General features: G+C 35.0%; 5 protein-coding genes and 1 long non-coding RNA gene across 54 annotated transcripts in view; 2 read left to right on the top strand and 4 right to left on the bottom strand.

Moving 5' to 3' along the window:
* The first annotated feature begins 13,923 nt into the window (after nucleotides 1-13,923).
* LOC18429233 (Chaperone DnaJ-domain superfamily protein) lies at nucleotides 13,924-21,309 on the top strand. Of its 8 annotated transcripts, none has more exons than XR_002280092.2 (9): nucleotides 13,924-14,399; nucleotides 18,217-18,294; nucleotides 18,416-18,491; nucleotides 18,753-18,826; nucleotides 19,172-19,242; nucleotides 19,394-19,441; nucleotides 20,718-20,765; nucleotides 20,886-20,935; nucleotides 21,037-21,309. XR_002280092.2 is itself a non-coding variant. In XM_011623224.3 (7 exons), exons 1-6 carry the CDS (start codon nucleotides 14,373-14,375, stop codon nucleotides 19,434-19,436), a joined length of 369 nt encoding a protein of 122 aa, XP_011621526.1. In that variant the 5' UTR covers nucleotides 13,924-14,372; the 3' UTR covers nucleotides 19,437-19,441; nucleotides 20,886-21,309. The 8 variants fall into 8 exon arrangements, 2 of the variants coding, with proteins under 2 accessions (XP_011621526.1, XP_088717378.1); XR_002280094.2 differs by lacking the exon at nucleotides 20,718-20,765 and adding an exon at nucleotides 20,660-20,717; XR_002280093.2 differs by lacking the exon at nucleotides 20,718-20,765.
* Nucleotides 21,310-22,247: 938 nt separating this feature from the next.
* LOC18429232 (AIG2-like (avirulence induced gene) family protein) lies at nucleotides 22,248-23,377 on the bottom strand. The gene is made up of 2 exons (XM_088861251.1): nucleotides 23,181-23,377; nucleotides 22,248-23,146 (listed from the first exon to the last, which is right to left on the bottom strand). The coding sequence occupies exon 2, from the start codon at nucleotides 23,066-23,068 to the stop codon at nucleotides 22,550-22,552; it is 519 nt and encodes a 172-aa protein (XP_088717377.1). The 5' UTR covers nucleotides 23,069-23,146; nucleotides 23,181-23,377; the 3' UTR covers nucleotides 22,248-22,549.
* Nucleotides 23,378-31,976: 8,599 nt separating this feature from the next.
* On the bottom strand, nucleotides 31,977-32,622 carry LOC148782951 (uncharacterized). 2 transcript variants are annotated; one of them, XR_016051607.1, is made up of 2 exons: nucleotides 32,491-32,622; nucleotides 31,977-32,317 (listed from the first exon to the last, which is right to left on the bottom strand). It is a non-coding gene; the product is annotated as an uncharacterized LOC148782951 (long non-coding RNA). The 2 variants fall into 2 exon arrangements; XR_016051608.1 differs by having other exon boundaries at nucleotides 32,440-32,621.
* A 7,827-nt stretch (nucleotides 32,623-40,449) lies between these two features.
* LOC18429231 (uncharacterized) lies at nucleotides 40,450-45,727 on the bottom strand. The gene is made up of 4 exons (XM_088860416.1): nucleotides 44,948-45,727; nucleotides 44,727-44,795; nucleotides 44,494-44,595; nucleotides 40,450-40,542 (listed from the first exon to the last, which is right to left on the bottom strand). The coding sequence occupies exons 1-4, from the start codon at nucleotides 45,617-45,619 to the stop codon at nucleotides 40,450-40,452; spliced, it is 936 nt and encodes a 311-aa protein (XP_088716542.1). The 5' UTR covers nucleotides 45,620-45,727.
* Nucleotides 45,728-61,924: 16,197 nt separating this feature from the next.
* LOC18429230 (uncharacterized) lies at nucleotides 61,925-121,331 on the top strand. 41 transcript variants are annotated; one of them, XR_016051591.1, is made up of 22 exons: nucleotides 61,925-62,357; nucleotides 82,556-82,791; nucleotides 82,871-82,964; nucleotides 83,121-83,192; nucleotides 83,299-83,358; nucleotides 83,458-83,562; nucleotides 84,598-84,708; nucleotides 89,282-89,323; nucleotides 91,480-91,578; nucleotides 91,663-91,847; nucleotides 94,959-95,047; nucleotides 95,162-95,277; nucleotides 95,487-95,529; nucleotides 95,647-95,738; nucleotides 109,233-109,281; nucleotides 113,253-113,323; nucleotides 113,593-113,709; nucleotides 113,889-113,974; nucleotides 116,435-116,480; nucleotides 117,268-117,426; nucleotides 120,510-120,558; nucleotides 120,745-121,331. XR_016051591.1 is itself a non-coding variant. In XM_020664450.2 (22 exons), exons 3-21 carry the CDS (start codon nucleotides 82,577-82,579, stop codon nucleotides 120,537-120,539), a joined length of 1,740 nt encoding a protein of 579 aa, XP_020520109.1. In that variant the 5' UTR covers nucleotides 62,110-62,357; nucleotides 63,067-63,176; nucleotides 82,556-82,576; the 3' UTR covers nucleotides 120,540-120,558; nucleotides 120,745-121,331. The 41 variants fall into 41 exon arrangements, 25 of the variants coding, with proteins under 25 accessions (XP_088717368.1, XP_088717355.1, XP_011621523.1 ...); XR_016051599.1 differs by having other exon boundaries at nucleotides 94,959-95,065; nucleotides 95,162-95,266; XR_002280151.2 differs by having other exon boundaries at nucleotides 94,959-95,065.
* A 13,253-nt stretch (nucleotides 121,332-134,584) lies between these two features.
* The window catches only part of LOC18429229 (uncharacterized), a 2,118-nt gene continuing 1,124 nt past the window's right edge, over nucleotides 134,585-135,578 (bottom strand). The window contains exon 3 of the mRNA XM_006838520.4: nucleotides 134,585-135,042. Within this exon, the coding sequence (XP_006838583.1) occupies nucleotides 134,689-135,042 (354 nt within the window). The 3' untranslated portion in view covers nucleotides 134,585-134,688. The remainder of the gene's footprint in view (nucleotides 135,043-135,578) is intronic.

The following is a 135,578-nucleotide window of genomic DNA, read 5'->3' as shown; positions in this document are numbered from 1 at the left end:
ATCCCTTTAATTATTGGGGAAAGCTTTTATAGAGCGAAAGATCTAAACAATCAAAATAGAGCCTACCTCAAAAATTTTAATAGAAGATGTTGTTTTGATTCCCAAATATCCTCAAATGGATCATCTCGACATCAAAATGCATGGACATGAGAAAAAAATAGATTTCAAGTTTTGAAAATAGTGCATCTTGTAAAGTATTTTTGGACCGTCAATTTTCAAGATTTTCAAGTGTTCATAGATCTACTCGATCTACATTATTTCCAAGCTTTAAATTTTAGAATTAAGGATGAAAATATATTTTTAGGCTATCACAAAGATTTTCAATATTGAAACCATATTTCTCAATACTATTTAAAGGTGGGATCTAATTTGATTGTTTAGAACCTCGGCTCTATACCAACCACACCTTTAATTATTTTACTAAAATAATCTCTCTCCTGGTTTGTGGGAACAGGGGAAATTTGATATGATGTCTCTCTCTCGGGATAGACATCTGATTCGGTAAAAATGCAAAAAACAATATAAATTTGAAATGAACAAAATTGTTGATACTTCAATTTGTTTTATGGTGTTAGTGGGGTGATGTCAGTGGCAATGAAAACTAGTGATTAAGGTGAGGAGGTGCTACCACTGCGACCCCAACCCTTCCCCCTTCCCCCCTCCCCCCCTGCCCCCGTAAATATCTTGAACTTACTTAACATGAAAGTCAGTGGCTCCCCCCCCCTCCCCCCCCGTAAATAGTGATTAAGGTGAGGAGGTGCTACCCCCCCCGTAAATATCTTGAACTTACTTAACATGAAAGTCTGTGGCTCTTCCCCCCGTAAATATCTTGAACTTACTTAACATGAAAGTCTGTAGCTCTTGTAACATGAAAGTCTGTAGCTCTTGTGATTATTTTTACTAAAATAATCTCTGACTCAGTGGATATGCCATATTTTCATGGATGCATATCATCCAAACCTAAATCAGCGTGTCTTATTGATATTTATTTTTAAAAAATTTGAAAAATATGCGTTCTTGATGAACGTGAACTAGAACTAGGATGATAATTGAAATTAGTTATCTCTAAATAGAGCTGTCAATAGGCTTGGGCCTAGTCATTAAAAACCTGGCTTGAGAAATGGAGTTTGGCCGATGTGGGCTAGTCCGGTTTTCTTGTCTTTACCTTCTTTTTTCAAAAGAATTTCCATTAGGCCCAGCCCAAGCTGCTCGAACCTGACCATGCCATGTCTGGCCACATAGCCAATGCCCATAGGCCAGAGAAGCCCAGGTCCAATGCAAGCTCTAGTGCTAAAGAAATAAAATGTAAACAGAATGAATTGGATGTGATCCAAATTCCGATTCTCCAAATGCCGATGCCGGGTTCTCTTATACTCTTCCATGAATTTAACACTGCGGTCCTTTCCTTCTTCCCTTTTTTCTTTTTAGTTTTTTTAGAGATGCACCTTCTTCCCTTCTTCTTCTAGATTTTTTTTTTGTCAGAAGCCCCTACCAACGTGAAGGGTGCAACACAAACACAAAGACTTCCCAGAAGGTCACGCATAAGGACTTCCCCGAAGGTTACCCATCCTGTTAGGGCTCTTTGCCATAAGGCCACCCATCCTATTAGTATTCTTACCCAAAGTACTCTTTCCTAGACGGTCACCCATCCTAGTACTCTTTCCCATAAGACCCATCCATAAGGTCACCTATCCTAGTAGGATTCTTACCCAAAGTATTATGGGACTCTTTCCCATAAGATCCATCCATAAGGTTACCCATCCTAGTAGAATTCTTATCCAAAGTACTCTTTCCCCATAAGGTCACCCATCCTAGTAGTAATCTTACTCATAAGGTCACCCATCCTAGTAGTACTCTTGGAGTTCTTATGGGATCTAGTGCATTAGTATTGGTACCGTTACACCCAATATAAAAGTTGACATTACAAATAGCTTATTTAAGATTAGTACATTAAAACTAGGATTAAGCTACTATTACAATAGCATTTCTAAATCCTCATTGTACGAAACAATAATTATCGACGAGGGATTGAAGGGAAAAGTTTATACAGAGCCGAGGCTCTAAACAATCAAATTAGAGCCTATTTCAAAAATTTCACTAAAAGATGTCATTTTGATGCCCAAATATCTTCAAATTGATCATCTCAACATCAAGTTGCATGGACATCCGAAAAAACATGGATTTCAAGTTTTGGAAATAGTGTATCTTGTAATGCATTTTGGACCATCAATTTTCAAGATTTCCAAGTTTTTATAGATTTGTCGAATTACACTAAAATTTATAAATAAAAACAAAAATATATTTTAAGGCTATCACAAAGATTTTCAGTATCGAAACCACATTTATCAACACTATTTGAAGGTAGGCCCTAATTTGATTGTTTAGAGCCTGGACTCTATACAAACCGCACCCTTGTTTTATTATCCCTAACCGATAATAATTAGGGAAACTTGTGTAAAGATGTTCCCCTTAAATATCCCTTATATTTTGTGAAATTAAAAAATTATTCTTTATAATTCATATTTTACGCTTGCATCCCTTTTTTATAGCATGTATTATATTTTAACTGTAATATACTTTTTATACATTGGATTAGGCTCAAATTTTGGTACCCATACTTCTCACCATGTACCTTATCCGAAATGAATAATTTTGAATAAATAAATAACTAAAATAACCAAAATACACCTTAAACTTTGTACATAAAATTTGGTTATTTAACTATTTTTTATATTTTTTACAAATGCATAATGATAAAAAATATAGACACATAAAAAACTCAATCTGATGCGTAAATAATAAAGTTAATGAGCAATGATCCAATGCGACGGTTGTATCATAATATAATGCAACGACACTTCTAGAAAACCATGTTTGTGGTATTTGTATGACTCTAAATTTTGCACACACTCTCTTCATCTCAATAATCAATCCCCCAAAAACAGTTCAATTTGAACCCTAGATATGGTCAAAATGAGTCCCCTTCAAAAAACGAATCTAAACCATTCATTTAGTGAATTTCAAGATCTTAGCCTTTATAAACTCAAAATCATTTTTTTCTTTTCTAACATTGTTCATCTAATGATAATAAAGCCATTCAAAAAATTTGAAAATGAAAAAATCTTTCTAAGGCCTAGATCTAAGCATCTCATCAAAATGAACGGCCTATGTTAATTGGGCTAAAAAGTACTTTGTAGGTTGTGTTTTCCATTTTTTCTTTTTTTTGTGACTGTTCATTAGAATGTAAAGAGTGTATATTTCAAAATTTGGATCAAACAAATAGCCATAAGATAGTTTTTTAAGATTATTACATCATATTACATGAAATCATTGCCCAAAGTTAATATAATAAACATATTTTGAGACAGTAAAATACAAAATATTGAAGAAATCTTTTAAATTCCTAAAAAAAAAAAAAATGGCCACCCCTCGCCTTTAAACCTTCAACCGACTTTGTGTAAACTACCCAGCCCTATCTTCTCTCTCAATTTGTCCTTCTGAGCTCCCTTATTCCCTCCAAGCCTCTCTTTTTTCTCTCTCAGCCAGGTGTAGGGTCTCTTACCGCTTGAAATCCTCTTTTAGATTTGAAATTGAATGGTGAAGGTAAAAATAAAATTTTCGAATATTGTGACATATTTTTATCTTATTAGATTTCACATCTAATGGCCCAAAACTGATTGTAACAATTTCCTTGTACCAAAAAATGAGCGGTCTCATGGTATACAATCCCATTTAATAAATGATGAAGTGAAGAACATCAATTTGGGGTTTTTTTAGTGTTAAAATAACCTTTTTGAGCGAGATTTGAGCCGTTGTCCACTTTAACCTTTCCCAATTTCATTTTTCTGTTTTTGTTATTTTCAAATTTCTATCCATTTTTTTTATATTTATATATAGTGGATATTTTTATGTTTGATGTGATATTGTTTCTTTCACTCTTTAGTTGTAAATTGATATTAAAATTTTCTGTTGTAAACTTTTTAGTTTACTATAAATTTATTCACTTACTTTGTCGTCAGTTATCTAATATTCATTTTTTGGACTATTTATAGTTTTACTATTCCTTTTTTTATGTCTCAAATATTTGTTTTTATTGTATTTATGGGTGTTTGATAAAATATTCAAGCATTTTTCTTCACTTTGTTTATAATGTAGATCACTGGACGCTTACATGCTTTATAATTTTGACTAATAATTCTGATTTAGTCACATCATATATTTTTGTTGTAACATATAAAATCCTTTGATTTTATATTTTGTTTATATTTTAAAAATATTTGATTATTATAAAATTTGTAGATAATTGTGATTTGTTTTTGATCAAATGTGTACTTCTTTGTTTGTGATATTTTTGTCTTAATGCATATTGCGATATTTTTTGTATTTCATATTTCATATTTTTTATTTTTTATTTTATTTTCTTTAAAGTTCGGATTTTTGGTGAAGGCTATGTGTTTGATTTCCAACTTATTTTGAATAACGGTAATATTTCTATAGCATACACCTATCCCTGACTAGGTCATTACATACATATGGATGGCTCTTGAGTTCTCGATCCTTTTTAACATGATAGAACTTTTGGAATAATAGGCTTGGAATCCCATACTTTCAACATGATAAGACTTTTGGAATAAAATGCTTCAATACTGGGAAGACTATTTTTCGTTTATCTTTATTTGTGGTATAAAAGTCTTTCAATACATCCTTTTCTAAAAAAAACGTCCCCGATGGTAAATTTGTGAGACGAAATTAAAAAACCAAAAAAGATAATAAATTTGTGAGACCAAATTAAAAAACTAAAAAAAGTTGAGAAAAATTTGATTAATAAACCAGGTGACTACACGTAAATATGTTAGAGCATTGGAGGAGATTGAATAGGTATGTTAATTCAAGTAAATTGTTTTATTAATTTCTAATTAAAATTTTTTCTAAAATTTTACACCACATATTCTTTTATAATAGTTGGATTTATGGTTGTTTTAGTTTTACTAAATAAATAGCTTATTATGAAGCTCTTCTTAAAGAATTAATTTATATCTCATGAATTCATTCTATTGTGATTTTTGTATTTTAAATTTAAAATAATTTTGTAGTTTTGATGCTTGATTCGTGCAACATATATATCACATACGATGCATTCAATTAATGTTTTTAGAGCATTATCTATGTAAATGCATTATTGTTAAAATATATTATAAATAAAAATTAGAAAAGTTTTACGTGTAGGGAAAGTATATAATAAGACCATTTACATTTGATACAAGATGGTTACAATTAATTTTGACCATTGGATGGAAATTGGGTGACTGCATTTATTTCATTAACCAAGGTCAAAATTCAAAAGCAATTTTTTTAAACTTTGTGAAAGCGATTTAATTGGTAACCGCCCAGTTAGATTGGAATTGGCCAGTTCCGATTTCGGACGTTTTTGGTGATCGGCCAGTATTTAAAAAACAAAATTTAAAAAAATATATATAAAATCTCAAAAATAAGGAATTTAGTTAGTAATATATTTATTATTATTCTTTACATTATGGTAAAGAGTAGAAATTTTTTTGGTAATTAATACTCACTTTTATATTTTTCCCATTTTTTTGAGAAAATTTAAAAAATACCCTTAAGCACAAATCGATTCTTTAAAATCTATTTTTTTTATCATTAAACTTCAATTTTATTTGAATGTGTTTCGTTTTAATCATTCTTTATATGCTTTTCATATTTTCGTACATTTTTTTTTTGTATCTCTTTTATTTTTTTCAATAATTTTTTGACTGCCGGGGACTTACCCGGTTAGAACTATTAAATTCGCCGATTTACCAGTTAGGCTGGTTAAACCGCTTTCGGCCCCATGTCAAGTTAACCATTCCGGTTCAATTATTCGATTTTGCGAACACTCGCTACAGTTAGGCCAGTTAAACCGCTTTCGGCCTCTTGTCTGGTTAACCATTCCGGTTCAATTATTCGATTTTAACCATTCCGGTTCAATTATTCGATTTTTCGAACACTCGCTACGGTTAGGTCGGTTAAACCGCTTTCGAGCCCATGTCCGGTTAACCATTCCTGTTCAATTATTCGATTTTGCGAACACTCGCTAACTGGTGTGATAGTCCCTTAACCGTTGCGGTTGTATTGTTCGATTTTGCGAACACTCCTTAACTGGTGTGCTAGTCCCATAGGAATGAAACAATTTGTATAATGGCATAATTTTCATAACTTACATCTAATTTGCATAATTTTACCATCTTCTAAAATTGTAAATTATATAGAATAACAAATGTATAAATTTCAGTTTCAACCGTGGAGGTTAGGGTGGGGACTACAACAGTTTCAACCCGTAAAAGTGGGGACTACAATAGTTTTAACCCGTAAAGGTGGGGACTATAATAGTTTTAACCCGTAAAGGTAAGAATGGTGAACTACAATAGTTGCAAGAAATTCTTCAAATGGATATATAAATCAAGAAAAGGGTGGGTTGATAAATATCTAGCAGAGATTGACATGATAAAGTTTCATCAGTGAATCAGTATATGATAAAGTTTTTATCAGTGAATTAGTATAAGTGATGATTGGTCTATGAAATTGATAAACGATGAAATTGATAAACGAAAATTGGCTGTATGAGTGACAATTAGTTTATAAAATTGATAAACTAACATTGGTTTACTAAACGCCAAAACTAACTGGCCACCTCAATGTTTATATGAAAAATACTGTGGTGTAATTATATAAAATCAAATGAAGATTTATATTTAAAATCTGTATATTCCAAATTCAATAATTTAGTAATAAAAGAAACATATAAAAAAAAAAGCATAACAAAAACAACATATAAAAAAATTTATATTTTATCTCATATGGTATAAAAGAAATGATTCATGTTAAATTTCAGGTAAAGAAAACAAAAAAACAAAAAGAAAGAAAGAAAGGAAGGATGGGATAGAAGGGATTTTAGTGAAAATTAGTATTGCTTGAAAAAAATTAGAAGAAGCTAACGCAAAATAAGCTCGGATATTAGAGGTCTATTTTCCTTATGGCATGAATTTTACTCCATGCCCCTCGAACTTCAAATCACCTAATAGATACTGGACTTTATTGCTACTAGGGGTGGCAGTGGGACCCGAACGGTATATTCAACCTTGGGTTTAGGTATAAGTCTAAATTTTGGACTTGAATACTATTCGGATCTAAGTTTGTGTCCAGCAGGACCCGACCCATACCCATAGTTATAAGGTATACGATAGCAATCATGTGTCTTTAGGCGTGCGCTAGGTGTTCATATTTTTACAATATTGGCAATATTTGCAAGATTATTGGAAACAAAAATTGAAGCTCATAGTTAGAGGATATATGATGGTGAAAAAATAGGGCAAAAAAAAAACAAAAAACATAGCCATAGGGTGGCAATGGATCCAACCAGACCTGAGACCCAGACAGGTCCAGGTATGGGTCCAAATTTTGAGCCCGAATAATATTTGGCTCCAGGTCATGCTGGTCCGGTCCAGCCAGATCCGACCCGTACCCAGTCGTTGCTGCCCCTAATTGCAACTGCGGGCTTTCTGTACTAAGCATGGGAGTCCGGTTTTCGGGTCCCAATTTTTCCTCTAATTTGTAATTGCAATCTAATCTGTCTATTTATATGAACGGTCCTCATTATCTTGTGATGTACGAAAATCGGGTCCATAAATGTTATAAGAAAGCAGTGCTTTGGAATTCGCTTCCGCCAATGTAATTAGAATATAGAGGGAGGTGGAGATTTTCATTGTTCCTTTGCAGTCAGACATTTTTTAGTATGAACTTCTTTCTCCAATGGGTTGTTTTCGGTTAGGGCAGCATGAGATCTTATTGAACAAAAGGGGATTTCGCGACTTATGTTGCTAGCAATATGGTCTTTAAAATACCATCCCAGAGCCAAGTGGATTTCTCGCCTAGTCCTCTATTAACAGCTTCCCACCTCTTTTTTTTTTTTAAACAACGTGTAATTAGAATCGTTTTTTTGGTACATCCATTATAATAATGCTAAGGAGTTGGATTGGTTTCAGTTCAAAGGTGATGGACTTCGCAATGTATGGACATTTCTCTTCTTCACTACAATTTGGTTCATAGTGGAGCAACTCAATCATACACTTTTCTAAACCAAAGGTTACCAAAGCTTCTAGACCAAAGGTTACCAAAGCGTTAAGGAGAGTAAAATTCAAGCGACATTGAGCTTCAAGGAAAGCCATCTATAAAATTCAATGGACATGTACCTGAGCTTCAACCAGAAAAAACTCATCAAAGCATCAAGGAGAGAAAACTGTGAAACTCAATCAACATAAAAACTTCAAAGAGAAAACTTTGAAATTCAATCAACATATAAATGGTTGGTTTAGAGGATAACTGATTATCCTAGTATCAAAATGATTGATTTCATGGCACACACTTCATACAAAAACCCCACCTCAAACTTGGTGTAAATAATAAAATTAAACTTAGTTTTTTTTCTGCTAAAAAACACTTTCAATCTCTTAAACATAAGCAAACATAACACAAGCACTTGCCTTCAAATTTATTTTATCTTTCCAAAGAATTTAAGATAACACCGCTACATGCCTCCAAATTTATTTTATCTTTCCAAAGAATTTAAGATAACATAGATGCCTCCAAATTTATTTTATCTTTCCAAAAAATTTAAGATAGGATGAATAGAAAAATTTATATTCCAAAAAATTAAGATAGGATGAATAGAAATGGAACAGACACTTTGATAGATCAAATAATTGTGCCCGGTAGATCTGCTAAAAAGTGGGAGACCATTGATATGAATTGTGTCCTTTAGATCTGTTAAAAAGTGAAAGTCCATTCATATCGGCCTCTTTTTTTTTACTCCGATAATCTTTATGGACGATATATCGTGGGATATAATACCCAGTATCTGAAGCCATTTAGGAATTCTTTTTTCTTTTTATTAGATAAGTAATATGCAAATTCCAAATTTTCAATTTTATGGAAACTGTTAAATAAATTGCAATTATTCATAGAAGCAAAACAAAAATGGCAATGAGGAGTATATTAATACATGTTGAATGTGTACTGTGTATCATCATATTAATACATTTCGAATGTGTATTGTGTACATGAATGATATGTAGACGATCATTTAGAAGATGGAAGCTTAGGAACTTTTTAAGCTATAGAAACTTGTGGCCTCATTGAGTGTATGGTCCTTGATGGAAGAGAATGGCAGACCAGGATTTATATAATCAGTCTCAAATAGTTAGAAAAAAGCTCACAGGATGATAATAGAACTGTTATAGAAGCCAAAGGTCCACAACGTACAAAACACTAAATCAGGCCATACAAAGAAAATAACTCCAAAAAAATAAAGCTGTCTTTAGTGTTCAGCAACGAATCAAACACCTAATAATGTTTTCTGAGTATCATAAACTCCAAAAAAAATAAAACTGTCTTTAGTGTTCAGACACTAATCAAACACCTAACAAAATTAGGTAAATAATGTTTTCTGAGTATCATTTGCTTTCTCAAAGCTTTTAGCTTACTGATAAATAAAGTATTAGTCACGCTTGGCTAATTAAAGTGGAGACAGAATGAAATTAGATTGACGAGGCCACCAATCAAGCAGGCATTATATGCATTACGTACAAAAAGATCAGCACTTTTCTTTTTGGGATGAATAAAACTTTTTCAAAATAATAAAGTTCTGTAAATTACTTCAGTCACAACAGAGATCAGGTAAACTCCCATATGTTAGTTACTTGGTATCTAAAAAGTTAAGTGAACACGGATAAGCACGCCAAAACTATGAACCACATACCTCAATATGAGAGGTATACATCTCTTAGTTTCTTGGGTGTAGGATTTTTCGTTCCATTGCAAGATAACGCTTTTCAAAAGTTAGTTATGAAGGATGGGATATGTCCACAAAATTTTTAAGCTAACTCCATTATCAAATATACGAAGCACACATGAATCATCTAAACTGGCTAGAATCATCTAAACTGGCTAGAGGGTTGTGGGATTTACTTTGGGGTCTATTTTAAGCTAACTCTAATATCAAATATGCTATCTCAAGAGGCCTTGTTTTGCAGCAAAATTGTGGTGAATATGAAAGAAGCATTAACCGAAAAAGATTGATGTGGCGATGACAGGTAAGATCCTTTGGAGGGTGAGGAAGGACGAAGAATTCACTTCATAAAGCGAGGATATGTTTGTCAATCAACCCGGATATTCAATTCCCCATGGAATGTGAGGGACATTTGAAAGAAAGATCTATGTAATTTTTTTTGGGGAAATTTTTTTTATTTTTTTCACCCCTTTCTTTTGGCAACAGATGGTCTTTATTATAATAAAATAAATTTCAAAATAAAATCAACATAACAATAAAACCAAGATCTTAACAACTTGATGTCATTGAAACAACTATACATCATGCTTGAGAATAAAAGCTAAGAGTGCAATAAACAAAAGGAAGAGTGCCGGAGATTACCTCAACCGGGCTTATTACAGCCCACACCGAACCATCCGATGAGCTGGATCAACGATCTAGCTTCAATCTCGAACCAGGAAAGCAAATTTCGGCCAAGCCACACCAATAGAACATGAGCCCATTTGATCACAAACTCAAATCCTAGGTGAATTCTCTTAGCAACCTAGTTTGAGAGAGATGAATTCTCTTTTTGCTAAACCCTAAACTCCTTAACTATAAATCCATATTTGAAAGATAGGAGAAAATAACTCTATAACCTAAACTTTTAAATTCCTTCATAATGTGGGAGAGAGATCAAACATGAGAAAGATAAACTTTCTTAAGACAATGAACTTTCTTAAGACAATGATAGAAAGATAAGATAAAGATTTTTTGGTAGAGACAATCCATTTCTATAGGACAGAGAATAAGGGTGAGGCGTGTCACCCCAGAGACGCACTCATGGGCCCCACATTCTAAAAAAACATGGCAGGCCCATGTGCACAATGGGCCCTCATGATATTTTTATATATTTAAAATTAATAAAAGGATTTTAGAATATTATTTGAATATTTAAACAATTGTAAAATCCATATCTTTAATTTTCTAAATCCAAAAATTATAAATAAAATATCCAGGGGTTCATAAAAATTCAAATAATAATATTTAAATAATTTACATCATAAAACAAACACAATTAAATTAATTTGATAGGAAAATGATCTATATGATTTAAGAATCAACAATCATAGGGCACTCCATCTTCAACTGTGGATAACAGACCACACTTGCTTTATCAGGCCGACCCAATGTTTCTCATGACCCACAATCCAAGTAGAGGCTCATTAGCGGGTCACCAAAGTCTAGCCGATGAGCCAATGAATCACAATCTCAGTCTGTGAATTTCAGGTCCTCCCCTAGAGACAAATCAATGTCATCAAGACCTTATGCGACCACAGCTCTATGACGCATAGGGCTATCTCTTGCACATGCATACGCTTCCCCCTGAAAGGTGGATTTCTGGCTTTCCCGAACGATCTATCGATATGCATGCCATGTGATGGTATATGGATGAGGTTTTGGCCCCTGTCTCTGTAGGCCACCATCACACACAAGGGTCACACAGTCCCTCGGCTTACTCATCCGGGCATATTCTCCGACTTCATCAAGGGCTAACCCATTATAACCCTTCTCGGTTTGTTCTTTATGCCCAGGTAATATGGGTTTTTTCCAACTGACTGGCCTAGATCGTCAAGCATAATCCGGTATCTGCAAACATCGTTTGCTTAGTATGGTCCACAAGGGACCACACTCCCACTGAGTTCATGTTCCATTATATCATTTCATTTTACAAGCAATCATAAAGCCTTTAAAGGCCACATAAACCCAACAACATTATCATATCTCCCATTTGGGAGCCTGAAATCGAAAACACAACGGTAAATTGGCAATCAAGCTGGGAATCAGCAGAATGTCATCAAGCAACAACCGGGCTATCAGAGCTTCCAAAGGCAACCGTTAGATGTCATCTCGTATGGTGGGCATCAGGTGTGACAAGCTCTTCTCAAGCTCAGGTATTTGGAATGGAGGATTAATCTATCACTGAGTCTTATAGTACAAGGACCTCACAATCAACCCTGCCCATCAGATACCAAATTTAATGGCTCGGGGTATGTCACGAATCTTGAAAAAAATTTCCGAGCCAAGTCAATGGCAGACTCTACCCATTTGACATGTATCAAAAATAAATGGACACTGTTTTGGTGAGTCCGCCAACTCACCTATTACTGTGTGGTCCACTATTTGAATAATTTTGTTATCAAAAATACATATTTATATATTTTATAGGGAGATTGTATAAGAATAGTGTGAGTAAGCCAACTCACCCAACACTTTTCTAAACAAATAGTCTCATTCTATATTTTTCCTCTAGTTGAGATTGTATGTCACGAGACAATTTACTCCAAGTATAAGAAGGACACAATCAACTCTACTAAAAAATATAAAATTTAAAGGATTGGGGCATACAATGAATATCAAAAACATTTCTTAAAATTGAGCCAAGTCAACATTTGACATCCAGATAGTAATTGTGACCTATTTATATCAAAAGCAAATAGTCTTATCCTATATTTTCCCTCTAGTTGGTATTGTATAGTATGAGATGATTTACTTAGAAAGTCATAATCTACCCTACCCATCAATGTCAAATTTAATTGTTTAGGATGTTACGAATTTCGAGAAAATTGCTTCCCAAATTTGAACGAAGTTGATGGCATACACCCAACCACCCAATTTTGTGGACAATGTGTCAACATGTGTGTGTGTTTATCTAGTCAAGCATTGCATAATTTTCCAGTTAATAACAAGTTGTGTAAAAAGCATCACCTTCACTTATCAAATCAGACCTAATCTCGTCCATAAATACCTTTCTCCCTCGCATTGATCGCAACATTTATCACCTTCAATTAATTTACACCTCCAGGATTAACAATTGACGGTAGATGGAGTGACCTATGCCTTTTCATTAACTTTAGACCTAATCTGTAGCATCGAACACATAGACATTTGGGGTCCCTTTGGATAATTACTATGTGAACAAGGTTTTTTTCTTATTGATCTTATTTGAGATTCTATTGTATGCTTCTGCTGGAGCATACTATAAAAATGACCCTCTCGGTTAAAATACCTCTTTAGAGTGTTTAATGGGGCCCGGCTCGGGAGCACCATATATCTTAAAAAAAGGCGATAGTTTATCTAAAGGGTGAGGTTTCTATGAGGTCCACCTTGTACTCTAAAATTTGGCATAAGATATAGTTTTAGTATCAAAATTTTTAGGATGCTTCAAAATTTATTTTCGAACATTATTCTGAAATTTAAAACTTCGATGGAGATCCAATAGATCTATAAATATTTGAAAATCTTAGAAATAGAGAGAGAGAGAAATAATCCTATAGGACTCTTCTCCACTCAAGTTTGTAGGACCCCAAAGGATCACCGTTAAATTTGACATGGATTTATAAAAAAGTCAAGTCTCACACTCATGTGATAACTTTTCTAGAGATCCATCCTAATTTTAATGGTAATCATTTGGGGTCCTACACACATGGGTGGAGGAGGGTCCTATAGGATCATTACTCATATATATATTATCCATACATTTGATGTCGAGATAATAATTCGAAGATGTTCCAACTTCGAAACACTCTTTTTTAGTGGATTTTTAAAGTGCACGATTACTTCCATTACATAAGATTGTAACCTTATAAAAACATTTTTTCTTGACTAAATACCATAAAAGATCAACTATTTAACATTATGTCTACGTTTTTTAGTTTAATTTCAAAATATCCATCAAAAGACACGTGATTATGAGTTTCAACTTTCAAGTGAATAAACTGTTGAATACTTTTGTCTCTCATTGTATTTCTTCTAAAGAAAATTTTAAGCTCTAATTTTACAATATGCTCCCAGATAGGATGTTAACCTTGGGAGTGAATGTCCGCAATGCTCCCGCGGGAGCATACAACTTTGGCGTTCGACTTTCTTGCGCTCGTTAAAAATGTGTGAAATAAGCCTTTTGGATAACAGCACCACGTTGGAATAACTGGGCGATTCAACACCAGAACCTATTGTTCCTGAACTATTATCAAATTTGAAATCCAAATCCATTTTATGCAATGTTTTTGGCTTCCATTGATTGATTGAAAATGGGGTTTTACTTTGATTTAAACGGACCTCGTTTTTTTTGGAAAATTTGAACTGAGCACAAATTTGGGCTCTCCATTTTCTTGTTTTTGATGATTTTGAGGACCTTTATTTTTCTTGGACTTCTTTCGTTTCCTGAGAGTTGGATCAATGAATAATGTACTCTGGGGTTTGAAACCTTTCCCACACTGCATTCCAGTAGATGGAAGACAAAGATGATAACAAAAAGGTCGGCTCCCATTTCTTTGATTCTTTTTGTGTTTATTGTTGCACTTTTTTTAGTTTGCTTCTTTCCTGTTAAAATTATAAAAACCTGCATTTTTATCGGGTTTAATTTTATATTGTCTATGCCCGAATTTGTCTTTTTTTCATGTAGAAGTTGGGTTGCAGTGTTTTATTTAGAACTCCAATCTTCATTCCTTTTTCTTAAGTTCATGTCTCTGATTATGTTCTAAGGTATCGATAGATTTTTTCTGGGAGGAATTGTGTACAATTTTTCTGCATTTTTTTAGCAAGAATTGATTACTTGTGATGGTTTCCCCCAAGTTTAGCGATTTGCAATAATGTGTTTGAATATTTGCTCAATCCATCGTCCTGCAAATGTAGGATATGCATTTGCCTTTATATTCGACTGAATTTGTAGTTTGCCAAATTTCGATGGAAACTCTGGCTGTTTTCTTGTTTTCCTCGTTTTGGTCATTTAAACTTTCATCTAGGGTAGCTTACCTAATTGGTCAGCGGTTTTGGCTTTTAGTGTGTTAAGGATGCACTATTGAAATATTTGCTGTGATTGGTCTGAAGTTCTGAAAGCTGTAATGTTGTTTTGGCTTTTTAATCCTCACACCATAGATATATTTTACAGGTTTTGTTTGTGGTAATCATAGCTAAGAGAAATGAAAGTGATGCTTCTGATACTTGAAACGTAGCAATTGTATTACTGTACTGAAGATATGTTGACAAGAACTTGGTGCTTGCATGTTTGGCTCGTCGAAATGGAGGCAATGCGAACTAAGAAAGGGAAAAAGGAAGTTTTTTAAGAAAAAAATAGGTGGAATGGACTTTATGGAATATGCTTAAAAATCCAAAAAACAAAAAACAGAAAAAATGAAAGTATTAATAGACTTGTAGATGCTCTGGAGGTGACATATAGAGAAATGAAAATTTTGTTCTATGCTTTGGTCTTTTCTAATTTCTAAAGTTGAATGTGAAGGCGAAGTATAAAATAGCCTCTAAAGAGGGCATATAAGTTGCTTTGAAACCATTGGAGTTTGCTAGAAAGCCTAGAAATTCAACTAGAAATTATATATACATGCAAGCTCAGATATATGTATGCGCATTGGCCATAAAAAGTTATCATATATGCGCATAGTGTGTAGGCATATGCTTTGTATGCTGTATTTGGCTTCAGTGTTTCTTTATTTTCTTTTTTTTTAATTTGGTTTTGGTTGATAAGCACAACATTCATAGCTTGGGCATTGTTGATATGTCTTGCTTAGTGTGTCTTTGTGGAATAAATGATTTAAATGGGCAGTGATGAGACAGTGTGGATGATAGCTTATGAGTTAAACAGTAATAATGTACTCATCATCTAACCAAGTTGCTTATAATTTGATTCTTCAGAACCTTATAAAAAATTTATCCCATGATGCCTATTTCAACTCTAATAATTTTAGAAAATGTGTGGTAATGGTCTTGATATTAGGAGCTTGGGACTAACTAGACAGCCATAATAGGAGTTTTATGAATGCTATCTAGAATGAATTTATCCCATGATGCCTATTTCAACTCTAATAATTTTAGAGAATGTGTTGTAATGGTCTTGATATTAGGAGCTTGGGACTAATTAGTCAGCCACAATAGGAGTTTTATGAATGCTATCTAGAATGAACTGATGATGGATGGTGAAGGTGAAACATAGTTATGATTCAAAATATATTGTGAAATATTGGAGTATTGCACAATGATAATCTGTATATTCTTATCTAGCTATTTAGGCATGCCTTTAAATTTGTGGACATTCACCTAGATTCCTGCTTGAAGCTTTGTCACAAGAAGTTGGACTCAACTCAACTTTGGGTTTACACATGGGATTAGTGATGCCAAATTGCCGATTTGTCACAATAAAAGTAGATCATTCCACCGCCCCCTAAATATTTTTGTCTTATGGTACCCCTAGGAAGATTCAGCATGATTAACTGCCTTCATGCTTCCAGACTTAGGGCTAACTACAGTCACCATGATTATTCAAGAGGCTTTTCTTGTAAACTTGGGTTAACTGGAGCCCTACTAGTTCATTAAATTAAATAAAATCAGGGGAAATTTATCAAAATACCCATGAGACTAGTATTCTACACTTTGGACATCATTCCAACTCATTATCATGTGTCTTTTTATGGCTATTTTGAAACCAAATAAAAAAAATATGGGTAGAATATTAAATAGTTAAATCTCACATGAGTATTTTGACAACTTTCCTAAAAATCAATGGAATCATTTGTTTGCATGTTAAAATCCCCAACAATTTGGGACCTTAAGTACTCATGAAGAGGTATCTCAGAGATAGAACAAGGGACGAAGATCTTTGAGTTCACATTTCTGTAATCTAGTGTTTAATCTAGTTTGAAATTTATTGTTACATCTGTCACCTTATTGCATTCCCAAAGGACATGTAAGTTTCTCCTGCTTTTTTTTTGAGGAACAAGTCTTGGATATTGATAGTTACTTTTGAAAAAGCTCTATTAGTGAAATATCATTTGCTACAATTGGCTAAGAGAGAATAGCCACATTGCACCAAAATCCTTGCACCTTATGCTTCTGGAGTTATCTTGATGCTTTGTTGTATAACAAATATTTCATCCATATTATTTGAACCCTTATTGTTACTAGTTTTAAAAATAATTAATGAACCTGAAGATGCCACTTCCAGTTGTATTTTGATCACTTATATACGCCATATCCTTGTTGATTTTGCATCACCCACAAAGTGGCAGCATCCAGTGGACTTCAATCTCTATCACCTCACATAATTTTGGAGTGCTTCCAAATTATGAAGGACATTTTTCACATTAAGTGAATTAGCAATCTGTGCAATGTATTGCCTAAATCTTTTTCAGTTTGGCATAACTATTTGGTGCAAAGGTGAAGGACCCTGTAGGCAATAAGGGGTGTGGGTGTCTGTATCACTTAAGACTTTTTTTTTTTTTTTTGTTGAGTGAGTCGGGGTTGGTTGGGTAGGATACTCCTACCTCTTCCATTTTATTAACTGCTCTTCTTGTGGCTTCTTTTTGGAGTTTTAGGAGGCCTAGGAAGGATAAGGCCTGTTTTTTTTCCTATTCACTATAATGTTATTCAGTTCCTTATAAAAGGAACCATTAATAGGTATTGACTAATGAAGGATTTCATCGCAATGCAAGGGTGACCCCATCTACCCTTTTTATTTTATGCATAACACTCTTCTTTTGTGTTTTCGCATCTCTAATCCTGTTAGAGAAACTTTGATTTCGTGCTTATATCTTGTAAGTTAGTTTTAGCACAGAGGATTTATTTGAGAAGAAGCTATAGTGTGGGGGTCCAAGCACATATTGGGGTGATGAGGATTTTATGTACATGTTTGGTTATACAGTTTGTATATTTCCTGGGACCTGCTCAGGGTTATCACTTTGATAGGAAGCCAGAAAAGCCCCTGTGAGATTCTTCTTTCCATGATTTGAGTGGAAGTTGGATCAATGGAGGGTCGTTGTCTTCTGAATTTTCTTACACCTTCAGCTAATGGAATTTTTCTTTCAGAACTTTCAAGCCAATATTTATACCAATTTAAGATCTGGCCTTGCCATTTTTATCCACTTAGCTTTATTTGGTGCATATTGTTAGTGCAATGAGAGAAAAAACTGATTACTAGTGAACCCATTCTTATTTTTGTATATCAAAAAAATGTGGCTAACTGGTAAGTACATTCATGTTGCCATAATTTTCCTTTTTTGAGTGTGTTAATTTTTTTTGACGTTCTTGTGCCTTAGTTTCAATTGTTTATATTCAATCTGCTTTAGGACTATTACAAAGTGCTCGAAGTTGACTATGATGCAACTGATGAGAAAATCAGACTGAATTATCGAAGACTTGCCCTGGTTTGTGCTTTCTTTTGGCTTCTTCAGTTCTCTCTCACTTGGTCAATACTCTTTACATGTTTTCTTCATGATGTATCTTGAAAGGCCGATTTTTTTGTTTAATTTGCATTTTTCTTCCCAGAAATGGCACCCTGATAAGCATAAGGGGGACAATGCTGTCACTGAAAAGTTCCAAGAGATTAATGAAGCTTATAAAGGTAATTTAACATGTAGACGCACACATGTGTCCATATGTACCTGTGTATGTGTGTTGTGGTACGTATGTATGTTATGTTATGTATGTATACACCATGCTGTATATTTGGTTGCATTGGGTCACCATCCATGGGGGATTAAATATATATGTACAAGCCAATGGATTGATATGATTTTATGTTCCAAAGATTAAATAGATATGTAAATGGAAAAAGATGCTTTTATTTTTGAGAGGTTAAATGCATATCATGGTTACTTTGTAGTGTTGAGCGATCCAGTGAAGCGCCTTGATTATGATCATTCTGGAAATTATGATGTTCACAGATACACTTTACAGGTACTGCTTGGCTGCATTAATTCGCATTTAGTCCACTTTCAATATATGCCATATTCCAATTGATGAAATAATGGCTGTGATAGAGTCATAGGGAAAGTATGCCGATACCCAAATGGGATCATCAACTTCCAATGAAATTATGGATGGTGATGAAGAGAGTGGGATCCACCAAGGGGTTATGTCCTCATCAGGTTGGTCCCATTGGGTGTCTTTCCATCACCATCCATCATTTCTGTGGATGGCGAGGACCTCAATGGATCATGGTTTGGCCATGTCCGTTGAACTATATTATATGCACGATTTTCTGATATGGGCATTACATTTGACCCATTATATCATATTCAGGAATATCTTAGCCGCTTCAAAGGAATGATACTCACTTGCAATGGCCTTGGTATTGGCGATGCTTCTATTTGGTAACTTTCTGTCAGTTATGTCTGACTTTTCCATGAAATTTCTCAAAAATAAAGTCCTTTTAACTTCTTGATTTGGAAAAATGTAGTTGGAGGTGAAAGTGCAGTTGAATTGGCTTGGAATATAAAATGAACAAATAATGCCTTTTTGCAGGGCACATCAATTGATGGACTCTAGCGACTATAGAGATATATGAACCTGGTATGTTATGTCATTGATTTGTTCCTCTGTATTAGTAGAATGAATCATAAGGGAGTGTGATGTTTAACTAACAGTATAAAGAAGTTCCACTTATTATAAGTCAATGCTAGTGGCAGGTGATTATCTATCATTTACAATGTTACTCATGCCCTCCAAGTTTGATTATAGCTCATGCCATATTTTATCAATGCAAAGTGTCCATGGCCCTGTATAAATTTGTTTTCTGATGGATAGAAGTTTCAACTTAAGTGAAAATATATTTATAAGATCACCAATCGATCTTGCTATCTCATACATGTTAAAATCCTTCAGTTCCCAAACTGGATGGTAACAGGATTCTTCCTATGCTATCTGGACTTCAAAGTTCGAACAGTATATGCTGCTGTTGCAGCGTTCAGTAACTTCTATCACTTTTTAATTATTTGAGATTGATGGCCTCTTGGATATGATGGGTTTCCTTCAGTTCTCATTTAGGGTTCGGTGTCTTGCACACATAACAGATATTATTTGTTGGCCAAGCATAGCTGCAATAAGTGTTTGAAAATCTTAGTTACAATTTTAATGGATAATTTATCACGGAAGCAGGTTTTTCCCCTAGCTTACATTGGTCGCTTTAGATAAACTGAATGAATTTAATTGGGTGATCCCTCTAGGAAAACATTAATTGTTTGTAAGCATTACACCTACATTAGACAAATTCTATAGCCCTTCATATTATTGTTCCCAAACTTTGTAATATACATAAACTTATCAAGCTACAACCTCGATTTGTTTATTAATAATTGTGTCTTTGCATTTATAGCCTCATATTGATTAAATGTACAGATTCACAATGGCTGGTAAGCGCTGCCCTATAGTCAGAAAATGTAAAATATTTATGATTGTCAGGAAGAAAAGGTTTTTAGGAAACAAGTCTTTCATATATAGAAGGTTGGATGATTTTTTTATAAGAATAATCAGTGGTTGTCTTCACATTGAACTAAAGAAAGCCTCAAAGTTGTTAGAATCATAGAGGAAACGTATACAATACAACCAATGACTTTTAGTACAGAGGAGTCACATTTATCCTTGGTGTCGGATGTGAAGTCGGGTGGCCTTGGGTGTGCCATCGACTGGCTTCAAATTAATAGAAAGCAAAACTTTGAATTTTGTAACATAGCCTAAGCTGTTGAGCTTCACATTTAATAACTAGTGGCCCTTGTGACTTCCTTGTACTAGATGTTCAGGGTGGTGGGTGGCCAGAACATTGATTTCTTTAGTTCTATTTCTACAACAGGTAGGAAACCAATCCCCCATGAACTATGGTCACAATGATATATCAAAGGTAGTCCCTAAATTATGACTAAATGCAGCATTTATTTCATATTCATTGTAGTTTTCTGATTTTAACCTAACTAGAAATTTGAGCTTTCTTGCTCCTGACTTTCCTAGAATTATTGTGCAGGAACGTAATAGATAATACACTTGGTTCCTGCTTGCTTGCATTCTAAGGGAGTGCGTACCTGCTCATGAATATTCTTGTCATTGCAATATTACCATATGCACAGTATGATAGAAGAATTAGGTTTCCTTTCCTTGATCCTTAATTTTTGCAGACATTGCCGGCAAAATTGTCGGCATATTTGGTGGCAATAAACTCAGAAGAAATTGAGATTTCGGAATAAACTCAAGAAGAAATTGAGATTTGAGAATCTTTTTAAGCATGGAGAACTTCCTATGGCGCTTCTTATCTGAAATTGTACACTATTACCTGGAATTTTTCTTTTGACGGTTAAAAACCTACACTATAAGCATGCAGAATTTCTTATGGCGCTTCTTATATGAAATTGTACACTATTACCTGGAAATTTTCTTTTGACTGCTAAAAATCTACACCATAAGCATGGAGAATTTCCTATGGCGCTTCGTATCTGAAATTGTACACTATTAACTGGAATTTTTCTTTTGACTGTGAAAAACCTACACAAGGGAATTTGGTATTTCATTTGGGGCTACAGCTAGTACTCGCTTTGATATTGCTCTATGATCAATTGGCAAAAATTTGCACATCTTTCTGTTGGTAAAATATGGAGTCCGCATAACACGCAAGGGTATGTAGTACACCATGCGTATATTCCACTCTCTTTTTCAAATGGATGGTTGAGATTAACCGAGGTTCCTGGTGCACATCCAAATATGGAATACTCCCCTTTAAAGAAAGGGAAATTTACACCGATATCCCATAATTTTTAAGGTATTGAAGAAAACTGTATCCAATATGTTACATTTTTTTAATTACCCAAAAACAAAAAAAAAAGGTACATTTTATGCTCATGTCTTTCTTTCTTCATTTTTTTTATTTTTCCTGAAAAAGGCCCCTCCAAAAATATTAGTTTCAATTTTTAAATAGCTTGTTATAAGGAATCAAAACTCTCTAGAACTACTATGAGCTGGTTTGTTTTTTAACTAAAAGCATAAATCAACGTGGTCTTAAACTATTATTTCCAAATTACTCATTTTAATGAATCAATGTAGCTTGGAATTGATTGTTTCGGTCCACCTTTGATTCGTAGCTAAAACAGTATAGATCAAATTGATCAGGAACTATTAACACCGGAGCATTTTTTTTTTAATTTTAAATTGGTCAAGAATCAAAGTGGTTCGGAACTTTCCAAACTGCATTGATTTCTTACAAAAAGAGCATAGATCAAAATGGTCTTGAATTGATAATATTGAACCAGAGTTTGTTTTGGAAAACAAGTAATATTAAAACGTGAGGTATATGTGGTATTGTTCAAACAACTAACTCTAAAGATAAATAGTCTCATTTGTATACTTTCCCCTAAGGTAAATTTCCCCAAAGAAAATAAAAACATATTACCACTCAAACGAGGACCAGTTATATGCAAGTAAAATACAATTTCAACAAAGCGATAGCCACGCCATTCGTTTGTGGGCATCAAAAGAGAGAGAGAGATTTCCAAAGATCAATGCAGAGAGAGAGAGAGAGAGAGAGATCCTATTCAAATGATCAATGAGAGAGATTTTTCCAAACATCAATGAAGAGAACGATTCAAATGATCAATGAGGATCCCCAGCCTCTTCCTAGAGAGAGAGAGATTCAAACAATCAATGAACCCCGGCCTCTTCCTTGATGAAAGCGTGTACGGCCTCAAGGAAAGTGACCCCCTGCGGCCTCGCCCCCCTCCTGACGTATCCCTCAGCCTCGCTCTCGGAGTAGAGAGGGAGGCCCACCCGCCCCCACCTCCTCCACAGCTCGCCACCGTAGCTCTCATCCGCAAAGTAAGCCTCCGCCCGAACCTCCACCTCAGGCTCGGAGCCACTCCGAAGCAAGACCGGCCGCCTCACGTAGTGCCCCCTACCCGTGCCCTCGAGCTCATCCATACGCCCCAGGCCGTACTCCGATACGGCGTAGAGCTCGCCATATATACGGTGGCCGTGACCGGGCTCGTTGATGAGGAATGGGACGTTGTAGGGGCCGCACACGAGAGGGTATTTCTCGGCCGTTTGACACACGCCCCTGTATTCGACGTCTCCACGCTTGGTCAGCTCGTCGACGAGCCAATGGTTGCCGAAGCCGCGCTTTAGGGTGCCGTACGTGAAGATTAGGGTTTTCACTGCACCCATGAGAGAGGAGAGAGAAAAGGGAGTTGTGCTAGAGTCTAGAGGGATGGATTGTTCGGGTAGAGAGAGAGAAGACGCGAGGTCTGAAATTAGAGAGAGAGAGAGAAGACGCGAGGTCTGAAATTAGAGAGAGAGAGAGAGAAGGTGATTTATGGGATTATTCTGAGAGAGAGAGAGAGAGGGAGGTCAGTTAAGGAATCTTAGAGAGAGAAAGCGAGAGAGGTCTGAAATGAATCTTGAAATGGAGGCCAATCTCCTATTGTGAGTTCAGTCTCCTGTTGTGGTATAAAAAACTTGACAATTCAGGAATTGCTGGTGGTATTTGGGTGCGAGTCGAGGGATTTTGGGAGAGTCAAAAGGTGGTTTTGTGGCGTTAGGAGAGCCCCAAAATGAGAGTATTTGATGCGGTTTGGGGCGATTTCAAGGAGAAGGGATTGGTGCCGTGCCCAATTAGTTTTTGTCTTTGGCTTCCCAGGGGAAGGGGTGTGAAGTAGATAAGCGGTTTTGGGCAGCAGGGGAAATTGGTGGTTTTGAAGGGGGAGAGATCGAGCGGTTTTGATTTGGTGGGGCGTCGTTTAGGGGTTTTTTTTTGGACACCTGAGATTCTTTATCGCTTTCGAGATTATAACAAGGAGTCAGAAGCTTAACCCTCTTAACACCTAAAGACGTAAGTTTCTCCTTGGTAACCTTGTTTTGGCAATTTCTATTTCGGCTGAGGTTTCTATTAGACCTACGACTTATGGAAAAAAAACAGAAGAAGCGAAAGTCTCACCTCGTAACCTTATTTAGAAAAGGGTGCAGTTTTTATTGAGCCTAGGCTCTAAATAATCAAATTTGAGCCTCCTACCTTCAAATAGTGTCTAGTTTCAATACCGGAAATTTTTGTGATGGTTTTTAAATATATTTTCTATCTTTATTTATAAATGTTAAAGCTTAAAAAATAGTGTAGATCGAAATATCTATGAAAACTTGAAAATTGACGGTCAAAAAATGCGTTACAAAATACGCTATTTTTAAAACTTGAAATCTATTTTTTTCTCATGTTCATGTATGTTGATGTTGAGATAATCTATTTGAGGATGTTTTAGGCATCAAAACAACACCTTGAAAATTTTGAAGTAGCCTCTAATTTGTTTGTTTAGAGCTTCGGCTCTATATAAACTTTTCCCTTTAGAAAACACTCTACGAAAGCTCTAAAATCTAGTATGAAAATTTTTAGTGATGGCTACAAAATGTTTTTTTATTATTAGTCATAAGATTTGTAGCTCAAAAAAGAATACAAATCTTGTGGATCCATTACTAAGGATGGCAATGGACCTCATACCCTTCGGGTATACCCAACACCGGGTATACCCAACACCAGTCCAGGTATGGGTCAAACATTTGGACCCGTCGAGTTGGGTATGGGTCTAACATTTGGACCCGTCGGGTTAGGTCCGGATCCAAAACCTGGACCTGAACACTATCCAAGTCCTGGTTGGATCGTACCTGTACCCGTACCCATAAACTATTGGAAATAAAATACTTCAAGTTTAATTCTTTTGGGTGCAATAAGGATCGTATACAATGAGAACTTGTAGTCATCTTTAACTATTAAACGATAAAGAAGACTGGCTTGAAATATAATGGCAAGAAAAAAAAAAAAAAGAAAAAAAGAAAGAAGAAGAAGGAGAAGCTCATAGTGAAAGTGGCAATGGACGCGACTAGACTCGAGACCCAACAGGATAGATCCAGGACCCGATGAGTTCGGGTATGAGTCCAACTTTTGGAGCCGGCAGGTTGGGTCTGGGTCCAAAACCTAGACCCGAATACTATTCTGGTCTGGGTCCAGGTCTAGTTAGACCTGACCCGTTGACACCGCTATCCATGACTGCTTGAAAGTCGATAGCTAGATAATGTGTTACAACATATACTATTTAAGCTTTTTTTTTTTTTTTTTTCAAATTCATAATGTTCAAGGTCGAGATGATCAATTGAATGGTTTTCTACCATTGGAACATCAATTTTTTATAAGATTTGAGATGCTCCTTAACTTTTTCATAAAACCTGTGTTTTATTTTAACCATTTCCATTCTATTTATTAGCAATTTATTAAAAAATAACTCATTCTAATGATACATGGTTTAAAATTTTGGAAAATGTTAAAATAATGCCTACATTTTATTTAAAAAGTAAAGCCTAAAAATCCTCAAATTAATGATCTCGATCTTGACTATATGGATGTGAGAAAAAATAAAGATTCCAAGTTTAAAAATAATATATCTTGTAATGCATTATCTAAGCCTTTCTATTTTCTGGTGTATATAGATTGCAAGTTCTCCACTATTTGTGGAGGGTCAAATTTTATTATCAAAGGGAAGTAGATTTCCAAGCCATCGTAGGGTTTCAAATGTCGAAACTGCATTTTTTTATGAGATTTTGAAGTAAGGTTTTACATTTTTTTTTAAGGCCTGTGCGTTATAGAAACTGCATCTTTTAAATTTTGTTTGGGTGCATTTATAAAAGGTATACATCATTACTTGCAGAAATAAGATTATAATATTTTATACTGTTTATTTTAGTTGGACAGTATAATTTAACACAACTTTTAAGCTAAACGGTATAGATTCCAACACATCTTTTAAGTCTGTGCCAAAAAATGATGCGTCTTTTAAGACAGTGTCAACTCCTTGCCACCTTATATAAACTTTTTTTAGATCAGTTAAAGTTGCTCTTCACCCTAAAAAAAGGTTGTTCCAAATGTAAAAACCCTAAAACTATCTTAACAAATATTGTAGACCCCTTATTTTGAATTTGGCTATTTTTTTCATTTTTTATTTTTTAAATCCTCAAAAATGTCTTAGAAATGCCTAGTAGACCCTTAGGGACCATCTTACCTAAATACACCATAATCTACTTTTTCCTATGGTCCATAGTCCCTTGGACCATGGTCTCAACCTTTTAGAATATCCTAGGGAATTTCCAAGATAATCCTAAAATCTTAGAAAACCATTTTAAAATCTAGCAAGTTATCCTAAACATTAGAAAATAGGAAAACCGACTTAGATAGAAGCTTTTGGAATAAGTACGATCAAGATAATACGAAATTTGGATAAAAAAACAAAAAAAGTAGTGAAATCTCAAAAAATTAGGTGACCTTGTCTTAAACCCCACATTTGTGCTTTTCAGACCAAAAGTTTGAAAATGCTACAATTTGTGGCGTCTAGACCTCTTGACCTGATAAGCTCAAATTTTCTTAAGAAATCCATTGGGAATCATTCCCAATCAACTTAAAACCTGTGGTGTCAAGACATCTTGATCCGATAAACTCAAATTTTCTATAGAAATCCATTGGGAATCATTCTCAATAAACTTAGAACTGACTAGAATTGACTTTTGAAGCACGTATAAAATTGCGATTTTTGTCATTCATGAGGTGACAAAACTTGAGATCTAGAGACCTATTTCCTAGAAAAAATCTCAAAGTAGGAAGCCTAACCATCGAGACATCAAAACTTTAGTTTTTTAAACCAAATCCCATATAATAAAACCTTAGCCTACATCCTCTTAACTTTACTCTAGAGTTTTAGTTTTTAAACCTTAGATCCTAGAAGCCGTGACCTTATATCTAAGCTACAAAATCCTAGACTCAATTTTAACATCTCTCAATCAACCATAGCCAAGATTTCCAACTGAGTGAAAAGTCAACCAATTTCAAAGAGAAAAAATGAAGGGCACCACCAACTTCAGGCGTCTTGGGCCAACCGGCTTAGGCAAGTAAACATTCTTTCCTTCTCTTATTTAATTTTAGTTATTTTCATTATTTTAGGTAAATTTAATTTTAAAATAAGTTTTCTTTATTTTGGCGAAAATATCATACTAGCATTGCCAACAATTTAAAGAGAAATTGAGATTTCGAGGTTAATTAGTTTTAAATCATAATTTGGTCATTCCCATACATCTCTATCAAATTTAATTAACTAGTTTTATAGCGATAGATCAAGAAATCTCTGATTTGATATCTTCTTGATTTCTCGCTCTAAACAAATATAGATGGATAAGATTTTGGATTCCAATTTACATCATTTCCCCTGCAGAACCCATTCTAGTCATGGATTTTGGATTCAAATTTTAAGAGCTGAGAATCTCATTTATGGGAATATGACTATGAAATACAAAATAATGAATAAATTTTAAATCACGCTTTTTCTTATTAATTTTAACAAGGTGACAAATTTGGGCATTTTGGTGTCAACTGGCCAATAAGCAAGTGGGTGTTGGTAGGTCATAACCGTAGAAGATACCTTTTTTTCATGGGAAAAGTTTACTTCCCCTGCAGTATAGACAATCTATGCTTCTCTACCATCCAGCCCTTCAATTTTGATCAAGGGAGCCACTCACTATTTCATCTTAAATCTGATGCTTTATAGTATTTTTTTTTCAATTTTTTTATACAAATTGTATGACATTGGGGAGCACCTATAAAAAAAATATTAAAAATAATTTTTCAATAAAATAGAATAACCAAAATACCCTTTGAAGCTTTCAAGGGTATTTTTGTTATTTTATTTTATTGAGAACATTTTTTACAAGTGCTTGTTTAATAGAGGAATGGACGTTCAAAATTTGACATGAAAAGAATTTATATAAAAAATATTAAAAATAAACAAAATATTAAAAATAAAATAATGCAGGATTGGGGCAATCTTAGCCCTCCATTCACATTAGTTGGTTGGATAAGGGGAAGTATATGAGTTTTATGTTGTAGGGGTATCATAAAAATAAAAGGTAGCTGTATTGATTCTCCCATGTGGGGGGTGTATGGATGGCTTATCCAAATTTATAATTTCCTCGATTTTTTTAAAACATCATAAATCAAGTGAGACTGAATCCTGAATCCTTATCAACTCCTTATTTTGCTTTCCTCTTCTATATTGAAGTTCTCCCCTTTGTTTCAATTCAATTCAACGCAAAGGAAAAGCATAAAGCAAAAAAACATAGATAATTACAAAGGCAATGATCTCGAATTACATCATGCACTTCACTCATGCTGAAATTCCACATGCAATCCATCCATTAAATCAAACACCTGTAGCCATAAAGATCTCAAAGCCCATGGAGGTCTCCAAGTCCTTCTACACCAATTTATCACATTTAGTGTGTCACCTTCCGCTACACACCATACACCTAGAAATCTATCTTTCAGAACTTTAAGACCAAACAACAAAGCACTTAATTCATCTATGTTTGCAGTGCAATTACCACATTGTCCCCAATAGCAGTAAAGAACACTCCCTTCTAAATTCTTAAAGACATCCCCATAGCCCGTTGGTTAAGGTTTCCATTGAACTTCCATCAAAATTCATTTTGATACAACCACTACTAAGTTTTATCCATCTTTGAATTTTGATACAACCACTACCAAGTTTTATCCATCTTCCCTCATGTTTATCAAGTCAGTTGAGAAATTGAGAACAACATCCACCTTTCACCATCTCCCTCCTTAGTTACTGAAAACCATGCATGATCTTTTCTTGAATCATTAACAAGCATAATCCTTTCCCTTCAAACGTTCTCCTATTGCACTCTACCCATGCTTCCCATAACAAAGCAACTCTTCAGACATTCCATAAAGTTTTACCTTTCTTTGGCAGAGCTGGACAGCATAGCTGTTCTTCATGGCCTTGTGGAATGGTCAATTGCATACCGCACTTACTAAAAACCCATTGCCAGAGACAATTTGTGAGTTCATAGTGAAGAAACCAATGATCTCCCATCTCCTTATCTTTTTAACATAACAGGCAGATATTAACCAGAATTTTACCTCTCTTTCTCAGATTATCTCCCGTTAGAAAAAATCTAACCTTGTGAGGAATATTTCATTTCCAAATTTTATTCAAACTCCTTTTTTACCACCGGTCACAATCATCTATATGCAGATTTTATAAAGAAATTCCTTTACTCTCTTCGTCCGATACCAATTCAGCATCTTCTTGCCTTGAGACATATCCGATACCAATTCATCATCTTCTTGCCTTCCGATACCAATTCAGCATCTTCTTGCCTTGAGACATATCCAAGACCAATTCATCATCTTCTTGCCTTGAGACATAAACTCTTTCTAGCTCTACAAGTAATTCTGCCAGCTGAGCAATGATCAAATCCGGCACGCTATTATATCTGCACTGAACATTCCGGCTCATTTGTGACTCTTCTTTTACACATCTCATTGACTTTAGCCAAAAGACTGGAAACTAGAAATCTAATTTTCAATGGAACCATTTGTTTGACCAAATGTTACCCTTTCCTATCACCCATCGACTATAATTCACCAATACTTATCACCCATCGACTATAATTCGCCAATACTTCTCTACAACTAAGAATATTCTTCCACATCTACAATTGATTCTGGCCCCCTTTCTTCCACTAATAAATTGAGAGTTCTGATCAATCTCATATTTATTGATGTATATCAACTTTGAATACAACTGCACCTCATATCGATGTATGTCAACTTTGAATACAACCGCTCCTCATATTGATAATATTGATTAAGGTTGGCAATGGACTAGACCTGGATTGGACCAGCCCTGGTCCCCATAGGACTGGCCCAGGCCTGAGCCAATGAGGCATTAGACTGGGCCTAGCCTTGGCCCTGTCAGGGCTGGGGCAAAAAGAATAAAATAAAAACAAAAGAAAAACCTAAAGAAAAAAATGTCAGGACAACCCTGTTGTGGCCCTTGCCCGACCCTCAGACCTCATGGCCCAGGCCGTAGTTTTTTAGGACCAGGCAACTCAGCCCACAGCAAATGCCTTCTCTTGACCTCTGAGACTGAATAAAGCTACCAAAAAGTAAAATATATGAAAGGATAGGTCTAGTGCATCAGCCGGCGACCTACTCAAATGGGTCTCCTTCCAAAGTCCATCTTATTTGTGGACTTTACTGATCAAATTTCGATAACCTTAACCACCATAATCATGAATATGAAAATAAATATGGATTCCTAACTTTAAAATTTTATTATTTTTAATTTTATTTTTAGAAATTTCTTTTTGTTTTTCATAAATCATTATATGCTATTTTTTACCGCAAAATTATGTATGTAAAGCAGCAAAAATACATCACGTCCTATATCCATATATTTGGAAGGGTAACCCCATTTGAATGGGATTTAAACTTTCACTATAAAAAATTTCATTATCTTTGTTTTTGAAAAGGAAAAAGGTGAGAGTAAGACCTAGGGTATACAGTGATAACTAAAGCCCCACCTCAAATTTAAATTTAAATTATAGCTCTAGTACTTGAAAATATTCAAATTAATCACCTCAACCTGAAAAATAGATGGATTTCAAGCCCTAAAATTCTGGACCATCCATTTGTATGACTTCACATTCCAGCTAGATCCATGCCATTTTTGGAGCTTTAAATTTTATAATCAAGGGCAGATCTGCATTTTTTGTTGGGCTTTGAGGTGCGGCCCTTCTTTTTATCATAAACCCGAAGTCATACACTAATGTGCATCTTTAAATAAGGGCTTCAATTTACAATGATGGCCACTAATTGATGATTTGGAAATTAGCAGTTTTATTCATCTTTGTCTATTTTACCGGTGCAAAATATTAGAAGAGGTGTAATGACCATTGCGGTAATAAAATGGCCGTTATATTTTATGGGAGGGCTTTCTATCTACGTGACCCCACCCACATATATAGTTTATGTGGCTCTTAGTCTCAGCCGTCAAATTAGAGTGGATGGTTATAATGGCTTGAGTCATAATGTCACAAGCTGGTTGTTAACCGTTGGATCTTGATCAGACGGCTCATAGTTTTTTTATTTTTATTCTACAAGTAATTTTGAAGCAAAATTTGGGGCATGCATATATCTAATAGGGGCGCATATGATAAAAATAAAAATAAGTATTTATGATAATGTAAAATTGACCGAATACCCTTAAAAATTACAAGAGAATTTTGGTCATTTATTTTTACGTAAATTTTTTTTTCTAGGTTTGCCCTAATTTTATGATGTGACGCCCTAAATTTCATCCGAAAATGTTTAGTAGAAAAAAATGAAAAATAAAACAGCGTTTAGCATGACATTGTGGTGTGAACAATCATAGTCGTTTGATTCAGATCGAATGGCTAGAAAGTGGGGTCACATATAATTTATATGTTGTTGGGGTCACATAGAAATATTTCCCTATATTTGAAAGTGCTTAGTAATTTGAAGTAAACGGTTGTTTATGCAAACCCACCATCATCAATAAATATCATAACTGGTGGCTTCCCTTTAGGGCTAGGAATAAGTTTGGGGAATCGGCTTGACTAGGAGTTTGGGTTCGGGGTTCAAATTCAGGACCCAGCATTTTTAAGTCTAGAAGTTTTGACCCAATAGTTAGGTTGGTTCACATCTATTCTAGACCTAACCAGGTCAGGCTGGGCCTTATATACAAATGGAAAAAAATTATATAAAGAATCAATCGTGCATTGTAGAAGTAAGGTGTACTTTGAAATTCCACCCAAAAAGTTTGATCCAATATACAATTGATCATCTCGACCTTGAGATATATGGCTATTTAAAGTCTAAAAAATAGTGTATTTTGTAGCATGTTATTTAGACTGTTTATGTTTAAAAAAATTAGATGTTTGTAAATATACCCAATTTATATCATTTTTGAAACTTCGAGTTTTATAAGTAAGGGCAAAATTAGATTTTTAGGCCATTGTAAGGGTTTGTCGTATTGAACTCCATCATTTAGCAAGAGATGCGGCTCACTTTTGATTGTTCAATAGTGAAACTTTATACAAATCAGACCCCATATATATATATATATATATATAAAATAAAACCATTTATTTTTTATACAATGAGGTTTCAATCATTTTTTACCGTTAAATGTAAAATCAGGCGGTTGATGACGTGCATTGATTGAGCACATAATCTAAAATAAAATTCCTTGAATGTAGTGATATTGTTAAGCAGTAAAGTAAGATAAAGTAAACTTAGATACGCTGTGATGGGTTGAAAATATAAGGAATCACCGTTCAATGAGATGGACGAATATGGTCCGTTGGGCGTTTCCTCTTGGCATACGCGAGGACCGGTTGTAGTGAAAGCTTTTGGCAACAAGATAGCAGGCTTTTCTTGATGACAACATAGTTTCAGATATGGATCTTCTTACAAAGCGAATATGACCAAATGCCTTAACCATATTATTTTGCGATTTTCTTCATTTCCTTTTCCCTGTCAACGGGCCTATCTGCTTTACGCTGAGAGAGAGAGAGAGAGGATCAGCTGAGAGAGAGGCGAAACAGGAACCTCGTGAGAGAGAGGGGAAAAAGCTGAGAGAGAGAGAGAGGAAACAGGAGGTAGAGAGAGAGGGGAAACAGACCTGCATGAGAGATAGGGGAAAACGCTGAGTGAGAGAGAGAGAGAGGGGAACCTGCCTGCGTGAGAGGAGCGGCCTGCGAATGTCAGGTCCTCTCTCAGGTGTGATGGGTTGAAAATATAAGGCATCACCGTTCATTCATTGAGATGGACGAATATGGTCCTTTGGGCGTTTCCTTTAAGCACAGGCGGATGGGCGATTTCAAGTTTTTATATATATATATATATATATATATATATATATATATATATATATATATATATATATATATATATATATATATATAGAGAATGATCATATATGACCTTTTTGTATTCATGTGTGTAGAACCTCAAAAGATCATCATTAAATTTGATATTGATTTATAGAAAAATCGAGTCCTACATCTATGTGATAACTTTTTTAGATATTCATATCAACTTTAATGGTAATCCTTTAAGGTTCTATACATATGGGTGGAAGACGGTCTTATAAAATTATTATTATATATATATATAATTCCGAAATACAAAAGTGCCTTTACTCCTTTTATAGCCTTTGGAATAAATAAATAAATAACTATAGTAATTTTAAAAGTTCATACCCTCTCTTAAATGTAAGCTAACAATCTCCCAAAATACCATAAGTTAATATTAAAACCACTTGTGAATGACCTTCTAACTTTAATATCATTGCATAATTTACCTAAACTGGCATAGAGGGACATTTTCTCCTTTGATCATTTAGGCCGTTATTTCAAAATAGAATAAAATAATAGGTATGGTTTGTATAAGTTCTCAACCTTAAACAATCAAAACAAGGCACATATTGAAAGATGTATTTCTTATGTTGGAAATACCCATGATTGTTTAAAAATCTATTTTCATTCATAATTATGAAATTTAAAGCTCCTAAAAAATTGTACAAATCAAGGAGATATATAAACATTGAAAATCTAAAAAATGGTTTGTCTAGATAATACTTTTAAATATGCACTAATTTTAATACTTAAATCATTTTTTTTTCACATCCATACATCTCGAGACCGAGATGATCAATTTGAGGGTTTATCAATATTGGACCAACCAATTTTTTTGCCAATGGATTTTTTTAAGTGGGCATTACTTCTATAATAAAAGGTTAGCATCTTATCTATTTTTTTCTTAAATAAAAGAAAATATTTTGATAGGGCTGCAATTCTATCAAAATAAATAAAGCCTCACTTAATAACTCATCAAAAATTGCAATCCTAGTTTTGAAAAACCTCTTAGTCGATCATCTCAACGTAAACATTTTTTAGTTATGCAAAAAAATTAAGATTTCAAATTCTAAAATTAGCGTATATATCAACAAATCATCTAGATCATCCATTTCACCCTAAAAATTACTGTTCATAAATCTACAAGATCTTTACTATGTTCAATTCCAAAATTTATTATCGATGTTAGAATTTTATTTAGAGCCATCATGAAGATTTCTGATGCCGAAAGTGCTTTCCGGATGAAGTTTTGAGGTGAGGCTCTATTTTGCTTTCATAGAGCCTAGGCTTTATAGAAACTTCAACCTTGGATGAAATTTTTATAAATCTTAGGCTTTATGAAAACAAAATAAAGCCTCACCTTAAATTCTCATCCAGAAGGTACTTTCTGCAAAAGAAATATCAATGATGGCTCTAAAATCAATTTCCAACATGGACAACAAAATTTGAACGCAAAAAATAGTACAGATCTTGCAAATCTTTGTACACTTATTTTTAGGGCGAAATGGATGGTCTAGATAATTTGTTATAATATACATTATTTTTAAAGCTTAAAATCTTTTTTTTTTTTTTTACAACCATAGCATTCAAGCTGAGCTGATCAATGTAAAGGTTTTCCAATGCTTGCATTTACATTTGCAATGAGTTATGAGGTGAGGCTTAACTTATTTTGATAGGGTTGCATATTATAGTTAGCAAGTCGGGGAATAATAATCTATCGACAAACCAAAACATCGGTAATGAATCGTTTTTGTTTCAAAAAGTCGATGGAAAAAATTGGGGAAAAAATTCATATCACCAAAAAATACGCCAAATTATAGAATCGTGAATATTTCGAATTTGTCTCAAAAAACGGAGTGAAAAAATCGCACATGTAAAGTTGACATGATATAGGATTATGATTTGTAGTTATTGTATAGATATATTAAAACCATTGAACAATAATTTTATGGTCTTATCTAGTGTCTTTAGAGTAATATTTAACAATTTATTGTCTAAACTTTCAATAGGTCCAACAACAATGCTTACTCTGTTGTCACAACACGAAACATATTACAGATTTATTGGGAGAATGAGATGAAATAAAAATAATGCTTTACACAAGATCTACTTTAGTAGATAACAAGAACTGTAAACCAAAATATAGGATTATTGTTTTAAGAAAAAAAACACAAAAAAGATCCTCAATATAAGATTGCAATTAACTAAAACAAAACACATAGCCAAATACATAAAATAGTAATCCATCCAAAATACTATGTTGTATACACCAATGAAACAAAAAATTAAAAATATATAATTAATCAAACTTCTCTATACATAAAGAAAGACTCTCACTAAATTCCTAGCTACTTAAACCCTTAGTACAATTGAATCTATCTCTTACTCTTTACAAGGATGCATTTGGTTTAAAAGAAAAAAAAAGAAATTTTCACTAGGTTAGTCTACTAACTCCGCCTATTATTTTGAGATAAATGATTGTTCTGATACCTTTTTTTTGGGGGAATATATTGCTTGAATATTTTTTTTGTAAATTTTTTTGAGGGAATTTATTGGTGAATTTTTTTATAGAATTTCACGTTAAATCAATATTCTTATTTACTCCCACTATTAATTTGCTTGTCTTTAAACTAAAATTCAAGAATATAAGATAATGAAGAGATAAAGTTTTTCTGAAATAAAATACGGGTTTATATCGATTTTATTTTAAAAAACAAGTTTTTTTGAAGATCTTTTGAAAACCTCATAGTTCTAAACGGATTTCAAAAATCAAAAAAAAATTTAAAAAATCGTGTTTTAAACGGGGACTTGCTGGCTATGCTGCAAATCCCTCACTCGTGTGGTATACTGGGGGAAGAGAGAGATAGGTATGCAAATAATGTAAAATATCGTACAATAAAATTAAAATAAAAGGAGAAAAAAAGCAAGTCTTGCTAGTAGGCCACCCAGTATATGTGTTGACAATGATATTTTTGTCTTTTTGAAAAGGAAAATATCATGGTAGCATAGTCACATGGAGGTAATCCTGTAAAAGATTTATTAAAACTGTTGCATTTGGGTGTGATGTTTTCAAAAGGCACAAATATTCCTTGAACCTACCAAACCACTACATGTTTCACCAACAACAAGCAGATAACGATAGCCACAACAGCTCATACACCATCGAATAGTTATAATCAAGGTAGACTTTATTTCCCCTCCATTATTTAGTTTGAAAGTTTGAGACCTTTCTTTCTAGTGTGAACCCTTTTGTTATTTTTCTACTGTCTACTTTTTTCTGTTTTTTTTCTAGTGTGAAATCGCTAGGCACCATAGACCGAGAACAGTTGGTTGGAATTTACTGCTAATTTATTTCCCACCCTCTCATTCTCCCTCCCTATCCTTTATTTTTACTTAGTTTTTTTTTTTTTATCATTTTCTCTCTCCCTATTCTTTCAACCCAGATATATATGTTGCCCAATAAGATAATGTATCTTAATAACAATAACAATATTAAAAGAATTTTCATTGCCAGCAAATTTTTATTCAAGGGTGAGGTTGGTAAAGGCATCAACTTTAATCAATCAAAGTACTTAAACTATGTAAGAAGATGTAGTTTAGGTGTCGGAAAGCCTTGTGATGGCATGAAAATCTACTATCACTCGTATATGAAAATTAAAGCTTCAAAAATAGTGTAAATTGAACAAATCTATAAATAATTAAGATTTTTGAAAATGGACAGTCTAGATGATGCATTACGAGATGCACTACTTTCATTTTTTCTATCCATACATCTTTTCATATGGGTTCTTGAGGTGCACCTTACTTTGACAGTAAATGGTTGACACTGTATATAAAATTTTACGCTATTCATAGAATATTTATTATGATATTATGGATTTAGAATTTGAAAACTTGCTAACATTATTTTGTGTAACTAATTTATTATAGTTAATTTTCATTTCTTATATTTTTTCCAGCGTTTATTTATTCTTTTAAACTTAAGTTTTTCAAATCATTTAAGGATACATTTTTTATGAGTCCATGTAGAAATGAGTCACCTCTTAAAAATCTATTTTTGAAATGGATTTTTTGACCTAATTTTTATGGACATGTAATCTCTAACATGGAGATCATGAATATGAAAAAATAAATATTTTTTGAAAATTAAAAATGATAATTCTATTAAAAAAACATTTAGACTGTTAATTTCAATTGTTTTTAGATGGACCACTTATTTGCATCCATCTTTAAAATGGATGTTTTATACCTCGAGGATCTCAAATGTAGAAATGCGGTCCTTGCCGCATGAAACAACTTTCCATCATTCAATATCAGTGATTTATGATTCTTATAATTGAATTTATTATCGTTATATGATATTATTAAATTCTCGTCATTAAATGCTCGGGCCTTAAATCCGGGTCTAACATGATTTGTTTCCTTTGATTAGCAGTGACTCGTAGGGACAATATAGTTCTTAATGAAGGACCATCCACGTCCATATTCCTAAACAGACGGTGGATATGAATGGTCGTTTCACTTGAAATTCACTGTCAACAGTCAACCTAACAACTGTCTATCTTCACCGGATGTTTGGGACGATGACCGGTGGATGAGTCGACGCTCCTTTGTGCATACAATACCTCAAGTATTTTTACAGCAAGGCCATTTCTTTATGGGTGTGGTTTGCATCAGGTTGCAACATTAAACAATTAAATTAAAGCGCACATCTAAATTTTATCATAAGATGTAATTTTGGTGCCAAAAATGATTAGGATGATTTGAAAATATATTTTAAATTTTAATTATAATATTTTAAACTTCAAAAATGGTTTAAATCAAATGGATCTATAAAACACGTGAAAATCTTGAAAATGGATGGTCCTAATAATGTGTTGTAAGATGCACTATTTTTTAGACTCAAAGTCTTTTTCTTTTTTCATATCCATCCATTTTGGTGTCAAGATGATCAATTAGAAGATTTTTAACATTAAAACAATCTTTTTTGATGGATTTTTTAAGTACACCTTAATTATACAATTTAAGATTGCAACCTCATGTAAACTTTTTCCTTTCTTTATATTTCTTTGCTATTGAAGGCATGATTAAAGTCACCTACACCAGAAGGTATTAGATAAAATTCATTATATTAATCCTTAAAATAATAAAATTGTAGTTGGTTTGCATTGATAGTAACATTGTCATTTTATTCAAATCATGGTCTTTGATATGACCTCAAATCAAAATTTTAATATAATTTGAACTCACAACCTTAGACCTATGTCGACTGGAAATCACTAGTCCCCAGCCAGACAATTGACAGGTTCAATTAGTTGAATTATAAACAAATTTTAAAATTCTATATTTTAAGTTGAACAAATAATTTTATAAATAATGAAAATATGTGAGAAATAATTAAAAATTAATATTTATATTTATCCTATTGTATAGATGAACTGAAAGAGTTCGTAAGGGCATATTTTTAGCTCAAATCTCTATATGCCACTATATTGACTAAAATTTCCAAATATCACTAAATCTATTTGCATCAGGACTCTTTACCTAATTTATTTTGATTGTTTAGGGCCTCGGTTCTATACAAACCGCACCCATTCATGAATGGCTGATGGCACTAAAAATAGATCAACATCATGCAATCTTGGCCTCATGCTTCAATTGATTGGTTTCTAATCGTTGCAAATAAATAAAATTGGCTTATGGGAAAAAGCTTTGACGATGATGATGAATGGCCCTAAGAAGAATAAATTAGATAAAAATTCCCAACGCACCTTCAAATAGTGTCAAGAAATGTGATTTCAGTATTGGAAATCTTTGTGATAGCCTTAAAATATATTTTCATCTTTAATTATAAAATTTAAAGCTTCAAAAATAGTGTAGATCGAGCAGATCTATGAAAACTCGAAAGTCTTGAAAATTGACAGTCCAAAAATGCGTTACAAGATGCACTATTTTCAAAACTTGAAATCCATTTTTTTCTTATGTCCATACATCTTGATGTCGAGATGATCAATTTGAGCATCAAAACAACCTCTTCTAGTGAAATTTTGGAGGTGGGCTCCAATTTGATTGTTTAGAGCCTTGGCTCTATATAAACTTTTTTCATCATGAATTCATTGTCTCCACTTTATTAACTCATGGATAGGTAATTTCAACATTACGTATTTCAAAATCTCAACAATGTTGAGTAAGTATACAATGAGACCATTTATCTTTGATACGAGGTGATCGCAATTAATCTTGACCATTGGATGTGAATTTGGATGGCTGCATTTATTCCATTCCCTAAGCTCAACCTTCAATATAAATTTTCTCAAACTTTGTGATACACCTAAGCTATCAAATTTCACATCGAATGGTTATAAGTAATCGTGACCTTCTTATATCAAAAGTAAATGATCTCATTGTATACAATCCGTTAATGTATAAGGTGATTATTATTTTAAGATTAATGCTTATGTTATTGTCGTATTGACAATGTTGATCAACCTACAATAACCAGCTTACTACTCCCTCAGTAAGAGCATCAGCTTCAGGGTTAGCTTCTCGATGTCTACTATTTTCTCTTTTGGTCGTTCCGGTGGACTCAGATTATGGATTGGTGTTTGGATCTCAATGTTGATTTTTGGCATGTCTTTAGAGATGGTAATTCGACTGCAGATTCCTTGGCGAGACGCGGGGTGGAGCTTTCTTTTTTAGTTGTTTCTGAGAGTGCTTTACTTGTTTAATCTATTGTAATGCTTATATTCAGTAATACAAGTTTTTAACCTTGTCAAAGAAAAACAAAACAGAAAATACTTCTATGACGCTACGGAGGAGTCACTTGGCCACAACCCTATCACATTTGCTGGGTACATTCCATGATCACCAGTTGCTGATTATCATGCAACGGTTTCACACCTTGCAGCTAGAGATTGCGTCTGCGTCACTTTAGCCTCATGGCTTCCGCATCATTTGAGCCGCACATCGGTAATGAGTGTTTGAATGATTGACCCGGGTTGAGTTCTCCGCATAGGCCCAATCCGAATACTCGAACCTAGTAACTAAGCTCAAGTTGGGGCCTATGAAAGGAATCTATATATTATATATCCGGTTAATGTAGAAGGTATATATTGTAATAAGTAAATATAAGAAGGGTAGGATAATGTGTTATATATCTTCACATGATATCAGAGCTAGGTTCATCTTAGCTTTGTCCATTCTTCATACCTGAAGCAAGGTTATCCTATCTGTGGCCATTCTTCGTCCCTGAGGCATTGTCGCTAATTTTCAAGACGAATCTGTTGCTCACCTAATCGGTGCAACTTCTGTCGAGTCATGTTTCGACTCTATGCTGAGCAGTGTTTCGATTTTCTTATATGTTCTATACATCGAGTTATGTTTCGACTCCCTGATCTGTCTCTATGTTGAGCCGTGTTTCGACTCTAATCTGTCTCTATGTCTAGTCGTGTTTCGACTCTTTGTTCTGTCTCTATGTCGAGTCGTGTTTCGACTCTCTGATCTGTTTGATCTTTTCCAAAAGTTCTAATTTTTTATATATGTTTTTAAGATCCTCGAGTTGAACACCCAACTCAAAGATATACCGGACTTGCAAGGGGTGAGCCCGAGCAAGCTCGGTCGAGTAATCAAGCACTGACAATACCAACCCAAAGTAAAAGTAGGGTTTGCCCTTCATGACCGAAAAACAAAACTCTGCCTGCCACGGTTCTTTTTTGAACTTATTTCAAAATTCAACCTAATAGCACGTGACATTCCGCATCCTACGTATTCAAGGGTCACATGGATTTAGACCTAATATGAAGGATCGTAAATCTCCCTTTTTCTGGTTGAAGACTTGTATTAATCCTTTCTTTGGTTGAATCTCGTATTCACCAAATGTTTACATATTCTTTGTTTATAACAAGAGATAAAGAGGCAAGTTGGAAGGCCCACCTCCTCATATGACAATAGGTAGGTGATATATAGATTATAGGTTTTACTATAATAATTTGATTTTTCCCTTTCAAATCTTTATAGAATAAGACGCGTTCTTATTAGTACAACTAAATATTTTATTGTTAAATAATTCTTCTCAATCATACTCTATGTCTAAAAATATCACGTTCATTGCGTAAGCTCTAAGCCTCCCTCTAATTCACACAAGACATAATATTTCATATAAAATACCAAAAGAAGGGAAACGTTTGTAAACATAATATTTCATATAAAATACCAAAAGATGGGAAACGTTTGTAAAAAGGTGAGGCCCTAAACAATCAAATTAAAGCGCAGCTCAAAAATTCATTAAAAGAGGTTGTTTTTATGCTAAAAAATCCTCAAATCTATCATCTCAACCTCAAGATGTATGAACATTATTTCAAGTCTTAAAAATAGTGCACCTTGTAATATATTTTTTGGACTGTCAATTTTCAAGATTTTCAAGTGTTCATAGATTAGCTCAATCTACATTAATTTTGAATCTTTAAATTTTATAATTATATAAAAATAAATTTCAAACCATCGTAAAGATAAGGTACACCTCAAAAATCCATCGAAAAAGGCAAATTTGATATTGAAAAACTATTTACTCGATCAACTCCGTCATCGAGATGTATGGATATGATAAAAAATATCCCTTACAACACATTATTTGGACCATCCATTTTCAAGATTCTCATACATTTATAGATCTACTTTAATTTGAACCATTTTTTAAGTTTAAAATTTTATAATAAAGATGAAAATAGGTTGTTAGGCCATCCTAAAAGTGTTTTACACGAAAATTGTATCTCATGACAAGATTTGAAGGTCCGCCCTACTTTGATTGTTTAACATTGCAACCAAGGTTTTAAAATTTGGCCATCCAGATGGGATTTGGAGGTGAACGAATCGGATCTGTTAATATTTGGGATTCCACACGATCCCCCAGAATCGCTATTTTACTATAGAGACTCGGCGGCAATTCGCTGCAATAGAATCGTCAAGTCACACATTGAGACACACTAGGTCACGGGTTGAAGCATTTCTCAAGATGCTTGTTGATTCCTTTTTTTGCCGTATTTTGGCATTTTGGAGTGAATATTTGATCGAAAGTTTTGTATTATGACTATAAACAATATTTTGGGAATCAAACATGCATAAAACAAAAAAATTCAATCGATTGAAATGGCAGTTTTTTCACCGGTTTTGAATTTTTGTCATTCTTTCAATTTAATCTTCAATACCTTTTTTTTGGGTGAAATTTGATCTGTTTGAAAGATAATCGAAGCTTTTACTGGATATGTGTGTTGATTTGTTCGATCTACAAAAGATTGAAGGTCGATTGTTACTCGAAACAATGCTACTAAAAAAACATGAGATCGATCCAAAATTATAAATTTCGATCAATTTATAGCTCGTTATGGATAAAATTGAGTTGTGGTTTTCTATCACCGAGGTTTCATCTTTCATATAAAATCGGTAAATTTATTTATCATTGAGTTTTTTGTTTCTAAAAAGTTTTTCTTGCTAGTAATGGATGAAAAGTTTATGGATTTGAAGTTTCCACTACTCTTTCGGTTAAATCTTCAATACCGAAATTTGTTTTATGAAATTTAGTATGTTTGAAAGATAATTTAAGCTTTTACAATGTATGTGTGTTGATTTTTTCGATTATCATAAAATTGTGAGTCAATTTTTGCTCGAAATGTTGGTCAACTTTAAAGGTTTTTGAACAATCAATTTTTCTAAAGAAAAAAATATTTTGCTTAATAAAATTATGTCTTTTGATAAATATGGGAATAAGTACTTTTTCCTATTTTATAATTATCTTCAATTTTATCTTTTGACTTTGCAAATTTCAAGGGAAAAATGTTGGTTTTTGAAAAAACATTTGTTGATGTTATCTTTTTTTAATATTGTAGTATTTTTTATTCCTTTTTTAAATTGTTTTTTTAGAACATTTAGACTTAAATGCATGTTTAGTTTTGGCTTGTTATTTTCATTTTTTTTTAGATAATTCAATATTTTTGTATGTTTAATTGCAGTTAAGGTTTTTTCCTATTTTTGTAATGGGATATCTCCTTCTATCTCGTTTTTTGTAAGTAAAAGGTAAAGTCAATGAGGATTTGGCCTTACCCTTTTGGTGAGAATAGAGTCAAAAACCTCATTATGAAGCTCGACAGTACTACCACTAAGGCCCAGGCCATTTTTTAAAAACCCTTTAGTGAGAATAGAGTCAAAGATCTCATCATAAGGCTAAGCAATACTACCGAGGCCCTAAGCCATTCTATAAAAGGAGGTAAAGTCGGTTGGGATTTGGGCCCCTACCCTTTTGGTGAGAATAGATTCAAAGACCTCATTGCGGGGTTCGACAATACCACAGCCAAAGCCCCAAGCCAGTCTCATAATAGCATTTCTCCTTGATGCGTCGCTCAAATGGAAACAAAAAATCCTAGAATAATGTAAATAAAATCCTAGAATAATGCAAATAGGACATTTTAAACAATTTTTGTTTTTCTTCTTCTTCTTTTTTAAAGTGGGATAGAGTTCTATAAATTAGCTCTCTATTATGGGGGGATATGGATATAGTCAAAATGGCATCGAAGATTTTAAGATGTAGAGAATATAGTATTTCAGGGTATATGGATATAGTCAGATTGGCACCAAGGATTCTAAGGTGTGCATAAATCGATTCAATGAATTGTCAAGAGAATTCAATGAGATGCAACAATATAATGAAGAGGAGACATTCGTTTTGGTCTAAGATTGTATTTTAATTGTTGTAAGCTCTATTTTGGACTTTGTATTAATATCCTAAATTATTATAAGTTTTTTTTTTCAATGATATGATGAATAATTAACAGAAATCCAAATAGAAAAACAACATTTCAGTATTCACGGATCTTAACAAAATAATTACAGTATATAATGCACCTACCCTAATTCTTTATAAACTAAAAAAATACTCTTTTTAAAGATTTCTAGTAATTTTTAGAATTCTTTTTGGCTGAAACCTTCTCATTCGCCAGATTCTCTAATAATAATCCCCGAAAACCTTCTCATTCGCCAGATTCTCTGATAATAATCACCGATTGGACACTGTTTTTGGGGTAGCTGATCCATGTCGCCGATCTGTTTTTTCAGACCTTATTGCAAACTTATGCAAACCACACCCAAACTTAAATTTAATAATGTAATAACAAAATAAATAAGTATATATTAATGGAGAAATAAAAAACCCAAATTTTACAAAGATTTGGTCTAATGGAAGATCTTAAAACTATCATAAAATAGTTTAAACAACTAATAAAACTTCAAACAGAAATTGAAATTCCAGAAACCCCCAGCCATGAACCATATCATTTAACGAAAAAGACCGAAATGGACGGCTCTGATAACCCAAAACACCTACACATCAATCAAATTTGAACTCCCCAGTAATAGAGTAAGGAAATGGCTAGGCTGGCACCATCCATCATGGAGATGTGCGGTGCGAATAATCTCACAACCATTTATTCTGAATCTCGACTGTCCACCTAAAGGACGGCCCTCCGCCTCACGTGCGGTTCACATGGGCAACACCACCGAGGAGAAATAAACGGTCCAGATTTCCCTAATACACGTGTCGTTCCCTGCCCCAACCAGAGCGCGCCCAACTTTCCATAAGCAAGAGGTAAGCGGACACGTGGATGTGATTAACCGCACGTGCTCAGGCGTGCGGAAAGATGTAATCGGGTTTGGAGAGAGAGAAACGAACCAAAGTAAAAGACTAAAACAAGGCGAGCAGCAGTGCCAGCAGTGCGAAACAATCGGGCCCTTCAATGTCTCTTAGACCCGGTTAAGCCGGTTGAACCGCTAACGGTTGCACGGCTTCGAGCCCTATGTACAAGCGGTTCAACTTCTTCCGCTTTGCGGGCTTCCGGCCCTTTGCGGTTAACCCTTCCAGTTCTATTTTTCCTGGACTGAACCAGAGAGATAAGGGGTACGAGTGAACTCAAACTGAAGAGAGGGGGCAGAATTACCGTAATTCAAGAGAAAAAAAAAGAATTGTCGAAAATCGAGAGAGAGGACTTTGTATTTCATTCACGTATACATTCTGTATCTTATATTGCGCATCCACTGTAACTGTACATACACCACAAGGCCCTTGAAACAAATAAAACTAAAGGCACAGAAATGAAGATGCCAAAATCAAATGAGCAAATACAGCTTTTTCATGTACATTGCAAATGAGATCCTCACCAGAACAAAAGAGAGGAAAAATCACTGAAAATGGAAAATACAAAAGTGAGAATCTCTGTACCTTTGATATCAACCCCTGCTCATAGGGGATCTCCCATTTAAATCCCTCTTCGTGTACCATAAAACCCTAATCGGGCTGGAAAGGGCCCAACTCCACCCCTTAGACTTGCACCCCCCTCCGAAAAACTTTCCAGCCGGAAAACCACCGGAGAAATCAACAGAAACCTCTGAACCTTGGAACCCCGCCGACTTGGATCTAGGAAACCTAAGCTCAACAAATTCATTACTGCATTTTACCTTCTCCTCTTTCTTCTTCTTGCTTGATCTCCAAAACTTCCAAAAAGAACCAGACTTTGTTTCTTCGGCTGATTTTGGACGGGAAATCTTCTCTTCGCCATTTTTTGGCTGGGAAATCGAATCTCCTGCCGTTTTCGACCGAAAAATGGGACTATGCGCCGATCTTGAGGACTTAGAGCGGGAAAACGCGCCTTCTTTATCTATTAGGGTAGAGATCCGACCAACTGCTCCTATTCCAGTGCCAGACTTAGATAAATCGGATGAAGAGAAAGATGAGGAGAAAGAACAGAAGGAAGAAGAAGAAGAAGAAGGAGCTGCTGATGAACAAGGACACGGGCGAGTCGCTCCGCAATCTGGACAAAGGCGACTTAACCGATTCCTCAGGCATATGGGACACACGCCATTTCCTTTCTGGTTTGGATGCTTTCTGCAACTTAATTCTTCCATTCTCTCTCCCCTCTCTGCAACTTTCTCTCTCAACAGCTTGCTCTTCCCGTAGGTTCTCTCCTCTCTTTCTAAATACCTCTTCTTTCTCTCTCTAGCTTTCCGTTCGATAGAGTTCAACTCGAATGTAACAACTGATATTTATACAGAAGCGCGTTTTTCTCTCTTCATCTCCATTACCCGTAAGCGCTCTGTTTCTGTTTTTATGACCAATTTATCCCCTGATATTTAACTTAATGGCCACCAAGTCCCTGTGCCATCTCCACTCCCTCGTTAACCAAGGGTTAACCAACGGTCCGAATTGAATCATTTGTTTGGTGGTCCCCATATTAGATCTCGACCGTCAAAGTGGAGGGGGAAAACAAAACGACTAACCATGGTTAGGTTAAAGTGGCGGCGGCTGTTCGGCTGGAGAGCCCAACCGGCCCACTATGCCGGCTCGGCTTGGGTAGGTGACACCGAAATTTAGCTTCCGAAACGTCGTAGATTTCGGACCAGAAACATTCGCTGAAATCGCGTCCATCCCCGGAGGAACCGGGACGAGACGCGTGAAATGCCCTCCTCGTTGCTTCTCACTCTGCGACATCTGTGCGGTGGATTTATTTAATCTGGATCGTAGATCTGAGGGAAAGGAGATTGGAGCCGTCCATTTGTGGGGTGCGTGTTTTGGTTGGCAGGGTGAAAAGGACTGAAACCATCCTCACCTATGTGACAATTACAGTTGCATGGGTTTTGCATAGTTTGGTTGAGTGCTGAAAGGGACTCTTTCTCTTTGTTGCAAACCCTAGGCTATGCACCATCTACCTACGCCTTTACCACCTCCATTATTTATTGTTCCTGTTTTTACTACAATCATGCGTGTGCAGATTCAGAGAGTTGAGGAGAGAGAGAGTGGTGAATTTAGTTCTTTAGAAAGAGAATGAGAACTACGTTGGTTTGTGGTAAATTTTGCTCTTTTTTTTTTTTAATGAGAAAGAGAGAAAAAATACTTTGGGTATTGGAATTTTTTATGCCTTTAAAATCATGAAAACTAGTATAAATATTGCAGATTTATGAACACTTATGTTTGGGGCGAAATGAATAATTTTAATTATGTATTACAATATCTAGTATTTTTTTTAGTTTAAAATGCTAATTTTTTTTCACAACCGCATAGTCAAGGCTGAGATGATCGATTTGAAGATTTTTTTATGTCAAAAATATAATTTTTTTACGAGTTTTGAAGTGAGGCTCCTTATCAAAACACTTAACACTTCCCTTTCTAAAGAAAAAATATACAAAGAGACCATTTACTTTTAATACAAGGACGTCACTATCACTTTTGTCCATCAGATTTTAAATCGGATGGTTGCAAGTGTATCATTGACTAGACTTTAAGTTAAAAAAAAAAAATTTCAAACTTTGTGATACATCGAAGCCATTCAATTTGACATCTAACGATTAGTATGAATTATGATCTCATTTTACAAAAAAATAAATAGTCTCGTAATATACAATATCTTTTCTAAAATTGATAATTTATTCGTTTTTCTACTAAATTGTAACTTTTTGTTCTATTTATATTTCAAAGCTTTATGGGGGGAGCCATGTATCCTCCTTTTAAGCGGCAATGTCATGCTCTGTGTTTCTCCTTTCTTTGAGTTGCCATGGTTTGGCCCCTGTTTCTCTTCTTTCATCAGCAAGGAAAGACTTTTTTAATGCTCGTCTGGTAGGTAAGCTATTACATGACAAGTTTATAAAAAGAAAACTTTATTCCCCTGCCGCTCTATGCTTACCCACTAGCATAGTGGAAGTTGAAATCTCACTTAGTAGACTATGAAAAATCTCTCTTGTACACACTGTTGAAATCTCACTTAGTAGACTATGAAAAATCTCTCTTGTACACACTAACACCTCTCTCTCTCTCTCTCTCTCTCTCTCTAGTCGACAATGAGAAATAACTTGCATGAAATGTGCTCAAGGGATTGTTCTCCAGTCGACTATGAGAAATAACTTGCATGGAATGTGCTCAAGGGATTCTTTTACTCGAAAGCAATCAAGACATTAGCGCACTCCAGCAAAAAAACGGATGCGTATTAGCACAATGACTTAATAATAAGCACTACTAATAATATAACTAAAAATTGAATCTCATCTTGATGCTGATGACGCCCTTCTCTCTTTCTCACAAATACAACTCAAAATTTATCAAAATAGCACTCGAAAGACGAATTATTTGACATCTTAACAACTTCTTTGAATTTAATTTCACAAAACTCATAAAAAACAAGCTCTAGGTAGTGGTGGTTAGGGTGGTAGGTGGCACAATGTGTGTAGGATGGCGCTTCCCATAATGTGTTTAGGGGTGTAAATGCGAGGCCTCGGCCTATGCAAACCTAGGTCACGGCTGTTAGTATTTTTTATTTAAAAAATGCTTAAAATGTATTTCAAAATGACCACTTTGATTTTATTGTACTTTCTTAAAATACATTTGTAGAGAGAGAAAGAAATGTGTTTGAGTCTCACATTGAAGAGGAGAGAATTTGTTGAGCTATATTTAAGAGCACTATTTCTCATGCAATATACTTTAAGTACAAAGGAGAGAAAATGCACATGTGCGGAGAAGCATGTGACATGCACATGCGCGGGGCGAGGGCATTTGATGGCGTACTTGCATACTCGCATCGGTGCATGAGGCGCCCGAACACGTGTGGGGGTCGGGCTCGTGGCTCGTTATCTTTTTGTAAGCCTGGCTCATAAGGGGATCCAACAGTCATCTAGCCGTTGATTATGGGACGTCCAACGGGCATCTAGCCGTTGATGAGATAGATGCTTGTAACAGCAGCCATCAATTGCATGTAATTCATGTAACTTATAGTTGTTGGGATGCATGTAACTTATAGCTATTTGATGATGCATGTAACTATCGCAACATTAAATGAATAGTTTATTGGTACTCTATAAAAGAGGTCATCCTACCCATACGACTTAAAACACGTAGAACAATTTTTTGACCTCTCTCAATATACTATTCTCTACAATTCCAGCAAGCAAATCAATAGGCTAACTCTCTCTCTCTACTCAATCTTATCTTTTCCAGCAAGCAAATCAATGGGCTAACTCTCTCTCTCCACTCAATTTTATCTTTTTTTGTCTCTAAACTATCAAGACTCTGGTATCTATTGTGTGGGTTCCAAGCTCGGGTGTATAGAGCTTATGAACATTATAAAAGATCACTTTGTTTTCCTGTATCCCGAAGACAAATTGCTCTTCTTATACACATCAAATGATATATTGAAGGGGGGCAAATATCGTCTTGAGATAGCACTCCTGCGTGCCCGAAAACAAGAAGGGTTCTAAATTGATTTTTGCAAATCGTACCATTTTCTGCCGTCATTTCACCCATTTTTTTCTAACAATGTTATCAAACCTTGAATTTAGGCCTGCCCCTGCCCGTCGGGCTCTATCATGGGCTTGGACTTGGCCCATAAATTCGATTGGTTTAAAAAAAAAAAGACACATAATCAACAATTAGAATAGTTGATTTTTTTAGGTGTACTTTTTAAAAGAAATCTATACAATGAGATTTTTTTTTTTTTTTATACAAAAAGGTGACAATTATCATTGACCATTAAATTTGAAATGAGTTGTTGAGGTGTCGCTTTTTGGGCACAAAATCATAATAAATTTTTTTTAATAGTATAATGCATTTTCATTAATGAGATTTTATATTTAACAGCTAAAAGCGATTGTGACATATTTGTAATAAAATAATACTATACAACCTTTAAATAAATAGATAAAATATTTAGGTTTGATATGATAAATTTGAAAACAGCACGCAATCATCCAACGGAAACTGGAAAAAAAAAAACAAAAAACCATCATCTAATAAAGAGTGCAAAAAAGAAGACCAATGGAAGGATGTGTCACTCTAGCTCATAAAGCATGGTTCAAATCCCAGCTATCCTATCCCTACCACTACAAAAGCTGAGAACCATTTATCTTTTTTGGTAAGTTAATAGGGAACACAGGCCCTACTTGGTTTTTTAGATAGATTAGGGAGGTAGTTTTTTTTTTTTCTTTTTGAAGATGTCAACAGCAGCAGAGTCTCACGATTGAAAACCACAACTTGATAACTAGGTACGAGAGTATGAGGGTGCTATCGCCATGACCCCCACTTCTGCAAAAAAAACAACAAAAAAACAAAAAAAAAAAAGCTGAGATTGTTAATTGTCATCCAATAGTTCGTTCTTTTGCTATCGCAAGCATCCTGATGAAATAGTAAAATTGGTACATAAAATTGGAATAGTGCTTCAATCAGCCACTTGGGCCGTGGGCGTCTTATTCACTGATTCAATATGTCATATTTGAAACTTCAACCAACTTCACTTTTATAGGCGTTTTACTTTTTGGGGCCACGGGTCTAGTCCTTTTATTTTCCTAGAGAGAGAAGGTGAGAGTAGTGTTCGATTTCACGAACCGGACCCAGATACCAGCTAAGGGCGGGGTCTGAGTAACTTGGAAACTCGCTGATTCATTCAGATTTAATCGGATAGGTCCCGGGACAAAAAGTGTTAAAAAATAAAAGGAATAAAAAAAATTCTTAAAAAATATGAAAGTATATTTAAGATATAATTAAACCAAACATATCCAAATGAGGTTGATAAGGAGTGAAAAAATAGATTTAAAAAGTTTGATTTTTGCCCAAGGGTATTTTAAAAATAATTCAAATATATATATATATATATATGTGAGTAATGATACTATGAGGTCCTCTCGCACTCATGTGAATAAGACACCAAAAGATCACCATTAAATTTTGACACGGATCTCTAAAAAAGTTATCAATAAACTCATCCACCCAAGTCCTATACCACGTAATAACTTTTATAGAGATTTGTATCAAAATTTAATGGTGATCTTTTGGGGTCCGACTTACATAGGTATGGGAATGTCTCATGGTGTCATTACTTATATATATATATATATATATAGCTAAAACACATTCCAATCTTTGTTAAAATGATAAAAAGACATTTAAAAACACATTACAAACAAATCACTTACTTTTTTAGATGTTATATTTGTTTTTTCTGAATATTTTTTTAAATACCTAGGAAGACCACCTAAACCGACCAAAACCGGCTCAGCGAATGGTCGGCTTCGATTTACTTGGTTGGTTCCAAGTTGGACCTGCCGGTTAGTCCAACAGTGTTAGAGTGCGGACTTGGTAGCCCGTTGGGGGTTGGTGGTATTATGTTGGGCTGGTGTTATTTTCAATCGAGTTATATAGTTGGTATGAAAAAATTGAAAACCTGCCCAAAATATACATGATATCCCCTTTTTTTCATTTCAAGTCAGCGCTACTAAGTTGAATGGTAATTTGAATTCCAACCAAACGAGCTTATGCATAATTTCCTCTTTGAAGAGGGTGGCTGGGTGCCACACAACATGATATATTGAGTTTTCTATAGATTCATTCGGGTAAGAACCGTTTCCTGGTTGAACTATCAAAAATATATATATATATATATAATTTTCCCAATACTGTACAGTTTTTTTGGGTAATTCAGTGGGGAAGACAAGCTCTTGCCGTTTTTTGAGATAGATTAGGGAGTTTGCTTTTTTTTTTTTTTTAAGATGTTAGTGGGTGATGTCAATAGGATTGGAAACTACAATGTAGTAACTAAGTATGGGGTGCTACCATGGGGAAATGTTTCTATACTTCCCCTACATCATAGAAGATATATGCTTCCCTTCCCATCCAGCCATTCAATTTTGATCAAGCGAGACACTCATAGTTTGATCTAGATTCAATGCCTCAGAGTATTTTTTTTTTTTTTTTTTCATATATCGTATGAATATGAAATTTGGTACATGTCATCTCCTCATTTAGGAGCATTTAAAAAATATTAAAAATAATTTTTCGATAAAATATAATGATCAAAATACCTCTCGAAACTTTCAAAGATATTTTAGCCATTTTATTTTATTGGGAATATTGTTTTATATTTTTTATCAGTACGAGTTTAAGAGAGGATTGAACGTGCACAATTTGGTGCCAAAATATTTAGTAGAATAAAATAAAAATAAAATAATGTAAAAAAATAATATTGTGATTGAGGCCATCTTAGCCATCCATTCATAATGGATGGTTAGATAAGGGAAAGCACATAAATTTTATGTTGTAGGGAAAGTATATAAAGCTTGCCCGCTACCATCGCCGTCAAGCCCTTTTGCTAATATTGCACAGTTAGTAGTGTTGGGAAAAGGTTTCTTGCTCTGGCAAGAGTATGCTGCTAGTTTGCTCCCTCGGGTAAAATGCGAGCATTTTCAGTACCCCAAGCCAAGTAGCTTCCAGCTTCAAAAAGAAAACGAAACTAAAATCAACAAAACCTCGTAAGCGCGTGAAAAAGTTAACCTTGTGAGTACCTGCAAAACCTAAATTCAAACTATTTAATAGGGATGGTCCAGTTTTTGAACCGTTAGATATATGTGTCTTAAAGGGTGCGGTGTGTATAAGGTTACAACCTTAAACAATCAAAATAAGACGCACCTCTGAATTATATCATAAATATAACACAAACCTCGAAATCTTTTTTTCTTTCCATACTCATACATCTCAATGTCAAGGTGATGATTTGGAGGGTTTTCCAACATCAAAAGTTTTTATGATGGATTTTAGAGGTGCACCTTAATTCTACATTTTAATGTTGCAACCTTATACAAACCACACCCTTCTTTAAATGATCCAAAACTTTCATATCCAAAAAAAAAATCCTCCTAAGTACCTCTTTGGCTAGGGGAGTGAATGGACAGTACATAGGATACACGCTCATACGAGATTCTCGAGAACGCACGCGTAAACTCTCCTTTGATAATTTCAGGAATGCGTGATGAAACAAAAACTGAGTTATGTTTTCGATAGAAAATCAAAAACTGAGTTCTGTTTTCAATAGAAAATCAAAAACTAAGTTCTGTTTTCGATAGAAAACCCTAAACACTCTTTTGAACTTTCATAAGGGAAACAGGAAAGTAAAACCAAAAGAAATAGCGGCACAAAGCACCATATATTTGTACATTTGAGCAGGGCACCACTTAGTATAAATAATGTAAAAGCAACCATAGCAATTATGGAGAAAAGGCCCTGGTCATTATTTTAGGAGACTAGGAAACAACCATGGTCCCCCCCGCACCCATGCTCTTCTTTATTGATTTTTTCAAACCTAGGTTTGAATGTCCAACTAAACAAAGAAAATGCATAGATTTAGGCCTTGGAATTCAACCTAATTCTTCAAAGTCAATCTTTGTTATTACTTGGACTTTGGTATGCTAAAAGTTCTCTCTCCATTTATATATTATCATACACCTAGGGATTACACTCAATTTCTTGGCAACGAAGTTTGTTTCACTTTCCCTTGTCAAAATTTTTGAAGTATTCTCCATTCCATTCAATAAAAGATGAGAAATAACGATTTGTAAAACGTCTCCCCAGTAGAAGCTAAATCAATAATTTGGCTAAATCTAGGAAAATTAGCTCGTTTTATGTTTACTGGGAAGCATACCATAGCATTCTTCCCAGTGATCATCCGTTGCCGGATAGGTGTTGTAGAATGGAGATTAAACAGGGGAGGGTGCATAGAAGTGTGGTTAGATTGATAAAGGTGAGACTATGGTCTGCCTTTAGCGGTCTACTCTCACCGTCCATCACTGATTGGATGGTGGATGATCAGTTGGGAGCAAAGCTGTAAAATGCTCCATAGGTAGGTAAACCATACACTAAAAAAGCAGGGATTTTGGATCAAAATTGTTGCAATTTAACAATACACTATCGAGATCGGGAATCGTGAGGAACTAGGGCTCATTGTGACTTATATCTTTTATATATTTTAATATAGAAAAAGGCAGCTAAAAAGAAAAAGAAAAAGAAAAGAAAGAGAGTAAAAAAAAAATCAGACAATAGGAATCAAATTTATTCATCAAAGTTTGCACCAAAAGTGGATTTCAGATAATATAAACATGAGATATTTATTTATCATAGTCATGTAAAGGGAAAATTAATTATTATATGCTCGGTACTAAGGAATTTGTAAACGAAAAATAATAATAAGGGGCTTTGAATTATGATCTTATTTCAAAGATTTCATTATTTGACTTGATCACGGTTGCCACCTTATGGCATTTGTTGTAAAAGGGCGCCATTCATTACATCTCAGGAAGTTGGTAAAAAGTTCTCACATCTCTTTTTCCCAACTAACAATGCCGACCGACCCAGTCGGTCAGAGAATGAAATGACCAAAATGCCCTAATTAATGCACTTTAGTACTTTGACAACCCAAAGAACTTTTAACAATACCCAAAACACCCCTACTTTTATATACCCTAGTGAATCGTTGAGTGACGAAGGTGGCAATGGGAAAAATCAAAGTCATTTACTTATTGTACAATGAAGTTACAATTGTTTATAACCATCCGATATGAAATTTGATGACTTCAGTGGGTCATAAAGTTTGAAAATATTTATTTTGTACTTTTTGTTTGGTCAATAGAATAAATACAACCACCTAATTTCACTTCCAGGGAGTGATATAGATTAATTATGACCACCTTGTTCAAAAGATAAATGGTTTTATTATATATTTTTTCTTTCTACAAATAAATGAACCACAAAAAAAAGTAAAAAAGTAAAAAAATAAAAAATGGGGGATGGACTAAGCCGGATTGGACAACACAGGTCCTAACCTAGCCATCGAGCTACAATTGGTACCCTGAGCCCGACCTTTTTAGAGCCGGCCCAACTAGTCAAGGCCCTAGCCCCTTGCCAGCCCTCCTGCTCAGGAAAGGTTATTATAGCAATTACCAAGGGAAAGAGGACTTCCTAGCTCCTACCCTGGTTGGCCGTTCTTTTAGATAAGGGCATGGTGGTCAAAACAGGGAAAGCAAGGGGCAATTTTTGTCATCCTTGAAAATCTAAGGCTTTAAAGAAATTCCTAAAAGTTTGGGGTTCTTTCCGTCATTTATTTTTCTAACCCATGAACCGGAGCCAAGCCAAACCACGTAAGCCGAGCCTGTGTCCAAGGAATTGGTGGGTCCCCCTCGCACTTGCGAGCTACAACAAAGAGGAGTTATCCTATGTGTCGTCCACGTTGTCAATGGGAGCGCACACACTATTGTTGACGTGACACTCGATCGTCAAACTCGTTAATGACACGTGACACGACGTAACTCGGTGATGCGATCGTTGAGTCTCCCATTTAGTGAACTTTAGATGAGGTGGTAAATAACGTCAGCTAGTAATTTCTCGAATTGCCTTTCAAGAGTGGAAGAGTTCGGTGGCAGTTTTGGTAATTTTGTTACGTGGGTTTGCAAAGTGGAACTTCTTCATGATCCCATGAATGCAGGTAGGAATTGTCTAGAAAGAGAAAATTTTTAGTTTTGAAAAAAGACTTTGGTGAAACATTCAAATTAGAGCCCACTTCAAAAATTTCATTAGAAGAGGTTGTTTTGATGCTCAAATATCTTCAAATTGATTATCTTGACATCAAGAGGTATAGGCATGAGAAAAAAATGGATTTTAAGTTTTAAAAATAGTGCATCTTATAACGTATTTTTTTATTGTCAATTTTCAATATTTTCAAACTTTCATTGATATGTTCAATCTACACTAATTTTGAATTTTAAATTTTATAATTAAAGATGAAAAATATTTTAAGGCTATCACAAATATTTTCATTATTGAAACCATATTTCTCGACATTATTTAAATGTGTGCTTTACGTTGATTGTTTAGAACAACTGCTCTATAAAAATCGCACCTTTAAGTTTTTATATGGAGGACACAATCATTCTCACTCATTAAATGTAAATGTATGGATTTGAATGAGTCATGAAGTATGAGAAATTTTGTTTTAGCTGTGTGTCTTCAATGACACTCTTACAACCACCCATTTTTTAAATTCAAGCGAGTTAAAAACCCACTCCTCCTACTTTGGGATCGTAATGTATTTTTACTCCCTCAATCATCTGAATACCTACTTAAAACCATTCTCAACTTGAAATTTTGAGAACGACTTAAGAATCACTAGATGATTATTCTCAAAAGAAAAAATTTGAAATTGTGAGTTTTGTAATACATAGATCTCACCATCTAAAAAGAAAATGGTCTCTATTCAATCTCGAGAAATTATTTTTTTCAACTGCATAGATAGTACAATTAGGATTTCTTTTATTATTAATGTCTATGGGTGGAAGAGGTTACATCCACAAAATTTAGGATAGTAAATTAATTCTTAGTGGGGTAAATGGACATTATGCTTCCATATGAGCATACTGATAATTTACTCCCTTTGTTTTCAAGCATGAGACAATATTTACTCCTGGTATGAATCAGTGTGCATCTAAGTTTTTCAAGTAAATCTATCCTTGGGATACAAGAAAATAGAGGATCGAAAAAATATATCTGGCTACTATAAATACACAAGTATTGTGACATCCAAAGCACAATAATTACATCTTTTCTAGAGAGAAAAAGTTCTCAAACACTATAATAGGAAGTACTTCACAGTCAATAGAGGAAACAAGATCCTAGTAGAGAAAATGCTTTTGCTCTATCGTCTTCGCCCAATATGATTGCTCAATGCACTAGTTAGATGAATAGTTGTAATACTTCGATCCTTAGCCACAACTATGAAAACAGTTCGTTAGTTGCAACAACCGGTTACTAACAATCACACGGTTCAATACATGTCTCTTTGGGTTCATCACACTCCATACAACGCGTCTTCACTGGTGGCGCTCAAGATATCAGAGCACACCAAGTCACTAGAGCCGGTACTAAGTCATTGGAGCCAAATCGCTAGAAACACCGCTTGTTCCACTGATGGCTTTGCCTATAGCTGTAAAAAGATATATTTTGCAATGATACGAGCGTGTGAAGTGTAAAGTGCAAAAGGTGCCATCAAAACACCTTTGTGTTCTGAACCCATAGCTGTAAAAAGATACATTTTGTGATGATATAAGTGTGTGAAGTGTAAAGTGCAAAATACGTGTGCGAAGTGTAAAGTGCAAAATACGTCATCAATGTACCCTTACGCTCTCACATACATATATGCCTATTTTTTCTTTATAATTTGAAATACAAGTGAAGAGAATATCTCTATATTTAGGCATAACTTCCTCGATACTATTCATCAATATATAATAAATAAGCCATTATTTCTCTCTACAAATAAGACAAAATATATTTTTTAAAATATCATAATACAAAAGAGATCATTTTGAAACAGTTACGAGTATTTTTCATAACAAAATACAACAAATTTCAGTACTATAAATTCTTAAAAAAGTGGTGCATATCGAATAAATCTATAAACACTTGAAAATTGACAACCTAGATAATGTATTTCAAGATACACTATCTTTAAGAGTTAAAAATCTTTTTCTACATCCATGCATATTGAGTTCGAGATAAATTGTAAGACTTTTTATATCAGCACAATCGTTTTTATCAAAATTTTGAGGTGAACCTTGCTTCTGCATTACTACTAGCTTGACACTTTATACAAACTTTTATCTTTTTTATTGAGATTTACGTGATACATCCCTAAATTTTGAGCTCATAAATACTCCTAGCTGGGAATTTACCCGAGGAAGGAAACAAACATTAGGCTGATGTGAGAGCAGAAAATCATTTCAAGTAACCTTTTCTCTGCCCACTTTACTAATCAAGGATTTGGGTGTTCCACGGTTTTGATGCAAATTTTGACCTCTCAACATTCCCGATATTCTTAGGAACTCTCTCTCTCCTCTATGCCTTCTCACTCTTAGATGGCAGCTTTGAAGGGAGAGGAAGTCGGTTTTGCAGGAATAAAAATAAATATGGGATTTTCAATAGTTCGCATATGGGATTTTCAATAGTTCACAATTGATCCTACATGGAAATTATTTAAATTGGGTGTGAATTTTGAAAGTAATTTTATTATTTATTTATTTTATTCTTTATCATTACCAAATATATTGTTGATATTTTCACTAAAAAATAATGGTAAATATGAAATAAAATTTTATATTTATTATTATTATTATTATTACAAATGCCTATTTTTTAGTAAATATTTAAAAAATGTCCTGATATGACAAATATATTTTTTATCTTTTAGTGAAAATATCACTAATTTCCTTTTTACTAACAAAAATGCTCTTACTTATTGTATAGTCATGGAATGAAAGAGGGTTACTTTAAGTAATTTCTGCCGTTCACACCCTTTTCTAAATGTAGCCTACAAGGTTTGATAGTGAAAAAGCCTTATATATGTCTATATGTGTGTAATAGCATATTACACTTGCTTGCAAATAATTTGAATTCACTCTACATAGGTATCTCTATAACCATGATTTTTATCTATCTAATGGCATCTTGACCATGTCCTTTATCTTAGTCTTTTATATCTAGTCATACCCTTTTCTATCTCTAGCTCCGCTCTCTATAACTACACTCATTTTTTTTCTAACAGCGATATCAATATGTCTTATTTCTCTCTCTAAACACCTTTTTCTATCTTTATCATGTTCTCTGTTCTTCTTCGAGGTCAATTAATAGAATTTTGTGGACTTGGCACGTAACTAAAAATCAATATATATGCATGAAAATGCATGAAGGTAGTTTCATACTATTTGAAATAACTTGTGACCATCCTCCATCTATGAAGTAGTCACCCAAGAGTATATAGGTAATTTTACTTTCTACAAAATGTGGGTTTTTATATTAAAAGTGCAGTTTGTATAGAGCCTAGGCTCTAAACAATCAAATTAGAGCCTACCTTCAAATAGTATTGAGAAATGTGGTTTCAATATTGGAAATCTTTGTGACAGCCTTAAAATACATTTTCATCTTTATTTATAAAGTTTAAAGCTTTAAAAATAGTATAGATAGACATATCTATGAAAACTTTAAAATATTGAAAATTAACTGTTAAAAAATGCATTACAAAACACACTTTTTTTAAAACTTGAAATCCATTTTTTTTTCTCATGTCCATGCATCTTGGTGTCAAGATGATCAATTTGATGATATTTGGGCATCAAAACATCCTCTTCTAGTGAAATTTTTGAGAGAGGGTCAAATTTCATTGTTTGGAGACTCGGCTTTATATAAACTTTTCCCTTATATTAAGGAATAGTTTTATACAAGTCAGCGGTGCAAGAGGCTGTTGACCCACGAATATCCATCTTCAGATGGACGGCGAGTACAGTGCACCAACCAAAATAATGTATCGATGGTGCAAAAAAATCATTAAAGAAATAAGCCATTTTAAAATTTGGAATTTTTATTTGTATTCGTTCTTTTTTTTTCCTTGTTCATTATCATATTGGCATAGATCATGAATTTCTATAATCCATCTTTAAGATAAACTTTAGAGGGGGGACAAATGTGTACATATGAGTCGGCTGACTCGTAGAGACTCCATTCTTATATTAATCTTATGTAAATTATTGTTCAGAATAGTGTAATGTATCAATTTTTTTATGGCAATGTATTATGCTACCCACTTCTGTCAAATTTATTTTTAAAAAATATCCATCTTAAGTAAACTAGTGCTTACAGCAGTGCAAATATGTTATTTTTGTGGTGACACTATATTTTGCTACACCACTCAACTTGTGTGAAATTTACTTTAAATAAACTAGCATAAATATAGAATTCATTTAAACTGGATATATTGTTCCATTATAGAGTTTAAAGGAAAGGATGGCAATGGGCCAAGTTGCCCGGTTTGCCCGACTTTAAAAACTAGGGAGGGTCCGAGCCACAACCCCCCCATAAATTAAATTAATGGTCAAACCACAACTTCACTTGTTAATTCTTATTGAAGTTTATCATTTTCTTCATTGAAGTTCAGCTTATAAAAAAATCTTGTTTATTATTAAAAAAAATATCAGTAGCTCCATTTGGACACTCATCAAAGATTGGTGGCAACTGCCCTAAGTAGTGTGCTAAAACCTCTCGTCAGAATCTATAATTGCATAACTAGATTGGTAATTGGCTTGGATCGAACCGGTTCTAAAAAAGTATTGGTTATGGCTTTTTGCCCTTTGCCTAAACTCCCTCTCATACTTTTTCGTATTTTTATTGATTGTAAGTAAACTACTATTTAGAGCAGTACAGTGTATGTATTTTTTGTGGTGACGCTATGTTGTGTTATTTAGTTAACTTTTATAAAAAATAGTTTTAAAAAATTGATATAAATGTAGAACTTATTTAAATTGCAGATTGTTTGATTATAGAGTTTTAAGCACTTGTCAGTTTAATTGCTTTAAGGTTGAAAAATAGACGTTCTTTATTGTGGTATTGCTATCTTTAATTAAAACCCATACCTAAATTTTCATCTCTATATTTATCTCAGACCTTCGATTTGTCATTATCATCATTATCATGAGAGATTTTTCCCAACTATTTGGAGTAGGTTCTACACTTTGGTCTATCATTTTGTTCTATTAAGATTTGAATACTACATAAATAAAATTAGGGAAAAATATCCTGAATGATAAGTGTACACAACATGCAATCAGCCGTTCATCCTCAACAATGGACAATGGAGATTAGCCATTGATCCCATTTTAAGACGGTATTACAGCAGTATCTAATCTGCACCGTGCGTTTATGTCAGCAATGGACCCGATACTAGACATGCAACGCGTTCCTATCTCCACCGCCCGTTTAGGAGTACTTTGTCATAAACGGTAAAGTCACGGTGTCCTTGCGTCATTGTTTAAAATTAGTGATATTTGTCCAAATTTGCTATCGTTCTGTAGATTCCTGGAAAATTTTGAGGAAAGAAATAGGAAATTGTAATGGGTGCGGTTTTTATAAGGATGCAATTTGAAACAATCCATTTAAGGCGCATCTTAAAATTTTATTATGTAATTTTGTTATAATTTTTTTAATATTATTTTAAAATATATTTTTATATTTAATTAAAAAATTTTAAATTTAAAAAGTAATTAAAATCAGTTAGATCCAATGGTTTAAAAAACGGATCGGTGACTCGGATCGGGTTTCCAAAAAACCGATCCGGATCGACGAATCGGCGATCCGGATAAAAAATCGGGTGAATCGGTCATAATAAAGCTTAAAAAAAGTTCAAAAAAATTATTAAAATTCATTATAAATATTGTTTTTTAGGAATTCAATAAAAAATAAAGGTACTCCATTAAGAATTTTAATGTTTTTGAATGAATATGCGAATATTGATATGTTCTTTCCCTGCATGAACCGCCATTCAGCATTTAATTTATAGTATTTCGTGCTCATCCCTACACTGTTGCTGTTGGGACTCGATATGTGAATAATATGGCTAGGATAGGGTGGCCTCAGAATCATCATCTCTCTCATTTTCTCTTTGAATAATATGGATTAAAAAAAAAAAATAACAAATTTTCAAAAAAATCGATCATGGATTAAAAAAAAAATCACAAATTTTCAAAAATTCTATCATGGATTACAAAAAAAAAATCACAAATTTTCAAAAAATTCAATCATGGATTACATAAAATTCGATCATGGATTACATAAAATTCGATCATGGATTACAAAAAAAAACAAACAAAAAAAACAAAACATTCAATCGTGGATTACAAAAAAAGAAAATTCGATCATGGATTACAAAAAATTCAATCATGGATTACAAAAAACTCTATCATGGGTTACAAAAAAAGCAAAAAACAAAAAATTCAATCATGGATTACAAAAAAAAAAACGAACATTTCGATCATGGATTACAAAAAAAAAACAAACATTTCGATCATGTATTACAAAACATTCGATCATGGATTACAAAAAATTCTATCATGGGTTATAAAAAAAAAAAAAAAAACAAAAAAATCGATCATGGATTACAAGAAAAGAAAACAAACATTTTGATCATGGATTACAAAAAATTCTATTATGGGTTACAAAAAACCAAAAAATTCGATCATGGATTACAAAAAAACAAAAACAATTCGATCATGGATTACAAAAAAATCGATAAAGTATTACAAAAAAATCTATCATGGATTACAAAAAAAATAAAAAAATAAAAAAAAAATAAAATAAAATTCCGTACGGACTTGCCGATTCACTGTTCGGACTCGCCGATTCCGTACAGTGAATCGGCGATTCACTGTACAGAATCGTCCGGTTCTCTAGAACCAAACGATTTCCGATTTTTTAGGCGATCCGGTCCCCTTTTCACGATTTCCGAGTCGAACCGGGCGAGTCCGGTTCGACTCGGCGTTTTTTAAAACACTGGTTAGATCTATAAATATATATGAAAATATTAAAAATATATTGATAATGTGTTGCAAGATGCACCATTTAGGAGCCTCAAAAACCTTTTTTTTTTTTATATTCATCCATCTCAATGTCGTGACGATTGATTAAAACAATATTTTTGATAAATTTTTGAAGTGCAGCTGTGATTTTACATTTTAAGGTTCCAACCTTATATAAACTTTTCCCAATTCTAATATCCATGATTTACTTTAATTATTATTCAATGTTTCAATTTTCGTTAAGAATAAAAGTAGGAGGAGGAATGCGAAATCTCTGACGCACCTTTCCACCTGAGAAAGTTGGAGAGTTCTTTCTTTCAAGTTTTATGAGAACTCACGGGAAGGGAAAAGCCCTAAAAAGAAAGCATCAAATATCGTCACGGGAAGCAAGAAGACCTAGAATCGGACCAATTTGCTCTACTTTAGTCTTCAGCACGAGCGATTTATGGTAAATCGCTTGCATGTTTTACGCATTTTAGTTCTTGCTTTTCGAGCATATCTTACCTGTAGTTTGGGAACCTTTGTGCTCGTGTTTTGTTTTTATGATTTTTGTGGATTTTGTGTGGTTCAAATGGTTGTTTGGATTGGGACTTGTTCTCCTTCCAATTGGTTTGCAGGGAGAAATAATGCAGTTATTTTCATTTTTTGGATTAGAGTTTGTTTTTTGGTCGAGTTCATTCTTTGTTTTTTGGTTGAGTTTATTCTCAATGACTTATGTTGGATGATGGAATTTTCCTTAGTAATTAATTCGGGTTATTTTCATGTAATTTCTAGCTAATTTCAACGTTAATTTCTATTTCTGATGAACACATGGGTTTCCACTATTTTTCTGTTAATTTCTGAATTTTTATATGTAGCTGTCATGTGATTGTCTGTTGAGCTTCCTGAGATTATCAGTCCCATCTTTGCCTCTCTCTCATCAACATTTTGCTGTCTCTTATGGGTTCATTGACTCTCATTTCATATCAGAAACAGGGAGAACACGACTTAGTGTAGTTGAATGCAAGAATTGTGCTAATAGTTGTGGATATGCTGCCATTCACTGAATTTGCTTAGTGCTAAATGCCTTGATCGTAATTATCAATGTCTCATATAGAATGTTTCAATTTTTTAATTTTCTTTAGAAGTTGAAATTCTTAATCATGTCTCGCATTTAGGTGGCTGACTCTATGGTTTGAGTTGTGCGTAACAAAAGTTGGAGAGTGAAAATAAATTGGGGAATGATTTTCCTTGTTAGAGGGTGGGCCACATCAAACAAGGAAAGTTGGTGAGTTCCTAACAGACTTACCTGTTTGACATAGAATAGGGTAAAGGGGGTGGAAAACCACATCTTCTTTGTCGCCATTTCTTTTTATTGAAGCCCCCCACCATTTGGTCGAAATTGGAGGTTTAAGGTCACTTTTGCATCCTCTAGCAACTGAAAGGGTGATTTGAGAGAGAGAAAAAAAATCTTGGATTTGCGATATTGTGATTTTTAAACTAGCATTTGTGGAAAGTATAAGCAAGTAGATAATTCTTCATTTCTTTGTACGAATTTATCCCTAAGAAAATGATAATTCACCTCAATATTTTTAGTGCATTCATGAAACACTGTCTTGTAATGATCTTGATTGTACTAACATTGTCACAGAAAAGAGGTATGGGATATGATAGTTGCACACCTATGTCTGTTAATTAGAATCAACACTATTTCATTGTATATTGATGATATGAATCGATATTCAGATTTAGCGCTAGACTTAGCAATAATTTCCTATTTCTAACTCTTCCAAGAGATGAGCATGGAACCAAATAAATTTGCAATAATCATTAAGAGACTAGTCAAAACACCTAACCAACCTGAATCTGATAAGGCACTAACTAACCTCATAAGCCATAAGACCACAATTTGGGGAGTGACAAAGGTACCGAGTAATGCGATGAACTGCATGCATGTGTGGCCCATAAACTGACTGACTGTGTTGACATCATGAATGATATCATGTCTTGTTACAGCGTGACTTAAGAGGTGTTCTCCTTAATTGCATTTAGACCGTAGGATCAGGCGACTTATCTTCCATTTGTGAACTGAACTTCACATTCAACTCGAGGAGTTTCCACTTTTTTTGTTGATTGTAAAGCGAACACATGAAATGAGGTCGAGTCACTTGTATTGGGAGAGATATCACAATTGGGAGAGCAAGCTACTTCAACGTGAGGAAGTATCAAAGGTGCTCCATATTCTTAATACGAAATTAAGTCTGAAGCTGTGTCTTGTGGAAGGAGATAACTTCGCTAGATCCCCAGTGATCACAGTGTCATCTGCACATCCTAGTAAGATGGCAATACCTTGTCGTGAGAATCAATAAACATGGAATGATCAGACCCAATCTATTTGAAGCCAGAACAAAAAACTAGTAAATCTGTCAAACCAAGTTTGAGGAACTTTTTTGAGATCATACAGAGCTTTCCGGAGTCTACACACTATGGATTTGCCAGAAATCTTGTAGCTAGGAGGAGTCATATAGACTTCCTAATGAAGGTCACATTGAAAAAGACCATTCTTCGCATCCATCTGATACAAAATTCATGTTTTAACTGCACAAGAGCAGCTCAAAGTTTGAACTGTAGTTATCTTTGCAACAAGCAAAGTTCTCTTCGTAGTCAATGCCATACTCTTGGCATACCCCTTTGCAACTGATCTTGCTTTGTATCTATCTACCTAATTTGTAGTAATCTACTGAAATATCTGCCTTGGTTTTTCTAGTGTACACCTACTTGCAACCTACAGCTTGCTTACCCAAGGGAAGAGGGACAATATTGCTGGTTTTATTTGGGTTGAGAGCATCAATCTCTTTCTATATTGCTTGATGCCAACAAGCTCGGGAAGAGGGCTCAAATAGGAGGAAGGGAATTTTTTTCTTTTTTCTTGGAATGGATTGCTGCAAGAAAAGCACTAAAGATGTGGAATAGCAGGAGTAATTTGCAACGCAAGCGTGTTATTTAATTTTGTTGGCCTGAAGTGGAAGATGTTGTATTGGTGGAGGATAATGTGATGCTTCTATTTAGTGAGATGAATGTACAATCAGAACATGTAGTGTAGGAGAAGAGCACATGAAGAATTATTTTCCTGAGAGCATGCATTTTCATGAGAATTTTGAATGGAAGGTGAAGAAGGAACATCAAGGGGAACAGGGATTCCTCAAGCTTTAAAATGACAAATGACTATATGGAAGCCACACATCTTCTTTTGAGTGAAAAGGAACATTTTCTACAAAAGTAACATATCGAGTTTCTCCCAAGTAATATATCGTGCAATAAGAAGTCTTTGGCTTGATGGATCAGAACAACAGTATTCTTTGAAATGGCACATATTCAAGAAAAATACATTTAGAGAATGTACAATCTAGTTAAGATCGGTCTAAACTTGGGATGAGAGCGAACCACGAGCATCCAAGTACCTAAGTCTAGAATAATAAGGGGATTTTCTTGTTAGTTTTTTAATGGGAGAAGTTGTTTTATTTGATAGAAATGACACTCATCTATTAAGATAAACTGAAGTCAGAAATGGGCCTTTGCCTAAAAATTCTGGGAACATTCATTGAGGATGAAAGAGTTCTAGCAATTTCTGCTAAACCATTTTGTTGAGTAGTGAGTGGACAAGCTCTATGATGAACAATTCAACTGGATTTGAGATAAATTTTGAAATCACTAAATAAATATTTGTGCCCTGAATTTAAATGAAGAGCCTTTATTTTTGCATCAAATTGTGTGGTTAACATCTCAGAAGATTTAAAATTTGAACAAACTTCATTTTTGTCGTATACTAGATAAATCCATGTATACCTAGAATATTCATCAAAAAACGAATATATTAATTATAAACATGAAAGGCACATGAAAAGCATGTGATAATGGAAATTTTTTTTTAAGAGAGAAGGGTCCAACCCAGGAATCGGGCTTGGGCTTGAGTGGTTAGCAGCGCTACATCTTAAGTTCGATTCCTACCATTGAACTATCCGAGAGAGGGAGGGAGAGAGGCTCCAACAGTAGAAATATGTAATTTAGAAGAAAGCAGTTTGGACTATCAGATATTTGGTAAGAGTTTGAGAGAGAGGTTCCAACCTCAGATATAGGTTATTTAGAAGAAAGAAGTTTGGACTTTAGATTATAAGATATTTGGTAGGAGTTTTGAGTGAAGAAAGTAGATGATGCAGCACAGAGTATTGATGGACAAGATTACAGAAATAGGGCTGGAAATTCAATCGGTTCAATAAAAGTGGAGCTCAAGGTGCTGCGATTGAGTAAAGTATCTCTACAACGATAAAATCAGCAAAACTAAATTCTTACTTCTATTTCAAAGTTTAAAATAACCATTCTGCGGAACCTTTTTTTTTGTGTTATAAACCTTAATTATAACAATGTACCAAACTACCCCTATTCGGCAAATAAATTCCAAACAAAGCCTCCAAAGTGCTATGCCACCCCCAAACAACATTAAAAATCCAAAGAAGTCCTTCCTCAGTCTGTCAATAAAATAGAAATTTGAGGATGGGTCAGCATGAGTCCACAAGACTAAATATGACTTACCAGTCATATGATTTGAGGCACGCAAATCAATTATCCAAGCACTCATGGTTTTACCTGATGTTGATGGTACTTAGAAAGATTGGAGAAGCTCTTGGATTGGCTGGAGTTGCTATTGACAGTACGAATTGGGCAAACTAGGCACAGTGGTGGATGTTGGTACCGTAGTAGAAGTAGATGAAGTATCAATAGGAGCAAGCGCAACAGGATTTTTCCATTTGGAATTGACGTATTTTTCATTTATGGTAGTCTGGAATCATGTGTCCTGGCTTTCTGCAATAGTGACATATCACTTTAGCTTGGTTAGCTAGTTCGCAAGCCTGAATTTCTTGGACTTTAGCCATAGAAAAAGTGATTTGCAGCAAGTAGGGTCTCAGTGGATGGTAAAACTGAACCACCTTAATGCGATTGGAGACAACACTCTGGTCTCTCTTGCATGCACGTTGGCCACAACTTTCAGGGACTGGCATCCGATTAATTATAGAGGATCTGACATTCTCAAATTCTGTTCAAAGGGCCATTAAGAATCAGGACTGGTGCAATTCGTTTTTATATTTTTGAAATTCAGAGATGGAAGTACCAGAAAATTTGTGGATTTATCATATTTTGTTGATTCCGTAAAAAGCGAAGTCTCAAATGAAAATCTAAAACAGACATATCTTCTTAAACAAGAATATGAGTATCATGCTGCAACTGATAGAAATGAGTTGAACCATTTTGACAAAAAATATTCTTTGGACGGTTCTAGATTTTAAAGGCGGTAGAAAATGACATAATAGAATATTGAAATGGGGTTCAAGAGGAGAATAAGATGGCAATCATTTTGGCATCCAAAATCTTCCGAATCAGCACATTCTTCGTAACAAATGCCCATGTGGAGTAGTTTTAAGATGTTTATTTAGGGACAGCACTGCAGTAGGTACTAGCAAATCCTATTTTTGTATCCATTAAAATAGACAGATTGAAGAGCTAGAGTAGACTTCAGGAAGAAATGCCCTAGAATCTGATATGGGTTTAAAATCAAGGAGATGAGGCAGATCTATGTTTTGAAATCAAGAAGGAGATGAGACAGATCCAGGATTTGAAAACCTAGAAGAAGATGAGGTGTATCAAGGGTTTTCAAGCAAGGGGCTCTAATATCATGACAAAAGTTAGAGAGCAAATAAATTGGGAAGGATTTTCCTTATTTGAAGGATCCCTCAATGGGCTATATGTACAGGGTGCGGTTTGTATAGAGCCTAGGCTCTAAACAATCAAATTAGAGCCGACCTTCAAATAGTGTTGAGAAATGTGGGTTCAATACTGGAAATCTTTGTGATAGCTTTAAAATATATTTTCATCTTTATTTATAAAGTTTAAAGCTTCAAAAATAGCGTACATCGACAGATCTATGAAAACTTGAAAGTCTTGAAAATTGACGGTCCAAAAATACGGTACAAAATACACTATTTCCAAAACTTGAAATCCATTTTTTTCTCATGTCCATGCATCTTGATATCGTGATGATCAATTTGAGGATATTTGGGCATCAAAACAACCTCTTCTAGTGAAAATTTTGAGGTTTGCTCTTATTTGATTGTTTAGAGCCTCGGCTCTATGTAAACTTTTCCCATATGTGCAAGTCTGTATACAATCCCAGTTGTTAGCAGAATGAGCCATGGATTACAGTCCCTTCTTTATAAATAAATGTATCAGGTGGTAAAGAATGAAAGAATGCAAATAAAAAAAAATACAATGATACCCTTGTGTTTTCTTTATCTTTGTTATCATTGAGCTGAGGTCCGGTTCTTTTACAATATGAAACCGTTATGTTAGGTAAGTTAGTGTCACTTGAAGCATTATTTTGGATGCTTGCTGTTTAGAAATGTATGAGGTTCTCATTATTGATGTATAATAGGTGCTTGCTATTCTTTTGAGCCTAGCTAACCATGGTTGAAGCTTAGCTTAAACATGAGAATGGAGCTCATCAGCAGAATGAGCAAGTGGTCCAAGCCTCACACCCCAAACAGGTCCAACGCCTTTCTGTTTTGAACTCATGTGATGGAGGATAAGAAATTGCCACACCATATCTAAGAGTGGTGATTTCTTTCCATATCCAGGGTTGGGTGGTTTCAGGTTATCTAGGAAGCTACGACTTTTCAAATTACAGCCTAAATTATTGAGTAGGGACTCATTTGGTGCGGTTAACGATAAGATGGATGCTTTAATAGAAGACATTGCAAAATAGATCGTCCAGAGGAAGATTATTGGAAATAGAGATAGCTTGACACTCTAAAGCCAGAACAAAGGTCCAAAATGTGTCAAGCATGAGGACATATGCTGGCATCATTGATCTGTAGTTAAATGGCTTAAGCAAGGAGATCAAAACACCGTCTTTTTCCATCACATAGCGAACTCCAAAAGAAGATGTAATTCAATTATGAGTGTCACACTTAGAGGTATTGATGATGATGTTGGATTTTGGCTGCTCACATAGACTTCTTCAAAGACATTTCCATCACTAGATTAGGTGTCAAAATGAACCTTATCCCTGAAATATTTGATATGATATCTGACTCATCAGCTTCCTGGCTTGAACAACCTTTTAACTTAGAAGAGATCAAGAAAGTAGTCTTTAATTCACCAACGGACACAATGCCCTGCCCAGATGGTTGTCCTATAGCCCTTTCTCAAAGCTTGTGGGACAAGATGCAGGAGATTGTCTTTCAGGTACTTACTGAGTTTCATGACAAAGGTAGCATTCGTAAGGCTGTGAATGCAACTTTCATTGCTTGAATCACAAAGGTGTCATTCAGGGACTGCTTTTAAGTGTGCCATGCTACAGGAATAGAATCATGGTTTCCCACCTGAAACATGGAGACGCCACCTTGATTATCTGCCAACATGCTGTTCAGTGGCTCTTCCTAAACAGTTTTGAAGTCTACTTTGGCTTACATGTCACCTTTCACAAAACTACACCCCTTGGTGTTGGAGTGGCTGATTATGGCCTGAATATGCTAGCGTCCTGTTTCGGCTGCAATGCTGATACTTTAACTTCAAAATACCTTGATCTGTGCCTGCGTTCTGGTTTGCGCGCGAAAGAGTGGTGGAATGGGGTGATTGCAAGGGTTCAGCTTTACCTTGTTATTTGGAAGAGGTGCTATTTATCATTGGGGGCAGGATCACCCTTTCCAAGCCTAGCCTTAACAACCTCCCTTTATATTCCATGTCCTTATGCAAAATCCCATCTAGCCTCATCACATGGATTTAAAGGAGCCAACAAGATTTCATTTCAAAGGAAGTCTAAAAATTTAAGCTTGTCGAGTCAGAAAAGGTGAGGGGTATACAGGCATTGCTGCGCAAATGTTGGTGGATGCTAGGGGAAGCTCAATTGCAGCATCAGCTGCGGAAGCAAGTCCAGAGATTCAAGTATGCTCTAAACTGTGGGCTGGGGGACTGTAACTTTCATGTTGTGCATCATGGGAGCTCTGGTTTTTGGAAAGTATTGGACCACTGAAGACTATCTTTATTTAACCTATTTGGTTCTCAGTGGTTAGTGGGGCCTGTATTAATGTTTGGAAGGATTTATGGATTGGAGATTCAAGACTGGCTGAATCATTCTCCAATACATTCTCTATTTCTGATATTCAGGAGGCTTCTGTAAGCTCTTGCTATGATTGCATATGGGGGTAGTCATCTGGTGCTCTACCTTTTGTCATAATTACGTGATATGAGATGATCACATTCCAAGTACTCTTGGCTGCACTCAATCAGGTTGTTATACCATCTCAATGAGAAGACATTGGAATCTGGCCTCCAAAATTTTCTGGGATATTCACCATTCATCGAGGCCTTGCTAGATTCTTCCATGCCTAAATTGACCACTAGGAAGCCATGCGCTATAACTACACCCCTGAGAACTGGGGCTCATGGTTGGCTAGTGATTCATGACAAGATCTTAATGGTCAACCATCATATTTGCCAAGGAATTATGATACCCAACAGATGTATTATCTCTGTAAGCTTGACGGCAAAACTGTCCATCATCTGTTTGTAGCACCAACGAGTTGGCCAGCATGTTTTTTAGACTTAATATGTTTACTTGATTTACCTTGGGTGTATCCTAGCTCGGTATAAATCCTTTTTAGGTGATGCTTTTGGTTGCCTCTCTTCCACTCCGGTAATCTTTTGTGGTGCTTATCCATTTTGGCAATTATCTGGAGATTATGGTTAGAGTGTAACTAATGAACATTTGAGGGCAAATGTTTGAGTTTGGAGTCTTTGACAGAAAAATAGACGCTAATATTCTCAGCTGGAGTAGAGGTAGGATAGGATTTTGTAGATTTGCAGTGGTTGATTTCTTAATAAATTTGAGAAAATTGCTTGCAAAAAAGTACACGCGTTTTCTTCGGTTCGGAACATGCATTACGAGGCTCGGTTATAGTTAAGTTTTAATGGTAGTTCATTTGAAACTCAGGCCTGTATTTGGAGGGCTGTATTGAAATTTGAAGGGTATGATTGTCCTTTTGTGCCCAGGACCTGCTGGAATCTGTGATGCCACCACTGTAGAGGGCCTTGCACCCTTAAAGAGTTTGAGTCTTTACAATAAAGATTGGGGACCGCTAGTCATTGAAGGAAGTCCTGGAAACACTATTCAGTGACCTGCAAGTTAGTTTTTTGCCCATGGCATCTCGACAACATTTTTGCTTTGCCCATGGCATCTTAACAACATTTTTGCTTAGATGTTTGATTGTATTTCGGAATCTTGATCATGTTCCTTCATCTGCAGCATCTAGTAATTCAATTCAATGCTTATATATTGCAATATGTTCGAACCCCAGTGTATGGTTTTGAGATTCATCACATTTTGTAAAGTTTATACTTTTTAATGGTCTACAGTTGCCCTTCAAGAAAAAGTGAATGAAACACATTAACTTTTGTGTTTGGGGGAGTTTTAGATCGTTCAAAACCTGACTTGATTTTTCATGTCTAGCATAATCGCCTTGTAGACACCCCATTTTTAAAAACGGTAAATTCCATGATTTTTCTAATTTTAGACAACCCTTAGGACCATACTATTCCATAAGATCCTTGAATTATAGAACACCGTAGTCCATGGTCCCTATCTTGTGATCCAATATCCTGGCATATCTTTTAGCTATTAAAGTATATCCATTCCAACCAATTTTGGGCTTTTAAAATGGGTTTTGGTCAACCATTCTAGGGAGGTCATTAGAAGACGGTGTGCTCAGGAATCCAGAGAGAAACTCTGAAAGCAGAAAGCAAACCTTAGATCTAGACAAGCAACCTTGAAGCCCTAGCCCCCTGAAACCAACTTAGATCAGCAAAACTCTAGTTCACCAAGCCAATGCTTGGTAAAGTTTGAAGAGAGAACAACAAAGGATACACAGTGTAAACACAGCCGTGGTTCGGATATGGGCGAGGTCTCGAAGCCTAGGTGCCCGGGCCAACTGGCTCGAGCAGGTAACCTTTTCTTTTCCATTTCCAGCTAATTTATTTATTTTATTAGAGTTATTTTATTTATTTTATTAGATTTAGGATTCTTGTATTGCTTTTTTTTACTGTTTTTCTATTTCGTATTTCATTGCATGGATCATTGCTGGCTCTGCCATTGATATGAGATTAGATATACTCATTTTTTAGTAGATCTAACCTTAGATCAGAATTTGAAGCATCCCTACTCTCGATCAAATCACTTTTAAAAACAAGTTTGTGGTTCGGATCTGAGAGATCTTTCCTTGAAGATCTCTCCAATATGCATCGTAAACAGTTTGGTGCCCACCGTGGGGCATTTCGAGCTAGATCTGTGCATGCAAAAAAAAAAGCCCAAGATCTCCTTTTGAGGGCCATTTTTTTTTTAAAAAAAGGAAAAAGAATCGTTTCATTTAATTGCATCTTGTTCTAGTTTCCCTTTTTTCGATAATTTGGTACTACTTCGCTTTCTTTTCTCGGCTTGGATCCATTCCAAAGAATTTGCTTGTGTTTCAAGTGGTCTTGCGTGTTTTTGTTTATAGCTAAAAATTTTCAGATCCTACGCTTCTTTTGCATCTTCACCTCATTGAATTTTTGAGAGAGAGAGAGAAAGAGCTGCGATATTTTCTTTGGGTGTTAATCTTGACCTCTCCGTCTTTTTGTTGCTGGAAGATCCCATTCAACACAATCAAGAAGAAAAAAAAGAAACTTGCTGTGAAATCCCATGCCACCCCATGCGCTTTACCAGACCCATCTCAACCAACGCAATTTCAATGGATTTCAAATAAATTTGTGCCTAGATCCATAGCCGGACTTCCGGAAACAGGCAGTCCCAAGAGTTGTGCCTAGATCCATAGGCGGTTAAGATTCATTCGTTTTAGATTTGCAGCTGGTTTCCAAAAGAAAAGAATAGAGAGAGAGAGAGAAAGAGAGAGCAAAAAGACATCTTTATCTTCATCATCTTCATTTCCTTTCTCCTTAAAAAAAAAAAAAAAAAAAAAATTTTTGTTTCTTTGCGCTTGCTTTCCCTGCGCTCTCTTTCTCTTCGTTGTCGTTATTTCCTTTTTCCTTAAAAAAAAAAGAGCTCCCACATTGTATAATCCCAAAATTCCATTTTGCCGATTTTTTTTTATTTTTCTAAAAAAAAAATCTCTTTTGCAAAATTTTTTTTTTTGCTTTTTTTTGAAGGCATTTTCTTTTTCCCCATATAAAAGAAAATAGAAAAGATAAAAAAAAGAAGGATAAGTAGATTAGATTTTAAATTCTTTATCTTGTGTTTTATCCGTAGAAATAGATTAGGTTTTTAATTCCTTATTTTGTGCTTTATCCATATCCGGCACATTAGACAAATTTTCTCTTCTCTTATCATACTAGATTGGACTTGATGTTATTTGACTTGATATTATCTGTTTGATCTTATTTTTTGTTTTTAAGTCCTTTTTGCATAATTTAAAACTTTCTTGACTCTATCTTCTTTTAAAAGTATTTTTACCTTTTGAATTAAAAAAAAAAAACTCTTTGTTTCAAAAACAAAAAAAGAATTTTTTTTTTTTTAGAAGTTTTCAAAAAGAAAAAAACAACAAACCCTCTGTGCTTTAAAAAAAGAAGGAAAAAAAGTGGGTGTTTAAGGTCATCTTTCTTATTAAAAAAGAAAAAGAAAAAAAAACAATCTTTAGCCAATTTCATTTTAAAAAAGAAAAATTTACTTTCCTAAGAAAAAAATCAACACTTTTTTAAGCCTCTTTGTTAAAAATAAAACATAAAAAAATAAATTTTTAAGGACATTTTGCTTAAAAAAAAAAAAAAAACTTTTTAAGGCCTTTCTCATTTTTGAAAAAAAAAAGCTTAGCAAGAAAAACATAAATAAATAAAATTACAGCTTATTTTGTTTAAAAAAAAAATCACTTTTGCTGCAAAAGTTGTTTTTTTAATGCCACTTCATTTTCTAAAAAAAAAGAATCTTCACTTTAAAAAAAATCACCTTTAAGGCCTCTCCCTCTTTTCAAAAAAAAGAAAAAGAAAAGAAAAAAAAAAAGGCCTCTTTCATTTCTTTGCTTGTAATTTGGCATTTGCCACTTCTTTGTCTTTGTCATTAAAGAAAAAAGGGGTTAAAAAAAAAAAAAAAAAAAAAAAAAAAGCTCAGGGTCACCTGCGCTCTCTCTCTAATTGTGCCCTGATCGAATCACCCTCGGCTCGGGGCGCGCTCAACTACGCACGGGCTGCCCGATGTTCCACGTTTATTAACTGCATACCTTCTTAGGGGCTGCTTTACCTTGCACCTCAATTGTGCTCTCGGTCGGTTAAAATTCAACACACAGCATACTTCACTTGGCGCGATTTGTGTCAAGTGCTCACATTTCTTTCTTTTGTGTTTGTTTGCTTGCTTGCCATTTTCTTTTCACTTGCATGCTCCTTTACACACTACTACACACAACGGACTGGGGAAGCCCGGGAAACCAACAAATTTTTTTTCAAAAAATCCGACATTAACGTCGTGAGGAGAAACTCGCATTGAGAGCTGAATCGGTTGGGATTTTCTTATCTTTAATTGTGAGCGGCCCCTCCGTAATTCCTTAGCCTCAAAGCAACTCCACATACATTAGGACCTGGTTGATTCCTTTAATAGGTGATCAGGACCTACGTGGGAATCTACTCAGCCTAACTGCATGTCAATAGTTAGAAGTCCACTTAGACCTAGCCTACCCATAAATTTAGGGCTAAGATTTTGAATGCATTGCTTGCTTATATAGGTTGATTAGTCTTAGATCTCAGTCGATGTCTACACCCGGTTTGAACTTGAAATCTTTGGGTCCAAGTCCAGGCTTGTGCCCAGCCTAGGCAGGTCCGAACCTAGGCTCTCTTTTGGTCCGAGCCAAGGCTCGTGCCTAACCCAACCTTGATCCAGTTCGGGTCAACACCCGGTCTGATATCCAATATCCAATCTTTCTAGGTCCATGCCTAGGCTTGTGCCCAACCTAGCTAAAGTCTGAACTAGATTCACACCCAGGTCCGAACCTAGGCCCCCTTTTAGTACGAGCAAAGGCTCACGCCAAATCTAGCCCAAATCTCAATCCAAGTCTACAACTAATTTGAATTCTGAGTTCTTCTGCGTCCGAGTCCTGGCTCATACCTAGCCTAGCTTAGGTTCGAACCAGGTTCACACCCAAGTCCTAACTTAGGCCCCCTTTTGGTCCGAGCCAAGGCTCGTGCTTGACCCAACCTTGATCCAGTCCGGTTCAACACCTAATCTGATATCCAATCCTTCTAGGCCCAAGCCTAGGCTTATGCCCAACTTAGCCCAGGTCCGAACCAGGTTCACACTCGCGTCCGAACCTAAGCCCCCTCTCGGTCGGAGCCAAGACTCTTATCCATCTAGTCTAGGTCTCAGTACAGGTCTTAGCCTACGTCTAGATATAGAGTTGCCTCTAGAACTAGACTAGGTTCACCTTAGTTCAGAGTTCAAACCTAAGCTCATCGACTGTATACTCTTGAGTCAAGACCAAACTTGGTTTCGAACTAAAGTCTATCCATAAGTCCTCACCCCAGGTCTAAACCCCTGTTTATTGTTTAGTTTAGGTCTAGTTAGGTTCGAGTCTTAGTCCAACTAAGTCCAATTAGGTTCAAGTCAAAGCCTAGTCTAGGCCCATGTCTGAGCTAGGTCCAAGCCTTTCTATTTTAGCACAAGTCTAGGAGTCATGGCCCAGGATCAAACCAGAATAAGGTCCAACTCTGCGGCTTTAGCTCAGTCTGGATCTAGGGGACCTAGATAGTCTGAGAGGCACCGTCATAGTGTTCCCTCATAGATTCATAGTACTCGTGTCAGTGAGCCGAGTCTCAACCCATATGGAACCATACCTAGTGGTATGAGCCGCCCAATTGGTGTCCCTCACGTCTGTGATTTAGAAGCCACGAGCCAACAAGTTAGCAGGGTCTGTAACACCTTGAACAGTCAAGGAGTTAGGCCTGGGGCAATCCTCCAGGATATGGGGGTTAGTCTTACATCCAGTCGACATACCAAAGGTAAGGCCCCAGCCCAGATCTTTGAGTTAGCCAATCCTAACTAGGCCCAGGTTAACCCCGACGTTCAGTTAGAAGCCTGACATTCTAGTCTTAGCTATCAGCCACTGAGAGGGCAAGTGGGTTTAGACACACATAGAGCTAGGGAAGGTCTACCCGTACAATCTATCACCAGTAATGGTTAGGGTCTAGACCTAACCCAGTATCAAGATAACCCAAAAGTGCAAGCATTCTTTCGAGACCTGTTGAATTGAGGGTACACCGTCCAACGTAGTCAATCCAGGCGGGTTAAGTCAGGAATTCAAGCTATAGGCCACCTCCAACCTGTTGGTTAAAACCAATATAACCCCAAGGGTGCTAGCCTGCCAATCCAATCAACTAAGGGCCAGGGGTCTAACTCAAGTCATCACTCGAGTCCAGGATTAGCTCGAGGGCAGACACCATCTGACAGTAGTTATGGCCTTCCTTCGCTCTTTCAGTCCAGTGCTGGCGCGAGAGAATATCCTAACCGTAGGGTTAGATCATCCAGTGAAGGTCAGGGATAGGCGGACCTCACTGCTCGAGGTCAGAGGTCTAGTCATCATAGCTGCTCAAGTTGTCCATCTCAGTCAAGTGGTGATCCTATCCTATAGGCCTTCTTGCGCGGCCATGTTGTGCAAACTCCGAGTAATGGGTTAACTCAGGCCCAATTTAATCTAGGTGAGTTTATAGGCCGACAACGGCACACCAAGTTCAACATATTCTGCAGGCTCAATCCTTGGGGAAACCTGCTACATGGGCTCAACAATCAGTCTATACAAGCCATATACTGCAAACTCAGATTCAATAGACCATACAACCAAGCCAGGTGACTGTTATAACAACGACTCAATTCACCTACATGAAACGCCTTCATGACTCTTTAGAGAGAATGGGAATATGGGATTTCTCAGCTCCTAAAACTTATGTACAAGAGACTCTAGGACACCTGGAAGATCTACCAGTAGGGTTTGTGATGCCACAATGCATAAACAAATTTTCTAGGAAAGAGGATCCTGAGGCACACATCAATGCCTACCTGTTAATGGCCCATACACTGCGAGACCTACCCAACCAACTTAAGGTCATGTTCTTGCATAGCTTATCAGAAGAGCCTTTGATGTGGCGCCAGAGATTCATGGAGGATAACCGTAAAGCAACTCTTGACGAAATGTTTAGGCAATTTTCCTCTCGCTATCACGGGGGAAGACCAGGACCCGTCACCCTTGGTGAGTTAACATCCACCCAATAAAAGTCGAGCGAGTCTCCTTCTGAATTTATAACAAGATTCAAAGAGGCCGCTATGCGAGTTGTCGAAACCCCACTCCCTGAATCTGCGAAGGTAGGCATGGCATTAGAGAACATGACTTCAGAATATGTCACTTTCTTTAGCAATGGGGTGATCGCTTACTCGTTTGACGTTATGCTTGAAAGAGTATCGGGATATGAGCAAGCTAAGAATGATGAAGCCGGAGTTTTTCATAACCCCTAATGATAGTCGACGCTCCAAAAGAAGGAGAAGGGAATGAGGACTCGACTGGTGAAGAACCCTCTCAAGAAGGAAAGGTGAACTTGATAGAGAAGAGCGACCCTTTTACAAACCTGCCCCGAGAAGAGACTAAAACTTACTCAACCATATGGAGAATGCAGACTTTCATGCCAAGGGAATTCATTCCCATTGATGATCCTTTTGATCCATCATTTCAAGTGAATGCTATAAAAGATGACCCACATGTGTGGGATGGTAAACTAAACTCACAAGGGATCCGAGATGAGCCCGAGAATAAGTTTGGTCAAGGCTCCAAAACTAGCGATTCCTTGAATCACGGAGACAAGGGTAGCTCGAGGATAGTTATTCAAGATGAAATAAAAGTGCAAATTTTTTAAGAAAACTTATCACCCCGAGAACCAGAACCACAAAGGAAAGATGATCTTCTAAAAATTCTAAGGAAACCTCTCGAACCACCTTTGCAAGAATTTTTGAATGATCCACCAATTTGGGATGAAGAGCTGGATATTGAAACTCCAACCATGTTACCTCCTTAAGAGGCAGGCTCTCTAGAAGTAATTAACGACATGGGCACGATCCCGAATACTGGGGCACCCCAAGATCAAGAGACCTCATTTAATGACGAACAAGTAGTTGTTGATGCACAAGACTCTACAGCGGCAGTCGTATGAAATCACTCAATGGGGGGCACCCACGTTAGATATTGGAAACATAACATGGGTAGTTAATGAGATTGAGCCCCAATTTGTTAACTCCCAACATGCCATAAGGCCATCCAATATTAACTCAGCCACTCTTCTTGTACGAGAGTCTCACCTTGACTCAAACACTGAGAAGGAGCCTACTACGGAATTAACTCCTAAAGAGCACTACAAAATCTTAATTGAAAAAGATCATCGAAAAGGAGTAGGGTGATCACTCGCCCCTTGCAAATAACCCAATGGGGCATTCACGCCTCATATTTCAAGAAGGCATTAATGCTTAATGAGTAACATAAATTATCCCATTAATGGGGAAAACCTAATGAGTTTGTCATCTAAGCAAAGATTGAGGGATTAGAAAACTGAGAGTGCTTCTTAGTCTGAAAATCAAAGTTTAGGTAGAGCAGTTCAAAGAAAAAGTTCAACAGAAATTCAGCAACCATTGTCAAAGAAATGTTTGATGCCAACCTGGGGCAAGGGAAATCAAAAGATAACCGATATTAGAACCTCTTTGCCACTTGGAGAAGGGAAAGATGATTGAATTCCTACATGATCTTAGGGCAAATTGCCACAAAAGAAAAAAAAATGGCACCGTTGACTCATCTTCTTCCTCCTCCTCTTCCTTCGTCATCGTCTTCTTCTTCGAAAATAAAAAAATAAAAGAAAAAATCCGCTGTGCTGAAAATCTGAAAGGAACCTCAAGTGTTGGAAAAAGAAGGCAACCAGACTGAACACCTGAAAGGGATCCTGGGCAATGAAAAATAAATAAAAAAGAAATCCGTTGGGCTGAAAATCCAAAAGGAACCCCAAGCATTGAAAAAAAGGCTACCGGGTTGAACACTCGAAAGGGACCTTAGGGCGACAAAAAACATGGTGTCATTGGGAAAAATCAATGAGCATTAGCCTGATAGAACATGGTTAAGGACCTCAATCATCTGGACTTCGAAAGGTAGGTGGTGGAGGAACAAAATCGGAAATCCAAGGAGATTCTAAGCCCTCAGGGGCAGTATCCTGTATTTTTCAAGACTCTGTTTTGCTCGAAAACTTCAGATAGCTCTCCTTTGAATTGAAGTACAAGAGCTGAGGTTGGAAGATCAAGGAATACTTGATGATTCATCGTCATGAAGATTCAAGCAAGGACCTGGCATGCTCATATAGGGTCCCCCAAAGGGGTCACAAGTGGTTAAACTGTAAGACCCACATTTAAAAAAAAAAAAAAAAAAATCTTGAAAATTTCATTTCAAAACTTTTTCTTTTAAAAAATGCTCATTGGTGGCACAAGCCTAATCTGCCAACCAATTTCAAAAGAAAAATCTTCCATTTCAAAAAAGTTAAAAAAAAAAAATGTTCCTTAGTGGCACTAGTCTAAACTGCCAACTATATTTCAGTTAAAAAATGTCTAGCCCGGTATGACATAAACGTTGGGTGTATCCGTCTAACCGCGTATGATGTTAAAGGTCGGGTGTATTCAGAAAATGTCTAGCCCTGTATAACATAAAAGGTCGGGTGTATTCAGAAAATGTCTAGCCCCGTATAATATAAAAGGTCGGGTGTATTCAGAAAATGTCTAGCCTCGTATAACATAAAAGGTCTGGTGTATCCGTCTAAACCTGCATGACGTTAAAGGTCGGGTGTATTCAAAAAATGTCTAGCCTCGTATGACATAAAAGGGCGGGTGTATCCGTCTAACCCCGTATGACGTAAAAGGTTGGGTGTATCCATCTAGCCTCGTATGACGTGAAGGGTTGGGTGTATCTGTCCATCGCTGCATGCTGTTAAACTGCTTAGCGGGCTCTATGGTTGCAAGAGCTAAAATTGCTAACAAAAAATTTGTTTCCCAAAATATCTCTCTTTTAAATTTTTTTCATTATATGTCTTGTGTTTTCAGAAACTTAAATTTCTTTGTTAAAATCGTAACCTGTCCATGCTCCTGGTTCTATTTCAAACTTCCCCCTATTTTCAAAATTTTTAAAATGTTTTCTAAAACAATGGAGCTGGACACCCGTACATGATGATTACCGCGTCGCCGCCTCATCTCTCTCTTCAGATTTGATCAAGAAACATTTTCCCATTGGGTAAATCCTTTGAAATCTTAGGAAACATTAAAAAAAATCAAGGAAAATGCCCAGTTTAAAGATTTGAAATTGTGAAAACCCCTAAAGTTAAGTGGTATGGTCAGAAAATCCAACTCGAGTTCCAAGCTTGTGTGACTCACCGAAATCTCACGTCGAAAACCCTAGGATGAAAATGCCCTAGGTGGGTGAGCGGGGAGCACAATGTCTTGGAGGAATAGTTGGTGTGCCCTTTGATCGCGGAACGTCAGGATGAAATTTAAAATGTCTACACTGTTTTTGCTACTCACCTGCCCCTTCAAGGACTGGGAGCGCCAAAGAGTGTCTACTTCTTTGCTACTCACCTGTCCCTTGAAGGACAGGGAGTGAGTGCCAAAGAGGGGCAACTGTAGACACCCCATTTTTAAAAACGGGTAAATTCCAATCTCCATAATTTTCTTAACCTTAGACAACCCTTAGGAACCTACTATTCTATAAGATCCTTGAATTATAGAAGACCATAGTGCATGGTCCGTATCTTGTGATCCAGTATCCTGACATATCTTTTGGTTATTAAAATATATCCATTCCAACCAATTTTGGGCATTTAAATAGGCTTTGGTCAACCATTCTAGGGGAGGCCATTAAAAGATGGTGTGCTAGACTTTAGACGGTGTGCCCCGGAATCCAGAGAGAAACTCTAAAAGCAGAGAGCAAACCCTAGATCTAGTGAAGCAACCTTGAAGCCCTAGCCCCCTGAATCCAACTTAAATCAGCAAAACTCTACTTCAACCTAGCTAAAACTTGGTCAAGTTTGAAGAGAGAACAACAGAGGATACACGGTGTAAACACAACTGTGGTTCTGATACGGGCGAGGCCTCGAAGCCTCGGGTGCCCAGGGCCAACTGGCTCGGGCAGGTACCTTTTCTTTTCCATTTCCAGCTATTTTATTTATTTTATTAGAGTTATTTTATTTATTTTTTTAGATTTAGGATTCTTGTATTGCTTCTTTTTTTTTTCTATTTTGTATTTCATTGCACGGATCAATGCTGGCTCTGCCAAGATTTAAGATCAGATGTGCTCATTTTTTAGTAGATCTGACCTTAGATTAGAATTCGAATCGTCCTTACTCTCTATCAAATCACTTTTAAAAACAAGTTTGTGGTTCGGATATGAGGGATCTTCCTCTAAAGATCTCTCCGATCTGCATTATAAACACCCTCGTGTAAGGTTACAGTTACTTAGCGAAAAAAAGGTTACATTCTATGTAGGTGTGACCTATTGCAGGGGTTTGCTACTCTGCACTTCGTTGTTTAGTTCACTGTGTTTTGGGAGTGTGATTGGGCTTTTCCTTTCAGCTGCAGGCCTAGAAGCTCTGTTGTATAGAGATTAAATCTTTCTTTGGATGTTGGTTAATGATTTCTGGTTGGTACCAAGATGGCATCTATTTCATTGTTTACCTCTAAATATGTGCTATGAGACTGTTTGATGTCAGGCTGTGGATGGTTTTGTAGTCGTTGATTCTTTAGTAGTTACCATAAGGTTCCATACCAGCCTACCTTTTCCTTTTGCAAGGGTTCAGATGAAATGTTATCCACTAATTTTGGCGATAGAATCATTGGAGTTTAGGTTTGAGGGAAAATGTTAATGTGTATGATGTTGGGAAAGAGTGATGGGCTTCCACGTGGAAGGATGCTGCCTATCAGAGAGATGAGGTGAAGATGCCGCTGATAGGAAAGAGTGATGAGGACAATTTGAAATTCCAGTTTATGTTTTCTTAGGGGGAGGAGGAAAGGGAAAGATACAATACTAGAAAGAACAATTCACAGCTGGTTTTGGACTCACAGCAATCGATGTTGGTGTCAAGATAGAGTGGTGGCAAAAATATCCCTACTAATTTTGCACAAGATACAAGGGTTGCTACCCTTCTAATCCTAAATGACTGATTTAAACTTGGGTATTGTGTCCCTGACAACAGATTGAAAGTGAATATGAAGTTTCAATGGTCATTATTACCCAAAACTGCAGCCTTGAACAAAATTCACCAGTTACTTGAAAGTTGAGACAAGCAATTCACATATGGATACTGAAAAATAAGAAATCTGCACATTGATACTATGCATCTATCTATGTATTATGTATTGGCATGATAGCATTTTCCATAATCTTATTCCTTGTGGTAGCGTTAGACTTAGCATGTTCTTTGGTTTCTAATTGGTAACCAAATTCTATTGGTTCCCGCAGTTTTGATATGGAAGTAGGGAGGCATCAAGATTGATCTAGTGATTTATGCTGAACTTTGATTGTTTAGGGGGTCTTGTGCATTAGCAACATGATACCGAGGAACATGCAAGATCCTCTTGCTTCTCATGTGAATGATCTGGAGGACGTTCCAAGTTTTGCCTCAAGGCTTTTAAGACCTTCCTCATTTGTTTATAGTTCCCCCATCAACTTGCACGACGCTGAATCAGTTCTAGGTGGTAGGAGCTCAGTTCCTGGAAAGTTTGACCATGGGGTGCTTGCACCATGCTTTGATTATTCAAACAGGTAGATGTCAAGTTGCGCATTCTGGAAACACCATGCCATTCTTTCTCACATGGTTTTCAATTTTCTTATGTGATTGTAGGTTTTCCAATGGGCTACCAAATGGAGACTCTGATCCTAAGACCTCAAAAGTGAACGTGGCTGATACATATTCAGAGAACACGCCAGGAACTCAAGTAATTTTAATTGGGTAGAAATTACTAGCTATGTCTTCATGAGATTTATTTTTCTCATGTTGATGTTTTCTTTGGTGGAGATAGTTCGCTTAACAAATGTTTGAGATGTGCATAACCATGGATAGATTCAGATTAGTGGCTTGTCATGTGAAATAGGAACTTTTACTCAGGGCAAGGAAAGAGGAGCTTTTGTCACTCCGTAAACATCTCGCAGATGCTGCTATTAAGGCATGAAAATTTATCTAAGCGATTTTTGACTGAATTGGCCTACTCCCATACTATAGTTTATATTGCAAATTGAGGCTTTTCTTGTTATATCATCTGCCATTTTCAGGAGACACAGTTGCTCATTGAGAAACATAATTTGGAGAAGAAGTTTGCTAGTTTTCGCATGGTTGGTATACTTTTTTTATCCTTGTTTTCCTATTCTTTATTTTTTATTTTCTTTAATGATCTTTTCATGCCTTTCTAATAAGCATCATTTGGGCAACAGGAGTTTGATCAGCAGCAAAGTGATGTCATAACTCTTGCGTCAAAGGCATTGTCTCATAGAAAAGATGATATTGAAGAAAATATACGGCTAACACATGCTTTGCAGGTGAAATTTTCGGTTTATATGTTGAAGATATTAAGGTGTTCATTCTGTGGAATTGCTTCAACAACCAATCAGACTATCAAGAGATACTTGTGTTTCTTTTCGTCATTCTAGTACTAAGGGGCACTCATAAATTTAATGTTGCATGAATTTTCTGTGTTTGATTAAGCTCGCATATTCTTTTCCATGCAGTTCTTGCATCAATTATTTCATTCTTCCTTGATTACTTCTTTTCACACTTCTGGCTGAGGCCTGCAAAAGTTTCCAGCTCTGTTAAAGCTTAAAATTCTGGGAATTTCCACTTGATATGGCATTCCCTTATTAGAACCTCCTTTTCTTACTTGGGAGTGGAATCTTTTTGGGAATATGTTCCTTTCTGGTAATATAGCTGTGACCTTCCTCTCAAAAACTTGTTCTTTGTGCTTTTTAGAAGAAATCCTTTTTATGAGAATGATATTTTTAATATTAAAGATTACATGCTGCATGACTGAAAAAAAAAGGCACTGTTTGCTTTCTCATCTTAGTAGTGTGTGGCTCAAGTCATATTTTTAAGAAGCTGGTCCTTTGGCTTGTTAGAAGAAACCAAGAGATGGACACTGTCATTAACAATCATAGGAAGTCAGCCTACCTCTTTGCTTCAAATATGATCCAGGATTTTCTTGTAATTTAAATGGAGGATAGCAAGTATAGTTCTACTGTAGTTGTGACCTTGTGATGGTGACTGATTAGTCTTCTGATGGTGACTGATTATTCTTCTGTTGATTAAAATTCTTAAGTGATACCCTTTATAGATTGTAGTCTACTATGCGGAGATACTCTTTACATGGACTTCTTTTATATGGGAAATCTGTAATGGTATGACAGAGGGTTCAGTTATAGAATAGCCATAGTAGTTTATATTCACTAAATAAGTATACGATTAGAGATTGGCTGATTTGTCATTTACGTCAGGCATCAATATGGCTAATTAATTGTTGTATAAATCTTATACTTTTGAATTGGCTATTTATTTCTTAAGATTTGGTTTGAATTCTCTAGGCTGCTGAGCAAGATAGGTATACTTTTCTTTCATCACTTCCTGGTTTGCTAGCTGAGTACGGCTTACAACCTCCGGTGATGAATGCTTCCTCAATCGTTAGCAATACGAAGGTATTTTCTACCTTTACTGTCTGATATTGTTATAGCTTCTTGTGTGCAAGCACCACTATTACAACTGCTGCTTTTTTAGAAGTTTAGAAATTAGAACTGCTATCATTACTGCTACACTTGCATTATTATTTTGCTGTTTTGGTTGTGTTTTGGATGTCTAGGGTTTTCATTTGTAATGCTGCTCTTGCGATTTTCATTGCTCTAGTTGTAAAGTCTTTTCACACTTAAAATGGATCTTGTACCCCAGTTGAAAAGGGATTGTGTTAGGAATTGACATTTGGAACTGCATTGTAGACAACAGGGGATATCTTAGTCTTCAGTATGTGTACTAAGTGACTGTTTCTGTTAATTGTTTGTTTGAGCCTCCGATGCTTATCCTCAGTGTAAATTTTTTACAATGTTTCAGTGCTTGTGCATTTCAAAGGGAAATATCTTTCTTATGCTTAAGTAATTGAAACAAATATTTTTTTGTTTTTGGCTAACTTTCAGGTTTATTGATGTCGACGTTCTTTTTGTCTACTGGAGTCTAGGCGGATAAATACTGAAAAAATGTACTAAAATTTGTATTTATATGTAAAAGTCCTTGATAATTTGATCTTCTTTTCTTCTTGAAAGTGCAATGAACTCTGGGTCTATCTCGTGTTATGGGGTGCATAGAATGTACTTCAGTTGAACTGGAGGATGATCCTTGTGAACAATGTGTCATGTATAGTTCTGTATCTTTAGGTAGCGTAACTCTGTAATTTTATGCAAAGTTGGAGAGTTTGTCATATCCCATATCCTGGGTTAGCTATCTCTCACTCAAACTGCATTTCATGAGAAATACACTCATCCTCAGTGGACTAGTATATGGTACTGGGGCTGAAGGACCATGTACTTTACCGATTCAAATGGTCTAGTCACACTGTCCAGATTTCGAGAGCATGGTTATGTCTAGTCAAGGATGCATTTATGATCCTTATTAAGTTACATAGGCTCAAACTGTTAGCCTATTGCTAGGTCTGGCTTCTTAAAATTAGAACTCAAATAATAGTTCTCTCCTTTTGCTGGATGTTCTTTGTATCTCTGAGGGATGGAGGAGGCTAGGTTAATTGAAACATACTCCTGTTCGAGCCGGAGTGGAGACCGAACTTCTGTGGAGAATAGAAGGGGTGATTCAGGTGAGTTCAATGTAGATCCAAATTTCTATTTACTTGTGGGATCTGGGTGGTTGAGGGGATCACCATGGCTCCTCTCTTCTCAAGGATCCATATGTCCCTTATCAGTGTATGGGCAACTATCTCATGGGCACAGATTAAGGTTCGGGACTTGAGGATATATATCTCTTTATCTACATTAAATGGCAGTTATTTGTATAAAGACTAGCGCACAAGTGTGTGTGTTGGTTTGTGTGGGGTGGTATCAGAGATGACAATGGCGGTGTTAGCGGCTGCGGTGGGCTGGTGGTTGGTCTCATTCTCCACTAATCTCCACTGTTCATTTGAAGGGATGGTTGATGGAGGTGAGACTGTGGTTTTAGGATGAAAAACTTTGGTCATGTTTGTACTTTTTGGAGAGTCCACAAAGTGCCTCTATTTTACCTACTGTAATAAGTGGGAGTTTAGTCTGCTCCTGCTAACTCAGAGTTGGCTGTTTCTCTGCCCCATTTACATGGAAGCAGCCTGTTGTCATTTAACTTTGCAAGTTCGGGAGACTTACTAAATGTTTGTTTACAAAATGTACAAACACACCCTTTTTCTTCTCTCTCTTTTTCTCTCGACATACATACATACATATATATATACATACACACATATATCTGCAAACTCACCTTTCTTCTCTCTCTCATACACGCATAAATATAGATCGATGGATAGAAAGAAGTTTATATAGGTTGTCAACCTTATACTACAAAAGTGACACACACCTCAAAAATCCTTATGAAAAGGTTGTTTTGACGTTAAAAAACCTCCAATTGATGATCTCATCCTCGAGATTTATGGATATGAAAAAAAAAGAATTTCAAGTCTTAAATATAATACATCTTGTAACACATTATTTGGACTGCCCATTTTCAAGATTTTCAAATATCATAAATCGGCTTGATAGCTCCAGTTTTGGAGGTTTAAATTTCATAATTGTGGAAGCAGATTTTTAGGCTATCATAAGAGTTTCTAGTGGTGGAACTGCATCTTCTGGTAGGGTTTGGAGGTGCCCCTTACTTTGATTATTTAAGGTGGACACCATATATAAACCACACCCATATATTACCTAGCCTCCGAAAGATAATTTTGTCATTGTGTTCCTTCTGACACATAGCATCTCCTTGGTTTTCAGGTCGTGCTAGAATACTTTTCTTATTTGCTAGTTTGCGTATTAGTCTATCATTAGTTTCCGTGTACCTTCTATACCCCATTAGATTTACAAGTGATATATCACTAGTTTGAAGGGCAGGTTTGTGTTGGGCAAGGTTTTTAAAGAACGCCGATCCATGGATCAGAATCGGCGGCCAATCCGGATCGAGAATTGTTGGGATGAACCGGTTCCTACGAAATACTAGGACCCGCCCAGTTCCCCTCATGACAATGCTGGTTCCAGTTTTGCCAGAGGACAAGTTAGACCCGGTTCCACTATTTTTTATATTTTTGCATTTTTTTTGAATTTTTTACTTGGGTTGACCACTTGTTTTTGCCCTACTTTCAAGTTTTTTATTTATTCTATTTTTTTATTTAGAAATTTTAATTAATTCGGGATAGGATGGCCCACCACATGATGATTGGGCGCCAAAAGCGAATATGTGCTTGGACACTCCACCATCGCTTTTATCCCTCAACCCCATTGCCCTTTTATAGATGCTCCCCCACGCTCACGGCTTTGGACCCCCCGATGTGGGACAAATTTTTTTTTAATGTACCTTCAACAAAAATCTTTTGGGCATATTTGCGTAAGTGTCAAGAGACTGCTGGTTTTCTAAAGTTTAATGCATGAAAAACTTTGGACAAAATACTTTTGTGCATTTGGATAGAAGCTGCTGGTTTTTTAATTTTTAATGCATGAAAACTTTCGCATTTTGTGTAATTTTAGGAACTAGCATGCAACAGTTTCTCTCTCTATATGCCTACATATTGTAGTTTCTCTCTCTTTGAAGATTCCCAACCCTATCTTCTCTTTTATCTAGGTTTATGCTGCAAAGGTTGGGACCTTCTCTCTCAAAATTTGAAACCCTTTCTTAAAGTGATAATTGTAGCCAAAATTGAGATTGAAAAAGTGAAAATTTTACGTCTTAATCTTCACAGTAGGCCAGTAACGCTCAATATGTTGTCTCGCTCTCTCTCTCTCTCTCATGCCTTGCTTAGCCTGAAACATAAATCTTGCCTTCTTTCTCACCTCATGGAAATACTCGTGTGTATGTCATTTACTCCTTGTAATTGCCTATTGGGTCATATTTAATGAGTTCTTTTTACCTCTCCTAAGATCTTTCTCATCTGCAACATATCATATTTATCCAAACTGTAAGTCCTGGGCAAATTTCTTTTTACTGTATTAAACAACGTATTGCCTTGTATAAGTCCTGGACTCATCTAAAGTAGGGTGCACAATTTTGGATGATCAACAGACATCAAGACATGGAAAAGACATCTTAATATTCATGTATTTTTGTAAAATAATGAAAGTACATAATGCACCACCCCTAAAAGTTTTTGGAAACTCAAAAAACACTATTTTTAGGGATTTTTAGTATTTTTTTGAAATTATTTTGAGGCCGAAACCGGCGAATCCGGCTGATTCTCTGATCCGGATCGCCAATCTGACCCAGTTTTTTGGGGTGGCTGATCCGGGTTACCGATCTGATTTTTTAAACCTCGGTGTTGGGTGAATAGACAGAAGAATGATTTTATTAGGTTTCTCTTGGTTAACTTGTAGACGACTGAAATGATATTTGGTTTGGCCGAAACCTGCGAAAGGTTTATAGAGAGTAATGTTACTATATAATTCTATTTTCCAATAAGAAAGGGGGGAAAAAAGAAAATATAATCATACTGTTCAAGGATGATCATATGAAGAAAAACTTGCTATCGGAGTGGAATTATTCGAACAACACTTATGAGTGTACTTAGTAGTTCTTTATGAATAGTTATTTGGGTAAATAATTCTTTATATTGAATAGTCATAATATAAATACCAATTAACATGTGATTTCATTGTGTGGCCATTAGAAACTGTGGCTCCTTGGTGGGCCACTTATGACCAATATATTTGAGAAAAAGATTGGTGTCATGATGGTATCCATTCTAGAAGAAGCTGAAACTTGCTAGCTAAACTTATGTTTAGGGTGGTCATTTAATGGTTCCTTTTCCTCTCTATATTTAGAAACTTCACTGGAAATGACATATGTGTCATGGTGGAGCTTAATGACAAATTTTTTGCACAATTTGCATTTGTAACTTTTTTTTTTTGCGTTTCCCTTTTTGTACCTTCAATTGTTGCTATATTATCAAACTATGAATGTATGTATATTTATTTAATATGCTTACTATGCCGTTTTTTAATTTCTATTTTATAGTAACAGTTTCATGATTTTCTTAATGTTCAGGATTTATTGCAGCATTTACGCCAGAAACTTAACATCTCTGAGGTCAGTATATTATCTACTATACATTGAATCTGATGTAGCCATAAAATTTGATATATTGGAAATTATTTTTCGCACACATGATGATTCATGTATTGTCTTAGGTTGGGTGTTGTATTTAGTTGTGTTCTCATGTGGTATGGTTGGGGGGAATATGGGTATTTAAGGGCCTGAATGAGATGTTACAAGGTGAACCAAGTCCAGGCTCCTAGTAAGCATTGTTGTGGTGGACAGACATCAAGGGAAAAAACTTCTATAGATTGAGGTGGAGGTGGTATCCAATTTATACCAGGTCATTGATTAATCAAATCAATGGTCCCCAGTAATTATTTTTGTATCTTGAAATTTCATTGCTTCTTTCATGCTTCTTCATTTCTCTGAAACTTTGATAAGTTACTAATATTTAGATGGCCTCCTGGACTGTAGTTTTCCACTTGTGTGGCTGTACGAATCATACTTGGACCAAAATGTTTGTCTTGGAAGGTTAAAAAACGTCATTTCTTTGGTGGTGGTGTTTGCTGTGTATGGAACTTTTATGAACTCATCCTCAGTTGATGCAATGTTCAATGGAAAATAGAAACCACATTGTGAAGATTTTGGGATCTGTAGGTGTCTAAAAAAACCTTGGAGCTTTCTGTGGCTGAGTTAAAACCTTGTGTGAGAAAATCGAGACTACATATATATATATATATATATATATATATGTGTGTGTGTGTGTGTGTGTGTGTGTGTGTGTGTGTGTGTGGAAAAGTTTATGTAAGGTTGACATCTTATATTGTAGAATTAAAGTGCACCTCAAAAATCCATTGAAAAATGCTGTTTTGACGTTGGAAAACCATTTAATTGATCATCTCAAAATCAAGTTGTATGGATATGGGAAAAAAAACAGATTTAAAGTCTAAAAAATTGTACATCTTGCAACACACTATTTGGACCATCCATTTTTAAAATTTTCTTGTGTTCATAGATCTACTTGATTTGAACCATTTTTAGAGTTTGAAATTTTATAATTAGAGATAAAAATAGATTCTTGGCCCATCCTAAGAATTTCAACACCAAAAGTGCATCTTATGAGAAAGTTTGAAGGGGTACCTTTGACTATTTAAGGTTGCATCCGTATGCAAACCTATATATATAGCCTTTCTTACTTAAAGTTTACTAATGTAAAGTCATACTAATGTCTGGAATGCCACACACATTTCGAAGGCTGACTATTAGTTTATGGTGGGTCCTCATAAACCCATAATTGGGTAATAGGCTGCGTGGCTATCAATATGAACTAAACTTTGCCAGGGTATTTTTATTTTATTTTATTTTATCTATCTTGACCACCCTGCTAATTCCTCTTGCAACATTTTCTCATCTAGGATGGGGCTGGTTGTCCAACAATTCAGGGGTCTGCTGCTGGCTTTTTTATCTTTGCAGGTTGCTTATGTCTCCTTATGATAAAAATGCAGGAGACTATTTCCATGACCAATGTAGTTTAGAGTATTGCACCCTGTCTCATAGTTACAATGTCATAATGTTGCTTCACCACTCCTACATGGACTCGTACTTGATGGCATATTTTGCCTTCTCTAAAATTTATTGCACAGCTCTAGGGCGGCCCAACCGGTTTTGTTCCAAAGCCAAATCATGTTTTCCATATCGAATTCTCCTGGTCATCTTCACTCCCATTTTGAAGGACACGTTGCTGTCTGTCTTCTGAGCCACTAAATAATTTGAAACTTCCATAGGTGACACAGGAGAATTTCATAAAGTCGTAGATTTGTGGCCCCCATGGTGCAACTACAATATAGATGGTTAATAAAAGACAACTATCTTTGGATAACAATGTACCCCTCATTTATATATGAATTCATACAAGTAGCTAAGGTAAATGCAACAAGTATTCTACATGAACAGCCTAATCTAACTGCTTTTGAAACACAAGATTCCTGCTTGGCATCTTCCATATTAGTCTTTTAATGTCTAAGCATAATCAAAACTATGAAATACAACAATGTAGTGCTACAAAGTACAAAACTTTCTACAAGCAAGCAAAATCATATATCTTTTGTATGCTTATACAATGTTGAAAATGAATGAGCTTTCTGTAATTTGTTGTGTTTGTACCTGACAATTGATTGGGATTTTATCATTCATTCCCTTCTTCACAGGCTTCTTTGAGAGAAATGCAAAGTCAACTGGCAAATCGACGGGGTGAACATGATCATACTGCTCAACAATCCGTGACCTTGAATATTCACAATCCACATGTGATTTCATTTATCATTTATTGTCCCTCCTTATTACTGATGTTACTTAAATTGTTCTTCCTCATTTCTTTACTATTCTTGTAGGTTTCAAGTGCATCTGTTTCAAGCCTTCAACAAGTATATGATCATGAGCATTTACTAGCACCGGCTTTCCCTGCTATTCCTAGCCTGGTGACCCGTAAGAATGAACAGGTCATGGTACCAAGCTTTGGAGTGCCGCATTTGATGATCAATGACAATATTGTGGAGCATCCCTTTCCTAATTTTAAGTTAGTATAAAATTTTTCAGTGAGTACTCTCTTAAATTTTTATATGTTGTGCTCATCAACATAGCTGTTAATTTGTAAATGCGACACTGGTTACATACATAGAATATTACCTCTTGATTTCTCAAGGTCCATCCGCATAAGTGTATTAGGCAACAAATTTATGATGTTACTTCAGATTCCTTGACGTGACGAATTATCTTTGTATCGCTTCTGTATCTTTCTTCTCTCTTTCGCTTCCTTTTCTTTTATGATATGGTTGCTGAAGCACAATTTTAAAGTCCTTAAAATATTTCATGGAGATATGCAAAAGGAATGAGATGTATACTTAAAATATTTCATGGAGATATGCAAAAGGAATGAGATGTATAAGAAATGTGTGCCAGAGTTTGCACATTTTAGAGAAGTGTGCAGAGCTCACTTTACATATCCCTTAAAAGTAGTGAAACAACCAGAATGAATTTCTGGTTAATATGGTATGGTGTATTTCCTGTCACACTATGAAAACTAATTGGAAGTTATTAAGGAAGGCCTAGTTAATAGAAGAAAATAAAGAGCTATGTGCCTTTCTTGTTATTATTAATTAAGTGTTTATCCTCATACCGTGGAAAATATTTTGCTTCTATGTTAATTCTTTACCAAATGCAACTTTCCATCCTTCACTGTTGGTCTTCCTTTGTGAGTTGCAGAATGTTTGTTATGGATAATATTTGGTTCTATTTATTACTTTTCACTATTTCTCATTTATTCTTGGAAGGATATTCATACCCTAAGAAAGACCTTCTAGCCCATGCTTATTTGTAATTTTCTATATTTGTTGGATAATTGTGTTGTAACTTCTCATATCTATCTATCCGTCTACACACACACACACACACACACACACACACACACATATATAGCTCTTGATGTATAAAAATGCACGCCCCCACCCCAAAAGGAAATGAGGTTAGGTTGGGGGCATTTGTTTAACCCCAGTTTTTGCACGCACATTCTGTTGACCCTAGCAAACGCACCCATGAAACGAAACCCAAAAAAATGTTTTTTTAAGGAGATAGATAATTGGATTAACATCAGCCTCTTGTTTTGGTGCACTGATAAAAGGTTAGAAGTGCTCAGAAATCTCTTTTTCATTTTTTTTTTGTTTTAAGTTCATCTAGTGTTTTAATGACCATCCCCAAATCCTGGTGTGAAGCAAATCATGTTTTGGACAGTTACAAGTGGTGTATGAGAAAATGGGTTATTGCTTTCTGCAAGGCTCTCTCCCTCTCCCTCTCTCTCTTTCTCTCTCTCTCTCTCTCTCTCTCTCTCTATATATATATATATATATGGAAAAAGCTGTTGTAGGCCCACTAGCCTACAGCTACATATGAGCCCAATGGCCCATATTCAATTTGGGTCGATCCAATGATCACGATTGCATTTCGTATTTGAATTTAATTTTTTTCTATAAATCCAAATCACTTGAAATTTTGAGCATGTGTTCTTTAAAAATAGAAGAATCTAATAAAAATGTTAAAAAAATAATTTGCAAAAAATATATTGACCAAAATACCCCCGAAACTTTTTAAGGGTATTTTGGTCAATTTATATTTTACGAATTATTATTTTTAAATATTTTTATTAGATGTGTCTTGATGAGAAGAATATACGCGTAAAATTTCATGTGATATGGATTTGTAGAAAAAAAATTAAAATTAAAATACGAAATGAAGTTGTGACCGTCAGATTGGTTCAGATTCAAGCTGGGCCGTTGGGCTTATATGTAGCTGTAGGCTGGTGGGTCTACGCCAGCTTTTTCCCATTATATATATATATATATATATATATATATATATATATATATATATAGAGAGAGAGAGAGAGAGAGAGAGAGAGAGAGAGAAAGAGCCTTTTCCCAACTATTTAGGGTCAGCTACATGAAGATGTGGAGAAACCACAAAGAAACCTAATTCTTGAGGTTGGATGGTTCACGTGGTAGACAAGGTGATTTTGGGCATTGTAACTTTGATATCGCAGAAAGTTTTGCTCGTAATTCATAATTTACTATTATTGGTATTCCTTGGAAAGCTTATTCTGATCTCTACGATGTGTAAAATGACTGTCGATTTTTCCTACCGATTTCCTCATAAAAAGCCTCTAAGGGAGCGGAAACTCAGCCCAAAGTTTTTGTGCCCATTTAGCAGGCTTTCAATGCATGGGAGTTTCCAGTGCAAGTTCAAGTAGCTGGATTTGGCGAGTTTGTAACAATTCCTCAATACACATCAATATCCGTTTCTTGAAGATCTCTCTTTGCAAAGTATACTCTTGAGGCCAGAGAAGAAAGAGAAGGCCATATTATGGATTTGATGCGAGATTCATTATAGTTGACCTTAAAACTCAAAAACGAGTTTTCTCCAACTAAGGGAGTTTGATGCAGGAGAGGATGCCTCTTATTTCTTAATCTTTCCTATAAAATTTTAAGGGCATATTTTTTGTGATTTTAGGGTTTATTTTCAGAGGTTCAAGTTTCTTTTTAGGGATTTTAGGGCTTTTGTTTTTTAGGATTGTGGGCGCTGTTAGGAAAAGTAGTTAGAGTCCTTATGGAATTATTTATTTTATCAGGGATAAATGTGTCATTACAATTTTTTGTTTAAATTAAGAATTCTATTTCAATTAGAATTATGATTGGGTTTTGAGTAAGGTCTTTTATTAAATAGGGGTCCATGTAGAGGATTTAGATGTAGGGTTGATTATTGTTTTTTTTTTTTCCAAACATTATTCGTAGGATTTCTATTGAAATCCTAGAGCAATTGAAGCTCGGGTTGTTAGCTTCCTTTAATTTCAGTCAGAACATTGTTTTCTTGGAATTCTTTTATGTTATTCAAATTGACATCAACTCAGCCCAAAAAAATATGTGATATGCGATAGATATCTATCTTTTCTTACTTTAAAACATTTTATTTTGAATGTCCTCCTGTCCTACGGACTAGGCACTGAAACTGTCCCAATTTTGAGTTTCACTTCATGTAGCAATGGAGAAAAATGCATTTTTTTCCTTTTAGATGTATGATTTTTATTGCATCCATTTGATTGATAGCTGTCTCAACTGTATTGGTCGTGTTTTGCTTTCAGTGGTGGAAAAGAGCCTATGAATAGTGGATACGATGTCCCGGCACCTTCTCGGACACGCATGCGATTTTCCACTGGTTATGAAGGGCATGGTAACTCACAATCGGATGGTAATAGTTGTTGTTAGTGATTAGTAATTTCATCTATAAAAGCAGTAATATGATTTTTCTTAGCAAGAATCAAACTATTTTATATTGTTCATGTAGATGAGGATCCGTTGCCATCAATATCTGGACTCCAAATTGTTGGTGATCCTGTACCAGGATGTGAACTGCTGGCATGTGGCTATCCAATCAATGGGACTTCTGCTTGTATGTTTGAGGTTTGTCGTCGTCAGTATTCATCTTTCTAACTATGGCTGTGTGAAATATGAATTGTTGATGTTTACTTCAAACTGTATCTTTCCTTAGTGGTTCCTACCGCTGAAGTACCCCAAGAAAAATAAATAAAACATGCCCAAATAGTTGGAGAGGCAGATATTTGCATTTTACCTTTCTTAGTGAGTAACAAATAGTTTGTTGTTGTGTCTAGTGGGTTCGTCATCTTCCAGATGGAACAATGCAGTATGTTGAGGGTAATTGCTAATTACTCCTCCCTGCTTTTGAGATTTTTATGGCAGAAGATTATCTGCTTGAAGTGGATTCACATCTGGTTCGGAACTCTTAATTTGGTGAATGTTTTACCATTCCAGGAGCAAATCAACCCTATTATGTTGTTACGGCTGATGATGTCGATAAACTTCTTGCGGTTGTTTGCACGCCCATGGATGATCAAGACCGTCAGGTATCTTGATTATTACTCCTCTGAACATGTCAATGGTGCACGATGGTTTTCTTTCCTATCATGGTTTTAGATCAATAATTATAGATAACTTGTTCAATATTGTTTTTGGAGTGAGGGTTTCCAATATCACCAATTAGTTGACATGTGCATATGTATCTGGAAAATGGGCAGTGATGGTTTGAGTGTTCTGTTTAAAGGTGAAAACTGACATATATGAGTGCCATACTTCTTCCTCTTAATTGGGTTCTTAGTAGTGAAATTGAGGGTGTATTCAGTAACTGCAGAATCGAGGGTGCTGTACCACTTTAGCCCATCAAAGAGACTGAAGAGTTGAGGGATAAATGTAGCTTTGACTTTGATATTAACGAGTGTTCACATTACAAAAGAACTGTCAATTGTGTATAATTGACAGGAACCATAAGAAAGTCAAGGAAAACATGATCAATAAATACCTTATTCAAGGATAATCACATATGCTGAAGCAAATTTCCAGCCTCTTTTATGCTTCCTCTCAAGTTGAAGCATAAATATCAACATCCTGGACTTGCATATAAATATTTTGATCTTATCATGGCCCAAGTCTTCGGTCAAAACACCCAGAAGCAGATCCTAGGACTTGATGTTGAGACTCAATAATTTTCTTTAATCCTTGACATAGCGACTAACTGCCTTTATATGCCATATGTGATCATGAAAGCAGAATATAAAGCAATTCAGGATGCACTTCAGTTGTTGGAAGGATATGTTTGTAGGTTGCTTGCCTTCGAAACCATGTCTGTCTCTGTCTAAGATGCTTTTACCCAAAAGAATATCTATCTTAAGATGCTTCATCCAGTTTGGCTCTCACTGTGGATGTTATGGCTAGAAACTTGCTCAAAAAGCTGGATATGCTGAGGTATCTTTTTTTTCCAAGGGAAATATAAAGAAGAATCCCATTTTATTTTTGAATTTTTTTTTAAAAATCCTATATATCATATTTAACATTGAAGTCCTACTTTTTGAGAGCCTATAGTGTATTTTAATTCTATTCTTTTTCTATACATCAAAATAAACTCAAAATTTGGGTGTTCAACACTTCTCACTTTCATGTATTTATTAAAAAAAAAACTAAGGAAATACAATTGCCAAAATACCTTTGAATTGTGCGGGCATTTTGGTGAGACCTATGCATTCCCCATATTTGAGCTTAATCCAATGTATAAAAATAACAAAATTAAAATACAATATATGCTCTCGAAATTTTGAGCTTGATTGCAAAATATGCAATATGGGGGACTATTTTTTAATTTTGAAAAAAAAAAGGATTTCCACTTAAATTTCCTTTTTTCAATATTCAATTGAACAAGATTTTTATCTACACAAAAAGTTCGAAAAATACACTCAGATGGAAAATTGATATTTTGGACCTTTCCAACCAACATCTGTGTTGGCACTGTTGTTAACAATCAAATAAGTTGAAGAGGAATGCTTTTCTACAGGTTTCCTTGGATGTATGTCAAGTAAACACTGGCCTTGTATTAGGGTTTGGTTTCATTGTGTTTTGAATGTACTGGTTAAGCATAGGGGCGTAAACTGGATAGTTGGGTCCGGTTTGACCCCAACCCAGCCCTGACCTGATGGGGTCCTAGTTGGACCCGGGCCTAGGTCGGGTCTAGGTCATTGTTGGGGTTTGTGGCCTTTAATGGCCGTGAGAGCTTGTATGTGTCATTTATAGTGGATTATGCACTAAAATGGGGTGAGTGTTGACTGACCAAGAGTTAGGCGGTCTATGGCCCTGGTCATGTCTAAAACCCTTACCCTGGGTATGTGGTACTATCGAAAATGGTTTACAAAGCGTCATCCCTTGTTGGGGTTAGAGAGATACCTAGGGATGGATTGTAGGTCACGAGAACTGTGTGATTTCCTATATGCAGATATAGGCTTGCGAGAGAGAGGGCTAAATCCTCAACAAATTACCACACAACATGTACATATAAGAGCCACACTATCGGGAAGCAACCCTGAAAAGGGATATGTGTATATATGCATGGAGTATCCCCCTTGCACTATAGTGACATATGCTTGACTTCTTCATAAAGAGAACTGTAATTCACATTTCGGGATCTTGGTTCCACTGTTTAGTGGCCAGCATTGACAAGCCAATCATGAGCCCTTGTATGACATTGTGGGTCACAGGTCTCGTTGGATCAGTTTTAGAAGACAATTGTGGATTACGGTTACTAAGTCGGGTGGAGTGCCCTTACAGCCACTTATTGGTGTCAATCCACTTCTAGATATTTTATTTCTAGCATTAGAAATATTTTTGTAAATTTTAGAATTTTTTAAAATTAATTTGTTCTAAATTCCTTAAAAAGGGTATTTCAAAAAATTTTGTAGTGTGTAGGGGCACATGTGCGGCCCTTGGATCCCACCTCACATGTGTGCCACACCCCATGGGTGGGGTGTGGGGCCCATGGGCACACATGTCGCCCATAGGCTGGCATGCCCTCTCCTTTCTTGATTGAGATTTTCCTTTAGTTAAATATATTCTAAGTTTTGTTCGATTATCTAATATATATATATATATATATATATATATATATATATATATATATATATATATATAAAGCGACAAGAGGACCAGTCTCGCGCCGTCTTTCTAATTTCCAAATATGTCCTCTTAATATTTTAGTTATACCCATTTTAACCATTTGTTGTTTGTTTTTTCCATGGTTCACCCCCATCCTTCGTCTCTCTTCATTAAAATACAACACTCTCTCTTTTCCTTCATTGTATGTAAGGTTCCTCTCCCTCTTCCATATTCTCTACATCTTATCTCTCTCTTCATTTAATACTATCTACATCTTTTTTCTCTCTTCATTTAAAGCTATCATCTTTTCCAATAAAGTTATTAGAATTCTTTTATTTTAATAGAGCTAACTCTCTATTAATTTACTCTTCCTCCTGCATTTCCCCACATTCTCTCTCATCATCTCTCCTTTTGTCTTTTTACTCTCTTCTCTTCTTTTAATATCATTCTTTTCTTTTCCAATAATGCTATTAAGTTTAACTTTAATAGATGCATCTCTCTCTCTCTCTCTTAATTTACTCTTCCTCTCTATCTCCCTCCTAGATTTCTCCTTTACTACATATATATTATTTATTTATAAGAAAAAAAATATTTGTGAATATAAGTAAAGATAAAAAAATGATCCAAAAATATCAACATTATAGGTAATAACTTTTTACGTTTAAAAATAAAATATATTTCAAAAATGTAATTGATCTCTCTCTCTCCAGTTACGTTTCTTACTCTCTTTCTCTTTATTTAAATTTATTATCCTCTTTTCTAATAAAGCTATTAAGTTTCTCCCTATGATCGAAAATTGGGTCAGCCAGCCTGTTAGGCGGTATTTTTTGAAAAACGCCTAGTCGTGGACTAGCGGCCTGTCCTATGTGGCTTTTGCTAGGCGCCCTCCCAAGCGGTGTAAAAGGCTGGTGCCTAGTCGCCGCCTTGAAAATATGATAATTAATTCGTACTTATAATTTATTGGTAATTATTGATTATTAATTTATCAAAAATTCTTTTTGCATGTGACGATAATTATTAATTTATTGGTAAACCAAAAAGATAGTATTAATTTGTAATTATTAATTTATTGAAAATGATTTTTGCATGTAATAGTAACTATTGATTTATTGGTAAACCAAAGAAATTTATTAATTTGTCGAAAATGCTTTTTGCATATAATAGTAATTATTAATTTATTGGTAAACAAAAAGATAGTATTAATTCGTAATTATTAATTTATTGAAAATGCTTTTTGCATGTGATAGTAATTAATTTATTGAAAAACCAAAAGATAGTATTAATTCATAATTATTAATTTAACGAGAATACTTTTTGCATGTGATAGTAATTAATTTATTGGTAAACCAAAAAAATAGTATTAATTTGTATTATTAATATATCCAAAATGCTTTTTGCATGTAACAATAATTATTAATTTATTGATAAACCAAAAGATAATATTAATTCGCAATTATTAATTTATCGAAAATACTTTTTGCATGCGATAGTAATTAATTTATTGGTAAACCAAAAAAATAATATTAATTCGTAATTATTATTATAACATCAATACAATAAAATGAGGGGGTGTGGGGGATCCAACTTAAAAAAAAAAGACAACACAAGCCACTTTTGGGTTTGGTTGCCTGCCTAGGCGGCTCCTACGCCGTTTTGAAAATTGGTTTCTCTTTAATAGATGTAACTCTCTCTCTCGTTTGTTACTCTTCTTCTTTATCTCCTTTCCACATTTTCATTTTACTAAATATATTATTAATTTATAGAAAAATAAGATAAAAAATTATCTAAAAATATAAATGTTACAAGGAATAATAGTAATTAAAATTATAGTTTACTAGGAAGAAAGAATTATTTCCAAAAATATAAGTGTTATCAGTAATGCTAGTAATGAAAATTATAGTTTACCAGAAAGAATTATTTCCAAATACATCATATAGTTTGAAATTATAGTATTTAGTTTATTATTTTTCTCTCTATCCAATTATAAATATGTTAACGCTCATACAAAAATGATTATATATTTTGTAGGTAATGATTTTTAATTGTGTTTATTCTATTTTTGTAATAATATATGTTTGAGAAGGAAATATGCAAATTTAATACCGATTGAAAATGTTTAATAATTATTATATTATTATATTATTATATTATTATATTATTACCATAAATATAATTCATTAGTATTTTAATTTGTATTGGATGTCAAATTTGTACGGTTTTATAATTGTGCTCCAATCGAATAGCTTTTCTTTTTTTCTTTAAATTTGTTGATTTTCCTTTTAATTAATTTATTAATAGGATTTGTTTAGGATGCAAAATAAGACAAAAACTGAATTATGAACAAACAAATTATTCTATTAATTCTTATATTAGATAGGAATTATATGTAATGTCAAAAAGTTATAAATATCTTTATGATGTACTTTTGAAGTAGTTAATACATTTAGTGATTGAAAATGCAAATTATTAATTGAAAAATATAAAAGAAAATATCATTGTTTTTTTCTGCATTTATGGTTAACTATGTTTTCTAGAATAATACTTATTAAGTGAATAAAATATGGCCCGGTTTCTATGCGGCCAAGCCTACATATGTAGAAATGCAAGCTTCTTAATAAATCTATTTTTGAGATGGATTTGAAGACTTAAATTTTTAAGGACATGTAATCTCTAACATGGAGATCATGAAAATAAATTTAAAAATTAGAAATAATAATTCTAGTAAGAAAACATTTGGACCATTAGTTTCCATTGTCTTTAGATGGAACACCTACTTGCATCAATCTTAAAGATTGATGCTTTACACGTTTTGGACCGCATATGTAGAAATGCGGTCCAGCCCGCTTGAAACAATTTTCCATAAAATATTATTAAGTATTAATAAAAAGCAAAGGTTTCTATACTTCCCCTACAGCTTAGAAGATCTATGCTTCCCCTACCATCCAGCCGTCTAAACTTGATCAAGGGAGCTACTCACCGTTTGATCTTAGATCCAACGTCTCAGAGTATTTTATTTTTAGTTTTTTTTATACAAATTGTATGAATATGAAATTTGGTACGTGCCATCTTCTCATTGGGGCGCACCTATAAAAAATATTAAAATTAATTTTTCAATAAAATATAATGACCAAAATACCCCTTAAAACTTTCCGAGGTATTTTGATCATTTCATTTTATTGGAAATATTTTTTTAATATTTTTCACTAGTGCGCGCTTAATAGAGGATTGGACATCCAAAATTTGGTGTCAAAATAGTTTATAGAAAAAAATTAAAAATAAATGGTGTAGAGACGTGACATTGTGATTGGGGCAATCTTAGCCCTCCATTTAGAATGGACTGTTGGATAAGGGGAAGTATATAAGTTTTATGCTGTAGGGGAAGCATAGAAAGCTTACCCTTAATAAAAAATTAAGTTAAAATGAAAATCACATAAGTAAACAGATAAGGAAAAAGTTTATATAAGGTTGCACCCTTAAAATGCAGAATTAAGGTGCACCTCAAAAATCAGTAAAGGCTCTTTTGATGTTGGAGAACCCTCTAATTGATCATCTCGACATCTAGATACATGAATATGAAAGAGAAAAGATTTCGAGTCCCAAAAATAGTGCATCTTACAACACATTATCTGAACCATCCATTTTTAAGATTTTCATATGTTTATAGATTTAATTGATTTGAGGTATTTTTGAAGTTTAAAATTTTATAATTAGAGATAAAAATACATTCTCAGGCCATCTTAAGAATGTTTTACACCAAAATTATATCCGATGATAAACTTTGGAGGTGCACCTTACTTTGATTGTTTAAGGTTGCAACCTTATGCAAATCACATCCAATAGATAACACAAGTCACATTAGCAAATATGGAATAATTAAAAGTATAATATTGTTATAACTCTCTCTCTCAACGTGGTCTCATAAGTATACAACTCTCTCTCTCTCTCATGCCCAAACTTAACATTCTAACGGTAGTAACTCGGCTCTAGAACAAATCAATTATAATGATAATGATAACCATAAATGATAATGTATTATTTTTCAAATTTTGATTAATTTCGTAGTAATGAATTATTTTTCAGTTTTAGATGCAACAACGGACTGCATATTTTGGGTTTACCACAATTAGTTTTTGTTGTCTAACACTATTTTTTGACATAATTTACCTCTCATGCTTTTTTGTAAATTGGCAAATCACAAAAGTTTTCTTTGAGTCAACAAAGCGGTGATGTTATTTGTACAGTGCTTTAATTTACGTGGGCAGCTAGAGGTGAGTTTCTTAATTTTTTTTATTTCCCTACTTTCTTCCAATAATAGTTAATTAATAATTTTCCCTATTGCTTCACCAATATTTTTTGGTTCACTATTTTTACAATTCTTGATATAATAATTATCTCTTTCATTCTCTGATTTTTTATTTTTTGAAAAAAAAGAGGAAACGATTAACTAAAAATTGTTAAGTATAAGTTAATATTATAATATTGCTATAAATAAAAAGGAAAAAGAGAGAGTTAGTATTTATTGTTAAGGGCAAGAAAGGAAAAGATAATTTCTTCGCTTTTTTCTTTAATGCAAGTTAAATTTACAAATAAAGATAATTAAAATTATAGTTTATCCCTTTTTCGTTGTTCATTTCTTTTCTTTGTTTTGCATTCTTTTTACTCTACTTTTTTGTAGTTTACAAAATCCAATCATAAATTAAACAAAAAAAATATTTTAAAAATCTTCATTGGCATGAAAGGAAGAAAATAAATATTATTATTAGTTTTATTGCGGTACACATCTAATTAGAATAAAGAGATGCATATCCATATTTTCATATTCATTATATTATTTCTATAAAAAATGCTTATTCATCTTCTCTCTACAATTAAACGAAGATAGATCCATGAAAATCTCTCTCTATAATTAAGCTAAGATGATTCCATGAAAATCTCTCTCTATAATCAAATATATCTTTATGAAATTGTCATTTCAAGAAAAAAATTTATTTCAATAATTAAAATTCAATTTACGCGCAACGCACGTGCATATCACTAGTCTTTTATTTTTAAAAGATTTTATGTCCTGATTTTGTGGGAGTTCTTTTGAGATAGATTTAACCAAGATATTTTATTTTAACTTTAGGATTCACGATAAGTTTTGGCAAAATTTTACGTTGGCTGCTAACCTAACACAACCCAACCCCTATACCCGGGCATGGGACGGGTTAAGAGAAAGTTTAAGGTCATCACCTTTCTTAGACCAAAGCTTATGTGGGCTGGCTATGTTTGGCACCAACCAAGAACAACACATGTTAGGAGGTGCAAGTTAGTTCAAGTGGAAGGACTGTAAAGGGCACGGGGTAGGTCCAAAAGGATGTGGTTGGAAGTAGTCTGAAAAGATATGTGGACTCATAGCCTCACTGAGGATGTGGCCTTTAATAGAGAAGAATGACGGACCAGGATTCATGTTGTCGACCCCAATTAATTGGGAAAAGGCTATGATGATGATGATGATTTTATTTTAACTTCCTACAAGTTTGAAGAGATAAATAAGGAAGTTTTAGAAGGTTTTTAGATTGGTATCTTCCTAATGAGACTAGAAGTGGATATGGATCAAAGATCAAGGGGATAAAGTTCCTAATATTACTCCTTAAATCATGATGGTTTATTTATGGGATTGATGTCATGGATTTAATTCTCTTTCACCCCACAGATTTTCTAAATTCCTATTGGTCAAGGTGAGTCATAATTGCATAGGCATGCCTAGAGGGGGTTGAGGCCTGTATAAAGAGGGAATCTCCAGCCATTCTCTACACATTTCTCTAGCCTCTCTCTTGATCTTCTCTCTCCTCCACACCCCACTTTCTGGCTTTTTCTCCTATCTCTCTCTAGGTGGTGTGCTTAACTCTAATTAGGGTTTGAAGAGAGAGGGGCAAGCCTAGCCCTAGAAAAAGGAAGGTGCCTTTGAGGCATGCTCTAATTTGTTACAAAGGGGTCTCCAAAGGGCTAACAAGACCGTAATTGTTTTTTATGCTCTCTATGTCACACCCCAAGAATTTACAATTCTGTTATTCTTGAGATGTAACAGACAAAACATATATACATCTATTGATAGGACAAATTTACAGTGGCGAGGTCTTACAAAGTAAATAAAGAAAGCTAGCACAACAACAGTATCTTCTAAGGTTGATCTTGACTAGCATTCAAAATGAATCCGCAGTTATTCTGAAAAAATGTTTACCATAGTTTGATGAGTTTGGCTACTCAATAAGTGATCATCATGATCCTAAAAATAATCATGATTGAAAGATATCAATATTTTCCAAAATGAGATCTATTAACAGAAATGCATCAACAGTTTCACTTTCAATAAATGCATAATTAAGTATAATCCGAATAATTGAAATGCATATAACACTTTAACGGTAGTGCATAATTCAAAGGATTTCACAAAATACCCTACTGGCGTCCCAAGTAGGTCACCTATATACCCCATCAGCGTCCTGATGGGTCCACTTAATCCCTATCGGCGTCCCAGATAGGTCCACTTAATCCCTGCAGGTCCACTTATACCTCACCGGCGTACCGGATGAGTCCACTTAATCCCTACCGGCGTCCCAGATAGGTCCACTTATACCTCACCGGCGAACCGGATGAGTCCACTTGCATACTTAAATTATTTCTAAATCTCTTTAAACATTCGAAAGCAGCAATATCATGTACTCAACATATCAATGAAATCATTAATATGAATTTCACTTAAACCATTAATAACAGTCACTCTCTATAACATTTCAAAAATAACCAATCAAATATTTTGGGGTCAAATTTAGAAAGGCAGCAGTTTGTAAAAGGCATTCTAGCATAATTGCCAATTTAATATGTATAGAAAAACTCTTATAAAAATTCAAAAATACGGAATTATCACAATTTATGGGATATCAATCCACAAATAAACATTTCACAACAATACTATAATCAATTGCAAAAATGTCAATTTTTTTAAATAATAAGGCAGTCATTTGCACATGAATTTTACAATGTCTAAATATTCAAAACAGTAGAAAGAAATATCATAATTTTACTAAAAGCAGAAATATCACATTTATTTCTAACAATAAACAAGAAAAATAAATAAATTTTTTTTTCTAATTTACAGCATTCAAAATTTCTATCATAGATAAAATATCACAATTTTTATTAAAAAGGTTATTTTTCAAGATAATGAGGTCACGTGCGCATAAAATTTATCGCGCCTAAAATTCATGATAATAACCAGAAATAATTATTTCATTTCATTTTTAAAAAGAATGGATTATTTTTCGAGACAATGGGGTTACTTACACACAAAACTTATAAAATAAAGATCCTGGACGGAAATATCACTATTTATTAAAAACAGACTATTTTTCAGGAAGACGATGTCACTTACCTAAAATATTTGAGAGGGAGCTTCCGATAAAAATTCGGCTAGGGAGAGGAGCTCACTGTGTTTCGACCAGAAAGGGAAAGATTTCAAAAGTTTTCTAGGGTGGGAGTCCTTGCCTCTCATATTTAAACTCTTACGACACCTTATTATAATATTTTATTAAGTGACACCTCATAAACGAGGTGTAACCGTTACAATACCCCTTATATGCTTAAAGCCCTCGTCCACTTGACGTGGCAAGGCAGGAGCAAACAAAAGAAACTTAACCAAAAGATTTTGAAAATAGTGATGGTCCCTAAGGACCATCATGCTCATATAGACCATCACTTATTAAAAGTTTATTGTCCCTTTTTTTTTTTTTTTTTTTTGAAAGTTTAGGATTGTTACACTCTAAAACCCTAGTTTAAGAGGTAATGTCTAAGGAAGCTTCCCGGCTCTAAAAATTCAGCAAGACCAATAGGATTGAAGTGAAGCATCGGTCAGGAAATCTGGAGTGGTGTGTGCTAAGTACTTTGGGGTTGACTCTAGGTATATTCAAGTAAGTCTTCCCAGTTAGCTTTTGTTTTTCAATCATATCTGCATATTTTCTTGAATTTTCAGGAATGTTATTTATACCTAAATTGTTAATGGAAGCTTGGTTTTTATTCTTAGGTTGTGTTTATTTACTTTGACGGCAAAAAGAAAGGTCCTTAGTTGTATTTAGGGGTTTGTTTCTTATTTACAGCAATGTTCTATGGCACTTGTAAATGGAATTCAGATTGATTAATTAAAGAAAGAAAGAAATTTTTTTATTTTATTGCCCTGAATTCTAAATAGCCACTTCTTTTAATCATTAGACCAGGACTGGACCTGTTCGGTCTTGATTGGGGCCAAATAAAAAAAATATATGATTTTTTTATAGAAAAAATTCATTGATTGTATATTACATATAAAAATATCTGGTCAGTTCGGATTGGGTCGACCCGATAAGTTCATGAATGGAGCCAAACTAGGATCCACTTTGTCTAATGTCTGGGTCCAGACCCAGGCCCGAATATCGGGTTAGTTGTTCGACCTGCCAACCCGATCCAATTGCCACTCCTAGTAAAGCATGTGTGTTGTACGGTTATTGTAAACAAAGATAAGGCTACATATTAATCGATATTAAAAGGAGGGATTTTTTAGTGGTTCCCATCATCGTTTAATTGTTAAAACACATTGTCTTGTCCATAATGCACATGGTGCAGCTTCCAAGAATCACCCCTTTTTCTAGTACCTGCATGTCATATTTATGACGAATGTTAGATGCCTTCATTGGGTCAACCATCTCCATGGCAGTGAAGTGCCCACGTGCTCCAAGATCTTTATTAGGGAAGGAAGCTTTATGACTTCACTGTTCAGAAGACAAGTGATATAGCCTGCAGCAACTAGTCTTCTGATGCACCAAGAGGATGCATAAACCTTTTCTGGTGCAGTTAAAAGAATGTGATGTTGGAACAAGAAGTTTTATTGAAGCCAGCACCTCAAACAACAGGGTTAAACTTGGAACCAAAGCAATAGGAGCATTTTTTATTACTATTTTACTTTTTTGCAGGACTCACAGGATTGGTTTCTTCGGGTACTTTTAATATGGGAAGGTGTTGAAAGTGAAAAGGTTCGCAGGGAGTTTTCCAACCCATGTATTGTTTTTTATTCATTGTTTTGTGACCTCGAATGAGGTATGTAAAGCACAACCTCAAATTATGAGTTGAGCAAGTAGAGGTTTGTGTAAGGGAAATCAAGGGTACAGACCGTCGAATTTTGAGCCGAAGCTGGACGAACATGACCTGCACCTTTTATTGATAAAAGATTTATAATCGGCCTCTACTCACAAGCTAAAATACGAAAGAGAGACAAACGAAACAAGAAGACCACAAAACCCTTTAACCACAAAGCCCTTTAAAGCTATATGTGTGTGCACCAGCTCTCATCCTCAAGTATTGCACAGATATTTGAAATGCCCAACTTTTTCTAAATAAAAGACAATTTTATTGTTTGTCTCTTGGTATAAACAATATAGCTTGCATGTATACACCTGCTGCAATAAGAACAAGATGAACTTTGGTATTCTTATCTACTTTTTGACAAACTACAATTAGTAATAGAAAAAAAGACGCATATCCCCCTCTCTAAAATTATTATTCCAATCCCGGTCCCATAAAAAACCCATAGAACCCCCCCAAGTTGAACAAAAAAGGACATTTAACCCCTCCTTATATTTTCATTGTCCAAACTACAGAATTTATCCTTCTTTTTTCTATTAACTCCATCACAAAAATTGAGTTTTTGATGCCTCTTTTAACTTACTTATGAGGTTTGTGAGATGAGAGAGATATAAGAATTAAGATAAGGCTTCTAGAGAGCGAGAGGAAGGAAGAGGTCCACGAGTGAGGAAGAAAGAGACAGAATGTGACATTTTTTAGGATTTAGATAACATGGTGATTTAGAAAAAAAAGGAGGGTAAATTCTGTAATTTGGACAATGAAAAAAATAAGGAGGGGGTTAAACATCCCTTTTTGTTTAACTTGGGGGGTTCTATGAGATAGTTATAGGACTAGGGGGTTATTTGAGATTATAATTTGAGAGAGGGGGGTTTATGATACAATCAAGATATTTATTTAAACAGTTTTATCATTAAAACATGGCTCTATTATGGTGGCACTGTCCAAGATCCATGTCAGGACACAGTCAAATGCCTATGTCAATAAGATCTGGATAATACTTTGTGGCTCATTCCTTCATGAAGATTAGCGGATTCCTTTAGGATTCAGAGACAAGAATCACAATGTGTGCCTAGAGACTCATGCTGCAGCCAGCAAAAGGGAGGCCAATCCATCTACCCTATGATGACAAACATGATAAGAAGCAGGATTCATGCAACTCCATATAAAGCACCAAAACATGAAAAACCAAGATAATTCCACAACCCATGCTCCATTTTTTGACTAATTGGGGCATAGCTATTTATGTATGAAGGCAGTGAAACCAAAACTGATGGGGGCCCATAGTTCTCCTATTTCCAACATGTGAGATAAGAAAAATGATAGAGACTTAGGGAGCAGTATAAAAAACTAAACTGTTCAAAGAATGATAAAATAAAGCCTGAAGAAATAAAAAAAGAAAAGACGACTACTAGTGGACAAAGGACATAACACATGGTAACCACCCAAATTTTACTGACCGTTTTCTGAATAACCCTCTGAACATTCATAGACAAGATTTCCCAAGTTCTCATGCTATGAATCTGCTAATTTAGTGTTTATCATATTCCTTTTGGTTGAATGCTGTGTGTTGCCTTAGCTTTTGAGTATAATTTGAAGACCATTTTGTTTTCTTTTATCTTGCAATAATGCTGGATCTGTTTGTTGATTTTTAGTCATGGAGACTTGGTGTGGATTTTTTTGTCTGAGATTCAAATAATTCCACATCAAATTTCTCCATTATCAAGAGAAAATTTCTGTTGCCAAACACTGAATTTAGAGGATCTTGTCTGTAGGGGGAGTTGCAGAAGATTTTTGCCAACAATCAAAGGAAAATAGCATGTGGTAAGTAAGATAGGAGAATGGTTACGCTTGATTCCTGTATGGCCCTATAGAAAATGGTTTGAGTGATTCTACACAGCAGTACATGAGGGATAAGCAAAATAGCATGTGGTATCGCTCAAACCTAATTTAGCTTATGAAGCATTATTTAATCTTTATCCCTTAACCTTTATTGGTATTATATTGTTAATCATGTCACATGTAAGCTTATTTTCCTCTGTCTTTAATTGTCTTTAATATTATATTGTGATGCAACCCGAGATCAGCTACTTAATTTTGTTATTACAAGACCCAGAAATGCATTACTAAAATTCTACAATTTCAACAGGTAATCATATTGAAAACTAAATAAGCAATCTTTGGTGTAACAAGCATGCATTCAGGAATTTTCCCTGGTGGGTGGGAGTTGAGATTTCAAATTTGGAATGGATTAAGAACTGTCCTTAGGCAAAATCTGCCAAACAAAATTGGTCTTTAATCAAATCTAAGGCTGGCCTGCTGCTTGGTGTGAAGAAGATGTCATATAATAGCTTAAAATCTATTCTAGAAGGATTGCCACAACTAGATCTAGGGTTTTGGTACTAATGGGAAGTAAGAAAGTATGGCTTGAGTTTAGAGAGGGAATTACGGTTTTGGTCTTAGGGTTTTGTTTAGGTTAAATTTTGGGGCATACAGTTGGGTCATTGAGGTTTAGGTGAATAACGATTGGGGTGGGAGGTGTTTGGAGGGTTGGGGTAAGACGATTTGGATGGGGCTCGTGTGGAGGATTTGAGTAAGCAAAACGAAATAAGAGAATAGGACAAACAAGGAATGGAGAAGGAGAAGATGAGAATGACAAGGAAAAAAGGAGAAGAAAGAGAAAGAAGAGAAGAATTAAAGGGGCAAAGGAAAAAAGAGAAGGAAAGTGAAGTATGACAAAGAAAGAGAGGGTGAAATGAAAGAGAAGGATTGAATGTTACCTTGGAAGGGAGTGACCTTTTGGATTTAGTGCTACTAAGACTTTCACTACGACCTTCAATCAAAGGCGATAAGACAAACCCTTCTTCAAAAGTTTCTTGAACAAATCATTCACCAAGGGGCTGGGTGTCCTCCTCTCCATTTTATACATATGTGACTCACAAAACATGGACCCAAAGACCCCTAACCAAAGAAATACTAAAGGACTAAACTAACCATAATTACCCCTTAATTCCAATGAACAAATAAATAGTGTAGTAAATAAAAAAAATTGACTAATATGGTCTGATTGAAGGTCATAACATGACAAATACTCCCCAGTTTGTGAAGAATTCAATCCTGTCGTCTACATCTCCATGCAGCATTGATAAAGACCGTCTAGCTTTCTCCACAACTGATGCTCATCAATTCACGAACAAGTAGTCAATGGGTGATCTTTCCAACAAATGTCTCCAGTACAAACCACTTGTATGCATCAATTTTAATGTCTACTCCATCCTCGATCTCATCCTCGGTATGTCTTGGTAACTCTACAGTTTCAATCGACCAAACATTTAGGTGTACAGGTGGGTCTTGCCAACACTTGTAGAGATCAGCTATGCTAAATATTGACATGTGAAGATACTTAGGAAGGTTGAGGAGATACGCATTGTCACCTAGCTTCTTGAGAACCTGGTGTGGCCCAAACTTTCACTAATGTAACTTCCTCTAAGATCCCAAAACTTATTGTAGGTGCTGATTGGGATCTTTCATGCATCTGAATGTACCACGGCAGTCTCCCTCTGAAAATGATGAGTGTGAGGTGTAGCATGACAGAATCTCTCATTGAAAATGTAGATGCACATCTGCGACCTGTCTATACCTAGTGTATAGAGCTCTCAGCATGTCAAGGACCTCCTCTGTACTTCCTTGATGTGTTAGGAGCTTCAACTCCTCTCCTCCTCATAGTGGAAAGCAGCATAGTCTAACACATGTGGAATGGAGTGACAATACACTATCTTGAAGCGCGACTTTCCAGTTGATCAATAAACCGAACTACCGTAAGAAAATTTTAACAGGGGAGGACACTGATAGTCTGATCTCATGGGCTCAGCCCCTCACATGCAAGACATTCCAATAAGTTTCCCAAACTATGGTTGACCACCTCATTCTACATGTCATTTTGAAGAAGATGTGCAAAGTGCATCAAGTGGACAGAGTGACATGTATCTTCTACAAGAGCAGCAAATTCCTCCTAAGAATTCCTCCAAACCCTTGCGTACATTTGGAGGATGTGAACCCTAGGAGGATACCAAGAGGAACAAGAAGAGCAAGCATTGCTTGGGATGATTTTACAGTTATTTTTGGGTAATTTTCAGTTATTTTTAATTGCTTTTAATTTCTGGATCAGTTGGGGGATTTTCTAGGCATTTTATTTTCTAGGATTTTCTTTTTTTTTTAAGTCACTTAAGTTAGGACTTTTGGGTCACTTACTTTATTGTATGGATATTTTATGTCCTTGAACATTTATTATTATTTGAGAGGCTGGTGGTGAAAGAGAAAAGCTTAGGGATTTGAAGCGCTCGTTGGTTTTGAAGAAGAAACCCTAGGTTTCTTCTATTTGTTGCTTGTGCTTGGCCTGAATAATTGCTGATTTTCTGTTCTTCATCAAATTTTTCCTACATCAATTTGGTATCTGAGCGCTGGTTTCTTCAGCAACAAGTCCAGGGAAAGACAATGAACTCTAGGTTTTACTGATTTTGGGCCAAGATTTGCTTATTTCAGCCAAGGGTTTACCAAATTCGACCTAGATCTTACTGATTTCAGGTAGGTTTTGTTGATTCTCTTCTTAGGGTTTGTGATTTCAGTAAACCATGGTAGAGAGAAGGGGCTGTGGAAAGGGGGTCTTCGTAGATTACTTTGTGATCCTGGAGATGAAGAGATTGAAGACCTCAGAATGCAACTTCAGCAGCTTATGCAGCAGCTCGCGAGCATAAATCATCATAGTCTTTTCCCTACTAATTAGGGATGGCTCCATGAATCCTGGTCTGTCATTATACTATATTAAAGGTCATACTTCAGTGAGGCCATATGTCCCCATATCTTTGCTCACTTCTTCCAACTTTGTCCTTTGGGCCCACCCCTTGTCTTTTTTGAGCCTTCTCAGGAAGCTCCTTATAATAAAAAACTCTTAACCAGTCTATAAACTCCTCGATTTAAGGCTTATTGTCAAAGTTGGGAATATGAACCTTCACGTCATAAGCCCCAGAGTGGCGCCTCCCACATCTAGGCCTTCCATTGCTGTCCACATCACTTGACTATACATGCGGAGCTCAACAATGAAAAGGGTTGAACTAGATCTTGGGTTGAAAGATCACCATCTAATCGTATTCAAATTATTTAATTTTTTGTCGGATTATGCTGATTATACCATGTTTCACACAATCACTTCAACAAAAGATTTTTCAGATCCTTCTCTTTTGAGGGACACTTTTGTTGGCAGGTGAGCTTTGTTGCTCTTTGAGGCATGATTCTTTCTAAATATTTGTCCAGACCAGCTCACTTGTGCTTACAATATAAAGTGAAGTACTTCTTGGACTAGTTTTTATGCCTGAATAACTGGTTTTATGTTATTCTTCCAGCATTTGCTTGAATACTGGATGTGAAAAATATTTATGATGATTGATTCAAGGTGCACATGCATTTTAAAACATCGCAGAGGATACTTGATTAAACCTCATTTTAAAACATGGCAGAGGATACTTGGTTAAACCCAGTGTTTTCTTTCAGTACATAATCACAATATGATACTTACTACATTGACACTTTCATTCCAGTTAAAGAAAACTTGAAAGACAATGCTTTTGTAATCCAAAAAACACTGATGACCGACTTTTCATACTTGTATTGTTCGATTTTTCTTTCTGAGCCCAATGTCACTCAGATCACGCAAATTGTTTAAGTTTGCAGTACATATTTGAGCTCATGTATGCTACTCTTAACCATGCACTTGAATTATATTTGGTTTGTCATTGCAGATCCCGAAATGCAGCAGGAAATTAACAGCTATATCTCTTCAGGTCATACTGTATTTGATGTCCTACTGTTGGTAGGTTATCTTATGCCCTGTTGTTGGTGCTCTGGCATGTGCAGTTTGTACTTTAATGATAGTCATGTTCTAAGTACTATTTTGGTGCTCTAAGCTCGCCATGCAGATGCCAAAGAATGCTGTGGCGCCCACCACCCTAACCACCTAGCCTTGAGCCCATTTCTAGTGTGGAGAATTTAGTTGCTCTATCCAAAAATCCCTTACTCTTTTTTAAGAGTACATTTTTAATATTTAAGTTTTTTGGACATTTGCTTCGGTTTGTTCGACAGATGGATTCTTCTGAGGATTGGGAGCCAGCAACCTTGCATTTGAAAAAATCCAGCTATGAAATTAGGCGCACTACTCAGGACGAAACAGTTCGAGAGAAATATTCCCGAGACATTTCGGTGTGTCCTACTTTGCAAGGATATCTTATGAATCTTAGTAGGAGTTTCTGATGGAGTCATCCAGTGGAATATCTGATGTTACGTCTGCTTTTGTTTAGTTATGATTACTAGTGCAATTTTTTATAATTTAATGCCAGCTTATCCTTGGCATAAAATTCCTCTGGGTGATGACACTGCAGATGAGAATTCCTTCTGGCCTCTCAGTGCAATGTGTTCTAACAAGTTCTGATGGGACGTCATACCCATTAAGCACGAATGAAGTCCGGTATTTTACCTCCGCCTTTTCTCTTCTGTTTGATATTTTAATTGTTTATGTCATGGCCTATGATAAAAACTTCATCATGCATGTCACTTTATGAGCAATGTAGCCCCATATTCTCTTTTCCTTGTTTATTAAAAATGATTATTTACGGTGCATTCAATTGTAAGCTCACCCACTCTTATAATCTTATTTTATATCAACCATTGTTTACATTGCATATTTTTTGCATTTTGACATTGCACAAACGCAGGTGGTGGGGATATGCCTCAGTATTTTCTGAAATCTAGGACGCATGAATGGTTACGAGTTTCCTAATTGACATGTATGTTATGTACATGCATAATGTATAGTGTGTCAATATTGGCGATGCTTAAGGAGTATGTTATTATGATACAGAGCATCACTCCTCAAGCGTCTATTGTTGACAACTTGACATCAGCTAGTAAAGGATCTGGTAGCATTGAAACTCAAACGCTAGCGGAGAATATTTCCTATTGTCAATGACTTAGTATTTGCATTGTTATGTATATGACCAATGGCAATATTACACCATCATTCTATGTCAATAAATGATTGGACCAAACTATCCTTAAAAATTGTTTATAAATTCTTCCGAGCATTCTCACTGTTGGGGTTTGTGTCCTTTAAAGTCTTGAAGAGCATGTTATTAATATTTATAGTGGATTATACATTTCAATGGGAGTGTGTGCGATGTTTGACTAAGGGTTAGGCAGTCTATGGCCTTGCCCTGGGCATCTGACACTACTGAAAAGGGTCTACGGAGCATCATCCCTTTTGAGATTAGAGAGATGCCCAAGGTTAAATTATAGGCCAGGAGAGTTCTATTGTCTCTGTGAGATCAAAGGCTAAATCTTCAACAAACTTCCGCACGGCATGTACATATAACAGCCGCATACCAGGAAACAACCCTAAAAAGGTATACGTGTAAATGTGTGCATAGAGAGAGTCTCCCGTGCGTTATAGTGACATATGCTTGACTTGCTCTTTGGGGAGAACTATAATCCAGATTCTTGAATCATGGTTCCATTGTTTATTGGCTAGTTTTGCTGAGCGAATCATGAGCCCCTGCATGACAATGTGGTTCAAGGTTTTGTTGGGTCGTTTTGAGAAGACAGACGTGGATCACGGTCATTGGGCCGGGTGGAGTGCTCTTACAATCACTTATTTTGCCCCATTCGTACTAGTCCACTTTTAAACATTTTATTTTCAGTATTATAAATGCTTTAATGAATTTAAAAAAAAAAACAAATCTTGTAAAATTAGTTTCTGCCATAAAATCCTTAATTATTTTTAAAAATATTGTAGTGTGTAGGGCACATGTATATCACACACCATGGATGGGGCGTGGAGCCCATGGGGCCCAAATGTAATCCATAGAGGTGGCACGCCCATCTCCTTTCTTGCTTTTGAAATTTGTTTTAGTTAAATATGTTTTAAGTAGTTAGATAATCTTTAAAAAAGAAAAATTGGATAGACATACTTAGGTGGGTTGTGGCCTATATAAGGAGTTGACCCCCCTTCATTCTCTACGCAATTTCCTAGCCTCTCTATTTATCTTATCTCTCCTCACCCCACTATTTCTCATCTCATCTCTTTAGCTCTCTCTCTAGGTGGGACACCACCCAAACGTAATTAAGGTTTGAAGAAAGAGGGACAAGCCCAGCCCTAGAAAAAGGGTGGTGGGAATTTTATCAAAAAGGGGTTCTATTAAACCCTAATTACTTTTATTTTCGCTAAAACCCTAGTTTGAGAGGTATTGCCTAAGGAAACTTCCCGACTCTGAAAATTCAGCAAGACCAATAGGATCGAAGTGCACTATGATCAGGAAATCGGGTGTGGGGTGTACTAAGTCCTATGGGGGTGGCCCCTATGCATAATTCAGTAAGTCTCCTAGCTATTTAGTTTTATTTTTCAATCATATTTGCTTGTTGATTCTGAATTTCCAGGAACATTATTTGTACATAAATTGTTTGTGGAAGCTTGGTTTTTGTTCCTGGATTGTGTTTATTTATTTTGGCATTAAAGGGAAAGGTCCTAGGTGGCATTTAGGGTTTTAATTTTTATTTACAGCAGTGTATTGTGGCACTTGTAAGTAGAATTCAGATTTAATAATGAGAAGAAGAAGAATTTTTTTATTTTATAGTCTTGAATTCCCCATAGGCACATCTTTCACTCACTAGATTTGTTTTCAGATGTATGCTCTGGATACTGAGCGTGTCTGTGTAACTTCATTATTATATGTTGTAATTGAGGATATTTGTATTATATAACCCCATCGAGTGATTGAATTATCTATGACTCAAGAGAGATTCCAAACTCAGTTTTGCTTGAGCTTCCTTTCTACAGTTGTGTCCTTGAATTTAGATTTAAAATTTGATTGTCTTTCTTTACATTCATTCTTCATCATCACTTTAATCGATATTGGTGTGATTTTCTTTATAGGTTACGCGACACACTTGTTTTGACTATGAGAATCTTCCAAAGACAGGTAGTTTTGCATATCACCATCTTATATCATACAAAACAAATGTTTGCCATTGTGGCCGTAACTGGGTTGAAACTTGTGAATTATTGCTTATATCAAATGTGGACGGAATGTTATACATTTATGGCACATGTTTAGGTTGTAATGCATGCTTACCCAGCTTCCTGACTACATCGATAATTTATCAATCAACAATTCTGTAGAATGTAAATGATAAGGATAGAGACTCCATATACTTTAATGCATAACGGATGTGATTATGATGAAAACCAAGTGATGTGCCATCGTTTAACATCCATATTCATTAAAAGGCTTACATTAGAGATCATGATGGGGTAAAATAAAGGATGATATTAGAATTTCTCCTTTCAAGCTTACTTTTTTCTATTAATTAGTTGTTTTATAAACAGAGTCGTCGTTAAGTGACAAATTTGTACTGAAACACATACTCCAGCCTAATTCAGTTCTGCTCCGAAGTAAATGTTTTATTGCCGAGATGTTGACTATCATGTTGGTGTTGGGCTGGTTGTCTTATGCTATTTCCAGACTAGGAAAAGACATTAGCCAACATGAAGACGTACTTGTAGGGAATTCTGACTTGCAAAAGCAGTCTTATTTTATTCATACCTGCTGTAGTTCAATAGATGTGATGTAAATGACATTTGTGTTTTTGGGTCTCAATAGGGATTTTATGATTTATGAAATTACAATTGTCTCACTATGTTTGAGGTGTGTATCCCCATGAGTATATATAGTTGGTGCTAAGCTGAATTTTGTTGTCTTGGTCCAGAAGCTGGTCTAACTGGCAGTTATCCCAGTTTGGCAGTTGAAAGAAATGAAATAATTGAATAAAAACAGTGAAAATTATGCAAGGAACTGGAAAACATTGATGCAAAGTGATATGGATGAGTGGCAAGCCAAAAGCTGGAGTTGGGTAGGGACTTAGAAGGTAAGCTGTTCACATAGTTAACTGCATATAGTGAACAAATATAGAATTGCATGGTTAAGTTTTCCATCCTCGTGGATATTTGATTTTAGGAAATGTATACAATGAGACCATTTACTTTGATACAAGGTCACAACAATTATTAACCATTAGATTTGAAATCAGGTGGTTGAGAATGTGTCATTTGAGTTGGGTTGTTGGGACTTAGAAGGTATGCTGTTCAAATAGTTAACTGGATATAGTGAACAAATAGAGAATTGCATGGTTAATTTTTCCATCCTCGTGGATATTTACTTTTAATAAATATATACAATGAGACCATTTACTTTTGATACAAGGTCGCAATCATTATTAACCATTAGATTTGAAATCGGGTGGTTGAGAATGTGTCATTGTTTGAGCACAAAGACCAAAATAAAAATTCTCATATGTTATGACTCACTTTTCATATATTGGATTGCACATCCAATGGCTAAAAGTGATTGCGATTTCCTTATACCGGAAATAAATGGTCTCATAGTATACAATCCCTTACTTTTATTAGTGGAATATTTCCTCTCGACCTATCTCATTGACATTGTCATGAACTGTATCTCCTTTTGGTGGAGAACACCATCCTATGCCCAAGGAGATAATACAGGAAAGAATCTTTATTGAATATAATCTTTTTGTTTGATGAGAAAGATCAAATATCCCATTAGAAGTCCCACAATTGCAAGCACGCTAGAGCGAGGGAGTATTGTCGGATCCATGAGGACTCTGAATAGTGATCTTTGAAGGATAGTCATGGGAGTATTCTACAGAATTAGAGTCCCACACTACCTTGGACAGAAGGATGTTCATTGCTGTGTTTCAAGTACTTTAGGAAGCTTTTAGATTTTATATGTCATTGCCCACATCTCACATCACACATATACGTTTTGTTTTTGTATCTTGGATTATTCCACTTGGGCGTTTTATGCCAGGGCAGTCAACATGGAAGGCTATTTTCCTACTTACGCAACTGATTGAGAAATTTACGGCAAGGGGAAAAGACCTTCAATCCTCTACATGGTTTTTATTGATCTAGAGAAAGCTTATGATAGAGTACCTCGATATTTAATTTTAGGGGTGTTATAAAAAAATTGAATCTCCAGATACTACATTGACTTGGTGAGAGATATGTACGATGGAGCGCTTATTAGTATAGGAACAACTAGTGGAGAGACGAGTGAGTTTTCAGTGACAATAGGTCTACATCAGGGGCCACATTGAGCCCATACCTCTTTATCTTAGTTATGGACAAGATGAGGTATCGTGGTGCATGTTGTTCGTGGACAACGTAGTTTTGATCGATGAGACCCGAAACGGCTTCAACACAAAGTTAGAACGTTGGAGGGATGCTTTAGAATCTAAAGGTTTTAAAATTAACCAGACTAAGACAAAGTATATATAATGCAAATTTAGTAATAATGGTAGAGACGAGGAAGTAGTTACGATTGACAGCCAAAAAATACCAAAAAGAGTGAATATCTTGGATCGATAATCCAAGTCATTGGAGAAATTGAGGAAGATGTCGTACATAGAATTAGAGCTAGCTTGGCGAAGTGGAGATTTGCAACTAGAGTTTTATATGATTGTCATATACCAATGAAGTTGGAGGGAAAGTTCTATAGGACAGAAGTGACTGAGACCAGCTTTGCTATATGGGGTGGAATGTTGGGCAGTCAAGAACCCATAGAATGAGTGTAGTTGAGATGCGGATATTGAGATGGATGAGTGGCAAGACAAGAAGGTATAGAATTCGAAATGAATACATTCGGGAGAATTTAGGTGTGACACCAATAGGCGATAAGATGAGAGAAAGTAGACTTAGGTGGGCTGCCATGTGCTGTGCAAATCCAATACGGCACTGGCACAAGAACTCGAAGGCAAAGCTCGAGGCTGAAGCTTTAAGCGACAGCTTGAAGCGAAAGCCGGACTTGAAGATCTAAGCAAGCGAGGCAATAAGTCTATCTCCCACTAATGAACTCGAGCTACGGGAGCCAGAAACTTTAGCTGGCTGCCCTGTTAGGAGGTGCGAGTTAGTTCAAGTTGAAGGCTCGAAAAGGGAAGGGGTAGGCCCAAAAGACGCGGTTGGAAGTAGTAAGAAAAGATATGGGATTTATGGGCTCATTGAGGGTATGACCCTTAATAGTGCATAATGGCAGACCAGGATTTGATAGAGCAGAATGGCAGATCAGGATTCATGTAGCCAACCCCAATTAGTTGGGAAAAGGCTCTTACTATGATGATGATGATGGTTATTCCACTTGGGAATGATCAAATATCACATTCCATCAAAATCTTGCTTTAAACAAGGTTTTGAGGACTACAATAGAATATCAGGTTTTTTCCCCTCCTTTTTTTAACTTAATCTGATAGAAAAGTGTGATTAAGGTTGCATAACTTTGTTCTCTAGTAAAGTAAAATTCATAATGAAGCTGATTGACACTATAAGAGAAGGTGAAGTAGGAGAACACTGGAAATAAGATTTAAAGATCAAAACCCATGACCTCAATGAGGGATCTGGAGAAGAACATTTTTAATCTCTTGCAGATATGATGTGAAGTACGTTGTTGCTAACCTTGGTTATGAAAAGGTAAATGAGAATTGCAAGTTATTTCTTCAGAATTATCTAAATAAATCACTTTTTTGGATCATATTTATCTCAAACATACTTCCATATTTTTGTGGGGTCTTTTCTTTGGGCTTACCAGCTTGGGCATAGGTTGTACGCATGTTGGAAGTTGGAACTTAATAGGTTGACTACTGACATGCACTTCTCAATGAAATTTTAATTTGACATTCATGTTCATGATAAATTCAAAGCTTACCAGCACATTCCATGTAGCATGAGATTTAATATTTAATATTTAGATAATTACATGGCTATTCTGCACACTGCATGCCTGAAGTTATAGACATGTGGAGAGGCTCTAAAAGCACGCTCTCCTTTTGTCTATACTAATGATCTCTATTCACTTTTCAACAGCTATTCTGTCTTCTAGATAAAGTTGCCAAAGCATGGATACTTAGGCAATTATTTTTGTGTCTGGACCTTTCAGGCTTTAGACAGGAAAAAGGGGAAGGCCTAGGCTGCATTCTTGACTATTGGTATATATATGTTACTTATGTAAATTTGATTATTATTTTCATGCAAAAGCATCTCATAGGTGGAAAATGCAATTGAATACTGAATAGCATACAACCATTGTGGTAGTGTCCAAATTTAATTTATCCAGTTCTGGTGAGCATTATTGGGTCTTGTAAAATGATCACTTTTGTAACCTATTTCTGCAGTGGAAGAATTTACACACAAATCCTTGCCATCTGGTTGGATCGACAGAACATACATAATGCAAGTCATTTGTGTTATATGAAATAAAAAAGCAAAGCTATATTGTAGATCTCAAATCTCCATTAGAATGATCTGCAGAGCCAAGTTCAGTCCATCCATCCATATCCATAATAAAAGGGAAATGTTAGCTTGCTGGTGTTTATAAAGGCGAAGGTCATGACCATATATCAATCCATGCGTGAATTTGGGAAGAGATTTCAAATGCACATATCAAAGAACACTTGCATCTCAAGGTTGCGAGGAATGCAACGGTTGTGGAGCCTTTTGTACACGTATATCAAAATCGTCATTTTTGAGACATCAGAATATAAACAAAAGAATTTGTGACACCGATTGTTGGCACAGGTGAATGCAGTGGCATCTTTTCAGATTGCGAAAGTCATATTCACATCCAAATATGTCCTTAGTGAGATCGAGTTGCCATGCATTCTTTATGCTTTTTGACGTTGCTCGATTGTAATGGTCAGAGCTTTGTAAATTTCTAGTGAGAGTTGAACTGACAATAATCACGAGGTCCATCTTTTCCACACCATTGGTTCTATATGCATTGAGGTTTTGGGCAACTTAATCACATTTCTTCCTTTGTAGCTATTGGACTGAGATCCAGTTTTCATGGCCTTAATAACACCCCCAGCATCTCAAGCCCAAGCTTGAATTACCAAAAAGTGTTAAAAGAAAGAAAAAAAAAAATCTGGGTTTTTTTTGGTAGTATTTTTCAACCGCTTCTTAATGTATTTGCGCCCAACAACTGTTTGAAGTCTCATGAGTGTGTGACCTAAATGCAGAGGAACTGTATGGTCATTCAATACTGTCCTATCAATGCGTTGAACGGTGATCTAGGGAGAGGGTTTCACCAAACACTTCATTAATTCTATGGTATGCACCCCACTCCCTGCACAATCCCAACACATTCATTGGGTGGCAATAGGGCTGTAATAGTGTAGGGTAGGTCCAAGCCCGCTTGGGCCCAAAATTTTACTTCGGCCCTGGCCACAAATCTAAGATAATGAGGCCCTAGCCTGGCCTGGACTGTAAAAATAAGCCCTGGCCTGGCCAAAATAAAAAAATAGGCCTACCAAGTTGGTCCATGGGCCTTAACATGCGGCTTGGACAAGGCCTAAAATCAGGCCCCGCTCGAAAGCCGGTAGGGCAGCAAGGGCCATTAACAAACTAAGGAGTGTATTTTTGGGAAAATATCTCCATATTCTTCTTTTTTAGGTTTCATTCTTTGATAAACTCAAAGTTTCAAAATATATCTTCTAACCCGTTGACAACTTTAAATTTATTTTTTAACCTAAACAAATGTAAGAGATACATGTTTTTTTTAAACCCAATCTTTTCTCTTTTTTTACGTATATACTCCAGACTTATCTTTTTGTCTTTCTTCATACGTCTTTCAATCACTCTCTCTCCCCCTGTGTTTTTCCAAATGCCTCTCTCTTTTTGGTATCTTCTTACATCCATGAAGCCGTTATATCTCTTTAAAAGTTTGGGGGATGACTTTTAGAAAAAACATGTCTTTTAAGATTTGTTTGGTCTAAAAAAAAACACGCTTAAATTAAATCAGGGGGTTAGAAAAAATAAAATCTATAAATTTTATTCTCCAAGATATATTTTAAAACCTTGGGTCTATTGTGAAATAAAACCTAAAAATAAAGAGTATAAAGATATTTTTCTTATATTTTTACCCTATAAAACATGGATGCGCATGTTCAAGGGTCAGACCACATGTTGACACTTGAATGATATTGCCACTTGTGTGGACACTTCTAGAAATGGATACGACAGCCCATTGAATGTCCAATAGTCTTATTTTTTGGGTACATTTGTTTTTTTAGAATGCGGCTATTCTTTGTTTTGAAACACCATTCTTCAATAAAAAAAAATATTTTATTTTAAAAAATATAATAAAATAATAAAAATTTATTCACGTTTACTTTATTTTCTTTTATTTCCAAAATACCAAAATTGAAGCCCATTTTTTTTAAAAAAAGTCAATTTTGAACGCCCAATTTATATAAATTTTTTTTAAAAATCATTGTTTTTACTTATGAAAGTTGTACTTGATTATGTAAGTCAATTTTGAAAACACTTATTGGTTTTTTTAATAAAAATATTTTAGAACAAGAAGTAAAAGATATTTTAGCTTTTTTCCATGTTGCTACGATGCAGCCTTGGATTGGGCTATAAGAAATATTTGATCAATTTTACAAAGTAACAATTTTTAGTTTATTAATTTAATTTATTTTTTTTTGAAAAATTATCATAAATATGCTTTAATTTTTCCTTAATTGGAAAAAAAAAAAACCCTCAACTTTCATAAATCCCGTTTACATTTTTTTTTTTCAATTTCCATTTTTTTTTTACCAAATTAACTTTCACGGTAGCCGTATTACTATAATGACTACCACATGACAGTAATGACCAGATTAAGCATTACGGTACTTTAAAAATCATAATGCTCACTTGGCCTTTTTCTCTCCCATTGTTACATCTCATCAAACTTTTTTTTTTAGAGAATAAATTTTTCTCATTCTTTTTTTTTTTTTAGCAAATTTCAAGAGTACTTTGTAGCATTTCAACCAATTTGAATTTTGAGCATTTCAACGTGTATACGGTTTTTGAAGTATCGAAATGCCTAGAAATTTAACCATTATGGTCTTTTAAGTACTGTAATCATTACGGTACTTTAAAGACCGTAAGTCCTGGAAAACAACTGGATATTTGAACATTACAGTCATTAAAGTATCATAATACTTAGCATGGTCATTACGGTACTTAAAGTATTGTAATACTTAGACTGATTATTACGGTATTTAACGTACCGTAATGCTTAGCTTAGTCATTACAGTATTTAAAGTATTGTAATGCTATAGTCATTACGGTAATATGAGTACAGTGAATGTTATTTTGGCATAAAAAACAAAGAAAGTATTGTAATACGATAGTCAGTACAGTAATACGAATATAGTGAAGGCTATTTTGGTATAAAAAAAAGCCAAAATTAAAAAAAAAAAAAAAAAAATTAAGAAAAAGGTGTAGACGAAGTTTATAAAAGTTTAGGGTTTTTTTCTAATTAGAAGAAAACTAAGGTATATTTCTTGATAGTTTCCCTTTTTTTATGATGTTTTATTATTGTTATGACATAGGAATTACAGTAAATTTAAACGCAATTGTGAACCGTACAATTTTCAATGTGTATATCTATAGGGATAGGTTTATATAGTTCCCCTACAACATATAAGATATATGCTTTCCCCCTCATCCAGTCGTCCAATTTATACATCAAGTTAGTCATTCATCATTTGATCTAGATCCGATGTACTAGAGTATTTTATTTTTAGTTTTTTTACAAATTGTATGAATATGAAATTTGGTATGTTCTATCTTCTCATTGAGAGGCACCTAAAAAAAGTATTAAAAATAATTTTTGAGAAAATATAATGACCAAAATGCCCCTTAAAACTTTTAGGGGTATTTTAGTCATTTTATTCTATTGATAATATTTTTTTAATATTTTTTATTAGTGCGAATTTAAGAAAAGAGTGGACGTCCAAAATTTGGTAATGATTTGAATAAAAAAATTAAAAATAAAATAGTGTAGAGACATGAGAATGTGATTGAGCCATTCTGAATGGACGGAAAGCTTGCACATCTCTATATACATACACTTACACACCTATATATTGCACCGGGGGGTGTTTAGATTGGTTTTTTTGAAGGAAAAGTATTCATTTAGTTCGGCGGACTCACCTATTCGTGTGCAATCTCCCTCTAAAATATCTCAAAGATGTATTTTCCATTCAAAATTTTGGGGTTCGATGATCTCAACCATGACGGCGATCTAAATTTCGATTTTAAAAAAAAAAAGGAAAAAAAGATACAAATAGAAATATTTTTAAAATTCCTTTTTCTACCGTGCTTTTAGTTTTTAATGAATGTAACATTTTTGACATCTAAAGATTGACGTTTGATAGACAAAGGCCGGCACCAGTGTTTTAAAAAACGTCGAGTTGAACCGGACTCGTCCGGTTCGACTCGAAAACACGCGTGGCTGTGTCGATTCCAACAGAAAACCGGGAACCGCCCGGTTCTAGAGTGGAGCCACCGCGGTTCCCATCCGGTTCAGCCCGGTTCACACACGTAACACATGACACACACGTGCGAGCGTACCCCACGTGCACACTTGTGCACGTGTGTTCGAGCGCACGTGCGAACGTGCCCCACACACGCGCACACGTGTGTCCGAGCACACGTGCGAGAGTGCCCCACGCACACTCACACGTGCACATGTGTGTCCGAGAGTACCCCACATACGTAACACATGACAAAGGCCTCGGTTTGACTCGAAAACACGCGTGCCCGTGCTGGTTCCAATTGAAAATCAGGAACCGCTCGGTTCTAGAGTGGAACCGCCGGTTCCCATCTGGTTCAGCCCGGGTTCTAGAGTGGAACCGTCGGTTCCCATCCGATTCAGCCCGGTTCTAGAGTGGAACCGTCGGTTTCCATCCGATTCAGCCCGGTTCTAGAGTGGAACCGTCGGTTTCCATCCGATTCAACCCGGTTTACACACGTAACACATGACACACACATGCGAGTGTTCCCCACACGTACACGTGTGTCCAAGCGCACGTGTGAGCGTGCCCCACGCACACTCACACGTGCACACGTGTGTCTGAGCGCACATGCGAGCGTACCCCACGCACACTCACTCGCGCACACGTGTGTCCAAATGCACATGTGAGGTTACCCTAATATTTTTATACATATTTTATAATTCATATTGCATAGGTATTTATGTGTCAAATTTGAATACCCATCTTTCGATGTGGGATAATTCCCAAACATCATTAAATAAAAACGAAATGTAAATATAGTCTATTAATCAGCAATTTATAATCACATGTAGTTAGATGGCTTGATGGTTATGATTTTGAATTTGTTACTTGAGGTCCCAATGTCGTATCCCCTTGGGCACCCCGTTGGGCATGTGTTGCATTTGAATCCCCTTGGGCATGTGTTGCATTTTTGTTGTGTATATAGTGGTTGGTATAAATATTTTTGTTGTTTTCGAATCCCCTTGGACATGTGTTGCATTTTTGTTGTATATATAATAGTTGGTATAAATATAAATATTTTTGTTATGTATATAGTAGTTGGTATAAATATAAATACTTTTGTAAATAATATAAAAGACATAAAAAAATGAAAAATAAAAAAATTAATTTTTTATATAACGTTAATTTTCGTTGTATATAGTGGTATAATTATTTTTGTAAATAATATGAAAGGAATATAAAAAATAAAAATAAAAAGTTTATTCTATTTGAAATCTCCATCTTTTTAGTAACAATCTCTTTTACTAAATTTATTATACAAACCTAAAAAAATAAATTTTTGAAAAATTGAAGTGTTATTTCTAAAATTTGTACGCATTTTATTAATTTTTACATTGATAACCAAATCTTTTATTTTATTTATGAATTTTTACATTATAAATCATGTAATGTACTATTTTTCTTACAGTTGTCACTAATACATTTTAAATTAGATAATATTATAAAATATTTTTAATTTGTTATTATTTGTCTAATAAAATAATTATAAAATATAAACTAATAATTATAATTTCAGTATATAATATTATAATTAGTGAGGTTGTAATAATTTTGGATTATAGTTAGTTAGGGTGTAATAGTTTGAGTTTTTTTAGCGGGTTAGGGTTTTTTGCCAAAACGAGATTTTAATGGCCATTCTTTCATTGATTAGTCTACTCTTTATAATAGTCCATATATAATTATATATTTTATCCATGATAATTCTATGATTTTTCTTATATGTGATGCAAATTTAATAGTTAAAATAAATTTATACAGGGAAAGAACATCTCAATATTCACAAATTGATAAAAAAAATGAAAGTTAATAATGTAGTACCCTCATTTTTTATTGGATTCCTAAAAACAACATTTATAATGAATTTTAATAATTTTTTTGGATTTTTTTGAAGCATTAATCCGACCGATTCGTCGATCCGAATCGATTTTTGAGGTGCCCGATCCGGATCACCGATCTGCTTTTTAAACCATTGGCCGGCACGGTATTGGCGAGTTCGCTGAATCACTAAAACCGTGTCCCTTTTGGATTTCCTTTTTGGAGTTCAAGTCTTTGAAACTTGAATCATGTGCCTTCACTACATGAATCATGTGCCCTCAGTGCTTGAATCATGTACCCTCACTGTAACATTGTTTTTACCAAGACGGTCATAGTGTACTTTGTACTTTCCTTTAGCTTCTTCATTAATAGATTTTGTGACAGATAAGAACCATTCAAATGGATTACTACGCACAAAATAATATTTTTCTCCAGCAAAATTAGCCCTATGTTTTCTTAACAGAAAGGAAGAAACAAATCCTCTCTCTCAAAAAACTAAAAGAAAAAGAAAAAAACCAACGAATGCAAGACTGGATCTTTTACGAAATCGCACTATGTTCATATATACGCAGGCCGAGTTGTCTCGAGTTGGAGATCTCCAACTCGGAGAGCTCTTAAAAAAGCTATAAAAAATTTTAAAAAAATAAGAAATATATTTGTAAAATGTTTTTCTATCATGTTTGCAAAGATTGGAAAGTAGTTTGCCTTTCTATTTTTCATCTTTTAATTTTGGAAATATCCCCAATAACAAACTCATTTTTTAAAATATATTTGTTTCCAACACTGGATTGATACACAAGCGAGCAGTCGGTCCAACACTGCACATACGTGAGATAAGCAGTGGGGCACACTAAAACATTGAATGAGGATAAAAGGATGGAGAATATTATGGAGTGTTGTGTGCCTTTGGGGAGAAAGCAAGCCTACCCATCAACGCAACGCAAAAGAAAAAGAAAGCAAGCACTTGTTTTATCTCATAGAAAATGACATGAGTAGGGGCAAGAACCCCTAGGGGTTTGGCATCCCCAAAAACCGCCCATATACATCCAATCATTGAAGGCACCTTGATTGTAAATCTTCCAATGAAGTGGCTATCACTAAAATATGCCCTTTCCAATTCTCTCAATCAAGATTACTATCTCAATGCATATCCACCCATCAATTTTATTATATTGCTTAGGAAAAATTTTATAGAGAGCCGAGGCTCTAAACAAATCAAATTAGATCCCACCACAAAAAATTTCACCGGTATAAGTTGTTTTGATGCCCAAATATCTTCAAATTTATCATCTCGACATCAAGATGCATGAACATGAGAAAATAATGGATTTCAAGTTTTGAAAATGGTCCATCTTGTAACGTATTTTTTGGCCGTCAATTTTAAAGATTTTCAAACTTTCATAAATTTGCTCGATCTACATTATTTTTTAAGCTTTAAATTTTATAATTAAAGATGAACATATATTTTAAGACTATCACAAAGATTTCTAGTATCGAAGCATTATTTCTCGACACTATTTGAAGGTGGGCAGTAATTTGATCGTTTAGAGCCTCGGCTCTATAGAAACTGCACCCTATTGCTTAATAGTAAACATTGGCAATAAAATATTATTAAGCAATAGTAAACATTGACAAAAACATTTTATTATTGCGTGAAAGTAACATCAGATTGTGACATTCAGAATTCAAGCAAACAATATATATTTTTGAACTAATCCAAGAAAACAATATTATTGCTTAAGAATAGTAGCATTAGATTGTGACATTCAGCTTAACTATTAACTTGCTTTAATACTAGATGTGAGTGCTGCCTTGACTCATTGTTTTCCATGAAAAGCAAAGGTTAAGTACATGTATGCATGAATTAATCAATATTAAAGGTCCCCTAGTTTCAAAGCATTGAATGATGCTGTGAAGATTAAGAGCCCCCTATTTTCAAAGCTATGAAGAAGTTGTTGAACTCTTAGTTTAAAAACTGAAGAAGTTGTTGAACTCTTAGTTTAAAAACTATTCATAAAATTGCGGCCATGCTCATTGTTGTCCGATCGAATTGGCTTAGAATAACGAATATAACAGTCTAATTACTGATAAATGATTGCTTTGAATAAATGTTCTTCCAAACATTGTCATGTTTGGGACTTTTGGTTATCATCCATTCACGTTTGCAAATCATATGAATTTACACAAAGGGATTGTACATTAGGAGACCATTTCCTTTAATTACAAGAAGGTCACAAGTACCCTTAGTTGTCATATACCACACTGTAAAACTTGAAGTGTATTATAAAGTTTGAGAAATTTTTTTTTGAACTTTGAGTCTGATCAATGACACATTTCCACAACTCAACTTCAAGTTTGGTGGGCAAAAGTGATTGTGACCTTGTACCAAAGTCAAAACTCTATGTTTGTTTGTATGTTTGTTTTTCCTAATGAAAAATGGTATGTATGTACATATGGTTATAGTTGTTTATAGGGCAGTTATAAAACATGATTAAATATGTCATTAAAGATGCTTAGTGGGGAGGAGCATAATTTGATGAGGTGATGAGTGTGAAGGGCTCTCACGTTAAAAACAATAGCCTACCGGAAAAAGTGCAACATGCCTTCCAAGATGCTGACAACCTCTCTTTCTTGGATAAAAGCTGATGATTGGTAATTTGTTTACTAAAGGAGCGTTGAAATGGTGCCTTACAAGGAACAATGTAATAGAAAAAAAAAAGAAAAAAAGAGGGAAACATATTCTATTTCAAAGACAAAATATAAATAATAAAAAAATGAAGAAGGAAGGCACTAGAAGAAAGTAAAGGCCCACCTACTCTCATGAATGGGCCCACAGTGACAGCCCCTAGCTACCATAAAAATCTTTGCCGATGACCTTGTTAACCAAATTTATATTTTAAATAAGGACCCGGGTTTTATGAGTCCATGTAGACATGAGGCGCCTCTTAAAAATCTATTTTTACGATGGATTTTCGGATTTAATTTTTAAAAATATGTAATATCTAACATGGAGATCATGAATATGAAAAAAAAAAAAAATTTAAAAAAATTAAAATAATAAATCTATTAAAAAAATATTTGGACAGTTAATTTCAATTATTTTTAGAGGGACCACCTATTTGCATCTATCTTTAAGATGGATGTTTTATATCTCTGGACCACATATGTAGAAATGCAGTCCAACCCACATTAAAATAATTTTCCTTTAAATAAATATCATCTCATAAATAATTTGTGATTGGAAAATTTTCCCATGAGCAAATTGTATTAATAGTTGATTTAAATGTGACCAGCGCATCTGGACCTTCCACCCTCATGGAGGGTCCAATTAATCAATATATGGCGTGGGCTCACATTTAATGCCATAGGTGGGACTGAAATTGCTTGAATGGACCATTCCCACATGAATGGACAGTCACACACTAGAAGTGGATGAAATCTCCATTAACCTGGCGCATAGAATCATTCCCCCTTGTGATTTTGAGGTTTTATTTGAAAATTCAAATTTTGAGGTTTTATTTGAAAATTCAAATTAAGTACTTATAAGATTCCTTCATTTCCCATATGTAGAACCCAATAGTGTCAAGTAGAGCCCTTGCTTTTCTGAGTGAGAAACTTTCAATGTAATCACGCGGAGAAACTCTCTCATTTGACTAGATGTGGGAGTTTTTTTCACACCAATTAGTCTCAATATATTTTTATCACGTTAATTGGCAACCATTTAATGTGAAAAAAACTCACACCAAATCACAAAAAAATCGTTTTTTTCATGTGAAAATATATTTACAGGAGCATTTTCACGTATACCAAACATGCCGTTAGTTTTGAACCTTAAAAAAAAGTTTCATAGTTTTGCACCCAAGGTGTATGTGATGCTAAAGAACCCTAATTTTTTTGCCCGTTTGTGAATAGATAATTTGGAGCTATATTTGACCATTATTGCGATCACATAAATAAATCCCGATTTTTCTTAATGATATTGCCGAGTTCGATTTGACTTTTTTTATCATATATTTGGATCGCAAGGATCCCGGCCAAAGTTATATTAATTGTTTTTTAAGGTAAAAGAAGGAAATGTAGAACAGTAAAACATCTATTACCCACTTCATTGCTAATTTAGAGGGGACCAAGCATTTCAATGACAATAATATTGAAACTAGAAAAGAAAAAAGGGGAATTTACAAGATGTTGGCAACATCATTGTAGACACTCGGGTAGTGATTTCATGCTATGGTTATATCATAGTATCATGCAACTATACTTCTAGAAAACTCTGTATATGGTATTTGTATCATCCAAAAGTCATGTTTTACTTTTGGAATTAAAAAATAGTTTCAACATGTTTCATATTTTACTCCTAAATCTCACATTTTGAAACTATATGGTGCATTTTAATTTTATTTTGTTATATATTAAGTTGAACTCAAATGTGTCCTATGTCTATCATCGTCGTCGTCGTCAAAGCTTGTTTCCAACTAATTGAAATTTGCTACATAAATCTTAGTCATCATTCAGCTCTACTATGGGTCATACACTCAATGAATACGATTCACATCTTCACTCCCCCCTCTCGTCCCCCTCAACTCGAATTATATGTGCAACATCTTCATCAACCTCTCTATTTTCTTGGAATATCGACCCAATAAATTGAAGTGCATTCTTTTTGGTATTTCTTGACCATCAATATTAACTACTTCCTCTACCCCTATTATTATAAACTTGCATTCCACATACTCTATCTTAGTCCGGTTAATTTTAAAACTTTTAAATTCTAAAGCATCCCTCTAAAGTTCTAATAGTATCACGTACTTATAAAAACATGAAATATATGGTTTTAAATTTCAAAAATAAAACAATATTTCTCTATACAATTTTCAAAGAAAAAATTACTAAAAAAATGATATAATAGCCGCTACTACAACGGACATTTATGGATGGTGCTTGCCTTATCTGGCTCAAGGACATTCATGGGTGGTGTACCATACAGGACAAAAATTACCCGTTATGATCAAATTTAAGTGATTTTTTAAAGTTTCTGACGGCCACTATATATTAACGACATAGGCAGTCAAATGAATCCTATTATTTTCCTTTTTCTAAAAAGTTGCCTTCTATGTTATAAATTCATTATTCTTGAATATAGTGTAAGAAAACAAACAAATGGCACCACCATCATATTGGTTACTATAATATTACAATTATTTTAAATATCACCATCTTAACTATTTAAGGTCGGCTACATAAATTTTTATTTGTCATTCTGGCTCTATCATAGACCGTACCCACAATGAAACCATAAGTAAAAGATAGACAAAATACTTTCCCCCTCTTAATTCTTATTTATTTCAAAAACCTCGATATATTGGTAATGTATATTTTGAATATTTCCAACTTTCACTTTCTGCCATAAGTTGAGCCGTTATGTGCGATTTGCCAGCATACAATGCTAGTTATTTGTTTGAAAATCACGACTTCCATGTATTGAAATTTTGATATTTGTTATCCTGCTCTAACACATTTGAGAAAAATTATAAGGAAAAGTCTCGTGTCCACATGATGTGGATGGATGAAGGGTGAATAGGCACACTTCCAGTTCAGACTGAATCATTTTACGTCCAACGGTTCACATTCAGTTTCATATTTTATTTTTTAGTTTTTTTTTTTTAAAAATATTTAGACCTGGAATTTAAGACATATATATATATTTTTATAAATCACAGTAAATAAAAATTCTATTTTCAATAAAATAATTATCCAAAATACCCCCAAAAGTTTTAGAAGTATTTTAGTTACTTTATTTTATTCAAAATAGTTTTTTTGCTTGGGGCCTAATTTAAAAAAATATATCCTAAATTGAAAGTAAAAATAATTGTTAAAAAATTGCATATAATAAAACCATTTAATTTTGATACGAGGAGATCACAATCATTATTGAATGTTAGATTCAAAATCGTATGATCAAACATGTGTCATTGTTTAGTCACAAAGTTCAAAATAACATTTCTCGAATATTGTGACAATCTTTCACCTATTAGATTTCACATCCAATGGCCAAAAATGATTATAACTTCTTTATATCAATAAATAAAGCAAAAAATTTATATAAGGATGCAACCTTCTAATGTAGAACTCCGGATGCACCTCAAAAATTCATTGAAAAAAGTAGTTTTAATTTTGAAAAACCCTTTGATTAATCATCTCAACATCGAGATGTATGACTATTAAAAATAAAAAAAAATTAAGTCTTCAAAATAATGCATTTTACAACATATTATCTACACTGTCCATTTTCAAAATTTTCATAAATTTATAAATCTACTTGATTTTAACTATTTTTAAAATTTAAAATTTTATAATTAGATATAAAAGTAGATTTTGAGATAATCCTAAAGACATTTTACATCAAAATTATATACCATGATAAAATTTAAAAGTACATCTTACCTTTATAAAATTTAAAAGTACATCTTACCTCTACAGCTATAGATGCATCCATATGCCAGCTGCACTGGAAGCATCCATATGCCAACTGTACCCTTATAAAAATGGTATGATAGTATACAATCCCAAATTACAAAAAAAAATTATTTTTTTACTAGTGAATGTGACAGTTCAATATGGACCGTTGAAATCACGCGAGGATGTACCATCCAAATTATAGTGTCCCTTGTGATACCTAGTGACACATCATTGGACTACGTATTTCTTTATTTGTTCCCTACTTATGTATCCGTGATCTATGGACTTTCAGCCCATAGACTAGGGCAATAGACTTAAAAGCTTCAATGGCCTAGGCTATATAGCCTATAATGTAGAACCTCACTTTCTATGACCTACTTTTATTCGAATCATAAAAAGAACCGTATAAAGAGGGAGAAAGATGTGCGTTTGGTATTAGTACCCATTGTCTTATTTGCAATTTTGCACAAAGAGGAAAGGGCATTCCCCACTTTACAGCTTTATTTTATCTTTTTATGCATAAAAAAATAAATATCCATTATTCATATGATGACAATTTCGATAAGAGTCATTTTTCCAACCTAACCCTCTAGTGCATGTCGCTTTTGGGCATGCATAGGCTTCCCCATTTGCCCTATGAAAAGGCTGTATGATATTTTTTTATAAGAAATATATACTTTTCATATAATGAAGTCATAATTATTATTAACTATTAAATTTAAAATTGATCAGCTAAAATTGTATTATTAGTTGAATAGAGTCTAAAATAAAATTTTTGATGTGCCATTATTGTATCTATTAGAGTTATGATTCAATGGTTAAAATAATCGTTACTTTTTTATACCAAAAATAAATAGACTTGTAATCCTTTATAAAATTACTATTCCCTTATTTCCACTCGAGAGCTAGGGCATTGCAAATGCAAATGTATTTGAGCAGAAGGATGAAGTTTTTGTACGGCGTAGGCTTTATAGAAACAAAATAAAGCCTCACCTCAAATTCTTATTAGATAAGTACACTTCTAGAAAAAGTAATTTTTATAAAGGCTAGAAAATCAATTTTCAACACTGACAATAAAATTTGAAACTCAAAAAAAAGGCACAGATCTTCCAAATTTGTAAACACTTATTTTCAAGGTGAAATAAACAGTTTAGATAATTTGTTCCAATATAGAGCGTTTTCCCAATACTTGAAATCGTAATTTTGGATGAGTTATAGGATGAAGCTTTACTTGGGCCCTGTCAAAACATTTTCCAGAAGGAAATGCTAGAAGTAAATGCTGAGAGAGAGAACTTCAGCTTCTTCTAAACTTTGAATTCCAGAGAAATATAATTTTTTCAAATTCAACCCCCATAAACCCCAAAAAATGAAAAGGAAAAGAGTATTCATGTAACCAACTAAGATCATACTCTTAATGCATTACCATGAAAGTAACGAGTCTTTTCCAAGTTTTTAACCCTCTGAATTTTATTTCCAGCATGAATCTTTGGCACATCACTTATAAGTCCAGTGATCATGCAAATCCCATGGAAACGAGGGAGGTTGCTCTACTGTGAAGAGATTGAAAGGCCCATCTGTGATCATGAAGCTATGTTCATCTTCTACCTTAGAGAAAGGATGGTAAGAATAAGGAGGAGGTTTTGTTGGAGGAGAGAGATGATGAGTTGGAGGAGGGGCTGAAGCCTCTTCTTGTGCAAAGCAAGCGAGTGTGAGTTGATGAGAGATGAGGGCTGGTCTATTCGGGCTGTTGTCGATGCCACTACCTTCGCTCTCTTCGGATCCATCTCTCACTTCACTCCCATTCTTCACATTTCCTCCTTCAGTTAGTTTCTCTCTCAACTGGTTAAGCTGCTCATAGCACAAGGATCACACAGATTTAAGGGCTGGACAGTCTTTTTACAAATAACTAGATGAGTTGCCTTTTGAAGAGGAGTTGCCTTCTTTCTTTTCTTTCATCTTCTTTCCTCTCCATTCCATTTTCTTTTTTTTTATTTTCTTTTCTTTTCTTTTTCTTTTTTTTTTTTTTCTTTTTCTTTTTTTTTTTGCGTGTGTGGTGGGGGAAGAGAGAGGGAGATTTTGTGTAGTTCATGTTGGTCACTTGGCCTAACATTTTAAACATATAATCTAATTATGAGGAATTTACCAGTCCTATGTGCTAGTATTTATTTTTCAAGCTGAGGTCTTAAATGTTTGTTGAAAACTCAGATGTGATGTGTGGGTGACAGAGAGTAAAAGAATTTGCACTAGCTGTGACAAAACCTTGAAAGAGAGAGAGAGAGAGAGTAAAGAATTTGCACAAGCTGTGAGAAAACCTTGAATGGGTAGAGAGTGAGCAATCGAATTTCGGTGTGTTCGGCAATTCTATAGAGAGTAAAAGTATTTGC

Source organism: Amborella trichopoda, chromosome 3 (assembly GCF_054954075.1).
Source record: "Amborella trichopoda isolate Santa Cruz 75 chromosome 3, AtrichopodaSantaCruz75HAP2 v2.0, whole genome shotgun sequence".
In the NCBI taxonomy this organism is placed as follows: Eukaryota; Viridiplantae; Streptophyta; class Magnoliopsida; order Amborellales; family Amborellaceae; genus Amborella; species Amborella trichopoda.
Note: the sequence above shows the minus strand (reverse complement) of the source record. Positions and strands in the feature narration are given on the sequence as shown.

Excerpts from the sequence above, each read along its gene's own strand:
- LOC18429233 (XM_011623224.3), top strand. The coding sequence starts at position 14,373 with ATGGAAGACAAAGATGATAACAAAAAG. Across the intron at positions 18,295-18,415 it reads ATTATCGAAGACTTGCCCTG|AAATGGCACCCTGATAAGCA; the intron begins GTTTGTGCTTTC and ends TTTTCTTCCCAG. Across the intron at positions 18,492-18,752 it reads GATTAATGAAGCTTATAAAG|TGTTGAGCGATCCAGTGAAG; the intron begins GTAATTTAACAT and ends GTTACTTTGTAG.
- LOC18429232 (XM_088861251.1), bottom strand. The coding sequence starts at position 23,068 with ATGGGTGCAGTGAAAACCCTAATCTTCACGTACGGCACCCTAAAGCGC.
- LOC18429231 (XM_088860416.1), bottom strand. The coding sequence starts at position 45,619 with ATGGAAGAATTAAGTTGCAGAAAGCATCCAAACCAGAAAGGAAATGGC. Across the intron at positions 44,796-44,947 it reads GATCCCCTATGAGCAGGGGT|TTTTATTTGTTTCAAGGGCC; the intron begins TGATATCAAAGG and ends CTGTGCCTTTAG. Across the intron at positions 44,596-44,726 it reads CGCAATATAAGATACAGAAT|TCCAGGAAAAATAGAACTGG; the intron begins GTATACGTGAAT and ends TCTCTGGTTCAG.
- LOC18429230 (XM_088861228.1), top strand. Across the intron at positions 83,359-83,457 it reads AGTTTGCTAGTTTTCGCATG|GAGTTTGATCAGCAGCAAAG; the intron begins GTTGGTATACTT and ends TTTGGGCAACAG. Across the intron at positions 113,324-113,592 it reads TATTTGATGTCCTACTGTTG|ATGGATTCTTCTGAGGATTG; the intron begins GTAGGTTATCTT and ends TTTGTTCGACAG.